Source organism: Lynx canadensis, chromosome D3, assembly GCF_007474595.2.
Source record: "Lynx canadensis isolate LIC74 chromosome D3, mLynCan4.pri.v2, whole genome shotgun sequence".
Classification (NCBI taxonomy): domain Eukaryota; kingdom Metazoa; phylum Chordata; class Mammalia; order Carnivora; family Felidae; genus Lynx; species Lynx canadensis.
In genome coordinates, this window is record NC_044314.2 from 30,510,946 (window position 1) to 30,655,124 (window position 144,179).

The 144,179-nt window shown below is 36.3% G+C and overlaps 1 protein-coding gene and 1 pseudogene across 2 annotated transcripts; one reads left to right on the forward strand and one right to left on the reverse strand.

Moving 5' to 3' along the window:
- The first annotated feature begins 20,924 nt into the window (after positions 1–20,924).
- Positions 20,925–89,717, forward strand: SYT4 (synaptotagmin 4). Of its 2 annotated transcripts, none has more exons than XM_030292183.1 (6): positions 20,925–20,975; positions 61,474–61,543; positions 81,981–82,141; positions 85,122–85,936; positions 87,570–87,690; positions 89,023–89,717. In XM_030292183.1, exons 3-6 carry the CDS (start codon positions 82,108–82,110, stop codon positions 89,328–89,330), a joined length of 1,278 nt encoding a protein of 425 aa, XP_030148043.1. In that variant the 5' UTR covers positions 20,925–20,975; positions 61,474–61,543; positions 81,981–82,107; the 3' UTR covers positions 89,331–89,717. The 2 variants fall into 2 exon arrangements, with proteins under 2 accessions (XP_030148043.1, XP_030148046.1); XM_030292186.1 differs by having other exon boundaries at positions 85,122–85,930.
- LOC115528012 lies at positions 37,317–47,468 on the reverse strand (annotated as a pseudogene).
- Positions 89,718–144,179: the final 54,462 nt, after the last annotated feature.

A 144,179-nucleotide genomic window follows, 5' to 3' on the forward strand; every position in this document is an offset into this window, starting at 1 on the left:
ACAGAATTCGAAGAAGGCTTCAGGCTCTAGCTGTCATCACAGACCCCTATGCAGGGCTCAAGCCCACCAACAACAAGATCATGACCTGAGCCAAGGTCGGACACTTAACTAACTGAGCCACCCAGGTGCCCCTATTTTTGTAAATAAAATTTTATGTAACACAACCACACTTTTTTTTTTTTTTTTTTTTTTTTTTTTTGCATGTTGTGTATGACTGCTGTCACACTGTAACTGCAGGATTGTGATAGTCTGGGTGTGGTCTGCAAAGTCACAAATATTTTCTATCAGGTCCTTCACAGAGAAAGTTTTAGATGCTAGTTTAGATACTAATAATGAACTTCATCCCCTATCTCATAAATAAGAAATGGACACTCCAAGGCAATGTTAGGAGACAGAATTCTGGTATGAGAGGAATAGTTGAACGCCAAACACACAGCTCAAAGAATCAAAAAGGATCTGTTTCCTCATGAACATTTTCTGGTATGCTATCCAATCCACTTGCTAACCATATGACTTACCATCTCCAAGCTCTGCTCAAATGTAATTGAGGATGATAATATTTGCTTCATGATGTGATGATTAATGAAATATTAGTCGTAAAATGCTCATGTCTGTATTCCATAGAATAAATGCTCAATAACTTATTATCTCTTCTTTCTCAAAGTCTTTTCAGAGACCAGAAAGAAAACTTTCCTAGGGAGATAGATAAAGGAATTTTAATTAGTCAATTTTGACTTAGAGATGAACTCTTTTGTAGTATGCTTTCTCCGGATGTCAAAACCTTGGCTTCCCAAGTCCTGCTTTAAGATTCATACTGGCCAATGGATAAGTGTTAACATATCCTTCACTCTTCAGTCAAGCAGGAAAGGAGTTATGTTGCAGAACAATTTGTCCTAAAACATATCATCAGTTTTAAATATGACCCATTTAAATCCATAAGGATTTCATAGTTTAAATATCATTGAATTTTACATCTCCAAAAAAATTGAATAAACATTCAGAAACTCCCTCCATTGCATTCTGCAAATTGAAAAAAAAACAATGAGACCCAAAGACAATGATTGCTTTTGTTCATAGATAGTTAGGGAGTTGGGGTCATCACTGGACCAGTATAACATATTCTTAGGCTAGCATTCACTCTCTATCTCTGACTCTGCTATTACTAATGCAGCAAAATTCTGAAGACTTTTGTTCTCTTTGTTTTCAATAATTTTGTCGTTGTTGTTGTTTTGACAAATTACCCCTGAGATTCATGAGGATATTATTTAGAAGCATACAATTATGTCTTGATTGCTGTTTGTTTGTTTGTTTGAATCCAATAATGCTTTTTAGTCTCAAAATTCAAATTTTCCCTTTCAATTGGTGTAGCTCATAATTGACAGCAATTATTTATTTTTATTCAGAGAAACTAAAATAAAAGATGTGATTAAATTCTCTACTGCAATGACATGGCATTTATTTGATCATTCCCAAGTATTTTGTTTTTCTTTTTTACATGAGATTCTTATTGGGGTGCTATGAGGATTAGTGATAAACTATATTACAGGAGGGCTGAGGAGGAAATTACCATGCAAGTATAAAATGTAATAGTTTTGTGTTTGGATGCTTGGTAATTGAGTTAGTTTTTACAAGTTTCTCAGAAGACTGAGGTATTCAACTTAGCCTTCTTGTGGGTCTTTGGTTAATCTCACTAATCTCTATGGTCACAAAGCATTGGCCTTCAAGTATGAGCCTCGCTATCTTGGAGACATATTTTGTACCCAAAGGGTCATAAGTACAATCACTTTTCAGGGTATGCATACTACTAAAGGAAATGAGCAGGGTGCAGTTTTACATTCTCACCTGATAACTTTATTCCACTAGTTAGTCAGGAGCATATTATATGCAGATCCAGCATAGCTTCTAGAGTCAGATAGCCTGGGTTCTAAGCCCAGCCACCACTTAGCTAGATTAGTGGCAGTGAATAAATCATCAATCTAGGGGAAATTTCTCTCATCCATAAGTCAGTAACTACCTCAGAGATTTAGTTATCAGGATATTGAATAGAAAACACATGTAAAGCACTTAGCCAGTCCCTACCATTCAGAAAATGTTAGTTATAATAATGATTATGATAATTATCAATATTACTTTTATTAATGATAAGTCCACTTTTGCCATTTCTTTTATCATCAAATCATACAATGTGGAAAAATCTTTAGATCCAAGCCCACATTCAGTGAGCAGAGGTGTACCACTGGGATGGATATTTGGCGAAATACCACAAATACAAAAATGATGAAACATCCCATCCAAGACAGGTCAACTTATCATTGCAAAAGAGCCTTCTGTAGCGCTCGAGACATATCTGAAAACCTCTGGTTATGGGAAAATTACAAGTTCCTGACCCAGCATAATTCACTATTGAACAGGTTTTCTCTAAATTTTCAAGCCCAGTTCACCTGAGTGGTCACGACAACAGCAGCATCAGCAAAGAAACAAAAATAAAAATAAACAGTAATCTGTTATGCCGAAGTTTATGTTTGTTCCCGTTATTCTCAATGCATAACACACCACCCCAAACACAGTGATCTAGAGCAATATTTATTTTGTTCATGAATTCTTTGGTTTGGGAATTAGGAAAGAACACAAAAGAGATTTTTTTTTTATTATTATGTTTTTCTTTTCACAATGTTTTGGAACTCAACCAGGAGGACTTAATGGCTGGAGGTAGATTAATGACTGCAGGCTGGAGTCATCTGAAAGTTCACCCACTCAAATGTTGGGTAATTGGTATTCACTGTTGGCTGGGATCTGAACTGAGCCTCTTGGTTGGAACACCTGCATGTGGTTCCACCACATGGCTATTTGAGCTTCATCCCCGCATGGCAGCTGAATTCTAAGAGAATAAATTCTAAGAAAATCTGATGAAAGCTCTATCACCTTTTATGACCTCACCTTGAAAATCTCATAATATGATTTCTGCTGTCATCAAAGCCCACCCAGCATGGAGCATGGATCCTACATCTTGATGGAAGAATACCCAAGTTACATTTTAAGAAAAGCAGGTGTGATGAAAGGTATTGTTGTAGCTGTTTGGGGAAAATGCAATCTGTCAGAATGATAAAGGAGATTTCACTGACATTATCAAAACTTGAACAGATTTTGGAGTTCATCTAATCCAGTCTTCTGATGAAGACACAGGCTAGAGATATAAGGCAATGCCATTTACTTGGTCAGAAAATTTTTGATATTGTGCACACTTGGAAGTAATTATTTAATCCTTTCCCTATTCTTCCATCTTAGTCTATTCAGGCTGCTTTAGCAAAATGCCACAGACTGAGAAACTTAAACAACAGAGATTTATTTCTTACAGTTATAGAGGTTGGGAAGTCTAATATTAATTAAAGTGCCAATAAGGTAGATTTCACTCTAAAGACTAGTCAGCAGCCATCATCACACTGCGCACTCTCCTCACCTCTTCTTTATGTGTTTGTGGAGAAAGTGAGCTCTCTGTTGTCTCTACTCATAAGAACACATTTCTGACAATCAGGGCCTCACCTTTAGAACTCATTTAAGCTTAATTGCTTCCTTACAGGCCCCATACTGCAATAGAGTCACACTGGGATTAGGACTTCAACATATGAATCTTAGAGGACACATTCAGTCCATACATCCTGAAAAAATTTAATAGACAAAAATGGTATTTATAACCTTATCTTTTATGTTCAAAGCAATCCTAGAGTTGCTGCCAGAAAAAGCTTTCACTAATTCTAATTATTCCCTCCTGGCCTCATTTTTCCCAAGAATTTTGTTTTGCCATGACTTCAGCTCATGACACAGCTTTGGATGTAGACAGGTTATCATCACTTTCCATGTTTATTATGTATCCACTATAATTGAGTAGATCATTGTCTACTTGTCACCTTTTTCTAATAAATACCAAGGATATGAACAAACTGAATATTTTTAAGCACAAAAGCTGAGCTGTTTTTAACTATCAGCACCCATGTCATATTTAGGATTCATAATAATGCATATGAACAAGGAACTAAACACAAAATTGAAAAAATAAAATACCTAAAATGTAAAAGTATAGAATACAGGCTATTTTTCCTTTTAAGGGTTTTACTGTTAGGATATTGTGTAATTCTTTTTTTTTTTTTAATTATTGGAAAAAGACTCTATGAGATGCAAATATAATGATCGATTTTAACATAGTTGAGTCTGTCAGCTTACTATTGAATTAAAGGAATATTGTATTCTCATTTTAAAGTTTATTGCTAGTTAAAGTTCATTTTCTTTATCTATTGGGAGAAAACCTTATCATATTGGTCTTATGCCTAGTACAGAAATAAACACTAATGACCAGCAAGTCTTAGTAATGCAAAAGGCATAAAGGAACTGAATTCATGATGACTCTGTTGTATGAGCTGAGTTTGTACTCAGCTTTGCTCTTTATAAAGCTTGTACTCAAGTTGACATGGGGATCTTGGTTAGGAGTCTTTGACCTTTAAGAAAACCAATTGTGCCCCTCAATATGGACCAAGAAAAAATCTTCATGCCAAACATTGAGATATAAGATTTCCAGGCCCTGACTTGGTTTGGCCAAGGATTTCTTTTTAATTGAGCACCTGTATTTTCTTTTGTTGCTACTGATGGGATTGGGGGACATATTAACCACTGAGTCACCATTTTTAGTGATTAGAAAACATGAAGCTTTCTGAATCATTTCCAACTTATTAAGCACAAAATGATTCAGACCAGCGGAGGAAATTTATATCTTGGAGTGGGACAGGAGCATTGAATTTCTGACTGGAAATTTATAATTTGTAAATCAGGCATAGGTTTTTTTTTCCTTATAGATGAAATTCTTTGCTATCTTTTTTCTTTATCAAAACCCAATACAATTTCATTTGAGTTATTTGACTCTGCAAGGCCTAGTGCCAAATGCAATGAGGCATAATGAGGTTCAGAGGAAAACAATATGTGACCCAAAGGAACTCGCTGCCTACAGCAGGATGTAGTTAAGTACCTGAATATAAAAGACAGAACATAGTAAGTTCTCTGAAGAAAGAAAAGCAACATTTCCCATGTAGGGAACTTAATGAAGGTGTGGTCCTGAGACTTAAGGACAGAAAATTTTCAACATGAAAAAATGCCAGAGGGAGCACACCAGGTAGAAAGAGAAGTGCATGAGCAAAGTACAGAGGTACATCCTCACCTGTGCAAAAAGACATTTTTGTCTGAGGATGCTCCTTACACCTGGAATTACTCCATGAATTTGGATTTCTATTCCTTCGTCATGAATGCCTATTGCTTTTTAACACTAAAATTGCAATAGTTAATTAAGCTTTCAAGTGTGTCTAAATATGAGTTACCCAGACCTCAGTAAAGGGAATGAACCACATGCAGTTTATGTCTTCAACTGTAGGTTCGTCTGAAGTCCTTGGGAAGGCATGTTATATGAGCTCCTCTGGGCCTCCCAACATATAGCATAGAATCATATGGGCCCAGAAAAGGTGGCTGATGCCAAAAAATGGATGACAACAAGCAGAAGGGGAAGATCAATGATCAAACCATACAGACTTCCATCAAAAAATGAAAATTATTGGTCAAAATAATTCATTGAGCCAAACTCCCAAACTTCTATCTTCCTATTTGTCTACTCTACTGACTAAATTCTATTCACATCTGAACTATTTAGGTTTTCTCAAATGAGGAATGTGGTTCATCTCACAGCACACCCCAAGTCCCTCTTCTGAAATATTTGGAACCTACTTTCTAACTTGGTAATTGCCCAAACTCACTTCAAATTTTAATTTTTCTGGGGCACCTTGGTGGTTTAATCCATTAAGTGGCTGACTCTTTATTTTGTTTCAGGTAATGATCTCACAGTTTGTGAGTTCGAGCCCTGCATCAGGCACTGTGCTCAAAGCACAGAGACTGCTTGGGATTCTTGCTCTCCCTCTTTCTCTGCCCCTTCCACACTTGTGTGTGTGCTCTCTCTCTCAAAAATAAACATTTAAAAAATTTTAATTTTCCTGTGAAATTCTCTGTTTTCATTATATTCTTTCATTATTTATTTAAAGTTAACTTAATCCAGCCTGCCAAGGATCTCTTATGTAAACTGGAACATTAGTCAACAATTATTTGTCTGTCTGCCATCTCCCTCACCATACTTTGACCCTATGAGTTTAGAAACTAAGCCTATTTAGTTTTAAATTTCTGTGGCCCAGTATGCAGTAAATAGTATGCATTTTTCTATTTAATAAAATGTGGGGAATAAATAAAGAAACTAAGGCAGGGATGAGAAAAGCATGAGGAGAGCCAAAGACCAGAGTAGAATGCAAATAAGTGTGAGACATTTTGCTAGAATATTTTAGGAAGAATTGGAAGATGAGATCCAAAGTCAAGGTCTTGTTATTGAACCTTTAACAAGACTTACTCCCTTTGTAAAGTTTGTCCACACATAGCCTTGTAGAGTATGGCAAGACTGATGGGAAAAGTGCCCTTGATGGGGCCTGATAAAATCCACTGGTAATTCAATTAGAGAAGGCAGTTGATGAGGCTAGTACTGTGGCTAAAATAAGTCAATACAAATTGTCTTTACTGAAAGTTGGAATAGATGAGATTGTTGTTAGATGCTGAGATAAATATTAGTCATGGTTCTTGAAAATCTTATAATCCAACAGGACAAGTAGAATTTGAATAATGAAAGAAGAAAATCATTTTTTTTTGAGAGAGAGAGAGCGAGCACATGAGCAGGGGATGGGCAGAGGGAAAGGGAGAGAAAGAATCTTAAATAGGCTTCATGCCCAACACAGAGCCCTGATGTGGGACTAGATCTCATGAGATCATGACCTGAGCCAAAATTAGGAGTTGCAGACTAAACTGACCGAGCCACCCAGGTGCCCCCAGAAAATAATTTTAGTTGGGAGATCAGGCAGGGATGGTTGTGGTCTGTCTTGGGGACAGGAAGGAAGAAGGCCAAACTGACTGGACAATGGGTATACATCGGAAAGCAATTTTAAGTTATGCTAGATCTGTGTTGTCATAGGCAAGATGGATGTGAGAACTGAGACCCTTACCTGCCCACAGGTTAAAAACCAATCACTAACATTAATTGAGTTCTCCTCTGTTATAGGCACTAATCAAGAAACAGTCAAAATCTTCATAGTAACAATGAAATGTGTTTTGAATCATTCCTGTTTGTGTGGGGAAAATTAACAGTCTTCAAGATTCTTAAGACTCTGGATTTCCCATGATTGAGAAGCTGCTATGAAGCAAAGAATCAAACTCTAGTGTGTCCAACTCCAAAGTCCATGATGCTCCTTTTTCCATTTTCTTCCTTGGGGTGGTGTTCATGAAGTTACTTCCTCCACTGAGCAATAATTTCCACTTCTTTTTTTTATTTAAAGATTTTCTCCTTTTTTTCCCCAAGGTTATTTATTTTTATTAAGAGAGACAGAGAGCAAGTGGGGGAGGAGCAGAGAGAGGGGGACAGAGGATCTAAAGTGGACTCTGTGCTGACAGCAGAGATCCCAACGTGGGGCTTGAACTCACAAACCACGAGATCATGGCTGAGGTGAAGTCAGACATTTAACCCACTGAGCCACCCAGCACCTAAGGCTTCACTCCTAGAGATATTTTCAGGTGAAGAGTTGTTCTTGTTAATCTGAATATTTTCTAGAAGACAAGAAGAAAAAAATCAACTCTAATATTAAAATATTAAATGATTTTTTTAACTAAAGGTAAAATCTTATCTTTGAAACAGATATAAAATGAACAGGTAAAGATTTTATTTAACTTGTTATTAATGAGGGAACTCTGGGATGTTATAACCACTTCTAAGCAAAATCCCCCAAACACATTTATAGGTCAGGACTGTTGAAATTAATTTGGACAAAGATATAAAAATAGCTATTTGGGGGGCTGGAGGATTGCCCCTCTACTGAACCGAATTCACCTTCAATAATTGTTTGGCATTTTTATCAGTTATCTACAACTTTTAGAGTTGTAAGTTAGCTCAAAGAAAATGAAAGGCCTCAATCAGATAGCCCAAAAGAGTATGTTCCACACTCTTCAATTGAAAGCACTAGTAATATCCAGTAATATTTATTTGCTTATTCCAAATTCTCTTACACTAACTTAATAAACTTTAAGTAAAATTAAACACTTGGCCATAAATATGTCTCATTACATGGAAAACAGGTCACTCAGAACAATTTAAACCAAGGGCTCTAATGCTATCTTATCATCCTTTTTTTTTTCTTCTTTATTCTTGGTATAATTTTATTCTCTCCCTTTCTACCAATTACCTTTTCTCTTCCTTCGTCTACATATTAATCAGTTTGTGCTGCTATAACAAAGTTCCATGGAGTGGGTGGCTTAAACAATGGAAATTTATTTATTGCGGTTCTGGGGTCTGGTAAGTACAAGATCAAGGCACCAGCAAATGTGTCTGTGAGGGCCTGATCACTGGTTTGTATATGGCCATCTTTACCTTGTATCATCACATGGAAGAGAGCAGAGAGACCTTCCAGTGGTCCTTTTTATAGGGACATTCATCCCATTCAAGAGGACTCTATTCTAATTACTTCCCAAATTCTCCTCCTCCTAATATGGTCACACTGAGGGTTAGGATTTCAAAATAGGAGTTTCAAAGAGACATAAAAATTAAAGCCATTACATTCCATAAAACAGAATAATTAATAAGATATGGAGACTTGAATTTCATTTATATTGAAAGATGGCTTTCCCATGTCTTCAGCCGTGTCTGTATTCAAATCCTTGCTCCAGAGGAGCACGTTATTTTTAGATTCTTTAATATTTTTTCTGTCATCTGTGTGGCCTTCTCCTTTTATTGAGAAATATAATGACAAGTTGACTCTATGAGTATTGGTTATAATTACATGTTTCAAATTCAATTTAATTATTTGAATAATGTAACGTATACTTGAGGAAAATGAATGAATGGCCATAGGTTACAAATGCTCTGAAAACTCACAGGATGGAAAAGTCTGTCACTACCTGCCTACTTCCCTGTTCAAATGCAAATACCTTTCCCATAGGTGTTCTATCTGGCTCCCCAAACTCATTCTCACTTCAGATTTACCTTCATTCTGAGGATGCAGAGGAGCTGAGGCTGACTTTTACCAGCTTTTCCTTCTCCTCTAAGGACTAAGTTCCTAACCAAGTGGAAATGGAGTATGGGTAAAGGAGACAACATGATCATTAAGAAAAGTCTTTTCCCACAAGGAGTTTACAGTTATGCTCAGGTTTTGCAGCTGGACGCTGAAAGTAGGGGAGGTTAGTAATTAAACCTAACTGTCATAATGGCCAGAGGCCTGGAAGGCAAAAGAACTCAAGGAGATATGCCCCAAATCTGTCCGTGAGCAGGCGGCATTGTTTCAGCAGCTGAAGGCAGAGTCTAGCCAGGGAACCACTCAACCTGGCCAAAAAATAAGGGGCTAAAAGAAAGGATAAATGATTTCTCATAAAAGGTAGTACCTTGACATACAGGTAGCTTTCCATGTGAATATACACTCTGTTTAGATCAGGCATTGTGGTAAAAACAGTTCCAGGTAAACCCTGGTCTGTAGGGGGTTTGTCCTTCTGTACCTGTAACAGAAGTCCTAAAATTAGCACCCAGTAGTATGTACTGACTTGACATCTGAAACAAGGAGTGCTTCGAACAACCCTTCTTATCTGGAGTCCAGTTCCTGCTTATTCCAGGGTTGTGTGTTTCAGTTCTCTGACAGAGTATAGAATTACTCAAACAAGCCAGTCACATCCTTCAGCGGGAACCAGGGACACCTCATCATCCTCGTGATACTACAAAGCCTGCCACAGCCCCTGGTTGTTCATTTTGTCACCAGGTGCAATATTTGTGTGACTCTGCATGGCTTTCAGGGTCCTCCTTCCTTAACTGGGCTTTGAGTATACGTGGTTGATAAACTCCTATTGATTTCCTCTGTCCAAGTGGCAGGTGTCGAAGTTTGGCCTTCTCCAAAACCTTAGGGCAGAAATTCCTCCCTTACCAACAGGGAGAGGAGGAGGCAGTAAAAAGAGTCTGAAATTGGCTGAGGTGTTTCATAACCTGGTTCATATGCGACTTCTTATTTGCAACTAAATGTAAAAGTATATGCTTAATGCACTACGTAAGAGTGTAGATTTGATAACCCCTAGGGATGCTGAAAAAATTTAATGGCCAGCTACATAAAGGAATGGAAATTTCCTTGCTTCTTACATGCTGCAGTGTGTATGGTACCACTCAAACACTAAATATCCCACCACATGTATCAGTCTAATACCCCAGGAATAGCGGACACAATTCTCATCCTTTCAGTGTACTTCTTCTAATGAACATGACAGAGAAAACCTACCTTTGAAATCTTGATTTGGTCTTCTTAAGATGTAACTTGTTCCATTTCCTCCAAAAAGTTTCCTAAATACTTTTCATTTTCAGTTATTAATTTATTAATGCCATTTTGTGAGACCCTTTATGAGAAACTACCTGTTTGATATGAACATGTTCTAAATTACCAATAAACTAAGGTTTACAAGGTTGAGGAGAATGTCTTGTATTTGTGTGTGCATGTGCATGTGTGTGTATTCAAACACATGCTAGTCTAGGCCAAGGTCTGTGCTTGTCAAGGATTTGCTGCTTACTGTTGCCAAGAATAAAAGCAGTCATCACAGGGCAAGCTAATGAGTAATCATTTCCAATACCTTGGATTGTTTACCTTTTTAGACCATGCTTGGTACTTTCAGAGGAAATATGTTAACTAAAACAATTCATGTAATTATTTACATAAATCAAGTGCTCCTTAAATATCACTTCTCTGATCCTTTTTACTTCCTCTTACACTAAAAGCAACATGTTCACAAGAAACTTAAACCAAATGAAATCTAATCTCTGTTTGCCACCTTTTCTGCATAAGGCTGAGAGGGTGAGAGAAGCCACCTTACAAATCCTTGGCAAACTATTATAGATGCATGATCTTGCTACATTGCTCAAGCTTTTCAGTGTATCTTCTGCCAAAAACGAATGGTTTAATGAAATTACTCTTACAGTAAATTATATAAATTAGACAAAGTACTTCTGTGCACAAATGAGAACGGTATTGGCAAAACGGTACTGTCACCACACTGGAAAATGCTTTTAAAAATAGGTATAAAATTTGACTTGAGATCTAGCAAAAGGATTTTGTAGTTGAAAAGCCCTTAAGTCTTATCCATTAAAAATAGAAAAAAGAAAAAAAGCTACTCAGATTTATTTAAAGAAAACCATTCTAAATATATAGTATCAAAACCAGTTTAAACCAAAAAGAAAAAAGAAAGAAAAAAAAAAGCCTTAGAAAATTTTAAAGCAAAAAGAGCATAGTCCTTGCATATGCAAACAAAAAACTGAGTAGACTTGCAATATTAATAACAGGCAAAGTAGAGCCTCTTTTCAAGGCAAAAAAGAGCAAAGTAGGACAAAGAAGGTCATGTTTTAGGGCAAAATGTAAAATCTACAATGATGATATGAAGGTCACAAACTTTTATGTGCTGAATAGCAGAAAATTAAAATGTATTAAGTGAAAATTCCTGTAAATCAAGGAAAGCTGAGAGGACATAAATAGTGGAGATTTTAGCATATGTCTTTTGGTTCCAGTCAGATCAAGTAACACCAATGTAAATAAGGATAAAGATACTTAAATAATATGGTGAATAAGGTTATTTAATAATTATACACTACGTATTAAATTTCATACTCTATACACATAAAATATATCCTACTCAACATGCCCACAAAACACTTTCAAAATAACTGGCTATCCATTAGACACAAAGAATATACCTAAAAAGAGAGATAATATAGTACAGGCTCTATTCTTAGATCATAAAGTAATGAATCAGAAATTGATCAAAATCAGAAAGAACAACAATAATACAACTGCTTAAAAATTAGCTTTAATGCTTGTTACAACCCCAATATGGAATAAGCCAATGTGCATTCACTTTGAAGTAATGGTATTTCTGTAGGTAATGTAACTTCACATTAACAGGTCTTCTAGTGAAAAGCCTAGTTTCTTGTCCTTTCAAAACAAGGGATGCCTTCTTGCTGTACTGTGTAACATTGTTCTATATCCTTGCCTAATGCAAGGCACTCTTTGTTCAGAAAAGAATAGGAAGAAAATGGTGGCAAGGTTCTTCTTCTATCCTCCCTTCTTCCTCCATTACATCAAAATCAAGGCTCATAGATGGGAGTTTTATTCTTATCCACTCAGAAGCAGCCCCATCATTTAGTGTCAAAACTAATTAGATGAGTAATAAAAAAAAAAGAGCTTCAAACTTATAGTGGAAAGAAAGAAAGAAAGAAAGAAAGAAAGAAAGAAAGAAAGGAAGGAAGGAAGGAAGAAGAAGGAAAAGGAGGCAGGAAGGGGAGGAGGGAGGGAGGAAAGAAGAGAAGAAAGGAGGGAAGGAAGGAGTGTATATTATTATAATCAAATAAAAGTCAGGGATTGAGAAAACTGAAAAAACACCAATGAATCTAGAAATTTTTCAAAAAGCTAACTTGTGAGTTTTCACTATATATAATAATCAACATTACTAAAAACAGAAATGTATGTGATACTTGTATTTACTCATAGAAAAATGAGGTAAATACTTATTTTAATTATTGTCACAAGGATGTGAGTTGCCTGACAACAGAGAACATTTTTTTCTTTATTTCTCTGGTGCCTGGAGCAGTACCTGAAATATTACAGGAACTAAATAAATGTTTGGTAAATATATAAAATAATAAATAATAAATTAAGTCTTTAACTCTTGGGGACAAAGTAACAGCAAAATTTGAGCAATGACTAGTGAAGCATGGAAAAGAAGTCTCCATGAGGGGCCATAAGGTACACAGGTGAACCAGAAATGTCAAAATGGCATGCAGTGAGACAAATTCCCTCCAAGAACTTGGGCAGATAAAGAGATGAGTGTTCATTTTATCTTACAATGCTTCAACAGCTGTAAGAGGACATGAAAAGAGTGTTCAATCTAAGTGACAAGGGTCATTGCTTTGTGCTCTGAAGTTTCGCATAAAAGGGTACAATTCACATTAAATTCCTCCTACATTTCAGAAGAGCTTTGGGATTTATATTGAGAACCTCTTTATGATTTTTTAGACATAACCAATTAGAATAAGATCATCAGCTGAGTATAATAGTCAGGATGTTCTTTTTTCCTGCCCTACCCAATATATGGTACACACAATGGTAGATTTGGTAATGATGATCCCTGCTTCACTCCATTCTTTCTATATCTGCCATACAGATACTTACTCTATTGATTGGATAGGAGAAATTAAGACTCAACTTTAAATAATGAACGAATATTGAAATGTACTGCATGAATAAGCTACCAAGAAGGGATGTGTGATCAGACATGCCCTGGTTGGGGGAGCCAAGCAGAAGGTCAAACCAGTAACAGGAGGTAGGATAGCAAGTCCACAGTTGCACAACTAAACAGACCTCCAACAAGGTCCTTAGAGAGAGAATGGTTCCCAGCTAAGTCAGGTGAGGGAGCTCATACACAGGTTGTAATCCACTTCAGAAAGCACAAGGAGCCATCTGGTCTCTGACATTTTATTGAGCACAACTTTAGAAATACAGCATACCTCCTTCTCTCACTCTCTCTCACACTTACACTCTTTCTCTGCCTTCACTAAATAACTTGCAACAAGGTAAACTAACTTTATTTTCATTGTATTTGCTTTAAAACTCAGTCACTACAGAGTGCCTGGGTGGCTCAGTTGGCTAGGCATCCAACTTTGATTCAGGTCTTGATCTTGTGGTTCACAAGTTCAAGCCCCGAGTTGGGCTCTGTGCTGACGGCTCAGAGCCTGGAGCCTGATGCCAATTCTGTGTCTCCCTCTCTCTGCCCCTCCCATGCTTGCACCCTCTCTCTCAAAATAATAAACATTAAAAAAAAATTAAAGTCAATCACTACAGTCTAGGCTAAGCCACCATAATAGAACTGACCTTAAACACTTAGCAGAGCATTAAGACAAGTATAATTTCAGAAGAATCAAACCTGTCCTCTGTCAATTGTATAATTTCCATTGTTTGTAAGCATGTGAGACTATAATCTTCAATGTGCATGGGTAAGAATGGACTATTTCTGGGACTTAGCAGCTATGTCATTCAAGCATTTAAGAACTGTCCCAAGAAGAGTGAAGTAAGACACATTGATACTCATTTGCCCTTTTAAGATGTGGGCCATAGCAATTGGGTCAGCAGCCAATCTGACTGATTCTGAGCCAGGTGGAATCACCTTATGTCACAGCATATCTATTCAGATCTCTGAGGTTAAGTGGGCATGTGTGATACCCTAGAATCATAGATCCTACCCTTTAACCAAGGACTATAATGAAGGAAGATATAATTATCACCAGATAGGATGCTTTGCTTTTGCTAGAATCTGTAGCACAGTGGGAGCCATTCAAGAAATTTTACATGAAGCCAACAGATCTAGCTGTCTTTTAAATGCCGTCTCCCTCTGTCCCTCCTTCCCTCCCTCCTTCCTTCCCATTTTCCCTTTCTTTCTTCCTTCTTTCCTTCCTTTCTTCTTTTCCCAAGCCTTCCTTGCTTTCTCCCTCATTTCTTTCTTTCTTGTAAAGGTTCAGACATTGATTCTGATTTCAAACATTTTATTTTCTAGGAGTTTAGGAAATAAAAGTTTATTGCTTCAGTGCAACGAAATTATTATTTTTCATTACAAGATTAGCCCTCCAGATAATGTTAAGGTTCAATTTAAACTTTTCACTCATTCTAGCCCCCTGTCGTCTTTTTTTTCTTTTTCATATGCTGAACTCATAGAAACTGAGCTCTGTATTTGGCAGTCTATCATCTGCTATGAAGGTCACCAAATTTATGTCTTTTTCATATTAATATTTGCACATTTATTCCTTGAATATGTATCAGAAACATTCAGTGTATCTATGTTATATGTACATTGCATGTCCCACAGTGCCTACTGCAACATTGGGTACCTAATAAGTGCTGAAAGAATTGAAATGATGGCTAGGTTCACACATTAGGGACATACACACAAAGAAGAAATGAAATAGGAAATGCTGAGGGAAGATTTTACACTTCTTTGGGGATACCATAGACAGCTAGGAAGCTGAGGAGACCATAAAGGAAAAGATTGATAGACATATTTTATTTTCATTTAAAAGTACTCTACACTAAAAAAAAGTCAAATTATGAATTGAGAAAAAATGTATAACATACAAGACAAATAATCATATTTATATCTTTATATAAAAATATCATAAATCGTTTAGAAATAAATATAGGCACTATTCTACATCTGAGGAATACCATCAATGAATAAAAAAGGCAAAGTCCATGCACTCATTGCATTGATAGTCTAATACAGTAGACAGAATACATCTTAAAAATAAGTAAATTTTAAGATGTCTTCTGACTGTGGTCTGGGAATTTAAACTATGCTGTTTGCTTAGAAAATAAATATTCTGGTTTTCTTTACATCACGTGTGCACTTGCACATACACACACACATGAGAAAACACCTTGAAATGGTAACTGACAGGGAAACAGCGGGAAGAACTAGGCCACATCAGGATCACATCAGCCAGTGAGTGCCATCACCTTGCCAGGGGACAGGATGGTCAAGTAGGAACGTGCAGCACAATTGCCTTGTTTGAAACAAGGTTCTTACTTTATCAAAGCAGGCAAAATAAATTCTGTAGGATAGCAGAAGAGAGCAACCAAGCTGGGGAAAGACAGTAAGTTGCTGTCCCATTTCCTTTTTTGAGACCATTAACCATAGCTAATGGTAAGTTTTAGTTAACGAAACCTGAGGTTGGAGTTGACTGATGAAGATACTTTTTTTGCCTCAACCTGTTTAGTTCAGAAGCTGCAGGCTGCTTGGGAATACTCCACTGAAGCTATCTATCCCAAGCAAAAAGGTGATACAGACAAGATCTGCCTCTGTCTAAAATTTAAATAACTGTTGCAAGGTCCAACACTGTGATATTTCTAAGATGGCAATATGGAATCTTTTTATAAAATGATTGATTTGTATTTCAAAGGAAATCTCTTCTCTTGAAATCTGAGCAAAGTGCTTGAGGCTTTTCACAAGTATGACATATGGAATATTAACACTCTTCCATTAACTGCATTTTACTCCATTCAGAGGCAGAAAAAACTCATTTTAGAGGATCAGCCACATTTTTAAAGACAAGTAGATGATTTTTTCAACGTGTTTAGGTTTATTCAAAGTCCCCTTAGCACAGCTAGGTGAAATATTAAAAACTAGCATCTCTTTCATATGAACATCAGATTCAGTTCTGAAAGCCCTCTGGCAATGCTCAGAGCCCAGAAATGCTCCAATTTTTATTAACATTTATAACTGTGATTCTGTTTTAATGCGGGAAGGGATATCATTATTCTAGTTTCTGTAGAGTTAAAAGACATTTCTGAGGTAAAGAACCAAGGATTCTTGAGGTATGGATGTTTCCCACCAAAGGACACACTGAGATTTTTCAAAAAATGTTTCTCAAAATACAGGTTTTAGTGACCATTAGATTTGAAGCTGAGTGTCCCATTTCGTGACTCATGACTCATAAGAGGATCAGGAACTCAATTTTGTGAATTATAGCTCAGTTTTGTTTTGTCACTGGAAAGTATTGGAATAGAATGGAATGGAATAGAACACAAAGAATAGAATAGAATAGAATAGAATAGAATAGAATAGAATAGAATAGAATAGACCAGAGTTAACCACATATACAGAGGTCACATGTGGGGAGAAGAGATTACATAGGTTTTTCTAATTGTTGAAGTGACACATGGTTATTAGAAGGGAATGGACACAGAAAGAGCAAGTTAACTTCTAAATAGTCCAAGACACGGGGTTGTTTTAAATAAATGGAAATGAGTATTTAACTGCTAAGGAGGGCCAAATTCCTACATTTCAGAGGTGGCCACAGTCAAGGCCCTCCACTGGTGCTAAAGCTGTAAAGATGAAAAAGTCTAACAGCCTCTCTTCAAGGGTTAATTGAATTACAGCACCATTTTTGATAATTCACTCAGTAGGTTGCATCATTTTGGTCACAGTTTATTTGTAAACTATTAATTTCTACCTAATGTGTAAGCAAGTACTTAATTGTATAGATGTTAATATATTTAAAGATAAGCCTGCAAATCCTGGCGTTTCTGATAATGAGAAATAAGTACCTTGAAATTAGTTCTGGTGGGGGTTTTTTTGTTTGTTTTGGGGGGGTTGTTTGTTTTTGTTTTTGTTTTGCTTTATTTTCTAGATTCTAGATATTATGGGATTCTATAAATGTTGCTTAATTTGAATCCTGTACTCTCCCCATTTACTAGATTTATATGTGATAGACCAATCTCCTGCCATGAAGACCACATAGTGTTCAGGCTCAGTTTTTATGCTTTTCAGATGAAGTTCATTTGCACAACTCATGGATTTGTATCTATCTAAATATTTATTAAGTTGACATGTTGATATTGAAGGAAATTGTTTCTGATAAATTATGTTCTAAAGAGAAACAGGAAGTAATCAGGAACTGTGCAACATTGTTAATGAAATTTTCTTCTATATGTTTCCAACATGCTGCCTCAAGAATAAGCTTTATAGGGGTGCCTGGGTGGCTCAGTTGGTTGAGCGGCCGACTTCGGCTCAGGTCATGATCTCACAGTTTGTGAGTTCGAGCCCCACGTCGGGTTCTGTGCTGACAGCTCAGAGCCTGGAGCCTGCTTTTGATGCTGTGTCTCCCTCTCTCTCTGCCCTTGCCCCACTCATGCTCTGTCTCTCTCTGTCTCAGAAATAAATAAACATTAAAAAAAATTTTTAAAAAAAACAAGAATAAGCTTTATAAAGGATGGTTTGGGCAGCATTACCTTACCTCATAGTCTCAAAGTCAGCTTCCCCTACCTGAAGGAACATGGCACACTGAATATTCAAGCCCTCCAATAGGTGTTCACAGTATATTTTTTTAAATAATAAAGAAAAAATTAATAGTATAAGTTAAAAAAAAAAAGAAATCCTACTTATCTAAGAAGGACTTCAAGTACCTGCATTTGATTTTACAGTGAAGAGAAAGGAGACAAGTGAATTCTAGAAGCTCTGTAATCCTGAGGACTTTCACTGTTCAGAACGGAGGAGTAGATGATAGGGCAATTAAGGAAAGTGGCTCTGGTCATTGCACACTTCTATAAAAAAAAACCTTTTGATGACTGTACACTACAGCTTTAATATAAACACCTCATCTAGGTGCTTGAATAAATTTGCTAAGGCTGTTGTAACCAAGTGCAACAGACTGGGCTGCTTAAACAACACTTTTTCACAGTTTGGGAGCCTGGAAGTCTGAGACCAAGGGCAGAGCTGGTTCCTTCTCAGGGCTGTGAAGGAAAGGATCAGTTCTAGGCCTCCTTCCTTGGCCTATAAATGGCCATCTTCTCCTTGTGTCCTCCCTTTGTATCTTTCTGTGTCCAAGCTCCCCTCCCAGTCCCCCCAGGACACCAGTCACATTGGGATGGACTTACCCTAATTACTTCATTTTAACTTAATTACCTCTCTAAAGACACTGTCTCCAAATACGGTCACCTTCTGAGGTACTGAGGGTTAGGACTCCAACATAGGAATGGGGAGGGGCACATGTCGGCCTATGACAGTAAGGACTCTGAATACCTTCAGAAATAACTATTTACCAGTGAGGAAACCAGTATTCAAGTTAGGGGAATGATCTAAAATCACAAAGCAGTTAAGGGGCACATTCAGGACATGAAACTGGGTATCTTGGGTCTAATTGGGTCTTCCTCCTAGTTTCTCAATGTCTGAACTACAAGGAACTTAGAATATGGCCCTGCCTCATGCTTTTCATTTTACCTCTTACTTGCCTTTGTTCCTTTGCAAATGTCTTTCGATTTTCACTTCTATCTCTGCCTGTCAAGATTTTATCTATCCAAAAAGGTTCTACGTCAAATATAACCTATTTCATAATTAAACACCTGATAAGATTTAGAAAATCTTGATGTCCTTCCTACAACCCATGCCGATTAAGTCAGTATCTCTGGAGGTGGAGAACACATGAGTATTTCTTAAAGATCCCTGGTGGTTCCCATGTGCAGTTAAAGTTGAGACCCACTGCCTTAAAATCTTTTCTCATTATCAACATTTTTATCTTTAGCAACATTTTTCTGTATTAGATTTTTATACCAGAATTACCTTTTACTCATTTGGTCTTCTCCTTGCCCAATTCCCACCAAACACAATGCCTTACATATTTCAGAAATTCAGTAATAATATTCTTAATTGAAATGAATTGGATTCACCAGAATGAGTATGGGGAGGAAAGGGAGTGGTTATGGACTCATTCTTCAGGAAATAATTTTAAACTTTTTTCTTTGGAAAAGCAACTTGAACTTTTAGCCCAAAGACATCCATTAAGCAAAACATAATTCAAACATTAGTTCATCTTTTAAGACTTCCCCTTATGATGTTTTCTGGCTTATTCGTTCAGTTGAGACCCTTTAAACTTAATGCACACAATTTGGAATTTACCACATAAAGCAATTACCCATTCATTTGTAATATCTCTCTTATATTAAAGACAATATGATAATGGCCTGAAACTATATAGCTGTCATGCATCAGAGTATTTATATTTCCAAGAAAGCCAGATGAGGACATTTTATTCTGATTTGCTTTAGATCTTTTATTGCAATATCCATTGCTTGTTGGTGCTACAGAAATGTTCTCACACATATCTCTCTGTCAAGTTGTTATTAATACTATCTCCACCGGCATCCTCTTCCTCCTTATCATAATCGCTTCCTAGCTATTGACCTCAGGGAGTCATTGTTGCTCACTTTGACTATTGCAGGAGATTCCTACTTCATCGCCTGCTCCCCTTCCATTCTCTACTCTTTCTTCTGCTTAGGTTCCACAGGTACTTCCCGGGTCCAGATTTGCTTCGCTTAGTCCGCAGGTGAAATACCTTCAATGGCTCCTTCATGGCATAGAATCATGTTAACACCTGACATGCAATACCTGGCATTCAAATTCCTGTCAAATATGACTTCACCATGAAATTTGCCTTATTTCTTTTCATAATATACTCCCTACCTTGTACCTTATGATCTGTAGAGAAGCAGTCACCATTCCCTGAATATATCCCAAATATATTTGCACACACAATATCTGTCTGAGGAAATCCGAAAATTGCTTTAAAATCACATGAAATCGATTGATTGGCATTCTGTGGCCTCAGTACTGTGTAACTTTTCTCTAGCAAGTTAGACAATACATGTATAAGAATGAGGTGGCCAAGCCAACTGAGCAATATCATAAGGAACTTTTAAAGAAATACTAATTTAATTTTTGAATTAAAAAAAATTTTAATGTTATTTTTAAGAGAGAGACAGAGACAGAGACAGAGACAGAGCGCAAATGGGGTGGGGCAGAGAGAGAGGGAGACACAGAATCCAAAGCAGGCTCCAGGACCTGAGCTGTCAGCACAGAGCCCCACACAGGGTTCCAACTCACGAAACCATGAGATCATGACCTGAGCCGAGGTCGGACACTTAACCAACTGACAGCCCCCAGGCTCCCCAAAGAAATACTAATTTTAAAGAAATACTGATTTCCAGAAACAAGCAGCTGACATTTTAAAATAATAGTGGAATTCACCATCAAAAGGGTTTGAATTCCTAATGAAATAAAGACTCTGCTGGATGAGAAGAAATGCGAGAGTATTTTATTTTCCTGTCTGCACCTCTCTAACACCTAATCCAGTTCGTTGAGGTAACTGGTACTTGATATCAATTTATGGATTTCATGATTAACTAAGTAAATGAAAAGTACACATGTGATGGAAACATATATATCTCCTGGTGATAAACTGCTGAAACTGGCAACATGGTGCGTTTATATCATCTGACCTAGAAGGAGCAGCTATGCCTTAGGTAAGAAACGTTTGGAAACTATTTCCCTTTACCCCCCACTACATAAGAAAAAGTGAGTTATTTTTTACAGATCATGCAACTATTGCGGTGAAAATACTAGACCAAAAATAAGTAGTATCCCATGTGCATTAATAGCTGAAGTTAAACTCTATTTGGCATCAATTTATCAGGACTGTATCGCTGGTGGGTTATGGCACAGCATAGGTGGTAACTGTGGAGAGAAAATCAGACAAGAATGTGAGAAATTTTGCCTTTGAATCAATGCTTAATATCTAACCTTCAGCACTTTTGTGACCTTCTTCTAATTCTTTCAACACATCTCGATTGATAAAGCAAAAGAAAAGGGGCGGTGTTAGCTTAAATACTTCACAACAATTTTGGGTCGTACCTAATATTGGAATAGGTAAAAGTGAATTTTATGACAATGTTTGATGCCCAGGCTAACTTCTTACCATTACTGACATTTCCTAGATGGGAACAAACAAACAAGAACAACAGAATTGTACAATTAACTGGGAATTTTGAATTGGAGCTTTGAGAACTGTGGTTTCCCACCACAAGTGGACACCATGGTGGGGGGATGACAGCATGAGATTTTCCAAAGTTAAAAAGTGTTAGAAAGTTAAAAAGACATATTTCCTGTCCTTCAAACATGCATAGTGTTTGCAGTGTTTAAGTTTCCATAGGCCATCACTGCTGTAGGAGCAATGAAACCAGGATCCCACCAGGAGGAAGAGCTTCCTAACAACATGTTCTAAGAAGAAAAATCAGTCTGGATTCTTAGTTTGCTGTGATGTATGGCATAGTTTCAGAACAACCAGATAATGTGTCTTTTGCACTAGCACATTTCATACAGAGGCAGAGTTGGAAGCTTCATCCAGCCATAGGAAAAGCCCATTATCCTGGTGAAGGCAACCATCTGATTACAGAAAGAGCAGGAGGCTGGCTCACAGCAGGGCTTGCCACATTAGCTGACGACAGGGCAGAGAGCCCTGCTTGACCACCCCAAACGAAGTAAGCCCTGCTCATCTGATCCAAAGCCTGTTAAAAACCGCCATCATTCCACCATCTCAGATGTTTAAGACAGGTAGTTTCTTTAATTTGGGTCAGGATAAGTAAATATTGTTTCTTAGTCCCTTTGTGATTGCTTTGAGATGCAGTATATGCCGATTGCCATGGTTGTTGTTAAGGTATTGTATGTTTGGTTGCTTCTGCCCAGATTTGCCACAAAACAAAAATAGCTCTGAAGTGCAGGCATATTATAGAGATCTTTGGTACTACAGAGAAGCTATATCGGCTGTGTAGATCAGTGGTTCTTAACTCGGGTGTGACCTGGAGGTGACTTGTTAAAACACATTACTGACCCCACTACCAGTGTGTATGATTCAGTGGGAATAGGTGCTGGTGTAGGAGCTGGTGATGCTGACCCTGCTGGTCCAGAGAACACACTTTGAGAACCACTGATGTATGGATCAGAGAGGAGATGTAAAATTATGAGGAAACTTGTGCCAGTTCTGAGGTATCTGTCACTTTTGATATGGGAAGATCTGATGCTGTCCATGGACATGCTCAGCTTTGGTAGTCATCTATTCATCCATGTCTGTTTACCTTCCAAGAATGGAATAGGTTTGTTCCAGTGTAGCTACTCCCTTCGCCTGCTTCCTTCTCCTCCAGTGGTGGTGGTTGAGAATCATCTAAAAGGCTACCAACTACTTTGAAAGACACTGATTCAGACCAGCTCAAAGAATGAAATATGAACTTAATAAAGAAAGTATGTTTTCCCCTATTTTTAATATAAGTTGGTATAAAACATTAATCCTGCTATATTTTTTTATGTTTATTTTTTCTTGAGAGAGAGAGAGACAGAGTGTGAGAGGGGGAGGGGCAGAGAGAGAGGGGGAGACACAGAATCCTAAGTGATATCTAGGCTCTGACCTGTCAGCACAGAGCCTGATGCAGGCCTGGAACCCGGGAGCCATGAGACCATGACCTGAGCTGAAGTCGGACACTTTACCAACTAAGCTACCCAGGCGCCCCAATCCTGCTATATTTTAAAAAGGAACACTAATCATTTTCATGTTTTCCCTTTTCTTTCTTTTATTTTTATATTTAGATTTGCAAGTTTAGTAGGCATAGCCATGTGAATAACCACACACACACACATACACACACACACACACACACACACACACACACACACACACACCCTTTGAAAATCACTTGCAAAGAGAAGATCAGACATCTAATCTGTTTGTTTTATGCTTATTTTAAATAAATGTAACCGTGTTTTTCAACCATACCTTTAATTAGCATGTTCCTTTGGGGAAGACACCATTTCTCTTGGTTTAAATCTTATCTCCTGACACTTGCATGACTCCAGAGACTAAGTTCAAGTTAGCTCTTGAAACTTCTCACTACTTGTTTATGGGTCTGTCAACTTAGTGTAAAATTATAAAGACTATATACTTTCATAGCCTACTTCTGGAGAAATATAGTGCTGTTTATTTCCTTTGTTTTTAAACTCTTTCTGAAAATACTAAAAAATTACAACATATATCTGCCTAAACAACCGTATATATTCTTCCTGAAATAGATTATTTCCTACTTGTCCCCTTTGAATTTATTTTTTTCAAAGAAACTCTTTTTACTTAATTTGTTTGGTTTTATTAGCTAAGCTATGATAAATCTAAACTTCACATTTGCTCATAATGTAGAGATATTAATTTGTAAAACTCACTTTATGGCAAATATTTGTTCTTTAAAAAAACAGAATTGTCAGAGACACATTATTAACATAGGAAATTTGGGCAAGATTTTAATTTTTTTCTTGTAAATACTTTACATTCTTGAGATCTAAAGTGAATGATAAAAGTGGGATTATCCAATTTGGCATCTGTATATTCTGCATGTTAAATAATTGCATTTTGATGAATAGCATTCCCTCTGAGAAGTTGTGGGGCCAGATTTTTTTATATATTTAAAAACTTCCTTTTATGTTTGTTAAGATTCAAGAAATTTTTTTTTAATTTTTTTTTAACGATTATTTATTTTTGAGACAGAGAGAGAGACAGAGCATGAACGGGGGAGGAGCAGAGAGAGAGGGAGACACAGAATCCGAAGCAGGCTCCAGGCTCTGAGCCATCAGCCCAGAGCCCGACGCGGGGCTCGAACTCACCAACCGCGAGATCGCGAGATCGTGACCTGAGCTGAAGTCGGACGCCCAACCGACTGAGCCACCCAGGCGCCCCAAGATTCAAGAAATTTAACCAGTATGAATGCATACATAGATTGGTATGGAGAACTGGCATAATTTAAAGTGTGGCACATCTTTAGGTACCTGATAAGACACTTATGTGCAGGGCACAGTGGGCAAACAACAAAATAGGATTCATATGTATAGGGAAAAAAACAGAAGGATACACATATGTTAACAGTATTTTTGTTGTGGTTTTTCTGTTTATTTTTCTAGGTAACGGAATTGTTTTTTTTTCTTTTGCTTTCCTTTATCTGTCTGTATTTGATGATTATGATATAGTGAATTCATGTTGCATTCATAACATTCTTGAAGGTCAGTGATTAAAAACACCCTAATTGGGGCGCCTGGGTGGCGCAGTCGGTTAAGCGTCCGACTTCAGCCAGGTCACGATCTCGCGGTCCGTGAGTTCGAGCCCCGCGTCAGGCTCTGGGCTGATGGCTCAGAGCCTGGAGCCTGTTTCTGATTCTGTGTCTCCCTCTCTCTCTGCCCCTCCCCTGTTCATGCTCTGTCTCTCTCTGTCCCAAAAATAAATAAACGTTGAAAAAAAAAATTAAAAAAAAAAACACCCTAATTATGACGGTCACTGAGCATAATGATACATTGAAGTGTTACCTTCTTTGAAACTGCTAGTAGAAACTTGGAAGTATTTTTGGTTTGGGTGGTCAAATTGTAAATTTATCCCAGAAAGTCAGAATGGCAGATTTTTTCAAACTATGACATCAATGTCTATATTATTAAACAGACACATAATAGATACATGTTAACCTATTAGTTTAGTGAGTCTAGATTTATTAATTGTTTTATCAACTGTGTTTAAAACATGTCAAAGAACTGTTAATAACTGTTAATTAACTTTGGCAGGATTCTAGACTATTCTATAGATTTTTTTTTTTAAGTAAGCTCTCTACCCAACATGGGGCTTGAATTTATGACCTCAAGATTAAGAGCTGCACGCTCTAACAATTTAGCCAGCCAGGTACCCCTGTGGCTGTATTTTAAAATTCTCCCTGACTCATTTTTATTTAATGTTTGTTTATTTTTAAGAGAGAGAGAGAGCACACACACACAGGTGTGCACACACATAGGCACGCACACACATTCACAAGCCGGGGGAGGGGCAAAGAGAGAGGGACAGAGGATCCAAAGCAGGCTCTGGGCCAACAGCAGACAGCCCAGTGTGGGGATCAAACTTGCGAACCTGCAGGGCTCAAACTCACAAGCCATGAGATCATGACTCAAGCCAAAGTCAGAAGGTCAACTAACTGAGCCACCCAGGTGCCCACTTACTCCTGTTTCTAAATTAGGATCAGTTATGGCATGTTTGTAAGATGTTAATGTATTTATGACACCATTCTTTTTACTTTCCCTACTCCTCTATCTTACTTCACATATGGGCTCCTATTTCTCCTCATTTCCACCACTACCTCTCTTGGTTGAGAATAATAATTATAACTTCCTTATTAGTTATTCCTCTCTCCGCACAGTTTGTTCTACTTTTCAATCAGTTCTACACATGGTTGCCATATTAAACTCAATAAACAATGAATTTCTAGTCTAGACAGATTTCAAAGGATTCTATGAATTAACCCTAAAATGCTTTCAAATTCAATTTACTCCTAAATCTCTTTCATGAGCTGTGTACTGTGGCCAAATTTAACTATTCATCTTTTCCTCAACAACCCTTAAGCATCTGTATGCATAAAGGCAAAGTACTTTGCATAAGCTGGCCCAGAAGAGGTGCTCAGAAATGCTAGCCTTACTTCCTTTTTAGTTGTCCATATTCTCTCTTTACCTACTGTGATAAAAAATCCTGAAAAAATGCCATTGCATTCATAGAACCTTCCCTAAAGTACCCTTACTAGAACTCATCTGTCCCTCTTTTTGATGGTCATAACACTTGGTTGTAGCATTCATGACTATTACCTTTTGTACCCTGTGACATAGCCATTTCTGTATTCCTCTTTATTGAACTGAGTGCCCTGAAGTTCATGGTTTTGATAACTCCAGTGTGCTTAATACACACTTCCACGTTGTAGGTACTCAACAAGTATCCATTTAATTAAGGAATAAAACCTGCAGCCTCCTGGAGATCCTAAGTGGGTTCCCCTATTGATCTGAAAAGTAATCCTTTTCCTGATGATTTCTTGGCAAAATTCAGAATTCAGTTGTTTGAAATTGTGGTTTCAGGAATGGTAATTTAAAACTATCACTAATAATCATTTGTATTTTTAAACCGCTAAAAAATAAAAATTCTCACTTCAGAAAAAAAAATTAATTCTGTTTTATTTCTATGCATACAAAAATATATGTATCCAAACATGTGCTTTTTTCTCCAAGATTTCCCATTGTGTTATAATTAGCAACAATGTTATTTTTCTTAGGGAAATGTTTTCATTGGTTAGAATAAGCAGAATTCTAAGCATCAGGCCTACAAAATTTCTGGAAGTAGAGATTGGAAATTTGATTTTTTATAAGCTCCAGAGATTTATACAAGCTAAATCTTGAGAAATGAAGATTTAATAGGCTATTTCTCTTGAAGAACAGTGACATTCTAAAAGCTGTTTTTTAATTACTAACTCTACATGAAGTGCTAATGATACAAGTATTAGCTAAAGTCATGACTATTGTAAGGGTTCCCTTCCATCTCTAGGATGGTTGGTTCTGTTCTCTTTGGTTCCGTTCTCCTGTAGGAGTAGAAATCAGGAGTTCATTGATAAAATTGTTTAAAAATTTGAATATTCTTTGGTTGTAGGAAAATAGTTGCAGCTGCAAGTCTGCTTGCTACTTGATGAGAACTAACAGTGAAAGATAAGCATATAGAAGCGAGGAAGAGCTGGGAGGAGTAAAATCACATCACATTTGCTTATACATTTAGTTGGATTAAATGTATTGGATTTTACTCCATTAAGGAGCAAGGAGTTTCCATTTTCTTCTGACAAGTATAAAAACAAGAATGATTGTCAGTACCATTAATTACTAAGTAACCATTATCCAGAACTACCTTATTATGAATGGGAATTGCCATCCCAAACCTGTCTAAAGGATGTTAATAAACTGCATTAATTATCAAAGATAGCAAGAAAATAGCAAGTAAGAAATTGCTTACCAGATTAAAATGTCCAACATTTCAATTATAACAAGCCATCGAACATACAAATGCAATGAGCCTTGTAACACGTATGAATTATGTTCTGGCTATGGGAAATAGCATCCCAGTGTCTCCACCTGATAGAGTAAATAGCATTCCATTCATTAATAAAGGCTGGCAATGCAAATGTTAAAAGGCTGTTGGAGTGAATGCACACTCATCAACACTCTATCGGTGTCCTAGGTCATTTCCTCTTTTGCCCTTACCTCTTCATCATATTTCAATGTCAGTGGCATCTCTGCAAAGAGAAAGAACTTCCTGATGCTTTTTTTACTAAATTCAGCCAATATTAGATAGTGATTATTGTGAGCTAGGGAAAGCCATTTGATCCTTAAAGTAATTTAAGTAATTAAAGCCATCCTTGCTTTCTTATAAAAATACATGGACAATTTCAGCCCAACTATCAGAAAGAGTAACTTTTTTTTTAAAATGTTTATTTATTTTGAGAGAGAAAGAGCATGCATGAGAATGCACTCATGTGCAAGCGGGGAAGGGGCAGAAAAAGAGGGAGAGAGAGAATCCCAAGCAGGTTCCACTGGCTGTGAGCTCAGAGCCACATACAGGCCTCATTCGCATGAATGTGAGATCATGACCTGAGCCAAAATCCAGAGTTGGATGCTTAATTGACTGAGCCACCCCTGTGCCCTGCAGATCAACTTTTATGTGAGAAATGGATATACATCTTTTCAGTTATTTAATGTATTTCTGCCTATGATTCATTCCTTTTTTCCCTAAGATTTTTTTTAACAGTTTGAATTTCTTTTCTGCTGTATGATAACATGATAATATCTCACTTACTGTTTCCCATATTCTTGGTAATTAATACAGCATGAGTATCTTTTAGGTAAGCTCAGAATGACAAGGATAATACATGGCAATGGTAAAGAAGTGCCACAGTAACAAAAGTATGTAAAGAGTGGCAGAATATGGGGTGCCTGGGTAGGTCAGTGGGTTTAGTGACTCACTTTGGCTCGGGTCATGATCTCACAGTTCATGAGTTCAAGCCCCGTGTCAGGCTTTGTGCTGACAGCTCAGAGCCTGGAGTATGCTTCAGATTCTGTGTCTCCCTTTCTCTGCCCTTCCCCCACTCACACTTGTCTCTCTCTAAAAATAAGTAAACATTAAAAAAAAATTTTTAAAGAGTGGCAGAATATGCCACCCCCAAATATGCCATTTGGGCATAAAGATTATTTTGAGCTAAAGGCACTTGAAAAACAGAAGGTACAACAAGGGTATCTATGAGTATTCCCTTTTCTTCCTGAAAATAGGAGATAAAAACTCCAATGTGAAATATGCCTTCCTTGTACTGGAGGAAAAAAAGTAACGGTTTTTGATGAAGACTCATAGCTGAGAGACTTCTGCACAAACAGACCTTATTAAAATAATTCTTATCTTCTTTTAACTTTCCCACATAATTTGGTTACTTTTCCACAATTGCTTCTCTTTGTTAAATCTAATAAAAAAGACTTCAGATTTTGACATGTCTTTGAATCTTTGTTTCCTTCTGAGGGCTCCTCTGTCACATAAACCTTATATAAATTGGTATGCTTTCCTCCTGAAAATCTGTCTATGTCTGTTTAATTATTAGGCCTACTCAAGAAACCCTAACTTTTGCCTCCCCTACATGTATGAACAGAAAAACATTATTCCTCCTATACACTTGCTGGAGAATACCATGTTACATACAGTAAAGCCAATTTTTTTTGTTTTCTTTTTACTTCCACCTCAACACCTTTGTTATTCTTCCTAAAATAAGTTCTTGCTAAGATGGGGCTAGTTGTAGCCTATAGTTTTTATCTTCCACTTCCAGAAAAATGTTATGAAGCTAATCCCACCCCCAGATATTCTGTGTGTTTGTGGCAGTGGAGAAGGGTGTTACTCAGTAGCTCATGGATCTGTACTATAAGCATTATTGTTGTCCACTGTAGATCTGCAGAATTTAAATCTCTTGTGTAGGGCCCTGCAGTCCTTGTTTTAACAGTCTCTCCAGGTGATATTTATGCACAGTGAAGTTTGAGAAGTCCTGCTTTGATTGTACTTTGTATCATTGACTCCTTTGGGAAATATTTATCGAGCACTTTTCAAATCAAGGAGCTAGTCTAAGTGGATCAGATAGAAACCCTCTCCTGAGAGACTACACACCATCTAGTAGAGATGGCAACTAGTGTAAATAAATGTTTGAAGTGGATATTGTCATAAGAGATTCAAAGTACTATGAACAATTACATAAGATTAAGATTCTTTCCAACTAAGATGCTTTGAATAAAATCTTATGGAGGGGTGGATTGCAGCAGGACTTTGATAGATGAATGGATATGGAGCTACAGATGGAAAAAGGAAAGGCCAGTGGTATGGAAGACAGAAAACACAAAAGTACAAAGTGGGACCATAGGCAAGAGCAGAGAATAGCAAGTGGTTGAATCTGAATGAAGCATAAAGCTTGTAAATGTTAATGGTTGGAAACAGATTTAAAGAGTATGGCTATTCAGAGAAGGTTTTGAAAGAAAGTCTAATACATGTATATTCTACGTTATTTTTCTATATTTCCAGTTTAATCTCAGAAAAAAAAAAAACATGGTATTAACACACAATGAAAATTCCTTAAAGGCTTAACATCTTTGTATCTACAGTTCCTGGCATGGTTCCTAACACACGTTAAAGACTTGATATATATTGTTATGTAAATAAGCAAATTTTTATTTGGAAAGTTAAACATTTAACTAAAGGCAAATAGCAGTTTTAACTCTGTACACAGTTTCATGCATCTGGTTAAAAAATCAAAAGTCCCAAGGGAAATTTAGATGGTTAGCTAGGTCCAGATAATAGACATGCAAAATAATGGAGTTCGTCTAAGTAATCACTTTTATGATTTATAAAAGTATAGCGGCAGTGAAATGCTTTTTGAGGAATTAGAAAAATGACAGCATATGCTTTACATGTTCTCACAAGTCTAGTATTGGATTCTACTTCACCTCTTATGGGCAACAGGCAAAATTCTAAAACTTCAGACAAAAAGAGAAAGTTATTAGTTTTTCCAGGACAGATATCACATTTATTAATCTATCCCACATAGTGTCTTGTACATAACAGGTGATCAATGAATGTTTTGTTTTTTAATTAAGTAAGCACCCAGAGAAGTGCTTGGGACAGCCAGATTTTAGAAGGTTTTATTTTATTTTATTTTATTTTTTTTAATTGGAATGAAGACTTTTTCTCAACGTTTATTTATTTTTGGGACAGAGAGAGACAGAGCATGAACGGGGGAGGGGCAGAGAGAGGGAGACACAGAATCAGAAACAGGCTCCAGGCTCTGAGCCATCAGCCCAGAGCCTGACGCGGGGCTCGAACTCACGGACCGCGAGATCGTGACCTGGCTGAAGTCGGACGCTTAACCGACTGCGCCACCCAGGCGCCCCTAGAAGGTTTTAAAGACATTACAAATTGATAATGGTTATGACAGAAATAAAAATTTCTGGATTAAACAGGATGCATTTGTAATGGTAGGTTGAGGTGGGGATTTTATTGCTATGCGGGGAAAATATGTTGTCAGCTTTGCTGGGAAGTCAGAGGGTCAGCAGAATGACCCATGCACATCTATAATCAGAATTTTATTGTTGCCCTGGGATTTGGACAGCAAATAGAGACAGTTATGAAGCCTTTTTTGTGAACACAGTATGTCCACCTTAAATGAGCCGAGATAAGTGTAGTAATATTCCGTACCTTCCCAGAAAGGGGTCATGTTACACTTAGGGCTCCAAGATAGAAGCTAACACTGTAATGGGGCAGATCTTTTTTTTTTTTTTTCCTCCTCTCTTTCTTTTACAACTGTGGCTCAGCAATATTGCAAAGTTGGTTGCTTAATTACTCCTGTATGAGTCTCGAGGGTAGGTTTCTTTTCACAGAGCTTTCAGAAGAAATGGAAATAGAAATAATGACTGTCTCACCCACTTTTTTGTTGTGAAAAATAAGAAATGAGCAGTCACCTCAGCCTGTAAAGTAGCTAACAGGCAAATCTGTTTCATACAACAGGGCTAGAATTTGATAGTCTTGTAAAGAAAATAATAGTTTAAGGGCAAAATGAACAAGTTCTTTCTCTCATCCACTTTTTTTTCTCTTTTCTTCCCAAAATGATTGACAGCTCTATTAAATATCTCCTTGGCTAACCAGGAAGACAAATGGTTTGTCACAGAGATTGCTTATCCTGGAAGACATTAAACCTTTGTCTACCAGACTGGATGTGCTGTCAGTGGGGGCGAGGAAGGTAACTTGTTAGGATCTGAGTCCTTTCCTCCTTTCTGTACCCAGATAGAGAATCCCATTTCCTATGGTGGGGGATAGCTAACTCCAGATGCTCAGATCTTTTCTTGGGGACTTTGAAGTAAGCATGAAGGGTAAAAACTGTCATTTTGAATTATTTGTAGGCTATGATTTAAAGCGGTGTGTCCTTTTAATGATTTGAAAACCACTTGCAATGTAGTGCCATGTAAGAATACTTTGAACTTCCTAGAATTGAAATACTTTCTCCCAATAATGTTTCATATTACAATTTCAAAATATAAAATCCCATCCAAGTCCCTATTATATGCTAAGGAAAATGTTAATAAATTATGTAGCTTATTCTCTCTCTCTCATTAACTATTGCCCCTCTACCACCCCACTCCTCCAACAACTACCACCAGCCAGAATATAAGTTCCAAGAGAGCAGAGTTCTTTTGTCTGATTTGTCAATACCTGCTTCCTCTGCTTAAAATTGAGCCCAACACTTAATAAGTGAAAATATTTTTGAATAAATTATTCCCATACAATTAATAAGGAGCATGTTGGTTGTATCTTACTCAAAGTCACAGAGCCACATGGAGTTGAATTCCGTTCTCAGCCTGGGACAGAAAAAGAAGGTGTTTCTTTTTTGATACTCACAAAAACAACACAGGTGCTGGCAGCCCTTGTACCAGAGAGTCTCTGAGCAGGAGTGATCAGCTCAGTTCTCTTGATTTAACAAACTGTGGAGGCAGGAGGCCACACAAGTCCTGTATGACTTCAGCCATGCTTTCTCTGCTATATCAACAGAAAAGTATTCACTTTTTGGTCAGTGCTCTGTACCCATTTCAGAGTTATAAGGTGGTGGGGAGGTACCAGTTCTCTTTGGAAAACTAGTCAAAGCTCAAAGCTCTAAACCCTCTCCAGACACACACACACACACACACACACACACACACACAAACACATTTCTGCACAATTTTTTAAAGTTCACAAATGGACCTGAAGCAAAGATTAAGAATGCTTGACTTAGACATTACTCTTATATAATTATCACTCGTGCCTGTTGTGAGCCAGTTTGGAAATTGTACTAGAACCCCTCCTTTTTCTAATAAGCACCTATACTTGATTTTTAATGTAGAATCTGAAAATAGGTTTAATGTTTCTCAGTAGCTCTGGAAGCCTTATGGGTCAGTGTTCAGGTTTTCCATTGGTTCCTTGTCCCCTGGTCAACTCCTGTTACTCTTACCATCCTACAGTGAGCACTGAGAAGTACACTTTTCAAGGGCAAATTTTATTCATCATAGCACTGCTAGTTTTGAAGCATCCTTCTTTTTGTCTGAAACAGTGTAGCCATGATGTCAGAAATGTGACAGTTAGTTCCAAACATAGGTAACACAGGGAAATTCATTAATAATAAAATGGAAGATATGTACCTAATTTTAATATGTAAATTTAGCTTTAAAATCTCAGTAGAGATTTTTAGTATTTGAAGATAAAATCTATTCATGAATGTATTATCTCTTTGGATTGAACATTCAACTTTTGTTCCTAGGAATCTAAATTAATAAAATGATAACAAACTTTTAAAAGTTGGAAAACATTTATGAGCTGGACTTATGTTCTTAAGACCTGATTTATTGACCTAATAATTGGTCAGAAGTACATCTAGCCAAGGAGGCTACTTCTGATCTAAAAAGGAAAATAAGGATATTTGCTACAGAACTTCATGGTTGCCATTGAGAAAATCTCCCAAGTGGTAAAGGATATTACTAAGAAAATTCTTACTTAACAATCCACTGGAATTTTGTCTAATGGGTTTTTAGAACTAGTTGTTATTCACAAAGAGAATTATAGAGTGATGTTCTTGCTAAGCAAATTTCTGTTTGATTCAAGATAAATGATTACTTTCATCGTGGCATTTCCTGGTAGCTTCATTATACCCACGTGTAAAGACCATTTCCTGGACAATAGTTACTTCATTTGCTTATATCTTAAATGGCTCATGGATTTTTCACCTCTTATTTAAATCTCTTAAATGCAAGTTGTAATACAGCACATAAATGAAATGAGAATAAGGTCTTTAGCAAAGTATTTTCTACTAACAAGTGTAATGATCATGTGTTTTTGTTCATTTGTTATCTAAATCCTAATTGCATTTCTACCCTGAATCTTGACACAGTAATTTGTATCTCAATGCATTTCTAATTTAAGCATTAAAAATAAAAGCAAAATCTGTTTTTGGTTCTTGAATAAAAAGCACCATAGCACCATAATTGTAATTAGTGACAAACAGTGCTGTAGTTTTCTTATTATAGTGATAGATAAATACTATAACTGCATTGCTGTCTCCTAAATGAAGTATAATAAGCTCTGTCAGCACAAGATGGTTCTCTTTTAGATATGAATACATTTTGCCCCATAAAACCAAAAAATCCATTTTTGCTGCTATTAATTTCTTGATTATTTATTGTACAGAAAACATTTAAATCATATTCCATGAGATAGCTTCACATTGTCCTGCATCCTTTGGTCCCAGAGAATTTTCTCCCTTCCTATCAATGCATACTAGCTATGATAACAGAAATGTAGTCAATTCGAGTATTAAAAACAAGCATAGAAGTTAATTGATTGGAAATGGCTGTTGGTCCTATTCTTGAGATCATCTAACCTCGTCTTTTTCTTTGTTAATGTACTGATTGTTCATTGCCTGATTTGTAGGGTAGAGTGGTAACTTGCCTACACAGAGATGAAATAATGACAAGAACAATCTCCTCTGGCTATAGTATAATTTGTCACTAATTTAAAAGTTATATCCAAACAGGTTATTCAATCACTGGTGTGTGGAGACTCGACCTCAAGCTGTTATGCATTCCTTGATTCTGGGTTGAGACATCTTTTCTTCTACCAGGCCCTTGGGAATATCATGGGGTCATTAATTTTCAGTTTGCTTTAACAGCAAGATTTCTCATGCTCACAAAAAGGGAAATGAACTCTGTGCCCCTTAGTAATTTGGTTCTTTGTGTTTGGGATTGAGGGCAGGGGAATACATTGGAATGCATTTACATCCAATCAATATTTATTGCTTATACAATATGGTAAGGTAAAACCTGGCTGCAATTAAGCCACAGGCTGTTAGAATCTTCCCAAATTCTGTTATATGAGCAACTGGAGGAAAAATGAATAAAGGTGCAACCCCATACCTTAGTTTCTTTACAGAGATCAAAAGGGAGCTCGTAGAAAACACCTGGGGTACCATTGCCTCTTCTTCCTTCAGTTTCTCCATCTTCCGTACCCACACACGTAGGCACAGCTTTCTGAGCAATATGTAGCACATACATCATCCCAGATAGCACACAACTTCAGCAAAAAATTACGGCTGCAGAGAGTACATTTTGAACTCTCCCACAGCCGAAAAGCTGTTTACCATAGGATTAGTTGATTTGAGCAGGGGAGATTCAAGCCAGATTCATTCTTCTTGTTTGCATGCCAGGAAGGCAGAGGCCACCCAGAGCCTCCCAGCCCACAGCTGTTTCAGAGAACTACTTTTCTGTTTCTGAGTGCAGAGGTGGTTCCATCTGCACTGCTTGAGGTTTTCTTGTGGGCACATTCTGTACTCTGCTACAGGCTTTTTAATTAACTGAAAGCCAGCTAAAGGGATGCTCATCTATTGAGGCTGGAGAGTAGGAGAAACAAAATCACAGAAGATGAAGAAAATGAAAAAAAGTCTTTATTATCAGAAGACTAATATTCTGCAACAGTACCTTGGATGAGGCCCAATGTTTTGAACCAGCCACCAGGGAACAAGATCAATTGCATAAGGACAAAAACATTTATGCTGTATTAAGAAGGGGAGCAAATCATCATAGTTATGCAAAGCAGGCAGAGCATTATGCTATAGGGCTCTATCCATAAAACATAAGTGTTTGATAATTATCATAAAGGTAAAATGCATTCGCTAAAATAGTGTGCCTTGGAAAGTAGCATGCACCACACAGTTTACTTTTGATTTTGCTGGAGGTGTTTTCTTAAATAGCTCAATTAAAATAATTTTCTCTACTTATGAGTTAAACTCAACGTAAGTACAAATCTGTGCATATAATGGCATAATTCAAACCTACATCCATATCTAAGTACCGTAGAAAAAAACTCATAATTCTTTCTTATTGCTTCTGCCAACTCCCTGCCCTGCGGGCCTCCTTCACAATATTCCCTCCCTGCTTCCAGTCCAGCAGACTTTCCTCTCCCAGCTCTTCTGGGATTTTTCCTGCAGTCTTATAGATGGTTTTCTTTAAGCAGTAACATAAGTTGTTTAAAGGTCAATTTTGGGGGCGCCTGGGTGGCGCAGTCGGTTAAGCGTCCGACTTCAGCCAGGTCACGATCTCGCGGTCCGTGAGCTCGAGCCCCGCGTCGGGCTCTGGGCTGATGGCTCGGAGCCTGGAGCCTGTTTCCGATTCTGTGTCTCCCTCTCTCTCTGCCCCTCCCCCGTTCATGCTCTGTCTCTCTCTGTCCCAAAAATAAATAAACGTTGAAAAAAAAAAAAATTAAAAAATTAAAAAAAAAAAAAGGTCAATTTTGATGGAATTCTAATAAACACTTAGTTATTGCTATTAATATTCTGTGTACATAAGTACTACTCATCATAGTTATTCTTTTTTTTCAGTCACCACAAGTGACTCTGTGCCTGGTCTGATACAACTCTAAGGCAACCGAGTTGCATTTCCTTTTGATTTTTAAAAAAAGAGGAAACAAATTGGACCTCTGCAGTCAGATTTAGTCTGTGTAAATAATCCTCACTGTTGATAAGAAAAGATTCCATAAAAATACAGGATTTGTTAGTACAACAATTTAAATCAGTATTCTTTATCACTGTATTCCTGCAATAAACCAGTGTTTGTTGAACATATTGAAACAAATGAATTATTACTTCTTCATGGGTTTTCATCTTGAATCCCAATTTCAACTCTGGGTTTCAACCCTACCTTTCTAAAGGCTTGTTGGATATTTCTGTTTGCAGTTAGTTAGCACTGCTCTCTCACTTAGCAACACCTTCACCACTAAACCTACTTCCCTTTAAGACTACCCTTCATCCAATTTCCATCACTAATGGGTTGAATGTACCAGCCACCAACATTCATGAGTTTGGTGATTTTCCCCTCTCCCTCTGTTTGTGTCTCATTTGGGTTACAGTCAGCCCGGGTCCTTGAGAGAATGCAGTGAGCACTTCTCTGCTCACCCTTGTTAGACAGGTAGTGTGAATAAAATATGAGTTTTTGGTTTTTAAGCATCAAATATTTTGTGGTTCTTTGTTATCACAGAATAATCTAGCCTGTCCAGACTAATATAATCATACTGAATTCTACATAAACAATTTATCTCTCAAGAATAATGACAATTTAATGTCTTCCTTTTAAATAACCATATTTTATAGGTTTTTCTTGTCATAGAACACTAGCCAAAATCTGCACTATATTATTGAATGAGTGAGGATATAGTGCACACTCTTGTTTTCTTCCTAATTATAAAGAAAATACCATTTAGTATGAGGTTTATCTTGAGCAATTTTGTCAATACTTTTTAGCAGATGAAAATAATTTTCTCTTCCATTCCTAGTTTGCTAAAGGAGTTTAAAAGAGAACTTTCTATTACTTTTATGTACAGAAAATTCAGCAGCACACACTTAGCCCAGTTTGGTGGCCAGTTCTTTAGACTTTGCCTTTTCCAACTTGGTAATGTGAGCCATCAACTTTGGACCCAGGATGCTGCCTCCCCAATAAAGATGGATGTCATCATATCTGTCATTGTCATTGGTCCCAATAGTTTCCACCAGCTTATCCAGAGCTCCTTTGTTTTCCCAGTTAACCTATGTGAAGATGTAGGTCTTCCTGTGGACAGGGTGCCCCAGCCTGGCTTTCCCCTTGATGATGCAGTAGGGAACCCCATCTTATGACACAGCAGGCAGGAAGACAATCAATTCAATGGGATCCACATCATGTGCAATCACTACAGGCTGAGCCTTCTTGTTTTCCACCAAGGTGGTGACAGTATTAACCCCAGCTCAAATGACAGGCAGCCTCTTAGTGGGGACATGCCCTTTGCTGGCAGCTTTCTTCTCAGCCCCAGGGGCCAACAGTCTCTGCTTCTTCTCTTGCTCTATCTCTGGTCTGTATTTGTGAGCCAGCTCAAGTAGTTGAGTAGCTGTTTGGTGGTCCAAAGCCTGGGTGAACTGGTTAATTGCAGGAGGCACTTTTAGACATTTATACAGAATAGTCCTTTGCTACTGCAGCCAGAGGTAGTGGGGTCATTTGACAAAGCGGGTAAGGTCCCTTTTGGGCTGGATGTCCTGTCTGAAGGCAGAATTCTTGGACCTTTTCTCAAACAGGGGAGTGACCACCTTCTTGTTCTCCTGCTTCTTCACGACAGCAGGAATCAGGGCCACCTTTTTCCCCTTAGCCTTCTCTCCTTTTTTGCATCTTGGATGGCTGGAGGAGACAACTAGACTTTTTTTAAATCATCAGTGGGTTGTCAGATCTTATCAAATGATTTTCCTACATCTGTTGACATGCAGATATAGTTTTTCCCCTTTTAAGTTTTTAATGTGGTGATTTTATTACTTCATTCTTCTAATGTTAAACCAAACTTACATTTCTAGGTTTAATTTAACTATACTATCCTTTAAAATGTATTGCTGGATTCAGTTCATCAACGTTCTTTTAAAAATTTTGTCATTTATAGTCTTGATCAAGATTGGTCTATAGTTTTCCTTTCTTATATTTTCCTTGAGAGGTTTAGGAATCAAGATTACAAAATGAATTGGAAAGTATTCTGTGTTTATCTAGACTCTGGAGAAGTATATATAAGATAGAATGTATCTATACCATGTGTGTATAATTCACAAATGAATAAATATTCATATAGTGGGGTTGAACTAAACTTTTTTAATGATGAAGGGATGTTGAAATTCTTTGGTGACCAGTGATACACATAAAGCATATAAATTCCCTAGTTTGACATTTGACGCTCTCTACAGTCTAGCTCTAGGCTCTTTTTTCCAATCTTAAGCCTTAGGGGAAAATATTACTCTTGATTTCCATTAGCTATATTCCTTTTCTTTTCCTAAATTTGTAGAACTGGTATTTTAAATCCATAAGAGAGCTTGTATGGTCTCTGGAAAAGTTTTATCCTTTTTCAGATGAATTTATCTGGTCTCAAGAAGGCTGAGTTAGTTTTCCAAAGTCACGTGACTAAAAGAGTCACCCTGTAGGTTCTAACCTCCTTTGTGAAGTTGTCTCTTGTTTTTCTGGCCACTTTCCTGCAACAGCAGCATGATTCACCACTGCAGTTATAACACACTATACCAAACTCATCCCCTCTCACAATACATGACTTCCCCAGAAGACTGCTAGTACTTACGACAGTCTGTTATTTATGTGGGTAGAAAATGCAGGGTATGCTATAGACACACAATAAATACTTGTGGATTGAATGTGCTGTTGAATGTACTGTGTGTTCCATTACACTGTAAACTTCCTGAAGACAAATTCAGTGCACAGAAGGTGCTCAAAACATGTACATCAAGTAAAGGAATGCATGGGATAAACCATATGGTTTGGAATAAACCATGAATAAACATATGAAATAAACCATAAAGTGCTAGAACCAGCCCAGTGATTTTTTTTCTACTCTAGCTTGCTACTCTGTAGACAAAGGACATAAATTCACAAACAATATGTATTTGAAACACCTTACTTTATTTTCTGAAAGAGAACTGATTATTCAGGAGTTAACAGGAGAAGAGATTCCCTAAGGAGATTTTTTCTAAAAACAGCCTGTTTCGAAAGGTTGCCTCAGGGATTGTTGTGCTAAATGCTCTCAGCAAAATGCAGAATAACAGGCATCCATGTGCTCTTTGTGTAATCAAAAGGGCTGTGCTATTCATGTGTGTGAGTGTGTGTGTGGAACAAAGAAGAATTTATAAATATTTATAAAATATACTCAAAAGTAGTACGTGCTTCCAGAGTTAGAAACGATGATTTGTGCAATAAGATTTAAAGTGTGGTATTTTCTTTAATTAAGCATTTATAAATTAATAACACAACCTAACATGTTCTATTTAAAGTTAAGATTTTATTTTTTATTGGTATTTTTAAAACAGCTTTATTGAGGTATCACTGACAATGAAAAACAGTGTAAATATTTAAAGTATACAATTTGAAAAGTTGACATATACACCTTCATGCAACCATGACTACAATCAAGATAATGAACATATCAATCATCTCCAAAAGTTTCCTCTTGCCCCTTTGCTATCTCTCCCTTCTCCTCCTATCCCTACCAACTATGTCCAGGCAGCTACTGATCTACTTACTGTCATGAAACATTAGTTTTCATTTCCTAGAATGTTATATAAATGGAGTCATGTGGTATATATACTTTCCTTGTCTGGCTTATTTCAGTAAAGTTAATGACATTGTGATTCATCCATGTTATAGTATATGCTAATATTATAATTCTTTTTTTAATTGCTGAATAGTAGTCCATTGTATGGATATACCACAGTTTGTTTTATTCACCTAGTTGATGGCCATTAGGATTGTTTTCAGTTTTTGACACTTAAGATTACTAGATATTAATGCACAAGTTTTTATATGGACATGTATTTTCATTCTTCTTAGAAATACTTAGGAATGGAATGGCTAGATTCCATAGTAAGTGTATTTTGGGGGGAGAGGGTATGTTTTTTGCTTTTCAAAGAAATTACTCAAGTGTTTTCCAAAGTGGCTGCACCACTTTATGTCCCCACCAGCATGCTTAAGAGGTTCAACCTAAAGTTAAGATTTTAAACAACTAAAGTTTATAATGTGCTCTTTGTTTTTTATTAATCTGTGCATTTCCAGAGTACCTATCAGTTATTGAAAATGAAAATGTAATTGAAACACCACCCTAAGGTTGAGTCATTAATGTTTTTTTAAGGTTATTTGTTTGAGAGAAAGAGAGAGCACAAGTGGAGGAGGGACAGAGAGAAAGACAGACAGAATCCCAAGCAGGCTCCTCACCATTAGCACAGAGCCTGATGTGGGGCTTGAACTCACAAACTGCAAGATCATGACCTGAGCCGAGATCAAGAGTCAGACACTTAACGGACTGCACCACTCAGGCACTCCAAGTCATTAATGTTTTATAGAGGACACAAATGCTGACAAATTTCATGTATTTGGTCATGATCCTCATTATCACCAGGTTGTGAGTCAACTCATGTAGAGATTCTCTAGAGTCACAAGAACAGCATATACCAAGGCCCAGTCAGAGCCTGTGGAAGGTTGAAGAGAAAATAGGATGCAGAAGTATTTGAACTTTGCTTATATTCCAAGGTGACAAGTCTGGATGTTATTCAAGAAATTATGGAGTGGCAGGAATAATATCATTTTATATTGTTTATATGATTGTCAGTGTAGTACAGGGTTATGAAAAGCAGTGTTGTGTAGTGGATAAGATCATGGACTCTAAAATCAGATTGTATGGGTACATACCCAGTGCTGCTTCTTTTAAGCTGCATAACCTTAGGGAATTTCACAGCTCCTTACTTTCTTCGTCTACAAATGAAGACAACAATTGTAACAACCTCCTTGGGTTGTTTGGAGGATTGATGAATTAATAAATATAAAGCACTTAAGACAATGCCAAGCATACTGAAGCAGCATATATGCTAAGTTGATGATGATGAGAGATGATGATGATGATGATGATGATGATGATACAGTATTAAAATAGAATTAACAGTGAGGTCCATAGTTGGAAGTGGGGAAAGCATTTAGAGAAGCAAAATTTTACCTTAAAGAGAATGACTTTGAATAATGACCAGATATGCTATTATATTTACTCCTTGTCTCTTCTCTTCTGGTCATACTGGGATCAGACATAACTCTTGTTAGACAAAGGTGTTGAAATTAAATGTGATTGGAATATAAAATCTGGAATTTAGGGGCGCCTGGGTGGCGCAGTCGGTTAAGCGTCCGACTTCAGCCAGGTCACGATCTCGCGGTCCGGGAGTTCGAGCCCCGCGTTGGGCTCTGGGCTGATGGCTCAGAGCCTGGAGCCTGGTTCCGATTCTGTGTCTCCCTCTCTCTCTGCCCCTCCCCCGTTCATGCTCTGTCTCTCTCTGTCTTAAAAATAAATAAACGTTGGAAAAAAAATTTTTAATCTGGAATTTAGATAACTGAGATTTGGAATGGACAAGAAAATGTGACCTTACAGTAGCAACTTCTAAGAAGTTCTTTTTATTTCCCCCTATCAAATAGATGTAGGGATTATAGTATATGCTAAGAGGAGAATGACATTGAACAGTGAAGATTTGGGAAATTAATGTGAAGAAATCTTTGTGAAAGACTCTCTTTCTGTCAGCTTCCATCTTAATTAACTCTATTGGAATGGCTGGCAACACAGTTCTTCAAATAGTCCTGAAACAATTGCTCTTAACCATTATGCTACACACGAATGCTGGGGGTGGGGTGTTGAGAGGTGAATAGTTCTAAATGTTTAAAGCAACTAGATCCCTTTTTAGTAAGTTCACTCTGGAACAGTGTGAAACATGGTCTGAAATTGGGAAGCACTGAGAGTAAGTAGTCCAGATGCATGTTCAATAGTCCAAGGTCAGAAATGGTGAAGTTATGGATCACGTCAGTAGAGAAGGAGAAGTATTTTAGGATAATGTTTTGGGTTTGTTGATAGCATCTAAGAATGAGAGAAGTTCATGGGGTAGATGTTGAGAGTGTTAATTTTCCTTAGGAGCACAGAAGTTGAGAGTGTTGTTTGTGTAAGATAATTAGGTGAGAGACATATTAAGTTAGTGTTGTCTGAAGCTGGTCCTATTTGTGATCAATTGAAAATAAATTAGAGTTTCTGAATAGCAGGGGCACATGGGTGGCTCAGTAAGTTAAGCATCCGACTCTTGATTTTGGCTTAGGTCGTGGTCTCATGGTTCATGGAATCGGGGCCCACCCTGCATAGGACTCTGTATTGACAGTGTAGAGCCTGCTTGAGATTCTCTCTCTCCCTCTCTCTGTCCCTCTCCCACTTGTTCCTCTCTCTCTCTCCCTCTCTCTCTCAATAAATAAGCATTTTTTAAAGAGAATTTCTGGAAACAAAATGTATGGAGATTTCATCAACCTGGAGCCAAAGGCAAAAATGGATAAAATTACCAAGAGAAAAGCATGTAAAACAAACAAACAAAGAAACAGAACAATAACAGAAAGCTGGAAAACATTGGCATTCAAAAGGAAGATGAAAAGTAATGTGAGAAGAAAGATGAGCAAATTTTCCTTCAATGACCTCTTCATCCTTCCCTTATATTTTGATGTTCCCAGGGTACCATGTTCAACCCCTGTTCTTTTTTTTTTTTTTAATTTTTTTTTCAACGTTTATTTATTTTTGGGACAGAGAGAGACAGAGCATGAACGGGGGAGGGGCAGAGAGAGAGGGAGACACAGAATCGGAAACAGGCTCCAGGCTCTGAGCCATCAGCCCAGAGCCCGACGCGGGGCTCGAACTCCCGGACCGCGAGATCGTGACCTGGCTGAAGTCGGACGCTTAACCGACTGCGCCACCCAGGCGCCCCCAACCCCTGTTCTTTAATGTATATACCTTTGTCTTCAGCTCAGAAGCCAAAAAGCCATCTGCCTACTAGATATTTCCATTTCAGTAGCCCCCACCTGGCAATTCAAACTCCTCCAGGGAGTCCCTCATTTGACCATATTAAGTCCAAAAACTCCTTTTATGCCCCCTCTTTTAGTGAAGTGCACCATCATTCACCTAGTGGCTCAAGTCTAAACAAAGCTCTGGATCATTCTATGGTACTTTCCCTTCCACATTTTCAAAATTTAAGTTTACTGCATTTCAAAAATTCTATACCATTTAGAGCTAACTCACTCCTTCCTCTTATTAACCATAGTAACTCCCTTTTAAGTTAGGCTTTCACATTTATTCATCTGGTTGCTGTGCAGTTTCTTAGTTGTGTGTTCTGTCACCTCATCTCCTTCTGCACTTCCCCTGTGATTGTTTATGTCATTTCTTGCATTAAACATAGTATTGCTTTCCCCATGGATAAAATTCAAATTCCTTGGAATTGTATATAATGATTCTTTGAGTCTTGGCTACCTATTGATCTTTATCTTTCACAAATTCTTAAGTGTGAAGCCCCTAATATATATACCTTGCTGGTTTGAATTTCAGAATGATCTGATGTAACTGACCATGCATATGTATTTGATTGCTTGAAATGTCTAAATCAGTGGTCATCAATTATGGCCTGTGGACCAAATCTAGGCTGACATCACTTTTATAAGTTTTATTGGAATATATCCATGCCTCTTAATTTACATGTTATATATGGATTCTCTCACACTATGGGGCAGAGCTGAATGATTGTGATAGACATCATCTGCCCCCCAAACCTATAGTGCTTACTCTCTGGCCCTGCACAGAAAAAGCTTCCCTAACTTGGGTCTAAAGTGATGTTATAAATACTAAGGAAACTTGATCCAAAATAGGATTTCGGAAGTCAAGGAATGTTTTTGCAGAGAACTATGCATCAACTTCATATAAGTGCAGAAGTTTAAAACAACAACAACAACAGCAACAACAAAACTCTGTCTCTCGTATATTATAGGTAGAGCTTATATCTATTGTGTCCTCTTTATACACAAGAACTGAGATTGTCATGTCATCTCCCAATTTTCCACCCACTCTGACCACATTATTGTCTACTTTGAAAAATCCCTTCATTAATGGCCAGAAATCTGAAACCAAACACTTCAAGGCTTGTGGAAGCTATGGGAAAGGGCTTCACAGACTCCAGTCACAGACAACATGGTTGACTGAGGGCCAAAGGCACTGAGCTCTGATATCCATGGCTGCTTTTACACTGAGGTCATCCTCCCCAAAACTCTTGCCAGCTGATGAGTTCAGTATTGACTCTAAGGGAAAACTGTTCCTAGAAAACACATATTCCTCTGATGCTGACTTTGGCCTGAGGATTCCTTGAAGGCCTTGTCAAACATCCCTTCACTTGCATGGGGTCTAGGATGCTTATACCCAATATTCCTCTTTCCTTCACTCAGAGACAGACTTGCATCACTACCCAACTGCTCTGCCAGCCTTCCGTGCCTCCCTTTCCATTTTTCTTTCATGGGCATTTTCCTACTAAATACTTGCATCTTAGCTCTCTCTAGGTATCTTCTGCTCAAGGGAATTAGATTTTGTTCCCCTTCTCTACAGAGCATGTCTAGTATTTTAACTTTCCCTCATCTTTTCCTCATTCCTCATTCCTCCCCCCTCCCCACTACTTCCAAAAAGAAAATCAACTCTTTTTTTGTCAAGATGGTTAAAAGTCTATAGTGGAACATTCTTAGTGAAGCAATATAATGGAGACATTCTGGATCTTATTACCTCCTTAAAAGCATCAGAGTCTGCAGAATCTCAGAATGAGGTGAGCATTATTTTCTGTGACTTACTCACACAGCTTCAGAAATAGTAGGCAAATGGGACACATGCATTTCTATTTTCATCTGGGACTTTTCTACTCTGATTAATTAAAGAAATGAAGAGAACTAAACTGGGTTATTCTCACATGGTGCCTAGTCATTGATTTATTAAGCAAATATTTATTGACTACCAGCTATGTGAGAGTCAGGCACTGTTCTAGGTCTGTGAATCAGGCCCTTCATTCCCAGCCTTTGAGAAGTTAGTGCCAAATATATCATGCAGGCTCTGCCTCTTGAGAGTAGCTTTGATGGCTCAGAGATTAGTCAAGAATTTATAAAGTACCCTTTGCCAACATCTACCAGCCCACATAGTCTACAAATTAGAAGTTAATTTTGTCTTATTTTTAAATTGCAAATATATGGGCACATGGGTGGCTCAGTCAGTTAAGCATCTGACTTTGGCTCAGGTCATGATCTCACAGTTCATGGGTTGGAGTCCCGCGTCAGGCTCTGTGCTGACAGCTCAGAGCCTGAAGCCTGCTTCGGATTCTGTGTGTGTGTCTCTCTCTGCCCTTCCCCTACTAACACTCTATCCTTCTCTCTATCTCTCAAAAATAAATAAACATTTAAAAAAATGTTTAAGAATAAATTCCATATATATCTTTGAAAAGTTAAGACTAAAATTGGATCACAACCTGATGTTTTGATTCAATCAAACAATTATATCAACTAGTGACTTGGGAAATCTGCCAGTGTGAGCTTAGCAATGTAAAATAAACTAAATAAATCATACAAGAACCAAACATACATGAAAAAATATAACAAAAATAAATTTTTAAAAAGGAAAGATGAAATACATATGAAGAATGAATTAACAAACCAGAAGAAATAGAAAGAATAAAGAAATAGGTAGAAAAAATATAGCTACGATATACAGAATATAGAAATAAATGTGATGGCATGCAGCTAGTCCAAGAAAGGGTGAAAACTAAAATTAAGAGGAATAAACACTCAAGCAAATAATGGAAATACATTTTTAAAATAATTTTTAAAAAGATGACAGATCTCTGATGAAAAGTGCCTGTAAAGTGCCAATAAGGAAAGGCACTTGGACATCTTAGAAATGCAAGACTACTATAGATGCCAAAAACACTCCAAAAGCTTAGAGGAATAACAGATCATGTTCAAAAGGAAAAACGTTTTTAAGATTACACTAAATGCAGCATGGAGTATAGTTTTCAAGATACTGAAGGAAAAGATCTTAGAACTTAGAATATTTATCCAACAATACTGTCATACTAGAATAGTCTGTCATACAAGTCCTTAGAAATTTTAGTCCACATCACTGACTAGGGATCAGTAAAAAAAAATTTAACAAAAATAAAAGTACCAGCAACATAATTGTAAAATAGGCAAAACAAGTTTTCTAGAAAATGGAACACATTCAACCAGTAAACAACCTAAGATATGATCAATATGTCTCATAATCAGGGAAATTGCAAATCAAGATTGCAATCAAATAGAATTTTAAATCCATTCATTAAGGAAAAAAAAAGTATAGGAGGAGCCATCATGGGGGAGAAGTAGGGGGACTGGAATTCCCCTCATCCCTCAAACATAGCAGTATTGAGGTGAGAACACTTGTAATACCAGGAATCCAGGCTACACAGAGTGACAGAAAAACCTCCACAAGGTACAGACACAGCTTGGTGAGACACAGGTGTGTGCAAATTGAGAGAGATAAAACTGCTGTGTAGACATGGAGGGTATGAACCCCTTTGGTGGAGAAACAAAAGGGAGAGAAAGACAGGTTGTGGAAATGTGGGATTGTATTTGGACAAGGGAAAAACCTCACCCGACCACAAAAAGGGGAATGAAAAATACAGAGAGATCCAGTTTCTACTTTGCAAATGGCCTTAGAAGTGATGATCAGAGTTTTCAGGGTTGTGCAACTTTCTCCAGACTAGAGCCAGCCACATACTTGCGCCTGGGAGCCGGGGGGAGGCAGCTCTGCAGCGATCTTGAGGGGTGTGCTGGAAGAGAACAGTTCCCTCCCTCGAGTACTGTGGGAAGAGGGTATATTGCTCCCCGCCACCTCCAAGGACAAAAAACCCTGCAGGCACCAGCCAGAGGCCCCTTTGTCACTGGGCAGAGTGGTGCTACCCCAGAACCAGGTCCATGTGGAGCTGGATCCTTTAAGACATCGGGTTTTGAATTCCAGTTCATTACCTGTGGAGCAGGGCAAGCCAGCTGCCCACACTGCTCTGTGACAACTGACTGAACAACGTGGTTTGAGACAACTGGTCTGGGGAGGAGAGATTGGGGTGTTGCCATTTACTCTCTATCACCATCATGGTAGGGCTTCAGGGAAAAAGGTTGGGTCCCCATTGGAGGTGGACCTTACACCAAACCCTACCCCTCTGTGCCTGGTAACTCCTTGTCTACTGGAGTGAGATTGACACTGACCAAACTAGACAGCCTCTCCTCCAGACCAGCACAGCCACTGGTCCCAGGCACCAACAGACAACTGTCTTGAGGTTTTGTATGTTACTTTGTTTATTTTCTATTTTTTATTTACTTTTTGTTTTATTATTACTATTATTTTTCTCTTTTTCTCTTTTCCCTTCTTTTTCCTTCTACCCTCCTCCCCCCTTTTTGCCCCTTTTTCCTTTGGAATCAGGCTCATAGTTCCCGATTTGATTTTTGGTCAATTCTCATTATATATATTCTTTATTTCTATGTTCTGGTTGTTTGTTTGTTTAATCAGGAATTTTTACTCTATTATTTTTACACCTTTTCTGGATTTCCTTCTTCTTTATTTTCCTCTTTCTCTGGATTAAGCCTTATAGTTTCTTTGATACTCTGCCTGGTTGTTTTTTCTGCTCCTGTCATTTCTCTCTTTGTATGGGATAAGGCCCCTTCCACCACCACCTCTTTTCCCATTTTTCCAGGGTTACTTCAATGCACAAATCAAAGCACACCTGGTGGAAGATCCAAACCACCACTATGAACAGTGAGATGCAACAGAGATGCAACAACAGAGTACACGAAACACACTCCAAAAACACTTCCTGAAGTTCCAGGCCCTGGACACTGTATGACCCCTTTTTAATATAGTAGTAGAAATTCCAGGAGGAAATGATAGCCTGAGAATTGCTCAAAACAGGTATAAACAATATATATGAACATGAATTTAGAATAATGGTCATAAGACTAATAGTTGGGCTTGAAAAAAGCATAGAAGACAGCAGAGAATCTATTGCTACAGAGATCAAGGACCTAAGAAATAGTCACGGTGAATTAAGAAATGCCATAAACAAGATGCAAAATAAGCTACATGCAGTGACAGCAAGGATGGAGGAAGCAGAGGGAAAAATAAGTGAAATAGAAGATAAAATTATGGAAAATGATGAAGCTGAGAAAAAGAGAGATAGGAAATTACTACACAATGAGGGGAGAATTAGAGACCTAAGTGATTCAATGAAACGTGATAATATCTATTCCCTGACTTTAGCCTGTACTACAAAGCTGTAATCAACAAGACAGTATGGTATTGCCACAAAAACATTCACATAGGCCAATGGTATAGAATAGAGAACACAGAAATGGACCCACAAATGTATGGCCAACTAATCTTCGACAAAGCCGGAAAGAGTATCCAATGGGAGAAAGACATGTCTCTTTAGCAAATGATGCTGGCAGAATTGGACAGCAACATGCAGAAGAATGAAACTGGACCATTTTCTTATATCATACACAAAAATAATTCAAAATGTATGAAACACCTATTTGTGAGACAGGAAACCATCAAAATCCTAGAGGAGAAAACAGGCAACAACTTCTTTGACCTTGGCCTCAGCAACTTCTTACTTGACATGTCTCTGAAAGCAAGGGAAATAAAAGCCAAAATGAACTATTGAGACCTCATCAAGATAAAAAGCTTCTGCACAGCAAAGGAAACAATCAACAAAACTAAGAGGCAACCAATGGAATGGGAGAAAATATTTACACATGACATATCAGATAAAGGGTTAGTATCAAAAATCTATAAAGAACGTACCAATATCAACGCCCGAAAAACCAATAATCCAGTGAAGAAATGGGCAGAAGACATGAATAGACACTTTTCCAAAGAAGACATCCAGATGGCCAACAGACACATGAATAGATGCTCAACATTGCTCATCATCAGGGAAATGCAAATCAAAACCACATTGAGATACTAAATCTGGTAAGAGCAGCTAAAAATTAGCAACTCAGGAAACAACAGATGTTTGGCGAGGATGTGGAGAAAAGGGAAGCCTCTTGCTCTGTTGGTGTATATAACGTATATACATGTATACAATGGAACACCAATAGGTGATGAAAAATAATGAAATCTTGCCATTTGCCACAATGTGGATGGAACTGGAGGGTATTATGCTAAGTGAAATAAGTCATTCAGAAAAAGACAGATATCATATGTTTTTACTCATATGTAGAATTTGAGAAACTTAACAGAAGACCATAGGGGAAGGGAAGGAAAAATAAGTTACAAACAGAGAGGGAGGCAAACCATAAGAGAATCTTTTTTTTTAATTTTTTTAATGTTTATTTATTTTTGAGAATGAGAGAGAGACAGAGCACGAGTTGGGGAGGGGTAGAGAGAGGGAGACACAGAATCGGAAGCAAGCTTCAAGCCATCAGCACAGAGCCCAATGCGGGGCTCAAACCCACGAACCGTGAGATCATAACCTGAGCCAAAGTCAGTCGCTTAACCGACTGAGCCACCCAGGTGCCCTGGCAAACCGTAAGAGACTCTTAATTACAAAGAACAAACTGAAGGTTGATGGGGGTGGGGGTTTGGGGGGTTAGGGAGAATGGGAAATGGGCATTGAGGAGGGCACTTATTGGGATGAGCATTGGGTGTTGTATGTAAGTGATGAACCACGGGAATCTACTCTCAAAAGACATGACTACACTGTACATACTGTATGTTAGCTAACTTGACAATAAATTATTACAAAATTTAAAAAGAAACACAATGTTAACATTAAAGACTTTCCAAAAAAAGAACAATCTATAAAAATTTAGACATAACTCCATTAATTTTGTTAGACATCATAATCTTATTTTCCTCTTTATTTAATGAGAAAGGATACAAAACTAAAAATTAATCATTCCAGCAATCTGTATGTTTTATGTCTTATTAATTAAAAGTAGAATATTAAACATTTTATAAGATGAAGGTTGTAGAACTACATAATACATTATATATTGTTGGTAAGAATGAAAATTTTTGCAACCATTTGGATAATAGTTTGAATATACCTTTTACATTTGACCATTTTTACATCCACTGGTCCAACAATTTCATGTCTAAGTAAATATCTAAAAGAAAAATGTCTACATGTACAAAAGGAGATGTGTACCAGAATGTTCTCAGAATCACTGTTCACAGTAGCAATAGCCTGGACACAACATAAGCACCCCTCAGTGGGAGAGTAGAAGAATAAACAATGGTATATTCACTCCATTGAATAGTTACCAATTAGTTTCCCAATGCTGATATATGAAATTACCAACAACTTTGACTTAAAGCAATGTAAATTTATTATCTTACTGTTCTGGAGATCAGAAGTCTAAAATAGTCTTACTAGCCAAAATCAAAGTGTTAGCAGGGTTGTTCCTTTCAAGGGAAAAATCCATTTTCTTCTCTTTTCTTTTCCAGCTTCTAGAGTTTACCTATATTCTTTGACTCTTTGCCCCCTTCCCTCTTATGGCCATCAATACCTGGTGGTGTCCCTCTCACATTATATAATTCTGATATACTTTGTCCAGCCTCCTTCTTCTACTCATAAGAATGCTTGTGATTACATTGGACCCATCCTAATAATCCAGAATAATTCTACAAGGCCATTAGCGATGCTATTTTCACCTATGATCATAATTCTCCTCTGCCATGTAATTTAACATATTCCCAGGTCCTGGGACTAGGACAGCAACATCTTTGGTTGCCACTATTCTACCTATCATAGTATACAACCATCAAAACAAATAAACGACAGTGATTTAACATCACAAGATGAACACAGCAATACAATATTAAGTGGAAACAATCACTCTCAAAAGATTACATATAACAATATGTCCTTTTTATAAAATAAATAATAATGAGTTTTGAAATGTATATGGTTGAAAAGCATTGCTAAAAGAGATGGACTGAGATGAGACAAGTGAAATATCAAGATATCTACAGTGATGCCTCAGGGATAGCTTACTTTGTCTTACTCTATCAGGTAATTTTTAACAGTGTGGATTTTAAATCTTATTATTTGTGATAGGAAACATTTTCTATAACCTACAGAAAATTTAAATCAATATTGCTGCTCTTTAGTTAAAAAAAGAATATGTATATTCAATTTTACATATATAATTCTATATATGCAATTATAATGAAAGAAATGGAAATGTGATTTTGTGAATTTGAAAGCACTGTTCTGGGTTTCCAGAGTCAGGCCATCAGCATCATCTTACTGAGTCCTCATATCACACATTGGTGTTTTTCTCATTTGCAGGTCTACTATAGTAAGATTAATCTTATTTAGGCCTGACTAAAGTTATAGATTAGATTATGATTGACTTTGTTTTTTAATTTAGTGTTTTCCCTTTGAATGAGCATGCACAGGGCAGTATCTACATGCTGTGGTGTGAGAGGCAGGGATATATGGAACCATGTGCTAACTCTCTCTTCAGAACATCATGATGCTTCATCTATACTAATTAGAATTTCAGAAGCTGAGCAGGAAATCATTCATATGTAGAAGCAAGATCAGTTGGTCACAGAGTGGATGTATTAATTCAGTTTATTGGTCACTTAAGAGACCTGGACACCCCAAATTATTTTATAATTCTCTGCACACATATCATATGTCATGCTTTTCAGTATTCTCTCTGTTCCATTATCTTATTAGAGCTCTCCTGTGATCCTGTAGGATGGGTTGAAAAAGCATAATTAGTGCTGTTCTACAGATGAGAATGCCAAAATATGGCAAGAGTAAATACCTCATCTGAGTTTAAACCTCATCTCTATCTGATAATAGAGCTCATAACAGAATTCCTGTCCTCAAAAGTCTAGCTATATTAACTAATTTTGTTTGTTGCAACAAATACTAAAATGTGCAATAGCTAATATCTGATAGAAGTTTCTCATTCAGGTAAAGTCCAAAGAAGGTGTTCCTAATCAGTAGGCAATTTATTCAAAGTGTGAATAAAGGACACAGGCTTCACCAGTAGCTTCCAAAGTCACTGTCCCTATCTGCATCAAGCTAGTATAAGAGGAAAAATATGGAAGATTTATAAGCCAGGTCCCCAAGTGGCAGGCTTTACTTCTACTCATATTACATTGGTAAAATTCCATTTAAAATCAAAAAAAGCTAGGAAATGTTATCTGGTTGTTTCCTGGAAGAAGAAAGTGTTCACAAGTATGGTGAACTCTTAATTTCTTTCTGCCATACTAATCAAGCCCTTTTTTCTTTTCTTTATTTTTTTTAATGTTTATTTATTTATTTTGAGAGAGGGAGAGAAAGGGAAGGAGAGCAAGAGAGAGTACATGCATGCTAGCTAGAGAGGGGCAGAGAGAGGAAAAAAGAGAATCCCAAGCAGGCTCTGTGCTGTCAGTGCAGAGCCTCATGCAAGTCTCAATTTTATGAACCTTGAGATCATGACCTGAGCTGAAATCCCGAGTTAGATGCTTAACTGACTGAGCCACCCAGGTGCTCCCAAGCACTCTTTTCATTGTACCAACTCACTGCAAAGGTTAACATACACCGATTTCCCCACCTCCCCGGAACAAGCCACAAGACACTGAAGAATGAGAAGTTATTCCTTGTCAGGATCAGTAACAGATTAAGTGAATTAACATGTTCAATGGATACTCTGAATGTGTTTGTTGACCCAGTTCCAAAAGGAGTTCTCTAATAAGGGGACACAGGGTTTTCATGGCTAACATTGCAATAGACACTTGAATTAAGACATAGATAACAAATTGATCTATTTCTACTTAAAACACTTCTGACATAAAATGTGTGTAGAATTTTTTCCACACTAAGAAGTTCTGCAACTCTTTGGACACCAGCTGGGTGACCTATAATTTAATTCAATTCTGACACTAACTACCCAGAATAAGAGATACATACAGCAAGGTATAGAGGAAGAGATATAAGCCTCCATGGTTCACCACTCCGGAAGCTATCTGAACCCTTTGTTCAGGGTTTTGATGGAGATTCCATTACATAGACATGATAAATTAAATCATTGGTCATTAGTGACTGAACTCACTGCCCCTCCTTGAAGGTCCAAGGGTAGGGCTGGAAGTTCCAAACTTCTAATCACTCAGTTGGATTTTCTGGTGACCAGCTCCCATCCTGAAGCTATCTGGGAGTTCCTCAACCAAGAGTCATCTCTACCAAGGCACTTTAAAAAAAAAAAACACAATTATTTATTTGGGGGAAGGTGCAAGTGAGGGAGGGGCAGAGAAAAAGAGACAGTATTTTAAGTGAGGTGTTTGCTGACAGGCTGATAGCAGGGAGCCCAATGTGGAGCTTGAACCCATGAACCATGAGATAATGACCTGAGCCAAAGTCACATGCTCAACGAACTGAGCCACCCAGGTGTCCCTAAAATGCATTATCCGAAAACAAAACAAAACAAAACAAAACAAAAAACAAAAAACACACACAAAAAACAAACAAAAAAAAACCAATAAGGTTTAAAAATATACAAATAATTTAAAAATAAAGTGCATTTCTACTACGTGAGCTAAGTATAATAGATTCCAATTACCTATGGTAGTTAATGTTCTATAAACTTTCCAAGAGCTGTGAATTAGTGGACACTGAACCAATGCTCTTATGGGAAATACAAAGTTACATTCCTGTTAGACTCTGGTTACAATATTTTCATCAATCAATCAATACACAACCACATTTTATGTATGTTTCAGTTTTAAGACATCTGATTTAATGTATGATGTTTATTTATTAACATTAAACTCAAGGTCAAGAGCACTATAATTCATGCCTAAATGAAGCTTATCTAGAACACATTTTCTCCATAAGGTTCCTCATATATTTCTTGTATTTAGGGACACTAGACTGCATTTCAGCACTATGGTTGGGAGCCATTTTAAGCAGCAAAATCACTAAGAAGAATCATAGAAATGTGTAAAACATGGCACTAAATATATCATGAAAAGGACAATTGTTTATAAGAGGAGAACTGAAACAAGAGGAAGAGTATCACCTTGTTTGACATAAGCTGGGGACATGAGCATTGGGCAACTCAAATTTTTCACTGCTCTGTGCATGTCTGTGAATGACCATGAAAGCATCACAAATATAGACTTTGGGGTTGCCATAGATTTTAGTGTGTAGGCAAATCTACAATATATAGAATCTGAATAATGAGGATTAATTGTACCATTATTATGGCCATTTTACAAACAAAGAAACAGATTCTTGCAGACATCAAGTTACTGCCAAATTTATATAATTGGTAAGTGGCATATGTGGAATATACATGGTTCCTGAGGCCAAATTTTAATTATGATGCTATTTATCTCATGATCCCCTGGGTGTGTTCAGGAACCAGTGGCCCTCTCTAAGAATTGTGGATATTTAAGCCTAGAGACCATTAGCCTAGAGACCTTTAAAATATCTCCAAATCTTAAGATTCAATTATTTTAAGAGATATAGTTGTGCAAATTCTAATGCATTATGGGGCTACATTTTTAATAATTTAACTATAGTATATTGTTCTATAAGCTCTTAATACTTTTTTTTCTAATTTTTAAACATTTATTCATTTTTGAGAAACAGAGACAGTGTGAGTGGGGGAGGGGCCGAGAGAGAGGGAATCAGAAGCAGGCTCCAGGCTCTGGGCTGTCAGCATAGAGCCCCCACTGCAGGGCTTGAACCCACAAACTATGAGATCATGACCTAGGCCAAAGTCAGACGCTTAACCGACCGAGCCACCCAAGTATCCCATGCTCTTAACACTTTTAATGAGATTTCATTATGACCTATTTGTTTTGTAAAATTTCTTTACCTTCCACTATAATGTAAAAACATTACATTTAAACTGTTTTACTAAGATTTTTTTAAAAAATATATACCAGAAATTTCTCTGGATTTTGCTGTTATCATTCAGTGAAAACCATAGATCTAATTTTGTGCAGGCTATAGTTTGCTTTTGATTCATATCACATACCTCTGGTGACGCTTTGGCAGGTCAATAATAATGGTCAGGAATTGCAAATATTTAGTTGGCCTTTTTCAGGAACTCAGTTTGACCTCAGCCTTCAAATATAGGGGTTCTGAAATTCTTCTCCAGAAATGACATTTTTTTATTATCATTCCTTTCCTTTCCAGTTTTATTGAGAAATAGTTGACATATATAACTGTATAAGTTCAAGGCATAGAACATGATGGTTTGATTTACATATTGTCGAATGATTGCCACAAATAGGCTCAGCTGACATCCATCTTCTCTTAAAGATACAATAAAAAAGAAAAGGAAGAAAATATTTTCTCTTTGTGATGAGAATTCTTAAGATTTACTCTTTTTTTAATTAAAAAAATTTTTAACATTCATTTTTGAGAGACGGAGTGTGAGTGGGGGAGGGGCAGAGAGACAGGGAGACAGAATCTGAAGCAGGCTCAGGCTCTGGGCTGTCAGCACAGAGACCAACACAGGGCTCGAACCCATGAACCGCCGAATCATGACCTGAGCTGAAGCCAGACACTTAACTGACTGAGCCACCCAGGTGCCCCGATATTTACTCTTTTAACAATTGTCCTGTATATTATAAAGCAGTGCTAGCTGTAGTCATCATGTTGTATATCACATCCTTAGTACTTATTTATCTTCTAACTGGAAGTTTCTACCTTTGACTATCTTCCTCCAATCACCTCTTCTCCTACCTCCACATCTGGTAACCACAAGTCTGCTCTCTTTTTCTGAGATTTTTGCTTGTGTATTTGTTTTTGGATTCTACATATAAGCGAGATCATATGGTATTATCATTCTCTGACTTATTTCACTTAGCAGAATCCCTTCAAAGTTTATCCATGTTGTCACAAATGGTAGGATTTCCTCATTTTTAATGGTTGAATAATATCACATTGTGTGTGAGTATACTATACTACACTATAATATAATATAATATAATATAATATAAGTTATTGTATGTATTGTGCACGTGTGTGTGTGTGTATGATGTATATATCATGACTTCTTTATCCATTCATCCTTAGATGGACACAGGTTTTTTCCCTGCCTTGGCTATTATAAATAATGTTTCTAGGAACATGGGGGTGCAGATATCTTTTTAAGTAAGTGATTTTAACTCCTTTGAATATATTCTCAGAAGGGGAATTGCTGGACCATATGGTAGTTCTATTTTTAATTTTTTAAGGATCCTCCATACTGTTTTCCATAGTGACTGTACCAGTTTACAATCTCACCAACGATGTATAAGGGCTCCCTTTTCTCTACATGTATGTCAGCATTTGTTATGTCTTGTCTTTTAGATGATAGCTATTCTAACAGGCATAAATAACATCACCTTGTTGTCTTAATCTACTAGTGGAGGGAGGCAACTCTTTAAGCTCTGAGAGTGGGAATGGGGTATGCCCATGGCTGTAACCCACAATGCAGGAGAGAACTGGTTGTACCCTCTTGCATTCTCTTTTTCCACTGGAAGAACTGAAGGCTCAGGAAAAACCTCTCTGTGTGGTGCTGTACTAACTGGAGAAGGGGCAGTGTTGTGCAATGGGGTGTTTCAGCCTTACCCTTGTGTTCTAGAACTCTCTCAGTGGTGTCTTATTGTTGGATAGTTGTAAATTGTTTTTCTTGTGAGGGAGAGTGAAGTCAGGAACAACCTGTGTTGCCATCTTGGTGAAATCACTTACCAAAATCCACTTACAGTACTCCCAAAAGTGTACCATTCAGGAAAGGCAGGAGGCTGCTGTGTATGCTTGTGGTGCTGGCAAGTCCCAATTCCATAAGGCAGACCAACAGTCTAGAAACTCATACAAGTTTTTATATTACAGTCTTGAGATGGAATTCTCTCTATAATTTCTAACTTTAATTGCTCATTTGAATTATCATACTTCTAATTGGATAAGCCACCCTTTTATTTCCATCAGCCTGCTTATGAACTCCCCTTCTTAAAGCAATTAGATTTTCAAAGGGACCTTCTCAAATCAGGGAAGAAAGGGCCAGGAATTGAATGAGAAACTTGATGCAATCTCAAAAAGATATGTCCTGGACATTAAAACAAATCCTCCAAGTCCCTACTCCTACATGGTTATTACAGTAGGAATCTGTGCAAATTATTTTGGTAGAGGGGTTACTGCCATGAAATGCAAAGGTTACCAAAAAAAAAAAAAAAGACTTGTTTTTACAATGTAAGAATGCATCCATTTTTTGGCATCTTTTTGGAAAAATATAATTAGAATTTCTTCCTAGCAGCAAGGATCTGGCTCAATTTGTTATTTTTCTATAATAAAAATTACTATCTCTTTATATCCTCTGTCAGGATATTTTTTGGGGGATACTATGTGAATGACCTTTTGAACATATTTGCCCCATTGCAAATATGTCATTGGTCTTGACTTTTCTTAAGCCTTGTTTGAATAAATGAATATTTCATGAACAGCTGCAGCTACAATTATCTATAGTTCAGGGACGATGTATAAAGGAAATAGTACAGTGATCTGTGATGCTTTTAACCTCTTCATGGAAATTGAATTAAGTCAGTAGATCGGATGAAGAACCCATGTACCTTTCCTTGTAGAATCAGAGTCTGATCAAATCCCCCGCAACTGGCAGAGGTCATTTACAGCAGTCTGTTCTCCAGCCTTAGTCCCTGAGAGCACAGTAGACAGCATCCCATGTACCCAACCCACTCATTATTCTGCACTGCCTCTAGGAGTGTCTGTTTGTCTCAGCAGCCCCTGCCCATCCCCTTGCTCTTCTCTTTCTTACACAGTCATCTCTGCAAAGGCTACCTCAGTTCCTCAACCTGTCACAAGAGCAGCAGAAGCCTGTCACCATCCATCTTTGGAGGTGAGTCATGCTGCTCACCTGAACAGGATCCAGCCTGGCTTCTGAGATGCTGCATTCCCATCACCTTTGTGGACCAGTCAAGTATTTTTTAGAGGCTTTTTTAATGATTGAGCATTTTCTTCAAGTGAAATCTTTCATGAAAGTCTACTATCCTATACCAAGTAGATGAAAGGTACCTACTATGCACAATAGATAAATTAGATCTATTTTGAGTTGGGGGACCCAGATTTTCCTTGCTTAACTACTGCTCTTACAAGTGGCCTCTGAGACATTACCATAGGTCCCCATGTCTTTGTGGTCTAAATCTGCTGGACTAGGCCAGAAACCTAATTGTGCCTTGATTTCCTCTTACTTTCTGGAAATTCTCAAGCATTCTTCCTGCTATAACAGACCTCCTTTCAGACTAGTGTATTATACTGATCCCTCAATAATGGGTGGGGCTTTTGGAACTCCTGCAAGCCCTTCCTTCCCTGAGATTAGAGCCCCATTGTGAATGGACAAATTGCTTTTATTGATTTCATCCTCCAGCTTGGACTCCACCCTCCACCTAAGGACTTACCAGCTTCTGATGGCTAGAAGTAGCCAATGTATGTAAAGACAGAGAGATCCAAATTAAGTATAGTCCAACATTTAAGATCTCAGCCTGGGACTCCTCCCAAGTCTTCATCCTCCATCTTAGTTGCACTTTGACCTGGGTGTAGTGCTTTTTACATCTGGCCCACAAGTTCTTCCAGCAGTTCCTTAACCCCCCCCATCCCAAGAAAGACTATTAAATATTTTGTCACTTTGTCCCTGGCTGCTGAATATGTGTTTGTGTGATGGCACCTCCTCCTGGCTTCATTCTGTTCAGGGAAGTGGAATAGAAAGTCTGATTTTACTCAGTATGCCTGTTATAGTGGAGACCTTGTAGTGAACCATTAAACCCTGGTCTGAGGAGTCCTAGATGAGGCTATCTAATGCCGGAGGGGCTACCCAGGAGAGTGGGCTACCTTATGTTGAGCATTGCTGTCCTGAGGGCTGGCAGGATTAAGATCTTCATACATGTATAGCTCAGTTATGCCCAGTGTGCATTGCAGGCTACACAGTTTGGGTTAAACAGTAAGAGACAGAAAGAAAAAGGAATCAGCTCTGGGACCCTGGTGGCACAGTCTCCTGTGATATTTAAGCAGTCGGTCTGAAAGATCAAAAGGTACAAAGGTAAGATGACAATGGTGGATCCCTTTAAAAACAGTCATGGTAGTTTCCTCTACCCTTATTTCAGACACTTTTCTAAATTTCATTAGATAGAAGTCTGTCTACATAAGCCATACAAGCCACATACACAGGCTTGCATATATGTGTATACATGTACACCTGTTCTTGTCTGAGTAAAACACACACCTAATTAGTTAATTTAGTATCTTCGAAGGTTTTATGTTGAGCATTGCCTTTTGTTCTGAATGTTTGACCTTAAGTTTCACCCACTTTAATATCACTCTTATTATTATTCATGAGATGCATACAGAATGAAGAATTCTTACTGAAATTTTTCACTGAAGTCTGATTATAACAACCAAACCCACTTGGCCACCCCCATAGTTTTGATAATTTTATCTTAGGTCAGAGAAAAATGGTTATTGATACCATGGGGTCTAAAGGGATAGAAATTCCAATAGTTGGGGTATAGAAAGGAAACCAATTTTCTCATGTAAGGGAACACAATCAATGATGCATTACTTTAAAACCAAGAGTGAAAGGGGTACAGCTATAGAACCATTTCTACCACCAGATGGTGTTTGTCTGCTTCTGTGTACTAATTGCTATCAATAATTAAACACAGGTCTCTGATTCATATGCACAGAGGCAGTGATTCTTAAATTAAACATTTTAGAATCATTATAGTACATTTTATAGGTTCAGCTAAACACAGCACTCTGGATGATTATGATTAAACATACTGATACTAAATTACATATTGATCCATAAATATCAATGTGCACAGAGAAGCAATGAGAATAATGCTTGTAACAAGAAGGAGCATTTTAATTTTAGATGATAATGGGTACAGCTTTTAATGGGACATCTTGCAGAGGTTTGGATTCTTCCAGTTGACTTTCATCATGTAGGAAATAAATTTTATTTTTCCTTTTGTAATATTAAACATTAATTATAGACTATATCTAATTTTCTGAAGTACATATCCAGCAAAAGTAGATTCAAGTATCTCAAAAATGAAGAGAAGAAATAATTTGTGTTTTTCCCCAGCATTTTCTTATAACTTTAAACAGAGTAACATAACTTAAAATTATTTCAACTTCCTTGAATGTTTATCAATAAGAGAGACAGATGAACAGAGATATTTTGAACGGAGATAGCATTGGTTGATTAAAAAAAGAAAAAGTGTGGTTCAAACTGGATTCTACCATGTGTATGACCTTGTACCAAAACTCTATGACCCTGAGTGATTATGTCTCCACCAAGATTTTAAATAAGAGAGTATAAAGATCTCTGAAGTCTTTTCAGCTCTAAAATTACATGATTTTATTATCTTATTAAAATCCACAGCTATTTGAGAGGAAGCTGCATTAATGCAAATGGGAACTGAAGTTGCTCATAGAAGCCAGAAGTTGCACTTGATGATTCACTCATTTCCAGTCATATCTTCTGCTGCTCTATTGACTAATGCAGATACTTTACACATTCTGCATCATCATCCTCAATCAAAGCCATCAGATGATGCACATGTATAAAGAACTATCTCTCAATTATGAGTCATGTGTTCAACTTGCTTGAGGAGACAATAAATAATAAAAAAATATATTAGAAGTGAAAGGACACTGTTCTTTATAAAAATAGATAAATGAAGCAATATTCTTATGGCTAAATTGTTCATTGCTCTGAAAAATATTGTGTGCCAGTGTTACTCAGCTGATTAGAAAACTGTGGGAAATTATAGTGTATGAGGTACCTAAAGAACAGACAATACTTTCTTAGAACCTCAGATACTTTCATAAAGTTTTTGTCTTCAAGGGGTTCCAAACACTTTGCAGTAAATTTTAAATGTCATAATTGGTTTATTCTCCTTTCTTCTTCATCACTTTGGTTGGCTACCAGAGTGCCTATGCAGGTTGGAGAGGAGACAGTATAGCAACAAAGCACATTGCCTCAACAAGGTCAAAAGTTGAGTTAACAAAAGTTAACAAAACAAACAAAAGTTAACAAAAATGTATGCAGTGTAAACAAAGTCATTTTTATCTTTTTATTTTCCAGTGTGGCTTCAGGGACTTATCAGTTCCATCAACATCTGTGGAATGCATTTTTTAGCGGTATATTTGTAAAGGTAGGTAAGCTACAAAAGAGGAAACCCCTATAGTGTCTATGCTGTGCCTTAATATCCTCATCTATAAAATAGATCTATTAATACTCTAATAAAAATATTAAATATATTCAATAATAAGGTTTGTCAAGGAATGGAATTATATAAACCTCATGTTGTATCCCACTGTAACCATTTTATACCCTTCTGATTCATTTAGAGGTAAACATTGTGCCCACTGTCCTCTGTAGCCTTTTCAAACTTTTCCTACCAAACAGTTATACTGACAATGCTGGGTTTGTTTTTTGGAAATTTTCACTAATGTTCATGAAATGATATTAATGATGTTGTTATTTTGGGTTGATGCAATCATCACAAATAAGCATATGAGGTTTCAACATAAATGTAGGATCATTTTAGATTGCTTGCCCAGGATTTTGAAGAAGCCAAGAGAATGGCAGTGTAAAATTTTTAACATATTGATCTGTATTGTATGAGTTATAAAAATACACATTGCCTAATAAAACAAAAAAATAAAATACCAAGAATAGGCAAGAAACACAATACATTGTACATGTTATAGAAGAGGTCAAGTATGGCATGGAAGTGTCATCCTTACCAAGTTTGGTGATGTAGAAAAATAAGAGAATATATTTTTATTTTTCTAATACTGTGCTTCAGAGTGAAACCTCAATAGATACTGACACAAGGTAGACTAAAGCAAACATCACAACATCACAAGGGACCATAAAAATGACACAAAGATTGGATGATTGTAACTAAATCTACAGAGACCTGGGAAGAGAAAATGCAGCTTGTGGTACATACACAAATACAAAGAACCACATTATACATGTAAGCTGCTGCCCAGGCAGATAAGGAAACATTATTTATTATCAGTTATCTGTTCTCAGGTTTTAGTTTTGACTCCGGAGTTATTGAAGATATTGCAAAAGTAACAAAGGAAAATTACTTTCATCCCTGCCTTCTTGAATAAACCCTTGTTTTCAAGATTCATCTGAGTTTTTTCAAGCTGCTCAAAGACTTCAAAATCTCATGACAGAGAGAAAACATATATCCTCTCCTCTGATCACAGAGAAAAGTCAGCTGAAAGAGAGATGCAGAGAATTATCAAGACAGGGACAATCCTTATAGCAAAGAGTCACCAATGTGATTTTGTATATAGTGTCCCTACCACAGCATTCAAAACTTTTTTCATCTTTTCCTTACAAGTCTCATGTTACAAGTCTCATGGTTTTTCAAGTACAGTATCTGCTAAATTATAAATAGAACATAAGGGGAATAATTACAGAAAGCCATTATGACTCAATACTGAATTGAATCTAATCAATCAGATAAGTCCTAGCAAGGGTGGGGAAAAGCCCAGAAAAGTTTTTTTAAAAAGATGAGGAAAGTGAAGGCGAAAAGCCAAATTTGGGTTTAAGGTAAATTCTTTACTCAGTGTGGGTGCCATGTGGTAAATTCTGAGATTTTCAGATGCTTAGAAGATGAAGAAGAAAAAGGAGGAAATGTAGAAAGTGAATAGGAAAATGCTGAACACAAATTTTTCTTTCTTCATTTTTACACCAAGGACCACTCTTACTCATTACCTGGCAGAGGAATGTTGCAAAACAGGTTTCACAGTTAGAATTACCCTCAATACCTTTTAACTCTGTCATTCATTTTCAAGGACAGCAGCAAAGGGAAACTTTAGAAATAGTCGAAAACGATAGTAAATATTAAATGATCAAAATACAAAACCAGAAGGAGAAGCTTACAGAACTGGATTCCTTTTGGTAGCACTTGTGGTAGAATGTGGTAATAAAATCTGTTTATCTAATAGAATATCAGTTCCTCAAAGGCAAGGACCATCATTATGCTTCTATTATCCCACAGTTCCTAAAACATTTTTTGGTCCCTACATATGCTCAATAGATATATGTTCGTTCTCTTTGTTAACTTCATAAATGGGGATCAAATGAGTCTAACAAAGGTGTACAATTCTAGAAATGAGCTTGAATTCTAAATTCATAACAGCACGAAATTTTGGTGATGACTTAATGCAAACTTAAGACCACCCCGGTGCTGCTAATAATAACCTGAAGACTAGCTGGCATGGGTTGATAATCTCTGGGCAGGAAAGGCATAATTCATGAATGACTGGATTTGGGAAATAGATTGAAATAACTTCATTTACTCTTATGAAAGAGTTACAGTCATTTAAAGTTACCTTAGATAAGCACTCCTTACCCCTTGAAAGCATAAAATATTTTCTTTTTTTAATGTTTACTTATTTATTTTTGAGAGACAGAGAGAGAGAGAGAGATCATGAGCAGGGGAGGGGCAGAGAGAAAGGGAGAGAATCCCAAGCAGGCTCCACACTGTCAGTGCAGAGCTGGATACAGGACTCAATCTCGAGAACCATGAAATCATGACCTGAGCCAAAATCAAGACTCAGACACTTAACCAACTGAGCCACCCAGGGGTGGCTTATATTTTCAAATAATCACTTGGTTAGAATGAGTAAATGTGCATTTCCATTTATAACACTTATTGCATGTTATTGTGATTCTTTGATGATGTTTATAACTTTATCTTCCTCACTGGAATATATATTTCTTCTGTATAAACCCAGTTTAATCCACCCTTTTAGCTTCAGTCCTTGTAGTAGCCCATAGGTAGAGACATACTCAATAAATGTTTATTGAATGGACAACTCAAAAAAGCACAAATCTCTTAATTTGGTGTTTAAGCTGTACCACAAACTCTTCCCAAGCCATTTCCAGTATTTTAAGCACTTCTGTCCTGTCCCAAAATCTAATTTCTGTGTGTAATAAGCCTGTTTAAACCCTTACATTTCAGGGAAACATTTGTTGATACAGATCTTTTATATATATGTGTCATACAGTCATTTGTACACTTTTCCTTTGCTAAACCTTTGTTAAATCATGGTTAAACCAGACGACTGATAACAATTTATATTTGGGGCTAGTATTCTAAAATGGACTTTAGTCCTACCTTACTACAAGAAAACCCAGAAACTTTGACATTGGCATATGTACTTCCTATTAATTTTTTAAACTAAACATTTTATATTGGAATACTTTTAGATTTATATATGGGTTGCAAAGATAATATAAATGTCATAAAATTGTATGCAGAAATTCCCAGGGAATAATAATAATAATAATAATAATAATAATAATAATAAAAGACTCCAAGAGCTAGTAAGTGAGTTTTATAAGGTTCTAGGATACAAGGTCAATATAAAAAGTGTAATTGTATGTTTCTATGTACAAATGATAAAAAATTGGAAAACAAGATTTGAAAACACAATATCACTTAAATAACTTAAAAAATGAGATACTTAGGTATTAATCTAACAAAACATGTACAGGAGCTATATTCTGAACACTATAGAATGTTGATAAATCAAAATGACTTAAATAAATGGAGAGAGTTACCAAGATCATGGTTTGAAAGACTCAACATAGTAATCATGTTAGTTCTTCTCAAAGTTATCTATGAAGCTTATACAACACCAAACCAAATCCCAGCTGGAGTTTTATAGATGTAGACAAGCCAATTCTAAAATTCATATGAGAGGGGGGCTCAGTTGGTTAAGCATCTGACTCTTGATTTCTGCTCAGGTCATGATCTCATGGTTTGTGAGTTTGAGACCTGCATCAGGCTTTGCACCGACAGCATGGAGCCTGCTTGGGATTCTCTCTCTCCCTCTCCCTCTGCCCCCCTCTTCTCAAAATAAATAAATAAACTTACAAAAATAAATAAAATGTATATGAGAGGTTAAAGGAACTAGAACAGCTAAAGCAATTTGGAAAAAAAGAATAACGTTGAAAGAACCACACTACCAAAACTTAAAACTTACTATAAAGCTACAGTAATAAAGACAGTGTGGTTTTGGCAAATGGATAAACACATAGATCAACGGAATATACTGAAGAGTTCAAGATAAACCTATGTAAATGTGGCCAGTTATCTTGACAAAAAAAATGCACAAAAGTAATTTAAGGAAGAAAGGAAAATCTTTTCAACAAATAATATTAGAACAGTTGGTAATCCATATAAAAACAAAAGTGGAGCTTAACCTAAACCTTATACCTTATTAAAACATTAACTACAAGTAGATTATAAATGGAAATGAAAGGAAACTATTAAGAAAAAAAAAAAAACTTAAGGTAGGGGAATGTGCAAAATGTGAAAGGGCGTGGGAGATACAGGCTTCCAGTTAGGGAAAGAATAGGTCACAGGAATTAAAGGCACTGCATAGGTAATGTAGTCAATGGTGGTGTAATAGCTTGTATGATGACAGATGCTACCCTTGTGGTGAGCAGAGCATAATCTATAAACTTGTCTAATCACTATGTGGTACACCTGAAACTAACGTAACATTGTGTCTCAACTATATTCAAGAAAAAAAAAACCTAAAAAAAAAAATGTTCCGGACTAGGGTTAGATCAAGAATTCTTAGAAATGACAGCAATACTATAATTCATTAAGAAAAAAATGATAAAGAATTATACTTTTCAAAATTAAAGAACTTTGCTTTGCCAAAGTAACTGTCAGAAAATTCTTAGGGGCACCTGGGTGGCTCAGGTCACCATCACACAATTTATGAGTTCAAGCCCCACATCAGGCTCTTTGCTATCAGTGAGGAGCCCACTTCAGATCCTCTATGCCCCTCTCTCTCTGCCCTTCCCCAACTCTCTCTCTGTCTCTTCTCTCTCATAAATAAACATTTAAAAAAAAAGAAGTAGGGGTGGCTTGGGTGTCTCAGTTGGTTAAGCATCGGACTCTTGATTTCGGCTCAGGTCATAAAGACCCGTGTCAGGCTCTGTGCTGACAGCATGGAGCCGGTTTGGGATTCTCTGTCTCCCTCTCTCTCTGCCCCTCCCCCACACACTCTCTCTCAAAATAAATAATAAACATTAAAAAAAGAATGCATAGACAAGTTTCAGATTCATGGAACATATATGTAAATCACATAAGAGATTGTATATATATGTGTGTATATATATATATATAAATATAATTCCCCTATGTAATATATATATATATTCCCCTTATAATGTATATATATAAGTATAGATATTATATTATAATTATTTATATTTTATATATTATAAATAACATATATTCCACCAAAATATACAAAGAAATCTCAAAACTCAGCAATAACAAAACTAACAATCCAATTTTAAAGAAATAATTAAGTGGGCGCTTGGATGGCTCAGTTAGTTAAGTGTCCGACTTCAGCTCAGGTCATGATCTCATAGTTCGTGGGTTCGATCGCTGCATCAGGTTCTGCACTGACAGCTCAGAACTTGGAGCCTGCTTCAGATTCTATGTCTCCCTCTCTCTCTCTGCCTCTCTGTGTCTTGTGCTTTCTCTCTCTATCTCTCTCTCAAAAATAAACATTAAATTTTTTTAAAAAAATAATTAAATATTTGACAGTGTTACATTAATTAACCAAAGGAGGCCAGTTGACTGGGGAATCTCTCATGTCTTTGTAGCCTATGTAGCAAACGGAAACCTAAGCCAGAGTCAATGCACTAGAATCCAAGAAAATGAAACTTAAGAACATCCAATCACAAACAACAAATTTAGCTTCCCCACATTAAGCAATCACTTAAACTGTAGCCAATTAAATAATCGCTTTGCTTCTAATTCTTCTCTATACAAAATTTGCCCCTAGCTCCTGTTGGTAGAGCATTCTAACCACTTTTTGTTTGCTTCTGCCCAATTTTAAATGATGTATGTTCAAAGAAAGCCCTGAATATTTGAATGTGCCTCAATTTATCTTTTAACAACAGACACTCCATCAAAAATGATGTAAGCACATGAAAAGATGCTCAATATAATTAACCACTAGAGAAATGCAAATTGAAACCAAAATGCAATATCTCTATACGCCTTGCACACCTAATAGAAAGACTAAAATGAAAAATGCTAATAATACCAACTGTTGGTGAGGATGTGCACCGGAACACATGTATTACTGATAGAAATGCAAAAATGAACATTTAACTTTGGAAAAGGGTTTAGCTGTTTCTTATAAAATGAAACAAACTTACCACAAGACCCATCTATCCAACTCCTGGGTATTTGCCCTAAAGAAATAAAAAGATTTTCACAAAATCCTGAGCATGACTGTTTCTGGCAGTTTTCTTTATAATAGACAAAAACTGTAAACAACCCAAATGTCTTTATTGGGTTACTGACACACTATGGTTCATCCATAAAATTTAATACCACTTTGCAATAAAAAAGATCAAACTGTTAATACATGCAAAAGCTTGATGATTCTCATAAAATGCTATGCTGAGTGAAAGAAGGCCATCATACATATTATTTGATCCATTTATGTGAAATTCTCAAAAAGATAAAACTATGGTGATGGAGAACATATCAATGGTTGCCAAAGTTTGGCAACTTTGTGGGGGGGATATAACAATAAAGGTGTAAAACAAGGAAGTTTTTTGGGGTGATGGAACTGTATCTTAATTATGGTAGTGGTTATATAATCTACATGTGTGTTAAAATTCATAGAAACATACACAAAAAGAAAAAAGTTAATTTTGCTGTATGATAATATAAAAAGTTTAACAAGGGGCCCCTATGTTGCTCAGTTGGTTCAGTGTCCGTCTTCAGCTCAGGTCATGATCTCGCGGTTTGTGGGTTCCAGCCCTGCCTTAGGCTCTGTGCTGACAGCTCAGAGCCTGGAGCCTGCTTCAGATTCTGTGTCTCCCTCTCTCTCTGCCCCTTCCCATCTTGCGCTCTGTCTCTCTGTCTCTCTGTCTCTCAAAAGTAAATAAAAATATTAGAAAAAAATTTTTAAATAAAAAAATAAAACATTTAACAATAAGCCCAGGATAAAAAAAGACAGCTGACAAAAGGAGAAGACAGAAGAAACAGAGCATAATAATAGCAGGAGTCAAAAAGAAGCATATTTCTGTGGCTACTAACCAGCCATTTGCTGGTGGACTACTAAATTAGATATAACTTTTCTACTCAAAAGGAAATTCTTTTTTCTTTTCCTCCCTTCTCCTTCTCTTCTCTTTCTTCATTAGTTCCTCACTTATCTCTCTGCCTAACTTATTTCCTTCTCCAGTACTCTTGCTATCATTTCTCCGATTTTCCAACCCTTTGTTGTCTCCTTTGTATTGTGTGTGTGTGTGTGTGTGTGTTTTCTTTTCTTCCTTTCTCTATTTGTTTCTTGGCCCATGCTGCATTCTAGACATTGATAAAGTTTAACCTTAAATGTTTTGATGACACTTCATAATTTTCTAGAACTTCAGTAGAAATCAACAATTCTGGGAGCCACGACTACACTTCAAATGGACTAAATGCGTTTGATGCCAAAAGTTAATTAATAGATTATATATCAGTTACAAAAAAGAATGGGAGGGGGACAGGAAAATGTACAAACTAGACTAAATTAATTTTAGTTATTTCTAACTGTGTCACTGTGGTCAGTCTTCTAAAAATACAACATTTTAATAGTTATGATTTGACTTTGATATAACCGGCAGGAGCTGGTTGCCAAGAAGACCAATCTTGTGATTAGAGGATTGAAACTGTGGGGAGGGAAGAATCAGCCCCTGGACAATGGCTTAGTCAATTATTACTATGCAATGAAGTCACCATAAAAACCCAAAAGAACTGGGCGTGGAAAGCTTCTGGCTGGGTAAACGGGTAAACACGTGGAGATCAGGACAATGGAGTGCTCTGAGAGAGCATGGAAGCTCCTTGTCCTTTCCCTATACCTCACCCTACATATCTCTTTATCTGCCTATTGATTTGTATCCTTTATTATATTTTTAATTAGCTGGTAAATGTGTTACTCTGAGTTCTGTGAGCCTTTCTAGCAAATTAAATTCCTTTAATGAGGAAACTTTGGTGTGTAGCCAGTGTGTCAGTGGTGACCAGCATTTGGAGTGGGGGGTGGAGGACAGTCTTGTAGGACTAAGCCCTTTAATCTGTGGAATCTGTTATCATCTCCAGGTTAGTAGTGTCAGAATTGAGTTGAGGATACCATCAAGGTATCTGAGAATTGCTTGGTCTTGTGTGTGTGTGACCCCACCCTGTCTATGAAGAAATCGAGTCCATGAGCCCTAAAAGACTTAACCAAACTATCATTGACTTTTTCTTTCTCCAGATTATGGATACATTGTTGAGTATCAAATGATTTTCTAAGTTAAACTTTTCAATTTCTTGTCTTTTTTTTTTCCTTCCCACTTAAGTAAATATCTTTAAAAATTGATCTTAATTTTCCCGATATTGCTCAAATATGTGTTCTGCTTTCCAAGAAGAGATACTGTGAAGAGAGATAAAGTAGCATAATCACATTGATTTTACATGATTACATTGAATTATGTGATTTTAGAGGCTCGGGTAGGAAGACAGGTTATTTTTCACTCCTTTATTAATTTCCTGGGGTACAGAAGCATGTTTGGTTATATTCACAGATATAAGTATTTAAAATACATATCTTCTCAAGAGAAGTCACAAAAGGACTTTATTTCAAAGTATGCTGTGAGCAATAGTTATTAGTTTTTCACCTGAAAGAAGGCATGCTTTTGTGGAGGAAAAAAGGGAAAAACCGATAAGCAGATGAATACTAACTTGGTGAAGAGTGACTCTGTAAGGTAAAGAAAGTTTGCATGAAGCAAGGATGATGATGTCAAAGCCACATTTCACCTTCATTTTTTATTCTGGAATGTGCTTTGCTGTATCTGGACTTCTGGCATTGCAAGCAGTACTCAGTGCAGAATGGGTTCAGTTATGTGAGGATTGGAGCTGTTTTCCTCTGGGATAATGGATTGTTTCTTAGCATTGAATAATTGGAAGGAAGTATAAGGTCATGGAATTCTAAACCATCCCATTCCTATCCCTCCAATCTGATGCTAGATGATGGTTTCAGCACCCTGAACTTTCCCCCTTGCTGATTATATACATAATCCAACTCCTCACATGTTGTGGAGTTTTTAGGATTGCCAGGTGAAATGTATGACTTTAATCTTCTTCATTTCTTTTGGTAAGGCTGAGACCATGGGAAGAACATTTAAAATGCATATTCATTTTATGTAGAAGTTCAAGAAGTTCACATTTAATATACATTTTCTTTGCATAGTCTTTATATGCAGAGCTGATTCCTAGTACTTTCAGTCCTCATACCATCTATTTTTATAACATCTGTACCTGGGTAAGGAAACAGCTTAGAACTGATATATTACTGTAAATCAATAGGGGAAGTGGAGGTCGTTGTGAAATAGGATTCAAACTGAGTAGGTACTGGGAAAACTAAAGTTCAGAATACTCAGTTTGGGGAGGGGGAAAGATCATAGTTGCATAATAAATTATGCAGAGTCCATCTCTAATTTATTTTTCTGCTTTACATCCAATTACCAGTGATATTTTCCTCCCTTACATGCATTTACTTTAATATCTACCCTAATGTGTTTGTACCTGTCCTTGAAAATATATTTACCCATGTAAAATATGTAGCAAACTGAAACGTAGAAATACACACACACACAGACATACAACATAGTACACAAAGTATTACTGAACAACCTAATGTATTAAAAGAAAATCCAAAATACTTAGTAACTACTGTCCAGACCAAGACAGGGAATATTATTAACACCACAGAAATCTGTCCTGTGCTTCATCTCAATTTTTACCTCCTACAGAGATAATTACTATGTGACTTCTATTAACATTGATTGGGTTTTCTTGAGTTTTTTTTGAAATTTAAAGAAGTTGGATCTTCCTGTGTTTAATTTTTCTTATCTGGTTTCTCTCATTCAACATTGCAGTTATGAGGTTCACCTTTGTTATATACAGCAACATTTTGTTCTTTTTCATTTCTGAATAGTATTCTAGCATATAAATTTATTTATTGAATCTAGTTGTTTCAATTTTTGTCTACTGCGAATAATGCTGCTAGGAACATTCTTGTACTTGGATGTAGTCATTTCAGTTTAAAAGTTAGCAATGGTTGGAATTGCAGGGCCATAGCTTAGGTCTATGTTCTGCTTTAGTAGATACTGTCAAACAGTTTTTCAAAATGTTTGTACCAATATAAAGACCAAAAGCAGTGCTTAAGACTTTCTGTTGCCCCACATTCTTATCAACATTAGGTATTGTCAAAAAAATTTTGGTTTTGTCTTCATTGACCCTTTTAAGCCTTTCAGTGGTTGTGTAGAACTGTCCTGTGGGTGGTTTTAATTTGCATTTTGTAAAGACTGCTGCTGCTAAGCTCCTTTCATATGATCATTAGCCACTGGGATATTATATCTTTCTCAGTGATGTGTCTCTACAATCCTTTTGTCCATTTTAAATTGGAATGTGTCTTTAAAAATTTATTTTTCTTCACATATTTTTGGATGCAATTCCTATGCCAGAAATAAGCATTGCAAATATATTCTCTAACTCTTGCTCTGTGGCTTGCCTTTTTTTACTTTCTTGTATCATTTGTGATTTGTACTTTTCTCTCCCTTTTGTTTTCTTGTCAATGTTGTCAGAAATTATCATTAACATAATCCTATCAAAAATGATTTTAGATTTGTTGGGCTTTTCTTTTTTACTCCAGATTTTTTTATCTTATTAATTTATTTTTCTGTCATTTTTTTTCTTCACATTCTTTGGGTTGAATTTCCTTTTTATTTTCTAACATTCTGCAATAAATAGTGAGATCACTTTTCCCCATTCTTTTCTATTCAAATATGTGCATAGAAGTCCCTATATTCTCTAAGCACATTTTAAGCTGTATTTCATAGATTTTATCTCTGTTTTATAGTGTTATCATTTTCATTCAGTTTACACTTTTTTCCTAATTTCTGTTGAGATTTCTTCTGTGACCCATTGGCTATTTAGGCAGATTTTGCTTAGTTTTCTAACAGTAGAGTTTTTCAGAAAGTATTTTCCACTACTTTCTTGCTTAATGCCTCTATGGTTAGGGAACAAACCGAATTATTTCTGCCCTTTGAAGTATTTTGAAACTTGTTTATGGGCACCTTATAGTCAGTTTTACTAAATATTTTATATTCACTTGAAATAATATTACATATGGAATTTGATAATTAGCTCAGACTTATTAATTCATTTAGATTTTGTAGGTTTTTTATTGAGCTGTGTCTACTTCTATCAGATATGAGAAAGCCTGGGAAAAAGTTCCTTCAATGATGTGAATTTCTCTATTTCTCATCTAACTCTTTCAATTTAGGTTTTATATAACTCAAAGCTATATTAATGAGCACATACAAATTTAGGAATTTGTCTTCCTGATATAATTACAAATTTATCATTTTATGATAGCCTTTATTGTCTTTCCTGATGCCTTTTTGTCTGTATTGAAAATCTACTTATCTAATATATGTATATCAGAAAAATAAATATTATAGCCCTCTTCTGGATGGTGTACAGGAGGTGCATTTACTATACTTTGATGTTTTCTGTCTTTTAAAATTTTATCTCTTGTAACTGCCATAGAGTTGGGGCATTGGGTTTGTATCTTTTCTCCAGTCTGACAATATTTTACCCCTTTTTAATAGCAGTATTTAGTTCATTTTAGTTAATGTAATTACTGATATCTTTGGGTTACTATCCTCCAAATTATCATTTGTATTCTATTGGACCACCTGTTTCTTCTTTCTATTTTTTCTTTTATCTTTTATTTTATTTTTTTTTTTAATTTTTTTTTTTCAACGTTTATTTATTTTTGGGACAGAGAGAGACAGAGCATGAACGGGGGAGGGGCAGAGAGAGAGGGAGTCACAGTATCAGAAACAGGCTCCAGGCTCTGAGCCATCAGCCCAGAGCCCGACGCGGGCTCGAACTCACGGAGCGCGAGATCGTGACCTGGCTGAAGTCGGACGCTTAACCGACTGCGCCACCCAGGCGCCCCTATCTTTTAGCTTTTATTAGCTTTTTCATATTTGCTAATTTCTTGGATACACATTTTTTTTTCTACTCTTTGTTCAGAGTTTCCCTGGATAACAAATTATTTCTTTTACCATTTCTCAGGTTTTAAAACATTGGAACTCAACTTATTTTCTCTTACCCTCTGAATTAATGTTAGCCCTATATCCAGTTATACAATATTTTAGATAACACAGTACATTTTTACTGTTTTGAGCAGTTAATATTATTCATTTATACTTAGACATATATTGACCCTTTTCCATGTTCTTTATTTTGATTGCCATTTCTGTTTTGGTCGGTGATCATTTTCTCTCATTTAGTTAGCATTTGCTGTTAATTAATTCTCTCAGCTTCTACTTTTCTAGAAATTTCTTTCATTCACCTTGACTTTTGCTGATATAAAATTCTAGATTGACAACTATTCCTTTTTATCAGTTTAGAGTTGTTGTCTTCAGACCTGTCATCTCTAATGGGATATTAGATGACTCATTTTGTTGTTTTTTGAAGATAATATATTGTATTTTCTGATTGTTTTCAAATTTCCTCTTTGTCTTTTGTTTTTAGTCATTTCACTGTCATGCACTATGTGGTTTTCTTTATATTCCCATTGCTTGGAGTTCTCAATGCTTTTTAAATATATGAATTGATATTTTTCTTTGGATTGGGAAATTCCATTATTTTCTTTTCAAACATTACTTCTACCTAAGTTGCCAGATTACAATCATGTTATTACCTTTTATCATGTCCCATGTATCTCTGAAGCCATTTTCTGTATTTTCCACACCTTTAGTGCTCTGTTCTCTAGTATGGATATTACCTATAGACTGTTCTTCTGGTTCATTAGTTATCTATACTTTATTTAATCTTCTCTTCATTTATATCTATCCATTTCTTAATTTCAAAAACTATATTTTTTCCATTCTAGAATGTTATTCTGTGTCTTATAAATTCTAGTTCTCTAGTATTTTATCATCTCTTTTATCAAAATATTAATTACCATTATATCACTAATCTATGGACCTTTTTTTAATTGTGCATTTTCTCCTTGGTTTAGTTTCTCATTAGGCCTGATATTTTTTATTAAATGATGGGCATTGTATATGAAAAGTTGTAGTAGCTCTAGATGATATTATCTTCTTCAGCTTGGGTTTGGTTGGCTACCTTTGTGGGGAAATACATCACATTAATCCATTTAGGAATTAAACTAAATGGAGCCTGGGTCCTAATTCTGTAGGGCTCATTCTTCCCCTGATTTATCCTCTCTTCTTGATGTAGTTCTTTAGTGCTTCCAACTGAAGCCTATAGTGATTACTAAGGGTCTTTCACACTGATGAATAGTAAGGCATAATTTTTGTTCCCTCAGCCGCATGAGTCAACTGAAACCATAATTTTGTTTTTCAGTGCCTTTTTGTTTAGCTTCTAAGACTCTTGCCTGCAAAGTTGAAGAACTGAGCATGTGTCTTGGGTGTAAAATCACTCAGTGCAGGAGCTATCTCTGTACCTCCTTCCTTTCCAGGATCCCAGCCACTTCTTTCCTCACTGTCTAGGATTTCCCTAACTCCAATTATTGCCTCTCCAGTCTCGTGAGATTGCCAAAAAATCTGTTTGTTTTTCTGTTTCGTAGCTCAGCTTCTTACCGATTTTTAAGAATCAGCCAATTTTCCTGAGAGGAAAAGTGACTTGCAGAATATCAGCTCATCTCTCTGCTGTTTCACTTATATCTTGGCCCTTGAAGCCTTAGTTGTTTCATCAATTCGTAAATGCTTTAAAACAAATTTTTAAAACAGATTTTACGTGGATTTTCTAATTATTCTTGGCAGGTCTGCCACAAATGAATCCACTAGAACCTGAATAAAATCTGTGTATTTTTTTTTTGAAAATGTGCAGTGATATTTTTTGTGTGTATGTGTTTATTTTGCATCAACGATATTTTTATGTAACTTGTTTATTCAATATTTTACAAGATATATATATATATATGTATAGTTTGTATATGTGTGTATGTGTATGTGTATATGTATATATGTAGTTAGTATAGTTTGTTGTTTTTAACTCCAGGATAATATCACATAATTTGCTTTCAACACAAATTATGTATTCATCTACATTGTGCTGGACATTCACATGTTGCCTTTAACTCATTGCTACCAAGGACCATTTTATTGTGTATAATAATATACATATCACCTCATGGTCCTGAGTGATAATTTCTTTGTGATGTATATGTGCTAACGAGGGAATAGTGGAATGAATGTTTATACACATATAATTATTTACTTCTTTAAATGATGTTCTAATATAGCATCTTCAAAAATTATTTTGTGTTGATGTTTAAGTCAATATCTTTTAATAAAATATTATATAGATTTTAATGTCATCTCACTTTTTGAAAAATTCTTAGTAACACTGCATTACATATTTGAGAAAATTTCCCTGCTTTCCAAGAATTTGTATGCTTTAAAAATTAATTGTTTATGGTTTACAAAGACATTGTCAGTAACACTGCCCCACTCTAGATAAGTGGTCTAAACCTGTAATTATGATGATCTGTAAGTGGCTGAAAGAAATGATTATGTCTATTAAAAAGTAATGTTTCAGTTTATTTTTCTTCACCACTTACCATAGTTTTGCATTATGTATTTAATGATAAGTTATTTGGAGCATAAGCCTTAAAAACTTTTATTGTCAGTATATTCTTTTACCTATATAAATTGCATATTTTCTTCCTTTTGATATGTTTTCTTGACTTTTTAACTTTAATTTTTCATCTCCATATTTTTAATACATCATGATACATTCTATTATTTTAATTTTGTAGTCATTGTTTGGTACTTTCACTGTAAGCAGTATATTGTTAAACTTTATTTTTTAAACATATTATGAAACCATTTATCTTGGAGTTTGTAAATCTTTTTGCTTACTTAGATAATTACATTTTAATTATTTTGTCTTTTTTTATATCGCTTATAGTCATTTCAATTTTGCCCTTGCTGTCTGTTCTGTGTTATAGCTATTTTATGGTAGCTATAAATAAGTCCAATGATTTATTAGACATTAATCTTTGTCAATTGTACCAGTGTTTATTTTATATTTTAAAAAATAACATTAATTATTAAGTAATAAAATATTTGTTAAATCTCCAGTATTTCAGTTGAAAATTTTAGTATAATCTTGCTGATCCCAGATTTCCCAAAAAACATAAAGTATCCCAATTTTTATTGTTATTGGAAGGCTAAGAGAAGTCTCACTTAAGAATAGATTGGAAGACCGAGGATAGATGTGTTGTAAGGAGCTAACAAGAAATAGCTTCAAGGTAAACTGAAACAGGACAAGCTTCTAAAATGGCTCCAGTTTGGGGTGCCTGGGTGACTCAGTCCATTAACTGTTTAATTTTGGTTCAGGTCATGATCTCATGGCTCCTGCTGTAAGCACAGCGTTGGCTTTGGCTCCCCTGCCTCCCTCTCTCTCTGCCCCTCTCCTGCCTTTTACGCACACATACTCTCTCTTTCTCAAAATAAATAAACATTAAAAATAATAAAAAATAAAATAACATGGCTACAGGTCAAATTCTTATTAGAGGACCAAGATCCAAGGGTTAGAGATGTCATTTCAAAGATTACAACTTAAAAACAAGCCTGGAATGTAAAAATAAAATGAGGTCAGGAGGCATGAAAAAATTGATGCAAAGAATATCATGAACAAATGGGAACCTTGTGGATTATTTGGAGTGAGCATTGGTGGAGACCTTTGATGTATTTTTATGGGAATTGTTGGTATATAGCCAATAATATGTCAAGCTGACTTAAAGGATTTCAGTAGAGATAGTGTTATAAGAATTTAAATTAGAATGAATCCTTGAGTAACTGGAAAGTCAGAAACTTTGTAGTATAAATGAAACTTTAACTGACTCTTAAAGGAGAGAGAAGATGTGGACAAACATAGGAAATGGAAGAATGCAATCTGACACAATAATAATTAATCTGTAATTATGAAGAGAAGGGTCAATAAGGACAGACTGAATATCTTTGGAATATTGTTGGCCACTCTTTTTTTTTAAGTTTTAATTTTAATTCTAGTTAGTTAACATACAGTGTTATATTAGTTCCAGATATATGATATAATGATTCAACAATTCCATACATCACTCAGTACTCATTATGAGAGTGCACTTCTTAATCCCCATCACATATTTAACCCATCCCCCCCCCACCTCCCCTCTGGTAACCATCAGTTTGTTCTCTATGGTTAACAATCTGTTTTCTTGGTTTCTCTTTCTCTCTCTTCCCTTTGCTCTTTTCTTTTATTTCTTAAATTCCATATGAGTGAAATCATAGATATTTGTCTTTCTCTGACTATTTCATTCACAATTATACTCTCTAGCTCCATCCATATCATTGCTAATGGCAAGATTTCATTCTTTTCTGTGCCCAAATAATCCAAATAATATTGAATTGTATATATATATATATATATATATACAATTCAATATTATTGAATATACAATTCAATATATATTACATCTTCTCTATCTGTTCATCATTTGATGAAACCTTGGGTTGCTTCCTTATCTTAGCTATTGTAAATAATGCTGCTATAAACATAGGGTGTGTGTATCCCTTTGAAGTAGTGTTTTTGTATTCTTTGGGTAAATATCAGTAGTGTGATTGCTGGATCATAGGGTAGTTCTATTTTTAACTTTTTGAGGAACTCCGTATTTGTTTTCCACAGTGGCTGCACCAGTTTGCATTCCCACCAACAGTGCAAGAGGATTCCTTTTTCTCCATACCCTCATCAACACCTGTTGTTTCTTGTGTTGTTGATTTTAGTTTTGATTCCATTTCCCTGATGGTAAATGATGATGAGTACCTTTTCATGTGTCTGTTGGTCATCAATATGTCTTTGCAGAAATGTCTGTTCATGTCTTCTGCCCATTTTTAATTGGATTATTTGGTTTTGGGTGTTGAGTTTTATGAGTTCTTTATATATTTTGTATATTAACCCTTTATTGGATATGCAATTGCAAATATCTTCTCCCATTCTATAGATTGCCTTTTAGTTTTGTTGATTGTTTCCTTCACTGTGCAGAAACTTTTTATTTTGATGTAATTTATTTTTGCTTTTGTTTCCCTTGCCCAAGAAAAAAAGTTCCCATGGCCAATGTCAGAGAAATTACTGCCTGTGCTCTCTTCTAGAATTTTTATGGTTTCAGGTCTCCCATTTAGGTCCTTAATCCATTTTGGACTTTTTTTTTTTGTGTATGGTGAAAGAAAGTGGTGCTGCTGACCAATCTTGTAGGTCATGTAGCAGGCAAATGAAATATAAACATAATTATCATCTATTTTTCCCAGTTCTAGAGGAAAAGCTGTCCATCTGTCCTGTAGTCTATAAGCTCCATTAGGGTAGGTATTGTTTTTATCATCTTGACCAATATAAACCCCCTACTTACCAAAACCCTAAGAGTTAGTACATGTTTAATAATTGTGTGTTGAACGAAAGAAGAAAGGAAGGAAGACGATAAGCTTTTTTGTGGTTGGGGTAATGAGTTTTTCACTCATTAGCCATCACAGCCTAATTTAGTTTGTCACAGAGTAAATGCTGAATACTTTGAAGAAAAACAAATGTAGAAATGGTGCATAGTGAAGGGATTTTTGTGATACCAAATGGGAAAGCATTTGTCTTGCAAGGTTTCGAGTTGGGTATGCTTGTAATAGAAATATTTTCCATTAACATCAGAGCCAGCATTCTTAATAGAATGATATGGAACATTACAACAATTATCCATTATCCATTATCAGATACTTCACTCTACTCCGCCCACATACCAGTAAAATGTCTTGATATTACTAATCTATGCATTACTAAAGATTGCTGAAGATCACTGTAACATTTTCAAAACCTTTTGAAATTTTCTTTTGCCTAGCAGAAGATCCTAAACACATCCAACAATACTATTTTTAAGAAACCAGAGTAAATATAGATTAAACTATATAATTAATAAACTATATAAATAAACTTTGTCAATCTATGTATTAAGTAAAATTATTTTAAATGAATAAAATGGATGGAAACAATCAGATAATGAATCATCAATAGTCTTCAACTGGATTTCTTAAAACCAAACTGAACTGAAATGTTCTGTTTTTTTCTCAAGTATGTATAGATATTTGTAATTGAAATCTGAAATAAAGTAGGGTAAATACTGAACCATTTCAACAGTGAAAGAATCATTCTGAAGTAAACACTGCCACTTGTACAGAATGGTCTACATTTCCCAGGGTGGGAACTTGTTTGAGGCTGTGTGTTTTGGGTGGCAAAAAGGTGGTTACCTAGCAACAACCCCTCCTCCCAAGTCTATGCTGCTAGAATGGTATTGTTCACGTCAGCGAATTGATTACTTGTTTGCTGAATCTAAAGAGAACAATGTAATAATGTGGTAGGGTATGAATTTCAATCATAAGAAACTCAGGTTTGTCCTCTGTGTTGGACCAGTTTCTCACTCCTCATCTGGTGCTGGTAGAAGCTGTCTAAAGAGATTGGATAATAAATGACATACTATTCATCAAGAGAAAATGAGGGAAACCTCTGACATTTTAATTAATAACATTTATTTCAGTTTGCTTTTAAAGCAAGCAATGAAACAGTTACTATATCCACAATAGCATTAGCTCTGGGCAAGATGTAATTTTATCACAATGTGTCCTTAGAAATGAGACAGCCCAGGGTGAGATAGGGTTCTATAGAAACAGAGTTTAAACAGTCTAGACAGGTTTTAGATGACAGCATCTTGCCACCTGAAGGTAAAATTAATGAGATACTAATTTATATAGAACATACAAATAAGGTACTTATGTTTACAACAAATGAGTTTAACCATATGTTAGCAATAACTTAGCCAGGAAACATGTTTTAGTGAACCTCACACTATATATTTTGTTTACCTATGGTATGCATCACAAATAAATACCGCTGTCTCTTTCATCTAATGAATGTCTATTCCTAGGGACAATCCCACTAGGTGCAAACATAACTGAGGAAGCAAGTAATCTGAATGAAGTGAAAAGATAAGGACACAAAATACAGGTTCTGCCAATAGAAAAAATTAAATACAGTAAATTGGTTTGTGTGTTTTCATAGCATGACAATATAAGGTTTTAAAAAATCTGTTGGAAGAATTTTAAAATGCCAACTATGTGGGAACAAGTAGAAAGGGAAAGAAAAGGACTTTGGTTCATAAAATTTTCCATGATGCAAAAGACTGAAGCTAATTTTTCCCAAGACACAGTCCTGACACTCAGAGCGACTGCTCGCCAATGTGCAGGAACCTGTCACTTGTATAGTAGCTTTCTGAGAGTCACCCAATGCCCCTTCCTCCCCCATTCCAGTATATACTAAATGTCATTTGCTCCTAAGCTCCAGAGCAAAGGAATTCCTTGTGGAGCAATAATTGATAGTTGGAATTACAGCCTGAGTTCCCTCCTTTGGAAAATTTCTTAACATTTTTAAAAGGCACACTCTTCTGATTAAAATTAATCAGAATCTGACACCATATATTGCCTAGTTCCTCAACCCCAGAAATATCATCAGTTTAGAAAAAAAAATGTTTTCCTTTGAATATAACCAATAATTATCATATCATTCACTTTCAATTTCAGTCTGATTCTTGTAACTATTTTGCACAATCCTATTAGAAGTCAGGGGTTTTAACCAGAAATGTCATTCCAGGAGCAGTCTCATTATATGCAAAAGTCATAACCGAGAGTGAGTCTGAATACAGAAGGGATTATTCCCATCTGTTCCTAAGTACTCTAACTGGTCAAATGTCAGATATTAAAGGGGAGAGAGCTGACAGACAGATGGAGCAACAGCATCAGCAAAATGTTTAGACTATTTATTAGGAAATAAGTGATTATAGTGGGAAAACTGTTGTCTTATTTCAAATGGATCAATGTGCGGTGGATCTTTTCTAACGAAAATGTATCAAAGAAAATTTTAGAAAGCAAGAAAACATATTCTTGCATGTCACAGTGTTCATATGATGCAGAGATTTCTCTCTTCTCACTCTTACCCGAAATCATCTCTGTAAATTGCATTATTCTGATAACTCACAGGCACATTTTTACTGATCTAGATGATCAGGAGATTTTCTATCAAGAACTGACACGAATGAGTTTGGGGGCTCATCTCCATGTGCTTGTGAGCCCCAACAGAATAGCAAAGCTAATCTCCAGTAGTCCAACAGTTAAAATAATTGATGAGTATGTGTTGAATCCTCAGGAGAGACGGGAGGAAGAAAGAAGGAAAGGGAGAGGAGAGGATTGGAGGGCGGAGGGGAGGAGGGCAGGTGCTGATTTCAACCCTGTAGCGTCAGGATTGCGTCAATTCGGGTTTCAGCCACGTCTAGAGTCTCAGAGACGAGCTTCTCAGAAGAGCCAAAACAGGAACAGGGGTGGCAAATCACTGTGCGAGGGCGAGTGGACCACCCCCTCCCCCCTTTGCCTCCTCCCGGTTCCAGGCGCAGGTCCCCTGGGCTCTGCGCTGTTGTTTTCAGCACTCGGGAAAGCCGGCGCTTCAGATCCAGGCAAGTGAATCAAGCCAGGGAGTTTTCCGTTCAGCACCTCGGACAGAACACGCAGCAAAAAATGGCTCCGATCACTACCAGCCGGGAAGAATTTGGTAAGCAAGTTACTCAACTTGTAACTGCAGTTGTTTCTTGAATACTCCGGGGTGGGCTGTGTTGTTGTTGTTGTTGTTATTTTTATTTTTCCATGGGATGTTGGATATAGATCTCCTAGGTAGTTAATCTGAAAAGAAAATGAGAACTGTAAAGGGGCAATCGTGGCTTATCTGTTGTTTCTCCCTTCCTCCCTATCTTTCTCCTCAAAAAAAATTGCCGTCTGCCAGGGAGATTTTACATCCAAGAAGTTCCTAAATGTTCGGGTAGCTCTGTAAATTGCAGCACGCTCTGAGTAAAGGAAAGGGGGTCTGTTGTTTGCAGTTGGTTTCATTAAGTCTGTAGGTGATTTTTATTTGTAAGTAAATCTGTATTTAACTTACCAGGAGAAGCCAATGTTTCTGTGATTACATAAGGGTTTGATCTCGGCATAAAACAACTTATATGTTGAGGGTTTGGAATGTATATTTTATTATAGAGTGTACCATAAGGTTGTTTTTCTCTGCTATGTTTTTCTTGTATTCTTGAAATATGTTGCTAGTGAAAAACACAGAATCCTATGATGCTAGGGTGTTAGAGTGGTATTTGAAATGAACTAGCTTGGCCCATTGCATTTCACAGGTGAGGTAACCAGAGCCCAGAGAGATGAGGGACGTATTTCAGGTCAAACAGTTAATGAAAAGCTTTTGGAAAGTAGAATTAGGACTCCTATTTTCCAGTTCAATTTCCCTTTTCCTATACCAAATTTTTGGCATCATTGCTCTCCTTCTCTCTTTCAGTAAATAAAAACAGATGTACTTCAAATTAAAAAGTAGTATTTTAGGTCATATTATATGCCAAAGATAAGAGGTAGAGTTTTACTTACTTCACAAGTATTCAAAAAATCAAGAAATTTTATAGAAGTTTGTGAATAAGGAATGATATCTATGAGTCCATGATAATTGTTATTTAACTGAGTGAAATGACTGAGGTCTTTGCTCTCAGAAGCTTAAAATCTCATTGGTAGAGAACATACAAGGAGTAGGTGAGTCTTTCCATGATTTAGTGAATATTTTGCCTTGTGACTTACGTATGAAATAGGGACAATCTGTGACATTATATTCAGAAATGAGTTTCCTTTACAGGCTTCCATTTGGGTGATTGATTTATATTATTATGATGTGTATTCCCAATTTCTGATTTGAAAATAAGAAATTTTCTAATACCGAGGCATTTTCAGAGATTGTGCTGGTAAAAAATATGTTTCAGCTTGGGCCATTGGTCTGTTTAAGAAAAAAAAAAAAGAAGGATCATTTTCTATTGCTTTTATTGTTCTCCTAGCATTGGCTAAAGAATTGCCTTAGTTCATGACTTTGGTTTTGCTCCCTGGCCTTGGATTATTAGAGTCCAGGAGTGGATTCTCCCCTGCCACCCCCCCACCCCCTCCACACACAAAGACTTGAATAGAAGAAAAAAACTGAAAAGCTGATACTAAGTTTAGCTGATTATCTTTAGCTCTTGTTTGATTCTTTTTCTGTAGCATTTGCTGCGTTTTCTACTTGGGCAATTCAAAGGTTTATTTTTCATCTCTACATGATTGTTTCTTGATATAATTAAACTATAGAATTTTTATTATTGTTTTTTAATATTGTTATCTATGTCTTCTCTTATTTGTCATTGCTGGTTCTTATATTCTTTGAGTTCAGTTTTGAAATTATGAAGTAGGTAGGCAGAAGATTTGGGGGGTGGGGGAGGGGAGTAACAAAAGATTGTTCTTTCAGGGGTTATTCAAACAAGGCTTAACCCTTTTCTAACTGGGACTTTTAACTTTATTATTCACTATTTGGGATAAAAATAGATAAGAATGAAACTAAATGCAGATAATACTACATTAGTTATATTCACTATGACTATATTAAACATTGACTCAATTGATGCACTGTGTCCAGATATAGCAATACTGCTTTTACTTACACACTGTTATTAATCATTTGTTGGAGAAATATGCTTACATATGGCACATGATAAGCTTCATGCATAATCAGTATTACCTAATGTCAGTAATTTAATGTGCCCTCATTCAAGAAAGAATGCCAAATTCAATTTGATTACCATTTGCCATGTAGAAATATGCTAGAAAAAATCAGTTATGGATAAAATTGAACTCTAAATTATCTATTCTCACTCTTTACATGTTAAGGAACGATGATTCATTCATAACCATTGTTTTGTTTTTATCCTACTTAGGTGTAATTAATTTGTTCTTTGGGTAATTCAGTGTTTGAGAAATTATGAATCTGTATCCAAGGAGTTTGTAGTGTTAAAAGTTATATAATATTAATATCCTGTTGTTCATCTTTTTTGTTCTTTTTTTCCTAATATATGTAACATTTCTCTTATCATAATTGGGATGGAAATTATTGATAAGTTTGTGACAATAGCAGATAATGTTCCTCCATTTCTTAAAATTATTGGAACCACTGAGCCCTTAGATGTTTGCTTCTTGAATCCGGGATAAATAAAGAACTACTAAGAATAAAAAATCTCCCAGTATTTCAAAAATGTGTATTTAGAGCTCCATAATCAGTAAAAATTGATGCTTCTGGAAAGCCTCAAAATGTCAAGAAAACATAATGAAATTAGTACTGACCTACCATGCTGTAGTTGACTCATGTTATCTGAGAAAACAAAGGTAGGTCAGGGTCATTTAGCATCCCCCATCCCGACCTAGGCCCTGTTTCATCTTTTCTTTTTATTTATGAAAAAAAAAACTGAAATGAAGAAGTTTCTGTCATACAGTATTTTTTTCGGCATGTCACACAGTGGATGTGTTTATTCCTGAAGGTGACATGAAATGTGTACATAACTCATACCCAGAAGAGTTGGAAAGTAATCCAATCTGTGCAGCCTACAGCATTTGCCAGCTCCAGTATGCTTTTCAAATAGGCTCATGTCTCCAACTCTGCTCCTTTAATGTATGTTATTGGTCATTTGATTTTTCAGATGAAATCCCCACAGTGGTGGGGATCTTCAGTGCATTTGGCCTGGTCTTCACAGTCTCTCTGTTTGCATGGATCTGCTGTCAGAGAAAATCATCCAAGTCTAACAAGACTCCTCCATATAAGTTTGTGCATGTACTAAAAGGAGTTGATATTTATCCTGAAAACCTAAGTAGCAAGAAGAAGTTTGGAGCAGATGACAAAAACGAAGTAAAGAATAAGCCAGCTGTGCCAAAGAATTCATTACATCTCGACCTTGAGAAGAGAGATCTCAATGGCAATTTTCCCAAAACAAACCTCAAAGCTAGTAGCCCTTCTGATCTGGAGAGTGTGACCCCAAAGCTCTTTTCAGAAGGGGAGAAAGAAGCCGTTTCCCCTGATAGCTTAAAGTCCAGCGCTTCCCTTACTTCAGAAGAGAAACAGGAGAAGCTGGGAACCCTCTTCTTCTCCTTAGAGTACAACTTTGAGAAGAAAGCATTTGTGGTAAATATCAAGGAAGCCCGTGGCTTGCCAGCCATGGATGAGCAGTCGATGACCTCTGACCCGTATATCAAAATGACGATCCTCCCAGAGAAGAAGCATAAAGTGAAAACCAGAGTTCTGAGAAAGACCTTGGACCCAGCTTTTGATGAGACCTTTACATTCTATGGGATCCTCTATACTCAGATCCAAGAGTTGGCCTTGCACTTCACAATCTTGAGTTTCGACAGGTTTTCAAGAGATGATATCATTGGAGAAGTCCTTATTCCTCTTGCAGGAATTGAATTATCTGATGGAAAAATGTTAATGAACAGAGAGATCATCAAGAGAAATGTTAGGGTAATTCATTTTTAGTGCTTAAAGTATTTATAAACATTCTTTTATTCAGCTTCTTTGTATCTAGGGGGTTTTCATTAAAATGATAAGTTTTATACATATCATCTTTACCATGTTTAATTATTATTAATCATAATCAAATGGGGATCAAGGGAATAGAGGAGATGAAAGAAAATTTAACCCACAGCTGAAATGTTTAAAGTATTTTAATTATATCAAATAAATAGGCATCCTTTGTGGATATTTAAAGAATACTTATATAAATATTTTTGTTAATTTCTATCTTAAGTATTTTGACTGCCACTTAAACTAAAATGCAGGCAAATATTTCTTATAAGCAAGTTAACAAAGATGTTTCATAATTGAATTTGAAATTGAAATTGAAATATAAAATTAAATCAATTTGTCCTGAGGATTTGGAAGTTATATTGACTTTTCATGGAATTGCTTTTCAAGGAGGAGACATCACATCATATTGAATTATAAATGTCCATGACTATGTTGTATGACAAGAAGTGAGTTACTCTGCCTTTGTAGGTATACTGCTTTGGTAGTTCTGAGACTATTATAAGATATCAAATTAATACTATTTCCCCTTTAAATATAGAACTTAATTGATTTAAACTATAATATTTTAGAAAGATTCTGTAGAATACTGTAAAGCTCACCTTTATTTCTTTGTTGAAATTAATGAAAAGTCAGAGTTCAGAAACGCTAAGTAGCTTGTTTGAGACACTCAGATGTTTAGCAGCATAGTAGGAATAAATATCTATTCCTACTTGGACTGTTTATTCATATAATAACCCCATGTGCATATAGACTGAAGAGTTAGGAGCTCTGGCCAGCCACATTCTTAGTTATAATCCAGCTCTGAGTTTTCATTTTGTTTCATCAGTTAAAACTTGTACTTTGAGTTCTTGGTCATCTTAGCTAATGTCTTTAAAGTGCAAATAAAATCTAAGTAGTGTACAAAGAAGGATCTTATGATACTCTTCAAAAACAAAGTATTAAAAATTGAGTCAATTCCCTCCAAAACTTAATTCATTCCTTGGATTAAATGAGGACTTTGAGTGGGGGCTGAGGATAGAGAATTTTAATTCCATCAGCCCTGTGGGTCAGGAGAGTGGTGGCAGTCAGAATAAATTTCAGTTAGTCTGAATTCAAATTCCAGTAATGTTAGTGTTTTTTAAAAAATTGAAATCAAATCAAACTTAACATGAGTCATTTTGCCCTATACAGATCCTTTCAAATGAATAGACAATTTTCATTACTATTAGTAACTTCAAAAAGTAATTATTTAGTTAAAAAGCAAAAGTAAAAAAAAAATCCTCTGTAAAAGCTATACTCTAAATATCTTTAAACATTTCTAGTAATGGGTGTGGCTAACTCATTACAAATTTTAACAACCTGTTAGTACCTAAAAACACCACAAGATGGCAGCCACCTGTTTTTAGAAAGTGGTAGCACTGCACAAAAGCTTGCAGTTACTCAGATTCCTTAGCATAGTAAAATAAAAATAAGTAGGAAAATTACATAAAACTAGCAATATTATATTGCTTTAAAATGTTGCTATAAGCACAAATTTCAAACCCAAGAAAATAATGAGAATACTTATACCACATCTCTCTTTGTTTAGAAGTCTTCAGGACGGGGTGAGTTACTGATCTCTCTCTGCTATCAGTCCACTACAAATACTCTCACTGTGGTTGTTTTAAAAGCTCGACACCTGCCTAAATCTGATGTGTCTGGACTTTCAGGTAAGAATGCTTCTGAAAAATTCAGTGTCAGTGAACAGTACATTGGGCAAAATAGCATCTGACATGAATTTGATTTGCCTTTTACTCATAGTTTCAAGTGATGTGATTGTTTTTCCCTGTTTCTCATTATGGAATAACGATGTGATTCAATGCCATTAGCAAGAAAAATAAAACTACATAGTTCTACCAACTAAGCCATTGCTAATACATGATAGATGTCTGATTGAATGGGTTTGAAGCAGAAAACAGTGATAAATGCAGAGGTAAGAAGCCATTGCCAAAAATATAGCAATTGTTTGGGAGAAGAGTTCTTCATTTTAGTGTTTTTAATGAGCCAACCTACACTTATTCTTCTGGTGTTCTTTTTATTATTTTTCCTTTAATTCCTTATGTATCTTCTTGAAGAATTAGCTCTTAGTTTTTGTGACTATTAAAAAAATTCCTCATATCACATTGTGAAAAGAACACATGACCTATGGGTTGAAAGGATCTGAGTTCAAATCCTAACCCTTCCATTTTAGCATATAACCTTGGCTATGTTTCATAATCTCTACACAAACTAATAAGTAATGATACTTACCTTGAGAGAGATTGTGAGGACTAGAAAGATATACTTCATTAAATATCACCTAGTTGTATTATTATTTTTAATATTATTATTGCTATTATTTAATAATGGCAGTTGAACACATTGTCTTAAATGTTTAGATTAGGAAGCTCAAATGAACTCATATGCTTCAACCAGAAAGAGGCAAAAAGAATATAATTAAATGTGTGAAAAAGTAGCTTGATCCTAAAATCCACATATTAAAGGAAGATCAACTCTGAAAAACAGGAAGCAAACTCAGCAGGTGATTAAAGAAGCACAAAATTTAAAGTAAAAAGGACATTGCCATTGTGAATTCTAAATGCCTGTTCAACAGAAAAGCAGAGAGGTAGAGAGGCTTATCCAAAGTCATACAACTCAGAAAGGTTAGATCTTGTCTAATGTTTTTTTCTTCTATCCTATTTTCTGGAATGAGTTACAAGTAATCAGAGTGTGCCTCTGTAATATTTTGTTTTCTTCTCCTCTATATTATCTCATCTTCCTGCCATTGCACTTCTGTTCTCATCCTCTGGTTTAGAACAGTTTACTCTTCATATTCACATTCTTATTGTCAATTTGTTGACAATAGAGAAGCCAAGCTATATCCATGTTTTCACTTTGTTCTGACTCATTTTCACTGCAATCTCATTTTATTGGCACGCAGTAACCTCCAAGGGCACCATTATATTGAAATCAACTCTCCAGCCAGGTTCTGCCAGTGTAACGTCCGTTGTTTACCATTGCAGATCCCTACGTGAAAGTGAACCTGTACCATGCCAAAAAGAGAATCTCTAAAAAGAAGACTCATGTGAAGAAATGCACCCCTAATGCAGTGTTCAATGAACTGTTTGTCTTTGATATTCCTTGTGAGGGTCTTGAAGAGATAAGTGTTGAGTTTCTGGTTTTGGATTCTGAAAGGGGATCCAGAAATGAGGTGATAGGGCGGTTGGTCCTGGGAGCAACAGCAGAAGGAACCGGTGGAGAGCACTGGAAAGAGATCTGTGACTATCCCAGGAGACAAATTGCCAAGTGGCATATGCTCTGTGATGGGTAGCATCCTAGACATGATGAGTTGGAACTTAATGATTTTTACTAGGCAAGGAACAATTTCCTTTCTCTTTTTTTCTCTGATACATGATTGCAAGCTTGTGACAACAAGCTACTTTTTTTTTTTTTTTTTTGGTTAGAAATGGATTGAATTAGCAAACCCGAAAGTAACTGTCAATGTGTACCATGATCATTTCCCCTGATATTAAAGAAGTTGGGTAGATTTTCATGAGATATTTAATCTCTGCTGCAGGTTACCAAAGTAGCCAAGCATTTTATGAATATTACAGTGCAATCCCAAGCTATTGATGTGGTTTAGAAGGTGGTGATCTCATGTCACTAGAAAGAAATGTGATTTTTAGGATTTAGAAATGAAAAGCATGCTTTCTCTTATGAAAATTCATCCATTTTTCTTCAGGTGGGGAAATTACTTTTTCTTTAAATCCAAAGATATTAAAGAAATGTTCTCTGGTTTGTTTTCATCCATTATGTCATGTGAAAATGGTCGTCTTGCATATAAAAGTGTATGGTCCTTTCTCTTTAGTTTGTAATTATTTGATACAATTTTATTATACAAGGAGTAACTTGATTTTCTTTCAAAAGGACAGTGAACAAGCTGAGAAATAATTTTATCAAAGGGCTGAGTTGAGAACACTGTGGCTGAAATATTATTTTTCTCTCTCCTAAGGTTATATGTGAGTCAAATGTTATAAAATATAATCTCACATAAGAACCATGGCCTTGAATTATCCACTGACTATCACAAACATCAGTGCGGTCTAAGCAAGCCCTGTTTACCTTTGTTAAGTTGTGGAATTAGTTAATGGTAAAGAAATAAACTTCAGTCAGAAATCCAGCTAGAAATGCAGCTTCCTGAAAGGAAATATGTATAGTATGCAAGTGTACATTCAAGTCTATCCCTTGTATGCAGAAAGGGCATGGCTAACTAAGTCTTTGTTTAGCATCTTCTTCCCCAGAAAGGACTAAGCTACTATTTGGAAAGAAACAAACAAGATTTAAGTTTTTTTCCATTACTGGATAGAAAGCATCACTTAAACCAACAAAGTAATGACTAAACTATAGTTACACAGCGAGCCTAATATAATTTACACATGTTCACACAAAATGTATTTAGGCTGTCAAATTAGCACAACAGAGTATGTTTCACTATCTTTTCTAGGCTAATTTGCCTTGAGCTGTTGTCTGTGGAACAGTTTATAGACTTGTGTCTTGTATGGTTTTCCAGTGCCAGGGCTCTGAAATTCAATAAAAACCTGCTAGAGCAAAGTGCTGCCCTGTGATTACTTGAAAGAATGAACTTGAGATAATGTCACTATATCTGAGTTTTTAGAGAGTATGAGTGAAACTGGGTACAGTTGAATTATTAAATATGCAAGTTAGAAATAAAGTCTACTGAAAAATTTACATTTTGAGTCAGGTTTTGTGTCCGTACTTTAGCAGTTTTTGAGAATGTGTTTGATATCACAGTGTTTGTAAATCCTCTGACAATGCATTTTCAAAACAACTTATACATGCTTTTTATGACTATGCCTAATGTAAAGAAAATGTTTTACATTCCGTATGTACAAAGATTGAAGTCAACCTCTTTTTTGTGCTTTAAGATGACTTTGGGATTAAAAAAAAATATTCCCCGATCATTGTCTTTATTACACCAGAAAGTCACCTCACAGCATTTCTATGAAAGCAACATGAAATGAATTGTAGTCAGTGCATGGTTTGGGGAAGTAAAATGGCCTTTTTATGTATGTATATTTGGTTAAATAGGCCATGGAATATAATATATTTTGGAGCTCTAAGCAGTTGTGAGAAGTCAACTCTAAGTATCCTTCACAGAAACCAGAAGTTAATGGTTATACCAAGTAAAGTATAGTTGTTGGAGGGAGATTTTTTTTAAGTAGAACAACAAAACCAACAACAAATACTTTTAAAATTACAATGAATAATTTGTAAATAGTTTTTAGTTTTTAAAATTTAAAGTGTTTTTGAGTGTGAAAAGTTGAGTATAACTCTTTGTAACTGCTTTTAAGGAAAGAAAGAAGGAAAACTAGAAAGAAATTGAAACAGGCAGGGACATATGTGATCCCATCATCTTCTGAAAATTATACTGTTTTATAATGTATTACAATATCAGTGTGAATATCTTGAATTCTGTTACAAATCCTGCGCTGTATTAAACATGTAAATTAATTGTTTGTCTGATTAGCCAATCCAACCACCCTAAAGGGGAGGTCTCCATGTTTGAAGAACTGTGTAACTCAGTAACTGACTTGTTCTGATGTTGTAACTCAATAGAAGTGATTTGGAAGGAAGCATGGTGTATGAGATGGTGTCTGTTCTTTCGTGCCAGCTCTGTATGATGTTTGTAAGACCATGTTTGTAAGACATGAATAAATTGCTGCTTTTGCCCAACCCATTTCAACTCAAACTTTCTGCCAATGGACTCTGTAATAAGACTTCTCTTATATCTTTCTAAGCTTTAAGGTTCCTGAATAGATCCCCTGGCATTGAACAGGGATCATCAGATTCCGCACCAAGGTCTTTAATGTGTCTTATTTTATTTTGTTTAATCCTTCATAACTATCATCTGGTACAATTATCATTATCCCTATTATACAGAAGCAAAACCTGAGACTCAAGGAGCTTAGGCATTTGGCTCCAGTGCACATGGATAGTAAATAAAAGATTTTCATGGCTTACCACACTCTTCCCTCTGTGCCACACCACACACTCCTCAAGGAGACTTCATCAACTAGCTCTGTTAGAACCTTAAAGGGGCATATGACCAAATTCATTTACTTTTCCTATATTCACTTTTCCATATTTTATTTATCTTTTTCAGTATTTTCTATCACCATTCTTTATTTCCTCTTCTTTTTTTCTCTTTTATGATCTGTTTTTTTAATATTTATTTATTTATTTATTTATTTATTTTTTTTGTGAGAGAAAGAGAACACAGGCACGTGTATGTGAGTGGGGGAGGGAATCTTAAGCATGCTTTGTGCTGTCAGTGCAGAGCCTGACATAGGGGTCAACTTCATTAACCATGAAATATGACCTGAGTGGAAACCAAGAGTGAGACACTTAACCCACTAAGCCACCCAGAAATAAAATGCCCCCATCTTATTTCTCATTTTAATCTCTTTCATTACCTATTTTATATTACTGCCTTTTGTTTTCTTTTTCATTTTTCCCATATCCTTGCACTGGATTGATTTGGTTAGAAAAATGGTGTGGGAATGGAAGTCTTATTTCTTGTTAGAAAGGGGGAGAAAAAAACCTCATTGATATCTGCAATGTTCTCATCAAACACCAGCTAAGGTGACTGGGAACTATGAGGTCCACCACTGGAGGATCAGCCATCATTTATAGCATCAGTCTATATCTAGAGGTGTTCTGTGTTAACACACTTGGAAAAATGGCTTTGTAAATGGAATGCAGCTAGAACTGCCATTTTATTTTTCTTGCAAATCATATCAACTGTGTTATGAAGTTGCACAGGTATGTCAAAAGAGTTAGTTGGCCATTATATTTAAGTGTTCAAATATATTTTAGTTGTCAAAAGCAACCAGAGACACTGAGGAGATTTTCCAAGGGAATTAGTCATTAAGGAAATGCTAATTAAAACCACAATGAGATATGACTGCACATCTATTACAATGGTTGAAATTTAAAAGTTTGAACATGTCAAGTGTTAGTGAAGATTTAGAGGAACTAGGTCATTCCTAAACTGCTGGTGGGATGCAAAATGCAGAACTAGTTTGGGAAACAAGTAGTCTCTTAAAAGTAAACATACATCTACCCTATAACCCAGTCATTACACTTCTGAGTATTTAGTAAGAGAAATGAAGGAATATATTTACACAAAGATTTGTACATGCGTTCCCATAGCAGCTTTATTTGTCATAGACAAAAACTATATTCAACCTAATGTTCATCAACAAGTGAATGCTTAATGAATTGTGTTATGTCTACACAATGGAAAGCTACTCAACAATGAAAATAAATAAACTACAGATATACGCATTAACATATATGAATCTTAACAATGATTACTTTGACTTAGGCCAGGTAATCTCCCCAAATATATAGAGCATGTAATGTAGATTTCATTTATAGGAAATGTTGGAAAATGCAAACTAATCTGTAATGATAAAAAGCACATCAGTATTCACTTGGGATTGAAAGGGGGAGTATGGAGAGGTGTGAGTGAGAGATTAAAAAGGAACAGGAGGAGACTTTTGGGGTGATGGATATGTTCATTTTCTTGCTTGTGATTATGGTTTTGTGGGTATATGCATGTATCAAAATTTATCAAATCCTACACTTTAAATGTGTGTAGTTTATTATACCTAAATAAATCTGTTAAGAAAAAAAAGTGTAAGAGGCAAGCAACTTATAACCAACATTTTACAAAAAAGGATAATGTTACTAACATCACTACCAGCAATATGATTTCTGAATATTAGTATTTAACATAGGTTGGGGGCAGTTAATTTTTCTTAATATGTATCTCCCAGGAATATATAGTTCAATGACTGTTTTGTAAGGTCTTTTGAGATGGTTCCTATGTAAGTGTGCCACCAACTACTTAAAGCAAAGTTTTTATTTGCTTTCATTCCTTTTTTCTTCAATTTTCTTTTTTAAAATTAATTAATTAATTAATCAGTTTTGAGAGAGAGAGCATGAGTGGGCGAGGGGCAGAGAGAGAGGGAGAGAGAGAATCCCAAGCCGACTCCACACTGTCAGCTCAGAGTCAGCTAAGGGGCTTTATCTCATGAGCCATGAGATCATGACCTGAGCCGAAATAAAGAGTCAGACACTTAACTGATGGAAACACCCAGGTGCCCCTATTTACTTTTATTTCTATTTTTAATAAATTTATTTTTATTTTTTTTAATTTTTTTATTGCATTTCTTTATTTATGAGAGGCAGAGACAGGGCATGAGCGGGGGAGGGGGAGAGAGAGGGAGACACAGAATCCGAAGCAGTCTCCAGGCTCTGAGCTGTGAGCTGTGAGCTCTCCAGAGCCCGACGCCAGGCTGGAACCCATGAACTGCGAGATCATGACCTGAGCCGAAGTTGGACACTCAACCGACTAAGCCACCCGGGTGCCCCAATAAATTGATTTTTAAATTCAATTTTGTTGTATAGTTCTATGAAATATTTACATATTTGATTTAATATGTAAATATTTACATTTTTCAGGGTGTCTGGGTGGCTCAGTTCGGTTAAGCATCCAGCTCAGGTCATGATCTCACAGTGTGTGAGTTTGGGCCCATGTCCAGCTCTGTGCTGAGAGTGTGGAGCCTGCTTGGGATTCTCTCTCTCTCTCTTCTCTCTCTGTCTTTCTCTCAAAATAAATAAACTTAAAAAAATAAATATTTACATTTTTCTTTCTTTCTTCCTTTCTTTCTTTCTTTCTAGCACATGTGTGAGAGAGACAGAGAAAGAGAGAGTGGGGGAGAAGCAGAGAGAGAGGGACAGAGAGAGAGAATCCCAAGTAGGCTCCACACTGTCAGTGCAGAGCTGGACACAGGCCTGAATCCACAGACTGTGAGATCACAACCTGAGCCAAATCAGAGTCAGACACTTAACTGACTGAGTCACCCAGGCACCCCTATATTTTTCTAAAGATATATTTACAAAGGAAAGTACATTAACAGAAGCCCATCTTCTATGTCTATAGTCAACAATTTCTCTGTTCTCATACATAAGTTTTAAAAGTTACAGTTTAATCTTTCTAATTTTTAATATAAACAAATATGTATCTATATTCATATTCCTCTGTTATATGAACAAAAGCATGCTCTACAATATATCATGGATATTATTCTCTGGCTGCATATAGGGCTAGTCCTTATTCCTTTTTATGGCTGTATATTACTTCTTTACAGTATCAATATTAAATAGCTATTTGGGAACTTGTGTTTATTCTCCCATTATAAGATAAGACTTTGTGTGTTTCATTGATCTTTATATATCTAAAGTAGCTAGGTTGCATGTAGTAAATTCAATGCATATTTATTTAATTAAAGTTTGAGCCACCATAAGTGTCTGATAAATCAAATTTAATTAGTATATGGGAAAAATTATAAAAACACTATTGTTAAGAAATAATAGTAGAAAAACATTACTACAAGATATAAAAACATTTTTGTCTTTCTGATGTAATGTATTGTATATGGGAAGGAATATTAATATAGTAGGCATCCCAGATTTTTTCAAATTAGTTTTCGGATAAACTATGTTTTATTATTTATTTCTTAGAATTAGATTTACACTCCTAATTTCTAGTATTAAGCTAGTATTAAAGTGATTCTGTGTTCCCTATTAGGACATCATATGAAGTCAAGGAAAGACAATTTAAAATCAAGTAGGATATAGATTTGACTTGAAGATTTACTATGGATGAAAAAAAAAAGAAAATTTACTGTCGGTGATTTGAAATCTTACCACTGAGATTGTACAGGACACATGAACATAACTCAATGAAATGCCAAAGCTCATCTAAGCAAAAGATTTTTTTTTAAGTTTGTTGATGGTAGTAGGTAACACAAACATTTATTGGATTGAAATTTAAAACAATACAATGCATTTTCTAATTTATATCCTTTCACTTAATATACAGCACAACTCAAGATATAGATAATATTCCTTTAGTTCTATTGATGATAAAGATAAATCTTAGCATCTCATCTAATTTTGAACCACAGAATGGCAGAGGTGGGATGGAACCTAGGACCTCCTGAATACAAAATCCTTATTGTGTGTACAAGCATCACACTCACCCGCTTTTAAGCTAGCACAGAATCACATGTTTTGCTTCTCTCCCAATTCCTGTGATAATGTGAGATGTATGGCAAACAGTGAAATAGTACGAAATTATGGTTGCATTAATTCCCTAGGTTTATTCATTCATTCTTCCTTCCTTCTATCTTTCCTTCATTCCTTCCTGCCTTCCTTCCTTCCTTCCTTAACACAGATCATACAACAAAGACTCCGTCCTTGAGCAAGCTTTATTCAACCTTCTAGGAGCCTTCTTCTTGTCTATGCCTCAACTTTAGCCTGCTGAACCAAGATTTAGTAAATGATCCTACTAAGTCATGGGGCACCAGGAGGGCTCAGCTGGTTAAGCATTGGACTTCGGCTCAGGTCATGATCTCATAGCTCGTGAATTTGAGCCCCGTGTCAGGCTCTGTGCTGACACCTCAGAGCCTGGAGCCTGTTTCAGATTCTGTGTCTTCCTCTCTCTCTGCCCCTCCCCTGCTTACTTGCTGTCTCTCAAAAATAAATAAACATTAAAAAAAAAGAATCCTACTAAGTCATTTTATTGAAAATACCTTCCCCCATTCTTGATATATGATCATGTTCTTCATCACCATATTGGGTATCTAAGTCCTTGGTCTACCTTTAGCAAGAATTCTGTCAAGTCAATTAATGAAGAATCTCTCTATTCTTGATGTCTAATGAAATCCCTCTTAGTAATTTTCCATCCACTGACCCTGTACTCTGCTCATTGATTATAAATCTCCAGTTACCTTTGCTATATTCTGATTGGAGTTCAATATCTCTCCCCAATACATTTTTTTTTGAAAGAGAGAGAGAGAGAGGGAGACAGAGAGCTTGAGTGGGAGGAGGGGTGGAAGGAGAGAGAATCCCAAGCAGGGTCCCCACTGCAAACACAGAGCCCAACACAGGGCTCAATCCCACAATTGTGAGATCATGATCTGAGCCCAAATCAAGAGTTGGACATTTAACTGACTGAGTCACCCAGGCACCCCACAATAATCTTGAATGAAGGAATAAAGTCTTCCTTGCTGTGTTTAACAAGCATCAGAATATTTTCTCATTAACAGTGGAAGAAAATGAAGCAATATGTGTTTCCAGTAAAAGTTTTTAAGAATTTCTGTCTACTCTGAACATTCATGTTTGAAAGTTTGATCCAGAAGTGACAACACAATGTCATACTGAATAGCATTGCTATGCTGTCATGCCTGTTTGGAAAAACATGCTGAGGTGGATTTTGAGGCCAAATCATGTCTTAACAGAAACTTAATGGGCTTAACTATCTATGTACTAGTTTAACTATCTACGTTCCTAGTTTAAAAAAAACATTTCAGGGGTGCCTGGGTGGTTCAGTTGGTTAAGCATCCAATTTCAGCTCAGGTCATGATCTCACAGCTTGTGAGTTTGAGCCCCACGTCAGGCTCTGTGGTGACAGCTCAGGGCCTGAGCTTGCTTCAGATTCTGTCTCCATCTCTCTGTCTCTCTCCCACTCATTCTCTCTCTCTCTCAAATATAAATAAACATTAAAATTTTTTTTTAAAAAGGATACATGTCTATTCAGTCTCTAGTAAGTAAAATTTCATAGTTCTTGATTTTATGTTGGTAAAATATGAATTGAGTTGCTTTATTACATCAACTTCTCTTTTATATAAAATATCTTCATTATCTCTTTGTCTTAATGGATAAAAAAACCATGAGCTCCATATTTAGTTTCCCTTGGTCTGAATCTTGACTTCATTTCTTATTAGCTGTGTGAGGACTGTTTATTATTAAACACTTCTGTGTCTCAATTTCTCTCTCTCTAAAAAAGGACTGATAATAACTCCATAACAAAATGTCCAGATTGCACAAAAGGATAGTGGTGAAAATGATTAATTCTGTGTGGAAATGGGTTTTCAGAAAATGTGCATAGAATTTCTTTGGATCCAAAGAAACAAAAAAGAAAATCTAGTAAATTAAACTGCAAAGTCTCTTAAAAGAGGTATTGATATCTGTTAATAGTTCAACTGTTTCTACAAGTTTACAGTTCTGTATTACATCATATTGTTATATCCACTTTAATATGTAATCCTTACAATGAATTCATGAAGATGGTAGGAAAGATATTGTTTTCTAACATTTGTGACTTTGGTGATTTATCAGAAATTAACTTCTGTATTTTACCAATGGAGGCAAATTGGGGGATGGGAAAAAAATCATAGGGCTGGAAGGACAGAAAATTTCAGAGAGGGTTTAGGTTTAAGGCAGGACAGAGAGAGTCAAAACACACAGAAAACAGAAAAAGCATTATGATTTAGAAAAATTCCAAACCATCATGATGATGACATGGGATGAATAATGAGATTACATGGGGTCAAGGGAACAAGGAGATATTACCACCTGCATGAAAAATATTTTAATTTTTAAAAATAAAATTAGAAAAATGCTTTATTTTGGCATAATTGAAGCATCACATTTTTATTTGTTAACCTACTCTATTGTTATATTAACTCAGCTCTGCCTTCATCCATGCGTATTACTATATACATACAGAACCCTGGGTGCTTTGTATCAAACATTTTACTAGGAGCAAAAGCAAAATATTCTACTTTCTTACATTTCCAACACTGTAAAGGAAATAATATTAAGGCAAATGTTTCTGAAGTATTTGTAAAGATGAGCATCATTAAATATCATTTGTTTTACATAATAATTTTATTTAAATGATTATAATGGAGACAAACAATTCAACTTAATTATACGGTGACAGTATATAGATTTGCACTCTGAAGAATGTAAAAAAGACTGATGGTGAATTAGTTTGCTAGGGCTGCTATAACAAATAGCACAAATTGAGTGGCTGAAACAATAGCTATTTATTTTCTCACAATTACAAAGACTAGATCCAAGATTAAGGTGTCCATAGGGTTGTTTGTTACAAAGGCCTTTCTTGGCTTGTAGACGGTCATCTTTTTCCAGTGTCTTCACCTGGCCTTTGCGTTTGCTCTCAGTCCTTCTTTTCTCTTATAAGCAGACCAGGCATATTGAATTAGGGCTCATCCATATGACCTCATTTACCTTAATTACCTCTTTAAAGGGCCTATCTCCAAATGGTTGCATTCTGAGGTACTGGGGGTTAGGAATTTAGCATATGAATTTGGGGGAAAAAGCACAACTCAGCCCATAATAGATGGAGAGAGAGTGAGGGAGAGGGAGATCTATTTCCTCAATATGTTATTTTATATTCACTATAGTACTTCCGGATACCACACTGTTATCAAGACTTTTCTTACTCTATTTGCTCCTCCCTTTGAAGTATATGGGCAACAAGGTCTGTTTAATTATTCCCAAAAGGCAGCCACAAGGACAGTCATGTTTAACCAGAGAGAAAGAGTATAAACATTGTAACCTCCTTCTGTATGTACATTTTGTAGGAATAAACTAGTAAGAAGTATTTCACTATTATTGATACTTATAATACTTTGAGTAAAATAAAAAAGGAAAGGCAGATAGCATGTTGGTTGGCTTTTTTACTACTGAGAGAAAAACTAGTCATTCCATGAACTATAGACAAGATTTTTTGCTTAAAAGTAATAATGAATTTGCTATAAAATATAAAAAATTATTTTCATAATTTTATCATGTTAATTATCATAGAAATGTGTGTATTAAATAAAAATTATGAACAGGCAGTGTGAAACAGTGCTACAGTGAAATAGGACTGGTGGTTTCAATAGCAATGTTTTAATCTAATCTTTGTTATTAGCATAGGGAATCAATTCCATTTTAATATTTTAATGTCCTATGATTCTGTATGACCCAAGATAACTTAGTTCTATTGGATATCATTGAATTCCTTAACAACGCTGGTCAATTCAATCCTTCCACATTTTCATGAAGGACAGTCCAGAAAGGAAAAAAAAAAAAAAGACAATAGAGAAATTTCAAGCAACAATGTTGAAACCAAGACTTAGATTTAGTCCATGGGAGCCCTTTATTCTTTCTGTAGTGGTTTCTCCCCAGCTGCTTCTTCATCGCCCTCACGCAGTCACGACAGATGAGATATAAAAGAATCAGGTGACTTCAGAGGCTGACTTGAGACCTCAGCTGCTGTCGTGTTCCCTCAGCATCTTCTGATTGACTGAGATCTATTTTTCTCTGCAGGTAAAACAGACTACTTCCCAAGCTGCATGTACGAAAAGTTAGAAAATAGTGCCTTTCTTTAAATAGCTATCTAGCTGGAAATACTTTGTTGTTGTTTTCCCTGTTCATTCTTTAGAATTCAATGTTACCTCTTCCAGATGCTCGCTGTGGAATATGCTGACATATTACTTGACATTACTTAAGATACGTAAGACGCATGATACGTAAGATGTTAAGAGCTGAGGTGAGTGAACGTAAATTACTCAGGTTATGTGGCAAGAGGTGCTGGGCTCCCATCAGTGAGGGAGAGGTGGCAAATGAAAAGGGAAAGAACGTGCGAAAGAATGGCAGATTCTGAAGGTAAACCCAAGCTCTTCAAAATTGTCTTACAGGTTTGGCCGTGGAGTTGTTATAGATCGTGTCATCCAAAGATAAACCGATTAGAAAATTTTTAACAGAACAAAGTTTTGTGTGTTAAATCCTTTTTAATACTGATTTGACTCCACAGAATTGTTTATAAGGGGACATAATTTTTAAAATATACTATATGTATTTGATAGATTTGGAGCAAGGAGTTTTAAACCTAGGAGAAACAAAGCTGAGCACCTTAACTTTTTAGAAAGATTAACAAGCCCACCTCTGGAAGTTTCTGTCTTGACAGACTTCAGGTGGGGTTATGTAATAAGTTTAAATTTTTTTTAAGGTTTATTCATTTTTCAGAGACAAAGCATGAGCATGGGGGGAGGCAGGGAGAGAGGGAGACACAACCGGAAGCAGACTCCAGGCTCTGAGCTGCCAGGACAGAGCTGGAGGCCGTGCTGGAACTCATGAACCGCGAGATCATGACCTGAGTTTGTCTGACCCTTAACCAACTAAGCCACCCAGACGCCCCAGTTATGTATTAAGTTTTAAAAGCAAACATACAAATAAACCTCCAACCAAAACCAAATGGAACCTCAGCAGGCACTTTTTATTCCCAGCAACTCTTAAGCAATACTAATTTATAAAGTAACTTGGTAGACTTGGTACACATCAAATATTCAATAAAAAGTCCTGTAAATAATTTAGGATAGTTATTTTTTAAGCCCATTTTACAGATGAAGGCACTAAGGCTCAGAGGCATTATATAACTTGTCCAAAGTGGAAGAAAGAGGGCTTTGAGCTTAAGTCTTTAATCTTTAAATTTCATAGTCATTCTTCAATACCACGCTATAGAGAATATTTTTAAAAGCATATTCTTTTGAACGGTGAATAATTTCTCAAGAAATTTTCTCAAGAAGATAGATTTTTTTTTCAGTTGGCATTTTCTTCTGTTTTATATAGGAATTCTACCTGGATGTTTAAATTTGGTATCTCAAGTTTAGCACATCCAAAACAGAACTCCCAATGAATCAGCTCCCTGTCAGCTGCAAACCTCTTATAGTTTTCTACTTCTCAGTGAATGGCCTTTCCACTCTTCCTGTTACTCAATCCCAAATCATGCAGCCATTTAAATTTCTTCCCTTCTCTCATACCCACACAACCAGTCTGTAAGCACATCTGTCCATTGAAAACAGCTCACCGTCTCTACCAATACCATGCTACTCCATATGTTAGAAGCACTTTAAACACCTGCTCTCTCACAACCTTTATAAGTCCTGCCCCCTCCCCCTAAATTCCAATGTGTTTTGTTCCTGCATTTCCTCCCAATGTATACTCAGTGTCCTTTCACCAGGGAAATTTTCTGTGAGCTCCATCTCCTGCCCCACCTACACCTTCCCTATTTTTCTCCACAGGTCTCATTTCCTCCTGAGAAAGTATTTACTTGTTAATTTTCTGTCTCCAGCCACCAGAGTGAAGTCCGCATTAGAGCAATGACCCACTTTCTTATTCCCACGTCTTATACATTTGAGCACTTAGTCAACATTTGTTAAATAGATGTATACATGAAAGAAAGGAGGCCCACAGATGTTAAAAGCAAACTTCTTCAAGTTACACTTGATCTTTGTGAGTTTTGCCTTTTCACCCAGAACCCTTTTGTGGCAGTCCTGAAGCCATGGAGTTCAGAGAAGCAGATCTGGGGTGTAGGATTCCCTAATGTTCTTTACGAAGTGATTTGTATAATCTGATATCTAATAGTAGAGGAGAAGAGTCAGTCCCCTTATTGTTTGCTCAATATGCTACTTTATTCCCAGTCTCCTTCTAGGATGCCTTTTAAAAATGTAGTTAACAATTTGACAGTTGGGTATATTCAGAGCCTAAGTCCCTAATTAGTCACCAGTGGGAAGATTGCCAAAGGGACATAAGTAGCTGAAAACACAATTTGGACTCTTCAATTTTTACTTTTATCCGATTTCTTAGGAAATCCCAAATATGAAAAAAAAAAAACATTTCAAAGGAAACTGTATGCAGGATCTTCTCTCCTGAATCTTAAGCACAAAATACTCTCAGAAATTGTGCCTGACCTTTGGAACACGACTGTCATCTGCTTTCAGTTGACAACTCCCACTTTGCTATGAAGGTGAAAAGGCTCAATCTGTCATGGGCATGCTGGAAGCAAAGTGGGATGCAATGAAATCCCACCGAGGGAACAGGAGACTGCCCCTTTTGTTGGGTTGTGATTTGAAATAACTTCCAAGAGATGAAAACGTTACCAATATCATGCTATGTCACATAAGACTTACAAATCAACAGAGTGGGTTTAGGTCTGTGAGCTTAAAGTGGCTGGAGGCAGAGAGTTCCCGTCTCCTGTGCAAGATGCACCATCCTGCAGCATTCTGCCGTCCTGGAATTTCCAGGAGTGGCAACAAACATGCAAGGCTCTCTGACAAAATCTCAAGATTCAATCAGAATCCGCGTGATAAAAATTTAGAACTTGCAGATGTTAGAGATCTAGTTAACCTAGCATCCTCAGTTAATAGATAACAAAACTTTGGGGAGGTGCCTGGTAAATAATAGCTTTACCAGTGAGTCCTACAGAGCTGGGTTTGCACACCGGCAAGGCATAGTTGGCTTCCAGTACCTTATGGCTCAGACTATCTGAATATCTTATGCATCGCCCTTTGCATTATCACAAAGGAGGAGCATGGCCTGGTGGATCATTTAGCTTGATGTGGAGTCAGAGGTTTGGAAATAAATGCATTACTTACTGAGAATGAGAAGTCGGATTCCCTGGCCAGATGAAGAGCAACATAAGGGTGTTTGATTTCCTGTGAAAGTGAGGGTGGGAAATAAGAGCTCTAGAATATACTGCAGAAAGACTAGGAAATGAAATGTCAGCTTTCAGTCACTAGTGTAAAAATTCATTTTGCTTGGCCCAAGTTTCCTCATCTCTAAGATGCTATTATTTTTCTGGCCATAACCAGTTAGGGATGACAATGAATATCATACTCACAGCCAGAAGCAGTAGCTGTTGAGATTCTCCCTCTCATGCTCCTGGTTCCAGAATTATGGGCTCTTCTCCCATCTCTCCATCCCAGCCCCACATGATTTTCTGTTTGTGAGAGCTCCCAGGAGCATCACTCTTAGGCACACAAGTGTGCTATTTATTTTCAACCCTGGTCACTTGCTCCGGCTCACCAGACAGGTGCTCTCCTGTGGTTATATTCTGGAAGCATCAGGGACTCCAAGGATTCTTCCCTAAAGTCACAGTAAGCTTCCTCTTGCCACGGCCTCAGCTCTGCCGGCAGTGCTCACACTGCAGACAAAAATGCCTCCTGTTTGAAGCTGCTCCATTGGCCTAGACCACCATTACTGCCAGTGCAAGCAGTGTGGTACTTTCCAGAGCCTGGAGGTCACAATCTAATCCTGTCCTTCCATGGACATTCGGAGAATTCCCTGCCTCCTAATTTTGTGTCAAATTAGGTGAGTCCTATAGATTCTCCCTCTCCTGTAGACAAGTTAAGAAAATCCTTTTCAGGGCCTTCCAGTTTTCATTTTGCTAGCTAGCCATGGCCATACTTTGTATGTGCACTTGCCCGGGGATAAGGTGGACATTAAACTGGGTGAGTTCATCTTGTGGTACTAATGATCTTCCTACACTGCCCCCCATATCTGACATACTACCTTTGGATTTAATTTATAGGTCTGATTTTTTTCTGTCTTTGGATTCTATGATATCATGTAAAAAGAACACTAGCAGGGCCCTTTTAATACCCTTACATGTTTTCCAACCATCCCTGAATCCCAGGGTAAACAGAGGCCAGCTTTGTGTTGGGTAGACTCCTAGTGGGTTAGATGATCCCTATTGTTCTCCCAGCACTAAAGCACTGTCCTCAAGTTAAGCATTTGGCAAAATTATCATGGTGATATTATGAGTCATGAAATTCTTATCTCTGAGAAGCTAAATCAGGGCTCTGAGATTTTGAAATTGTCAGTTACCCAGATCTAAACAGTATGGTCTTTTAAAGATCCAGGAACGTTTCAAAAGTAGCAAATAATATTTGTGTGGTGGCAGGGTACTTTGGAGGCAAGTGGTATACTGGACGAGCAATGGGAATTTCTTTCAAATCAAGGAAAGTATTAGACACACAAATGCTTGTAGATTTGCAACTGATGGGATTAAGAGATCAATAAAACATGGTTCTTGCCCTCAAGGCCTCCACAAAAAGAAAATAGACATTTGTACAAGACTTAAACTACAGGGCAGAATGTGTTGCATCTTATAATAGTGATATAAAGTAAGGACTGTAGAAAATGGACAGAATGATTAAAACCAAAAAGACTACTGGTATTACAGAAATAACTTCAAGCTAAAACTTTTAAAGTTTGATATTGATAGGCACTTATACAAGGAAAAATAAGGGTAAAACAAAAGGAAGTGCATAGCTTGTCAAAAATTATCAAATAATCCACTGTGATCAGAGGTTAAGTGCTTCGGAGACAGAGTGAAAATGTGTGTTTTGACTAGATTTTGGAAGGCTATGAATGATCTGCTAAAGCATCTGAATATTATTCTGTATATACTGAATAAATTGAAAGTTGTTTGATACTGTTTCCCTACACCTTTGGGTTTGATCTTTCACCAAAAAATGAAGGAAACAGATGTAGAGTTTCAAATACCAAGTGGTCTTATTTATTTGTTTGTTTGTTTGTTTGTTTCTTCCCAATAAAATATAATCTCAGTAGATGGCTGAAAAATTATCTTTCTCTTTAAAGAAAGATCTCCAATTCTTGGCAAATGGAAACAAAGGTTGAAACTGAAAGTTAAATTTCATATCATATATTTTTTCCAGGGTTGCTTATAAATTTGGAGTGGCACAGTGACAGTACATCTTCATGAGTGGTTGCTATGAAATCATAGAATTCCCCACCTTCTATCCTCTCCTTGACAAGTGGACGTCTCAGTTCTTTGTTTGCTGTCTGTATGAAGTATATTATTTCTTGGAACTGTATTGTACGTTAATCAAATGAGCCTGATTCAACATCTCTAAGAGTTCCAAACAAAAGTGATGTCTGTCTCTCACAGTTTCTTAACAAGGTCAAGTGTGATAATAATGTAAATGCACAAAACTTCCAGATATAAAATTAAAATTATCATCATAATTACCAACACTATCAATAATAGTAGTAAGAATTAATTTCAGGAACGGTCCTGCCTCATGCCTCTTTCCTCAAACTCCAGAATTTCAGGCTGCTTTTTCACAGCCCTCTATCACATTGAATTCCTGACACCTTAGCTCCCAGGGCTGGCACTTTCCTTCCCCTTAGGAAAAGAGACTTTGTCCCTTTCTTATTATGACTGGGGTCTGTTTTTGGTGTGGTAGAAATAGGTATTTATGAATTAATCCAGTGATCTAAACTATTCAGTTGTTTGGGCTGGTTTGTGCTACCATCCTAGGGGCCAGAGGGACTGACTGAGTTAAAACCAACCTGTTTTCAGAAGGCTTACAGGAGATAACTCTACTTTCTGGCAGTGATAGTAGTTGGTGCCAGAGTTCCTCTTAAATGGGAAGGCAACCATGTACATCTCATGCTATATCTTCATTCTCAGGAGTGGGGTTCCCGGGACATGTTATAACTTATAACTTAGGACCCCTGGATGGCTCAGTCGGTTAAGCCTCTGGCTGTTGGTTCCAGCTCAGGTCATGATCTCCCAGTCAGTGAGTTCGAGTCCCACATCGGGCTCTGCAGTTAGTGCAGAGCCTGCTTGAAATTCTCTTTCTCCCTCTCTCTCTTCCCCTCCCCTGCTCACCCTTGCTCTATCTCTTAAAATAAATAAATAAACTTAAAAAAACAGATAACTGATAACTCTTCCCAGCTTCCAAGCTCCCACTCCTTCACCAACATAAAAAGATTACACTTATCCCATACACTTTAAGTTGGGTGAGTCCATTTGACTTATTTGAGCCAATTAAATGTGTAGAAGTTATACTGTCATTTTATGTGGAATTCTGAAGAGGCAGGAATGCTCTGCCAGATTCCTTTTTCCTTCCCCCAGGTCGGTATTCAGCAATATTTCAGATGGAGCTATTGCTTTGTTATCCTGGTTCCCAGGATGTGGAGTTGAGTTTACTGCTAATCTGCTATGGTTAAAGCCACTGAGATTTGGGAATTGTGTGTTCCTGCTATTATTCCCCAAGTTTCAAAACTGCTAGTCTAAGAAGTAACATGAGTTCCCCAAGGTCAAACTAGTTTGGAGCAAAGTACTCTAGAATCTTACTACCAGTTTTGTGATTCTTTCACTCTGTTCTTCTTCCGGTCTTAAATTCTAACCTTCCCTTGGCAACTCTGTTCATCTAGCCTGTCCTTCTGGAACCATCATACCTTCAGTCTTTGTCAAGACTGACGCCATTGCAGAAGTGCCTTCCTTTAATGCTACTAAATTTGCTCCCTTTGAGCCTAATTTTAACACACCGGAGTTTTTTTTTTTTTTTGAAGAGGGCCTCATTCTAACACAAGTGGAGGACCCAAATACTATTTTTAAACTGTGAATTTAGGACAATTTGCTTATGCAAGATGAAAGGAAAACCTGGCAGTGCTGGAATCATATGTTAAAAGTACAACTGGCAACAGAGCTCAGGTAGTCTCCTGCCAAGCCTATTTATTTTCAGATCAGATAGCATGCAATTCAAATTATGCATATTTTGTTGAAATTTATTCCAGAGAATAGAAAGATATGCATAATTCCCTTGGAATACTAAAGAATCTGGAAAAGAATGAATTAGTCAATCATTTTATTGTCGTGGGGGGAGAAATTTATGTTGCATTTATTGAAATGTTGGTGCACATATTTCTAGTTACATTTGTTGAGGAGATGCTGTTTCTTGGTATTTTAAAGCAAAATTTTCATATTATTAATACTTAGTGTCCTGCTTTGTCATCAGCATCATAGCTTTGTAAAATTTTTTGTTCTATCTTACTATCTTTTGAAGGGGTTAATCTTGCTATGCTGGCAACCCCATATTAGATGTAAGCATCTTGGCAGTTCTAAAGTTTTCATTTTACTTTACTCCCATTCTCACCAACTTCAGATAATGACCCTTGATCATTTAGCTAGGATTCTGACTGAGCAAGAGGCAGCTTGGCATTGCTGGAAAGTGGTATAGACTATGCCAACAGACTGGTCATGGTTTGAACCTTATTTTTCTCAGTTATTGGTTCTTTAGCTTTAAGCAACTTATTCTAAGAACTGTTATTTTCATCTGCAAAATGGTGCAGTGAAGACCTTGCAGGTCTTCAAAAAAAATGCATATAAAATGATTGACAAATTATACATGATCAATGATTGAAAGCAATGAAGATTTCAGCTCCATATCTGAATTTGCTCTCAGGCTGCCTTGAAGAACTTATAAGTGTGTGGAACCCACACTTATCAGCTACCCTTTCATTTTCCTCAGATGCCAAGGGTGCACAACACCACAGTCAAGAGTAGATAAGACCTGGTTGGGGCCATTTTCCCTGACATAGTTATGCTTTTATATGCACCTGTACATGTGAATCACCAGGAATCAGCAATACTTGTACAAGTCTCCCTGTCTTGTCTTCATTTCCCATAGGTTAATTGTTTTCTCTTCATATTTTAGACACATACTCCTCCCAAACTTTATACATGGTATTTTTACCATACTTGATTTATGTTATATTTCTCTTGACTCAACATCAGCACACCTACTCATACCTTGTGTCTTCTTGTTTCTTCTGCTTGGCTCTTCTCAGATACCAACAGAATCTCCAGAGTCATATTTATTTTTTATGGTCTCAGTAGCAACCTTAAACCCTTACCTGGTTTTACCTACTGAACTCAACTTACCTGGTTTTACCTACTGAACTTGACTGAACTCAAGTTGGCTTCATATATATTCTTTTTTTTTTTTTTTTTACTAACTGTCCCCAGAAGTCCTTGTAAACTATATCTCAGTCATAGAACCATGTCTAGTCCATCCTGTATTTGCTTGCTTACTGCTATTGATAACTTAGTGCTGATGCTAGGAAAGATGAAATGTGGACTAAAATCACAGACACTCAGCTGTCAATTATAAGGACACAAATGTGTAAGCACAAGAAACAGACCAAGGGAATTAAATCATGACCTCATTTCTTTTTACTTTATATATTTAGAGACCAACACTACAGCATTCCCACTCCTCAAATGTTTATATCATTAAACATAATTTAGGTCCTATTTCCACCTAGAAACTGATCTAAATGGGACATAGGTTCTGCAAGCTGAGCATATCTGCCCTGTTTTCCATCCAGGCTGAGAAGCCCAGGGAATATTCACAGAGAGGCTGAGTTGTGTTTCACTCAGCAGCCTCAGGATTGAGGATCATTTGAATAAGCAATTTTTCCAAGGTTGAGATTCTGACCCGAGAGGGCTCATCAATATCCATAATGTCAAAAAAGACACTACAGTTGTGGAATGCCTAGCATACAGACATTGGGTCTAGTTTCTATTGAGGCCTCAGTGAAAATTCTCTGGCTTTATGTTAAATTTTCATGCATTGATTACTTCTCTTTTAGTCAAATCCAACTACTGAATGTATGTGATTTAAACCCATTAGATTCATTACCATGTAAGCAGAGATTATGTCTCATGTGACGTCAAACATTTACAGGTGAATTTAAAACAGAAGTCTAATCCTTGGATATTTGAGAGGTATCCAGATGACTAGTACATTCACTGTTTCTCTCCCAGCCTCCAGAGTCATGGGAGACTCCATGGGGGCTGTGGATCTCTAGCAATTATGAGGATCCTAGTGACCATGTATGTGTGTGGGGGGGGGGGGGGGGGGGCGACACACATGTGCAAGCACACAGCGGGGAAATTAACAAATATTCGTTAAATACATGGGTCTGACTTACTGGTTTACAAGAGAAGTAGAAAGATAGGTTATAGCCATCCCACTGTACACGTATTTTCTACTTGCCAAGATCTGCTATACATGTTTCATAGTGGTTTATTAGAATGAACTCAAGTCTTAAAATGAGAAGACTTTGATTTTTAAGCTTAGGTTTGGAATTCCCTAATTGCAAGACTTTCAACAAAGCATTTACCTTCTCTGAGTTTCAGTTTTCTTATCTGTAAAATAGGGTAATAATATTCTTCCTTTCCAGTCTATTGAGAAATTCATGGCAGAATATGTTAAAGTGAGTTTTCAAGTCATTGTTGGGATTCTTCTGTAAAATTAGCAATTATCCTCACAATTGCCTTTTGCAGGTAAATGGATCCCAAGGGCCATGACATTTGCTCATGCATAATATATTCTATTTGATTCAGTTCAGTTCACATCCATTTGCTGAGCAATAACTAAATGTTTGGTCGTGGGCTATTTGTGATGTATGGTTCCTACCTGAACCACAGGGGAAGCTAAGATATATAGAATTGGCTAGTGTATAGTATACAAAGCTAACATCTTAGAACAATGCAATAAATAAATGTAGGTACATTGAAGAGTGAGCCATTATTTTCATCTGGATTATCTGAAGAACAGAGCAAATGAAACCAAAGCCAGTGTTAAGTTACTGGAGGAGTTTTGAAGATATAGGAGAGACATTTTAAGTGAATACTTCAAACTAAATATGTTCTAGTAAAAGCAAAATCAGATTGGGCTGAAGACCAAGGCACATCTAGGGAGAAGTGAGAGATATTCTGGGAAACATAGATGAGAGCTAGATTGCTGAGGGGCCTGCTGTGAGGACTAGAACTGTGGGCATCATTGTGTAGGAAATATTTTAGAGTTTAAGCAGGGAGCTTTTTGGATCTAAGCAGTGCTAAGATGAGCAAATATCAGTAGTCTATAGGAAAGACAGACTCAGTGAAAAACAAGTAACTAGAATGCAGACAATGAGGTAATTTGTTTTTCCCTATTGTTACAATCAGTAGTCAAATCAACGCATGTTATACAATGTGAGAAAAAGCTGCAAGTGGAGAGCTTGGCTTTGTGTCTGTAATAATATATTACTTGTCATATTATTACTTAATGGCACCTTTATGGTCCTTTGACATAAGATTTTGGTCTATTTTATTTGTGTTTGTGTCCTACTGACTAGTCTCTACTATTGTCCCTCTTTCTTTCTAAAGTCAGCTCATCCCTTTAATGTCAGATAAAGACCCACCATTTCTATGAAGCTCCTACTTGCTCTTTCAGCTCTTGTTATTCTTCCACTTCTTTGAATCCATTCTTAATTTATAATCTAAGGCACATAAATAAATATCTAGTTTTGTTTATATGTTACATGGTTCACTTATTTATTGTGTATTCATCTTGAATCTCTGATTTATATCTAACACCTTTGGTATGTGCTGTTCTGTAATTTACACTTACTGTTTTGAGCGTGTCATAGATATTGGGAGAATTTGTGTAGAGGAATTACTTGATTGAGTTATGGTAATCCCTTTACTGCAATATTACCTATTCTTCTCCAACACTTGAAAATCAGTCAATCGTCACACATAGAAATTTCAATTTGGATAGAGACAAAGAGATGTTCAACTTTTAACTCTCTGATTTCATAGGAGAAATAAAAGAGGGACCAGAAAATAAGGACAGATCAGGGAAAATACTTTCACATCGGTCCTCTGCTAATACTTGAAATCAGAGCTTCAGTTGCTGGAGAAAACTGGATCTATGGATGTGTGTTTAACCACTTACGTTCTTACTTTTTGAATATGCAAGCACAAATATTTCTTCTCAGGGCAGAGAAGAGAAAAAAGTTATTCCTTAACAAATTTCACCTTATGTGAAAGGTGAAATTAATTAATTGCTATACTTATGTTCTTAATTTGAAAGATCTAAACAGAAATTCACCTGAGTTTATAATTGCTCCTGTCTGTTTCATGGCATGAGGAATTAAGCTGTTTTTTTTTTTTTTTAATTTTTTTTTTCAACGTTTATTTATTTTTGGGACAGAGAGAGACAGAGCATGAACGGGCTAGGGGCAGAGAGAGAGGGAGACACAGAATCGGAAACAGGCTCCAGGCTCTGAGCCATCAGCCCAGAGCCCGACGCAGGGCTCGAACTCACGGACCGCGAGATCGTGACCTGGCTGAAGTCGGACGCTTAACCGACTGCGCCACCCAGGCGCCCCGAATTAAGCTGTTTTTAAAGCACATCTTACATCTTATAAGCTATAGGACAAGAAAAAAAAAAGTAAAATTTCATAATGAAGCCAGTTAGGTCTAAAGTATACACTATAAAAAATATTAATGAGGAAATAGAAACTTAAAGAGATTATGTGATTCTTCCATGGTCATTCTTTAAAATGTGAAAAAATAAAAACAAAAATATCAAATGTGTTTAAATTCATGACATGGTAGATTCTTTCCACCTCATTTTGCACTTACTTTATATGGTTATCATCACTCCAAGGGTTAAGACATTTTAAAGTATTCTGAGCCTGTAAGTAGATCTAAGAGGAAATTTTATGGGGTATATATGGATGAAGGAAGTAAAATATCTAATTTTGTCATGGTTTCCTCTATAAAAACAAGAAAATATATGGTTTCTACATCACAAAATTTGGGGTAATGACTGAGTTCAGTGAATTCTTGCATTAATGGTGGTGAGGTAGATACAAAAACAAACCCATGCACTAATAGGACTTCAATAGTAATGGTGGCAGAGTATTTTTCAAGTTCCTCTAATTTAATTTAAACTCTAAATTTATTTAAAATTTATTAGCTTTCTGAGGCTATGAGCAAATTGAATATCTGAATTTAGTGATAATGTTCAAGCTTCAGATGTATTCAAAACACAAAATTCAACCAGGACAACCAACATGGGACTATTTACCTCAGTCTTCTACTCCAAAGTAGTTGCATATATTTTCTTGAGAAACTGATAGTGAAAGTTGAAAAGACCGAAAAATAGAAGTAATGGAGTTGGAATTTTAGTATATGTGCTGCCGAAGCGAGCACTGGAGTTGGAATTTTAAAAAGCATTTCAGGGACCCCTGGCTGGCTCAATCAGTAGAGCATGCAACTCCTGATCTCAGGGTTGTGAATTCAAGTCCCATCTTGGGTGTAGAGATTACTTAAAAACAAAACCCTTGTTTTTTTTTTAAAAGCCTTTGATACAATGTCATATGAAAGAATAATATGTAAGTCTGGCAGGTAGGTAGCCTTGATGAAATAGTGAATTGGGTAAAAATTGGCAGGGATACAGAGGCCATACTACACTGGTAAACTGCCCTCACAATGGAAATAGCAAAAGTTCCATCACTAGGGTCATTTACAATTGAGTTGTGAAAGTATTAGAAAATATTTATTTTAATTTTTATTTATTTATTTTGAGAGAGAGAGTACGCAATCGAGAGAAGGGCAGAGAGAGAGGGAAAGAGAGAATCCCAAGCAGGCTCTGTGCTGCCTGTGCAGAGACTGACATTCACACGAATGATGAGATCATGACCTGAAACAAAATCAGGAGTCAGAGGCTCAACCAACTGAGCCACCCAGGTGCCCCAAAAGATATTTTCTGATAACAACCCTTGAAGAGATGGAGGAGACATTCTAGTAGGTTTTCCATTTGTCTACTCTAAGTGCCTAAGAGACAAGTATGAAGTTGACAGGTAGAATATTCAAGAGAATAATTAAAGCCTGTTAATATGAGATAGTGTGAGAACAAGAGAAAAAAAGTGCTGAATTCTATCTCATGAAGTAGGTAATGACACCATATTGCTTGCTTTAAACTTGAGAAGACCAGGACAATTCAGTACATCTAATTCAGTAGCTAAAAATAAATAAGTAAATAAATAAATCTCTTCCTCCAAGTTTGTCTCAATTAAATACACAGAACCAGATGAAGCTCACAACAATGAGCTTCATAATCTGCTTCATAATAAGAACTATTTTCTTATTCATCTTTGCATTCCCAGTCTCTAGCACAGTGTCAGACATGGAGTAGACATTAAAAATTCTCATTGAATTAATGAATTGGTAATTGATTGATATACTACACGGTAGAAACTAGACGGGTACAGAACAATAGATGTGATGAAGACATGATAGGGCTAAGAAAATTCACATATATGACAATGATGCTATTTATACTACAGTAAGAACTAAAAGCATATGTTAGGATGAACTTCAAAGAGGAGAAATTAACATCAGTCCAGGAATTTGGAAAGTCTTCATGGAGGGCCCTGCTTGTGATGGACAGGACATTAATCACTTGGGATAGAGAAGATGTCTATAAAAACAAATGAGAACAGCAAAGAAGTAAACTGAATGTGTTGGGGCAATAAATAGTAAGTGGTTGAATTTCATTAGCTTATAGGTATGTTTAGAGAAATTGGAGGAGACAAGGAGACAGAAGAAACTTCGGGGGATAGTATTATCATGGCTTTTCTCTCTTCCACCTCATGTGTTCTCAAAGATCACCTTTTAGATGAATCAATCAATTTCAGGAGAACTTAAACAAAATCATGTAAAAACACAATAATATAATAAACATCTACATTTTTATTATATCAATTGTCAATGTTTTGTTACCTTTCACCCATATGTATTTACATTTGTATATATGTAAAATAAAGCACTATCTCTTGTAATTCCATTATTATTCCCAGATATAACTAGATAGATAATTTCAAGGATATTTTACCTATCCATTTAAAATTTTTATAATAATATAGATGAGAATATGAATAATATATTAGATTTTTCGGTACATTATGTACATACATGTGGAACTATTAGGATACCTTGTATAATTTTTCATTTTGCTTTTTTTCACTCAACATTGTATTTTGTAAACTGTGCCATATTTGTACAGTATTCCGTTGTATGAATATAGCATCATTTGTGTATCTGCTCACTGCCTATAGGTCATTCAATTTGTTTTATTTTTTTGTCTTAAACTTTGTGTTATTTCAAACAATGCTGCAATCAGCATCTTTGTAAATGTCTCCCTGTACTCAGTTTAGAGGTTCCTCTAAGGCAATGGTTCTCAAACTCCAGCATGAATCAGAATAACTTACAGGACCTGCTATAACAGATTTCTGGCTCTTCCCTTGGATTTAAGTAGAAAAAGAATGGAACTCAGAATTCTCATTCTGACAAGTCCCTGTTGATGCTTGTTCTGCTGATCTTGGGGACCAGACTTTGAGAAAAACTACTCTCGAGAATAAAACTAGAAGGAGAATTTCTGCAATGTAGGATAAGTGTATTTGCAGTATGACTGGATACTGTCAAAGTGCTCCTAAAAGTGGCTATCTCCTTATACACAACAGAGTATTAAAAAATTATGATTTCCTTCATATTGGTTAATAGTAAAATCAGTTTTATTGATATTATTGTCAGTGCTATGACTGAAATTATAACCCATATTTATATTTAGATGGCATTAGAGAAATATATTTTGCCATAGATTTTGGGCTCATCAGTTACCTCCTTAGTGAGTTTCTTATTGACATACTTTGATTATTTTTTCCACTAAATTTTCCTCCAATAATTTGTGATTTTTTTCCATTAATATGGATATTAAGAGTTTTTTTCCATGTGTCACAAATAACTTTGACTAGTTTCTATCTTATCTTTATCATTTAACATTTAATCTTGTTGGCTACTTGATAGCTGGAATGTTTTCCCCATTTTGTAGGTGATAACACATAAGTCCCTGTGTATGAGAGCGTGATCACTGGGCAAAAGGGCAGGGTCCAGGCTGAGCCTTTTCTGCTTTCTTATTCTTCTTCTACAGTGCCTTTCTAGCATACTTATACTGCTTATCCAAGATCCCAATTAGTACACCTTTCCTTTTGAACGTTCTTGAATATGTGTCCACATTTTGGCATTTTCCTTTGGATGGTTTCTGAGAAAGGTATCGCAGTATAAAAATGGTACAGTCTCAGCATACACAATAAAACAAATGTGCATAAGCTAGAAATCTCAAGCCTGTAGTACACCATTAAGTAGACAGCTGTGTCATTTAAGTGGGAAAAATGTAGAAATTGAAACGTATATAAAGTTTAATTGTTTCATGTTATGTTTGCTCAACCTAGTGGTTTGGTAGACATCCCTTAATTAAATTAAGAGTATGCATTCTCCTATCCAAAAGTAGTTTTAGGCAATTGTTCAGAGACAGGCTGTCTTCAAATTTCTTTTTTGATGATTTTAGTTAAGGTAAAGACTCACTCTATGCTAATTACCTAATTATCTCACTTAATCCTCTCAAAATAATCCTGCATTTCTCATTAAAGTGTTTCATTAAATAAGTAATATAAATGTGGCTCAAAAATGTTAAACAACCTGACTAATGCATAGAGCTAATAAGAGTGTGAAGCCAGGATTAAATCTTGGTCTCTTCCATTTTTTTTTTTTAAAGCCTGTACTCTTCAGTAATACCAAAACTGCTTCTAAGAAGTGAACACTATTTTAGTTTTCAAAGAGAGAACTAGACTACTTGAATTGAGGGCATGCAAGTTTCATTGTTCTTTTCCTTGGTTGAATCACATCCAGAGCATTGAATTAATTAGAGGATATGAAGCCTGTCCAGGAAAGAACAACGTGGCTGGTGAAGTTACAAACAAACCATATCCCGAAGGAAGAAAGAACTTAGAGGTGTTTGGCTAGAAGAGGAGGACTTTTGTCTTAAATTAATTCCAAATCTTTGGAAGGCTGCAATTTGAAGGGAGGTTCATATTATCTTGTGAAGTAATTAGACAAAGAGCAGAAGACATGGAAATTGTTTCAATATATGAAAGGATTTTTCTCTTCTAGAAAAGCCCTAGACACATAATCCATCCATGACTTTATTGCTTTGATCCAGACAAGCTATTGTAGAATGGGGTATTATACTGACTTCTCACATGTAAACAATTGGAGAAGTTTTCTCTCTGACTCAAGGTTAGTTAAAAATTTATTTTCAGAAAGAGGTGGTTTTCATCAAGGAAGCTCCCACCAAAACACATGCAAATAATAGTGGCATAAACCATTTAATTTTCCATTTTTTTCTAGGTATATGGTCAAAGTGGACCCAGGGAGGATTGTATCCTTACATGACTTGCCTTAATGTTTATTTCTATACTATCATATATGCCCATTCTTAAGTCTATTCCAGTTCAAACATCAGTGAAGTTTCATCACTTAGAAATCTCCTTTAAGTGCAAAAGTCATGTTAACATGGAAAAAACAAGATAATAATCTCAAATACAGATTAGTGCAAATGACTTAAATAATTAAAATACTAACTCTGGAGTAATAAACTTCCTTACTTTGCCTATTGACCTCAGATCTGCTCAGCCAAATTTGGATTCTACCCTTGACTTCCTAATTTCCTTTTTGTAAAAAATTCAAGTGTAACATATGGTGTTACAGTAGCTTCAGGTGTACAATATCATAATTCAACAGTTATATACATTTCTCAGTTTTCCTCGGGATAATTGTACTCTTAATCCTTATCTATTTAACCCTCTTATCTATTTCATCCTCCTACCCACCTCCCCTCCGGCAACCACCAGTTTTTTTAACAGACCAGTTAAGAGTCTGTTTTTGTTTTTTTGTTGTTTTGTTTTTTTGTTTTTTGGCTCTTTTTTTCTTTGTTTTGTTCCTTAAATTCTACATATGAGTGAAACCATATGGCATTTATCTTTCTATGACTGACTTATTTCACTTAGCATTATACCCTCTAGGTCTATCCATGTTGTTGCAAATGACATGGTTTCATTCTTCCTGATGGCTGAGTAAGATTCCATTGTGTATTTATACCACACACACATATATATCACATAATCCTTGATTTCTTGACCACCACCTGTTCTTAACCTCCACGCTCTCTGTCTACACTTAATTTCTGATTCCCCTGGACAATCTTTCAACCCCTTCTGTTTTTCAGCCTGTGTCTGTCAACTATAAAATTTCTCTTATAAGTGGGAGAGATTTCAGACATGTGCATGAAATCTGGTTAATCTAATGAGCCAAATACCCTTCTGCAGTAGTTCTCAAATGTTAGCATGCGTGAAAATCAGGTCGGTGGAGAGAGAATATACAAATGCAGATTCTGTGGACCCATCCTCCCAAAATTGACTCAATAGATATAGGATGGAAAACACAAAATTACATTTCATCAGCCATTCCAGGTGATTCTGATGCAGGTGCCTCACACTAGTTGCCTTATCATTGAATTTGGCAATATGATAATAATAACACCATTTTTGCTTATCTCAAGGGTTTTTGTGAGGCTTAAAATGGGTTGATGACTATGATGTTTATTATGATTATTAATATTAGAAATGCTACTTGCATATTTTGTCCCATACATGTTTCTTATTCCCTTCTTATTAGTCCGGGTTTCCCACTAATACCTGGATAATGTTAAGAATTGTAGAACTTTAGGAGTGCCTGGATGGCTCAGTCGGTTAAGCATTTGACTCTTGATTTCAGCTCAGATCATGATTTCAAAGTTGTGAGATCAAGCCCCATGTCAGGCTCTGTGCTGAACACTGAGCCTGCTTAAGATTCTCTCTCTTCCTCTCCCTCTGACCCTCCCCCCCCCCACACATACTTGCCACTCTCGAAAGAAAGAAAGAGAGAGAAAGAAAGAAAGAAAGAAAGAAAGAAAGAAAGAATTTTAGAACTTTAGAGGTGCAAGTGGTTGTGGAGACTCTGTACACCCAGACTTTTCATTCATTAATTCATTTGTTTACTCAGTTGCTATTCTGGAGGCAAGTACACCATTTACAGAAAACCGTGGAAAAGTGTTATCAGTTTCCAGGTGAAGCCAAGAGAGGATTTTCTAAAGCAAACCTTTGATCTGGGTCTTGAATAAAGAGTGACATTTTGGCAAACAATTAAGTATGGTAGAGGCGTAAGGAATTATTTGGACAACAGGCATTTTAATAGAGAAATTTTATTCTGTCATGTTGTTGGGTGGGTTTGGAATTTGTCCAGGAGGCAACAAAGAATCATTGGAAACTGCTTTTATTGTGTACACACACACACACACACACGCTGTATGATGATTATGTTAATGTGAAGAACTGTGTGGAATGTGGAGGTGAGGAGATGAGTTAGGAGTTTATTATTGTAGTCTACACAAAGAGTACAGGAACCTAAATTAGACCTGTAGGAGTAAAACGGAAGGAATGTGACTTAGGAAACACTAAATTAAAATGAACATATTTGTCGATGATAGTCCCTAACAGGGGATAGAATCCAGAAATTCCTGGTGTCTGCTATACTTCATGGTGATAACTGAGCCAAAGAATGAGAAGATTGGATAAGCTGGGGAAACTAACAAAAGACCAGAAAAATAGGTGGCAGTGAAGCTCTTGAGAGAAGGTACCATTTATCTACTGAGGGTGGTACTGGGTCTGTGGCTGAGCTGGGTTAGACTCTGAGGTTTAAGCCCAGCAAAATCAATTTACCAAAGCAAACCTTAAAGCAAAGAACCATGGCAATACTATGGGGCTCTTGTTCCTAAATTATATACAATATTGCTTTATTTCTTGTGCCTATTTTTTCTATGCAATTTGATCATAAATCATTAGATTTAAAAAAGGTAATCTTACACATCTCCTGTAGCAGGGGTTTAAAAATACTTATTAAGGTGAAAAGAAATCAAAACAAAACAAAATGAAAAGGAAATCTTAATTGTTAGGGACACCAAATCATTTCTTTAATCCTTCCCTTGTTATTCCATTTGTTTTTTAAGTGTCAACTTGACTTGAATTATGTACATTCTGGACTTGGCCTTATGGTGAATATGTTCTTGTTTGTCCAGGGAAGTAAGACTATTGGTCTTAAAGATAAGATAACCACCTACAAATCCATACAATGTAAATACCAGGAGAAAATGCTGAATTACTTGTGATACAAAAGGATATAATTAACTCTTGGGTAATGTGAGGAAACTGCAAAAGAGTAAATTGAAGGAAATCTCAGGGAACTAGTCTCTAAGGGTTGGACATTGTAGAGGTCTGATGCAGAAACTACCCAATGTATAGTGGGTACTCCCACATTTTAAATACTTCATTCATACCAGGCAGAGGCTGAAAATATTTTTCAGAGAGAAATGATGTCCTGAAAAAGGAAGGGACAAAGAAAAAGTTAAAATCCAATCCTTGTGATCCTTGGAATCATCATTTTTTTCATTACTTTTAGAAAAGGGAGACAAGATTGAGGTGATCAGGGCTACACATACCATTACAGTAGAGGGTTCAACAAATGTCTAGAAAATTGAACTGAATAAGCAGTGTGTGTATTGTCAAAGCCATTGAAGGAATTTGGCAATTTGTGATTTTTTTCTATATCTCTATATCTCATTTTTTAGAGTTTTTACCTTGAACTGTGCCTTCATCACTTCTACATACACACACAGCATACACATTTCTTTCTCTGAGAAAGCATTGAGAGTTATTGTGAGCGTAATGAAAAATAAATGGGAAAGCTGTTTGCAAACAATACATGGAACCATAGAGAAGCTTGCTAATAATTGAGGGCAATTAACTATTTCACAATAAAACCACATGCCTATAAGTTAGTAATTGCACTTTTTTTACCCTTACCTAAATGCAATTAGGTGAATTTGCCAGCAGTTGCCATTGCAATCTTGGTATCTATGGTAACCTCTGAGAAGGAAAAAGAATGGACAGCCTTTGTGTTGCTCCGTCCCGATATTTAAGGAGTTCTTGGAATGTGTATGTTTTAAGCTATAAGAACTATAACAATTCACAGAGTGTTTTTGTTTATCAGAAAACAATATCTCTTAGGGACAAAGTATCATGTTGAAAGTGAGCACTACTGGAATTAGTGGTACCAAAGAGAGAGGAGCTACAATGTACCTTGCCCTTGGACCTGACCAGCCACAGTTGCAGATGCCATGATGTCCTGCTTTCTGACATACGGATGAATGAGACAAAGAGAAGGAGGGTGGGGTCAGACATTTCTCCAAACATTCAGTGCACTCTGCCCCATGGAGTTTGAATAGCCTTCATTTCTACAGTGCTCAATTGGATGTTTTCCCTGTCTCATAAAGGGTGGTAAAAGGGCATCCATGTATTCAGGCATTTCTTTCCATTGTTTAGAGTAAAGGAGAACATGTTTCTGATGTCCGTATCTGTTCACTCTGATCACAGTTTCCATTCCCACCGGAGTAGCAGAGTCTGTTACAAGGTGACAGAAAGATGGAACTTTGGAGATCTGATTTGGATTTTACTATTACTATTGAATAAAGCGTGAAAGATATTGTGTAAGATGGGAGCCCCAGAGAGGGAAAACAACTACCCCAAGATTTATGGAACTAGTCCACGGAAAAGCCCTTTCACGTTTTCTTCACATTGCCCCACTCCAACATCCTTGTAATGAGAGAGGATATAAATATATGTCATGGAAGCCCTTGTAGGAACAAATAACATCGTCTTGCATAAATTGTTTTCCTCACAGTTCAGCAGGAACATGCTCGGATTCATATCTGATTAGAATTTCTGGTTCAATTGCATTTTAATTCTCTAACAATTATTTGGAATTCAATTTTATCCTGAACCGCATCATTTAATTTTCCACCTGCAAATTACTTTGAAGTCCCCAGAGATAATGCTAACTAAGCAGAGGACATCATTACAGTGTTCCTATTACTTGATAGCTACAGGTACTAATGAATAACTCTAAGCATGGTGGTATTTATTTTTATGTAAGACCAGATGTCAGCAGATCTCCAATGGTCTGATTAATGTCAGAAGTTCCCCCTCAGTGATGTAGGAGAGAGAGGAGCATATGTTCTTGTTTTCTGTCTAGATTGAAATATTCTTGAAAGGATCATTTCTCATGTTCTTATAATTCTTCAATTCCTACTATCAATAGCTATCATTTATTGAATCTTAACTCTGTGTTAGTGACTTTAGAAACATCACTAATCCCTATACCCATCCTACAAAGATTATATTAACCATCTATATTCCCCCCTTTTTATTACAGATCAAGATACTAATGAACATAACAGTTAAATAATTTATTCAGAATCTCACAGCTAATGTGGGACAGAGCAGAATAAAAACTATTGGAGTCTGTAAGAGTCTGAGCATTCCAATGTTTTCCCATTATGTCACACACAGAGTATCTCATCCCACATAGTAAAATTTCAACATGTCTGCAATGTGTAGTATATTATATGAGAGCTAGAACTTGGGGGGAATAAAAGGACTCTAAAAGGAAACAGATGTCATAATCAATTCCACAAAGAATTTTGCAATAATAATACTATACTGCATTTTCAACATCTCCAATGCATTCTTTGAGTTCACAATAATTTCTTTTTACTTCATGTTAATAAATGCTGTTATCTGCATTTTTACACAAAACAGTGCAGAGGCACAGAAAAAAAATAACATGGGATCCATATCTGCCAGCCCTGAAAAAGACTGGGAATTATTAGGTACAAGCATATCATTTAAAAAATAATAAAAATGGGGAACATTTGCTAATTGTCTACACTGTCCCCACTTTGTTAAGCATGACAAATTTGTATTAATCTAATCCTCACCTTATTCCTGTGAGGTTGAGCATACAGGAGGTTACAGAGGTTAAGCATCTTACCCAAGATTCCTTACTAGTTAGGGGCAGAGTAAGTATGAGGATTTTTCCTGAGGCTTGGATTCAAACCTCCCAAATATTGTTTGAGTTTTTCCTTGGATGCTAAAATAGTTAGTTACCACCCACCACTTCACTTATTCCAGTGGCTCAATGGTATGAAATACTAAAGAAAAAACCGAAAAGCTTTCCTGTAACCTCAGTCATATTCCCACAACCTTTAGGTCACATGGAAAGCTTTCTTCTATGACTAATAGCCAAAGAATCATCTCAAATCACGTGTCCAAATGTTTTGGGTATCAAGAATGATTTGCTTGTGAAAGTAGGGGGCTTTGCTGCCTTCCACATGGTTGCAGTGATGGAAATACACTTTATGGCAATCTACAGCATCGAAGTCATGCCTCCTCCAAGATCTTTTTCTCACACCAAAACCAATGAACCAAATTTGAAAACTTGATTTCAAAAACGACATTTCCCTGCTTAAAACCATTCTATGTCTCTCTGTCTCATTACAATGCAGTCTGATTTCCTTCCTGTAATGTGAACATCTGCTACAGTTTCGGTAATTTTTTTTTTCTCTCTTTCTGGGAATTTACCTCAGCCCGCATCATTGGAGCAGGGCTGACTTTATGCCCAGCACTATTTGAGTCATGTGTGCTCAATCAGCACACACCAGCTTCATGGTCTCAATAAATGTTTATGGACATGCATGTGACCAAACTTGACCAATGAGAATCTTTGCAGGGGAGTATGGAAACAGGATTAATTTCTCTGAGAAAGCACAGGAGAAGAAAGAGGAGAGTTGTTGATGGCTATCTTTCCCACTACATATGAATGGAGAATGTGGTTGAGAAGAAAGGAGATGGTAAAATTCACCTGAGAGAGGGAGAGAGAGGGGAAAAGAGAGAGAGTTTCTCATGACTGCTTGCTTTCATTCCTACATCATGCTGTACTTTCACAGCAGTTCCACATTGGAATTTTCAGTGACTTAAGCTAATACATTCTCTTTTATCACTTTGCTTAGTTTAAATTGGGTTTCTAACACTTTAATCTACACGAGTTCCATCTAACCCACATGGACTATAAATTCCTCGTTGATCTTTATGCTGCCTACTTGTCAGTCTTGCTTGACATCACTCTCCTATTTGCTTACTACACTCATACCACACGGACTTTTCATTTTCTATGTGTCAACGTCTTTCCCAACTTCACACATGCAGTCCATCTGCCTGGAATTCCCTCTCCCTGATACTTTACCGGATTGGCCCCTGTCAATATTTAGGGCTCAGCTCAAATTTTACCTACTCAGATGTTCTCTGACCACTGTCTCTAAATAGATCCATCCCACATATTGTCAGTTACAGGTTTTATGTCCATTGTTTTGGTGCACTTTCCCAATTTTAGTTTCATATATATTATTTGTGTATCTGAGTTTGCCTTGCTTCCTCATACTTAAAAGCTTGTGCACTCTATGATATAACCACATGTGATTTATTCACTACTTTGTCAGAATGTAGCAGTCACTGGTGCATAGTAGCCATTTGTTTTTGAATGGATGAATATATTTAAAAATATCCTCCAAAATATAGGCTGAAACTTTCTGAGGATAACTAAATTTGAAGAGACAGAGAGAATGTAGACTGAGAGGGAAAATGTGAAAGTTTTCCTATCAGGAAACCAGATAGCAATCATCGATAGGACTTCAAGAAAAAAAAACTTGACAGATGAATTACTCTTTAAAAATGATGTTACTTATTTGAAAACGTGCTATTTCACTTAAAATAGTCATCTAACTTGGGGCTCCTGGGTGGCTCAGTTGATTAAGTGTCTGACTTCAGCTCAGGTCATGATCTCATGGTTCGGAAGTTCAAGCCGCATCGGGCTCTGTGCTGAAAGCTCAGAGCCTGGAGGCTGTTTCAGATTTTGTGTCTCCCTCTTTCTCTGCCCCTCTGCCACTGGCACTCTGTCTCTCTCAGTCTCAAAAATAAACACTAAACAAAAAAAACTTTTAAAAAGTACTCATCTAACTTGGCATTCATTACTTGCTACTTTTTTTGAAGGTAGAATATATATTATAGAATATCCTTTTTAAACTGTCCCATTTTATAGATAATGAAATTCAAGTACTGAGAAATTAATGAACTTTTCCAAGACTATACAGCTAGGTAGTTACAGAATCACGATAAAAACTCAAGTCTTTCTACCCCATCATATTACATTTTACTTCAATTGCATCATAATCAATGTCTCAATCAATGTGGATACCATGTATAGATTACAGCTGATTGGGTACTTAATCAACACTGTGCGCTAATCAAAGGACCCCTATGATATCTGATCTTTCTGAATTAGCCAGAAAACTTCAATTGTCTCCTCTACTCACCCACAACTAAAGACAATTAACTCTCAACTTGATGTCTTTACTCATTTTACATTTCCCCCTAAACTTCTGGTCCTCCTCTCTGACTAATCAAACCTATAATGCTTTCAAATTTTTTTTTCAACGTTTATTTTTTTGGGGACAGAGAGAGACAGAGCATGAACGGGGGAGGGGCAGAGAGAGAGGGAGACACAGAATCGGAAACAGGCTCCAGGCTCTGAACCATCAGCCCAGAGCCTGACGCAGGGCTCGAACTCCCAGACTGCGAGATCGTGACCTGGCTGAAGTCGGACACTTAACCGACTGCGCCACCCAGGGGCCCCTATAGTGCTTTCAAGAATCACCTCTCACAGATACCTCAGCCAGCTATGGCAGCCTACAGTGTTTCTTCCTCAGAACTATTGCACGTGAGCATCGTTTCCAATCACTTCAACAACGAAGCAGGCCTTGCTTTTTAATTAGCTTCCTATCCTTAGAGATTTCCTCAAAGTAGATGAATGATACTTCCTTATGTGAAGGTTTCCACAATGCTGAGCATATCCACCCTTAACAACTATTTTGGGGAGGTGCCAACTGATTTATTGGCCTTGCAATAAACCTAGTCATGCCAACTGAGCTTAGGTAGGTTATAAAATCCACGAAAAATCCCCATGTTAGAATTATTAATCTTATAGTTCAAAAGAAATGTTGATTTAAAAAATCATCATATTAAATTTCACCTTTCTCGTAATGGCCTGATCAGAGACCATGAAAGAAAACAAAAACAATTCTCCTTTGGAGAGTTCAGACGCACTATAATACCAGTGGCTTGGAATGTGATCAAAAAGACGTGACTTCCAATTGACCCCTGAACTGAACCTGTGCACTCAGAGGCTCCTCCCCTCCTCCCCTGTCCTCAGAATATAGGTTCTGCTTGCCTTCCTGCTCCCAGAGACTGCTCCAAGGACATGGCCTTAGGATGATGATGTCATGTTGAAAACACCTGCATGGTATATGTGGCTGAGCTCACTTAGGGCGTCTTTATACGCTTTTAAGTTTTGGAGGATGGGTGCATGGATCCATTTGTCTTACTGCCACAGAAGACAAGCTTCATTGGTAAGTTCCCTTTGCAATCATTAAAATTGTCACCTACCAGTCTGGAGTGGCCTGTATCTTTCTATGGTTTCTCCTTGCCTTCTAGGTGTGGGGGCTGGTTTCAGATTACATCAGGAAAGATCCCAGAGGGTTGTGAACCTACATCCAGGAAAGGAGTTTATAGGTAAAATGCTAGTCAACTATGATTATTCATGGTACTAGAATTTTATGTTATACATCCCTATCATGTTTCAAATCCAGTGACCTCCCTTCTGATATGAGACATAATTGCCAAAGTGCAATTTTGAGGGACACAGACTAAAAAAAACTAAACAAAACAAATCCCACCATGATTGGAGATTAAGAAGGACCTGCCAACAGCCACAATATTAAAATAATCATCCTTCAACCAGTAAGAATGATTATACTTGGGGATCTATTATTCAATAGTTGCTGTTTGGAATAAGAGTTTTATTGGGGCTTAAAAAATTAAGCAATAAATAGACTGTAAGAAACACAGTAGTCTGTCTGATTAATGCCGTTTTGTGAGAAAGTCATGACACAAAGCAATCTTTTGCAAATTTCCTCCCAAGCCTTGTAAAAGCCATTGCTTCTGATTGACTTCTCTTATTTTTATAGACACAATATTGAAGGATGAATTATTTATTGAATATAAGAGGCAAAAAGACTAATGAGCAGTTTCTGGGTGCCCTTATTAAAAAAAAAACACCAAACAACTCAGCAAACTCTTCATGCTGCAACAAGGAATTTGGGCCTTCCTGGGGTAGAAATGTCCATTAACATCTGTGTAAATTTCGAATTCCATTCATTTCTGGAGTTTTACATCAGAAAAGAAAGGGAATTCATTATTGCAGCCTGTCTGGATGATTTTTTTTTTTTTTTTACCTATGTCTTCCATCTGAATAAAAGTTTTATGTCCCAAGAAAGGTCTAATTGCACTGAACAAGAGAGGACAATTTAAACCACATTTGGTGACAAACTTATTCTGTTCAGGGCTCACCTGAAGAAATGTTACCTACCCTTCCCCTGCCAATCTGTGTTTCAGTATATTCCTGATCCTTCCTGCTGTCATTCACCACCCTATATCTTCTTCTGATGCTGTTTTCATTCTCCTCAATTAATACAGAAATAGAATTCTAGAACTTTAAAAAAATCTTCCTACCGATGTTACTGCTTTTTTCTCCCTTCTCATAAATCATAGAACAACAGTATTGTATATTTGAAAGAAAACTCTTATGTATGCAGGGAGCTATAATATCTGTATTCTTCTTGGGAAGGAAATAAGGAAAGTCAAGGAGAAAACATTTTTACAGGAAGCCAGAGTATCCAATACAGACTTATAGGATTGATGGAAGAGTCACTGAACACACCCAAGAGATGTATTTTAATAAAGGAGAAGGGGAGATGTCTAAAAGTTCTAACAAGGAGAGTTTAGGGAATGAACACTACCTTTGTGGTAATTATGCATTTTATTACAGATTAGCAGGGATATGAAATGTCTTTGGTTTTTGATTGGATGCATGCAAATTTAGAATATTTTTAAGCTTCTGTCAGATGGTAAAAAATGATAAAAGTTACCTAATTTTTATAGTGAAGTGATCAGAACATGTTTGTCCCTGCCTGCTCTCACTGTTTTAGTGGAATGGGCTTCTGGACATGGGAACCATTCTCTGCATATATTCTGCTGTTTTTGAATGTTGCCCTGCTACAGAGCTTGAGATAAGGACGTAAAGGGATGGGGTAAAGGATAGAGGCAGAATGTCTATGCAATTTTTAATACAGCTGCAGGTCTAGGCAATTCGAAACCAATCCTCAAAAATGAAAGCCTTCTCTCCTATGTTTGCACTCTGCCAGGGGAATGTGTGCTGGGAGAGAAGGTTCAGAGGTGGGGAAGCACTGTGTCTCAAGTAAAGAGATATTGGAATGAAGGTAAGAAAACAGGATTCACTCAATAGCTACATGATCATGCAAACAATTTAAACTTGGCTAGCCCTGGGATCACATCTGTAGGCAATAATCTTATTTTATTCACATCAGACTTGATTAACTTGAAGTCAGGTGGATAGCAATAAATAGTGCTTCTCTGGCTTGTGCCTGTTGTATTGTGGGAATTTTTGCCTGCCACCTGTCTGCCAATCCCTTTATCATTTGGGAGGAGCTTTTCTGTAGAAACATCACATGTATATACATCATTTTGTCTCTTTTTCCTCTCCCTATTCCCCATCTAGTATGTTTCCCATGAAGCCATGAAAAAATGGTAGCTACTGGTTTCTTCTGTTACAGATGTCCACATATATGAAAAGGAGTCTTACCTACCTGTATCTTTAAGGCCAATACAATTGTTTCCCGCAGATCGAACTGTTCTAATGCTCGGTTTTACTAAATTCATGGAGCTATTTTGTGTAAGGACATCTGTGGAAGCCTGGTAGGTAGAGGTGGTCTCTACCCTCTATCTGAAATCTATTTTTAAAGACAGACCACACCTGGAATAATTTACAAAGATCCTTGCAGAAAAAACATACAACAGATGAAAGTGACTATTTAGAGTCCAAGCCCTACCGGAGGTAAGTCACAGCCTGGCTGGTGGATGGAACTGAGCACTTTAACTGCAAAAAGTCAATCAAGAGGAAATGACAAATATAGATTGTGGTTAAGGAAATACAGGATACTATGTTTGGATACTGAGTAAAATCTTGCTTTACTTTATAATCTAATTTGGAGCAGCCCCAGAAAATTGAAAGATCTTCATAGACTGGAAATTGGAGTTGAAGGAATTTGAAAGATTATGAATATTCAAGGTGATGAGAAATCTTAATATACACTTGTGCCATGACATCAACACCTCAGGGGGCCATAGTGCAGAAAGCTGTCAACAGGCTGAGGGAATGTGAGAGAATGTGTAGGCTGGAGGGAAGAGAAAAGAGGAAAGACCTGAAAAAAAGTGACACAAACTAATGAGGGAGATCCTGGGGGAAAATGAACTGTGAATAGTCCCCAATATTCAAATGACCACAGAGAAAGTAATTCTACTAAGAAGGGAATACATCCACATTTGTTTTGATAGAAGATGACTCTAACAGAATTCTATAACTCATCGTATGCTTCTGAGTGGGAAAATAGGAATGTTTAGGAAGAAAGATCAGCCAAACCCCAGAGCAATTGGAGAAATAATTATTGCCCAAATCACCTGAAGAAATCTCAGCGTGTATCAGATTAGTAAAAGAGAAATTCCCTAGAGAAATCTCATAAGGCGTGCTATAAGTAAAAACAAACAAAAAAGTGATGAATTTGTGCAGTGGACAATCCCCTACCTAACTACCTGAAAAACAATACAAGTCAGTTTGTGGTAACTCCTATGTGTTTATAAATGGCTTAAGGACATTTTTTTTTTTGAAATGACAACATAATAATAGTGTAATTGCAGATAACTGAGATAATATAAATGAAAGTTTTTGAAAGTTTTATACATTAATGTAAGTGCTGTTGTGATATCAATAAATGGGATTTAAAAAATAGAAACCAATCACCATATGGAGCCAAATTTTTTCCTATAAAAATTAATTGTTTACCAAGGATAGTGATGGAGAGATGTCCACAGCAGACAAAAATGCTGTGTTTTAACCAACCCATGTCTTTGATTTCCTAAGCACATGGGAAAATTCCATCTCCCACTCCTCCTGGTATTTAAGCCAGGTCAGATAACTCATTCTGGCCAATGGATTATGGGTAGCAAGGCTATAAGTGACTTCTAGGTTGTTAGCTGTAAAACCTCTTCTACTGGGTGTTCTCACTTCTTTCATGTACCTGGAGGCAAAGACCTGTGAATGGCAGAGCCAAAGGAAGTCGGAATCTAAGAAACACCACATAAAGGGTAATGGCCCTGTAGAACACAGCCAGCAGCATCCATGTTGGACATTTACAAGCAGATGATATAAATCTTTGTTATGCTGCGTTACTCTGGGAGTTTACCTGTTATCATTGGACACTATCCTAATTGGAGTAACCTATTGCTAATTACGTACATATTCCAAGACTGTTTTACAATGATCTTTTATCCCAGGAGGCACTTCCATTTTTCTCTTTTTTCTGACAAAGGAAAATGCTGTTGGTGACACAAAGCTTAAAATGTCCACTCCACCCAAGTTTTATAATTAACTTTGCCTCCTTCTCTCACTCTGATACCATCCACTTGGCATATTCATGTGGAAATGTGGAAACAAAGTGACACACCTCTATTGTGGTTTAGGTAGCACTAATTATATTGTAACTATTATCTACTTTTATACTGAACAAACATCTTCAATTACTGGAATCTAAGATTTGATTAGATGTTTTTAGTAGTTGCTGTTACATTTTTTTCCCATTTGACTCATAATATTGCGAATTATAAATATATATTTGGTCTTCAACTCCTTTCCTGTCACAGGGCTATTAAAACCCTTGGAAATTCTTGTGATGAGAGCCATTAAGGTGCCTTTTATTAGGTTAATGAGGCTAACTTTTGAAAAGCATCTAAGGGTGGGGGCTGATTGCCAATAGAGTCAACCTTGTAATTAGAGAGTTGGAATTTTCAGAACTACTCCCAGACCTTTTGGGAAAATAAAGGGATTGGAGATTGAATTTGATCATCAATGGCCAATGGTTTAATCTATTCGGTTTTTTGTGAGAAATACTCCCACTGACCCAATCAAAGGAGGGACATGGAGACTGGGAGCACAGTGAAGCAAGGCTGTAATCAATGTTCTTGCAAGAGTGGTTGTCTGACCAAACTCTGGGCAGTTAGAGCAGGCAATTTATCTTCTAGCTCGAAGTCCCTCCCCTGATTCTTTACTGGCTGAGTACTAAAGAGGTTACCGTACCTGGAAGTTGCCTATGCCCATGCAAGGCCAAAAAGTAGTCTGATTGGAACAAATGTACATTCCTTGAGATGATGCAGAGACTTCAGTTCTTTGCACATGCTCATTGCAAAGTCTGTGAAAAATAAGCCTGCAAAATGGAGAGGGGAAGAATAACCAGGAAGTGAAGTGTCTCAGAGTTTGGGACTCCATTGTGTGTTTGTGGGGGGGAGGGCGGTGGAGACGGGTGTGTGTGTGTGTGTGTGTGTGTGTGTGTGTACATACTTCCAATAGGTTGTATACCTATTGTTAACTAGACAGCTCAGATTTTTTCCTTTCTTTCTTTGTTTCTTCTTCTTCTTCTTTTTTTTTTTTTTTTTTTTTTTGATGTTTGAGAGAGAGAGAGTGCTAGTGGGGACAGCACAGTTTTTGTTTGGTATTTCTTCCAGTCTAACTTCTCACATTTGTGTAGTGAAGCCTCCTCAAAAACCCAGAAGGACAGTGTTTGGAAAGCTTCTGGATTAGTGATAATGTGGTGATTTGGAGAGAATAGTGCTTTCTTGGAGAGGGCATGGGAGCTTCTAACCCCTTCCCCATACCTTGCCCTATGTATCTCTTCCATCTGGCTATTCTTGAGTTACATATTTTTATAATAAACCAATAATCTAGTAATTAAAATGTTTCTCTGAGTTCTGCTGTCTAGCAAATTAAACCCAAAATGGGGATTTGGGAAACTTGGATCTAAAACCAGTCGGTCAGAAGCACAGGTGATGATCTGGACTTGGAATTTTCATAAGTGTGTGTATGGGAGGCAGTCTTATAGGACTGAACCCTTAACCCTTGCCATCTAATGATATCTTCTCGTAGACAGTGACATAATTGAATTAATTGTAGAATACCAGCTAGAGTCTGAGAATTGCTTGATGTGTGTGTGTGGGGGGGGAACCCATACATCAGAAATGGGTACAAAACTGTAATTCATGATAGGTTTGCATTCCTATCACATTTTTCATATTAATTGTAGTTATGATAGATTTTTCCTAATTATCTTTCCTTATTATCTTTCGGTGTGTACTTTTACTCTTTTGAAGTTAACATTAGGTTGTTGTTCAGAGACAATTTTTAGAGGAGTTTCAGTCTTGCAGAGAAGCTGAACAGAAAGGACATATTTCCTATGTACCCTCTATTCCCCACTTGTGCAGCTGCTGCCACCATCAACATCCTCTGCCAGAGTGGCACACTTGTTGCAGTCATTGAACCGACATTGAAAAGCATCATCATCCAGATCTGTAGTTCACAGTAGGGTTCAATTTTGGTGTTGTACATTCTATGGGTTTTCATAAATGTACAATGATGTGTATCCAACATTATAGTACCACGTATAGTAGCTTCACTGATTTAAAAATCTTTTGTGGTCTATTATTCATCCCTCCCTCTTCCCTATGTCCTGTCACCCACTGATATTTTTACTGTCTCCATATTTTCACCTTTTCCAGAATGTTGTATAATTGGAATCTTATGTATTCTTTTCAGATTGGCTTATTTCACTTAGTATTATGCATTTAAGCATCCTCTGTCTTTTCATAACTTGATAGTTCATTTCTTGTTAGCACTGAATAATATTCCATTGTCTGCACCTACAACAGTTGCTTTATCCATCCACCTACTTAAAGATGTCTTGGTTGTTTATACATTTTGGCATTTATCAAGTGAGTTACTATAAGCATTCACATGTAGGCTTTTGTGTGGACATAAGTTTTAACTCATTAGGGTAATACCAAGGAGTATGATTGTTATAGTATATGGTAAGAATATGTTTAGTTCAGTTAAGAAACTGCTACACTGTCTCCCAAAATGGCTGTATCATTTTGCATTCCCATTAACAATGAAAGAGAGTTCCTGTTGCTCTATATATTTGCTAACATTTGATGTTGTCGTGTTTTGGATTTTGACCATTCTATTAGATGTGTAGTGTATCTCATTGTGTTAACTTACAGTTCCTTAGTAACATATGATGTCAGACATCTCTTCAAATACTCCTATCTTCTTTGGTAAGTTGTTGTTCACATCTCTTGCTTATTTTTTAAAGGATTTTTTTTATTCTTCATATTCTTCAGTTTAAAGAATTCTTCATGTATTTTAGGTAACAGTCCTTTTATCAGATATGTCTTATGTAAGTATTTTCTCTCAGTTTGTGGCTTGTTTTCTCATTCTCTTGATAATGTCTTTTGCAGAATAGAAGTTTTTAATTTCATGAATTTCAATTTATCAATTATTTTTTAAATGGATAATTCCTTTGGAGTTGTATCTAAAAGTCACCGTCAAACCCAATGTCATCTAGATTTTCTCCTATATTATTATCTAGGAATTTTATAGAATTGTGTTTTACATTTAGGTCTGTGATCGATTTTGAGCTAATATTTTTCTATGTCTCCATTCATTTGTTTTTTTATGTTTGGATGTCCAGTTATTTCAGCACCATTTATTGAAAGAACTATCTTGTTTCCATTGTATTTGTCAAAGATCAGCTGACCTTATTTGTGTGTACCTACTCTGGGCTCTCTACTCTGTTAAATCAATCTATTTTTCTATTCTTTTGTTTATTTTGTTTTTTTTAACATTGCTGCTGATTTCTATTACAGATAAGAAAGGGCTTTAACATTTTGTGAAGGGAGAATAGGGTGATTTTTAAGTCTTCCAAGACTTAGTATCTTTGAAAGCTATCCCAGTTTTCCACACTTGACAACTTCTTTCAAATAGTATTTTGGCACACAGGAATAGGTAATCCAATTTATTTTGCCCAGTATTCTAGTGAATAAATTAATAGTTAACTCTCTTACAATATATAAAGGAAACCATATATATATATATATATATATATATATAATTATTAAATCTAGAACTGAATTGCAGAATAGAGTAATATTTTACTTAAATATTATGATTAATAAAAAGTAAATTATGAAGTGGAAATTGACCAAAATGCCAATTTGCCAATTCCCTTGAGAGAGAGAGAGCAATTTTTATTATCCAAATTAAAATACAACTGTTTTAACCTTTCCTTTCAAATCTTTTTTTTTTTTTTTTTTTTCAACGTTTTTTATTTATTTTTGGGACAGAGAGAGACAGAGCATGAACGGGGGAGGGGCAGAGAGAGAGGGAGACACAGAATCGGAAACAGGCTCCAGGCTCTGAGCCATCAGCCCAGAGCCCGACGCGGGGCTCGAACTCACGGACCGCGAGATCGTGACCTGGCTGAAGTCGGACGCTTAACCGACTGCGCCACCCAGGCGCCCCTCAAATCTATTTTTGATTTAATCACTGAATATGCTCAGAAATTGCTAATATTTTCTCCCACATTCAACAGACTTTCAATTACTTGCAGTGCTTGATTATTGCTATTTCATAAAAGTATTTACTTTAACATATAGGAGTCAATCAATTTTAAATATATTTAAATAGGTGTTTTTCCATTTAAATTGTATTTAAGGAAGGACTCTACTTTTGATTTGGCCTTTTCCTTTAATGTAGAAAGAAACAGAAACAAATTTTTCTTATAAGGTGCTTTTTGACCTAGTTAGTTAATTCATTAATTTGAATAATTTAGATAGTGTTTTCTTAATTGTGAGTCCAATATTAGGTATGAATCCAGGTGCAAAATCACCTCTGACAATTATACTCTTGGATAAATGAGACTGAATTGCAGTGATTATGAGGAGATTCTTCTGCTATTTCATTCTAAGGGCAATCAAGTAGCTGGAGTACATTCTTCAACTTCTTAGATGTAATGTTTTTTGAATAATTGATTGAAATATTGAAAGATATTGGTAACATTAGTGACTTATAAACCCAAAGTAACTTACTCTTCAATATTAATTAAAAAAAAATTTTTAACCTTTACTTTTTTTTTTTTTTTTTTGAGAAAGATAGAACACTAGCAGGGGAGGGGCAGAGAGACAGGGAGACACAGAATCTGAATCTGAGCTCTCAGCACAGAGCCAACATGGGGCTCAAGCTAAAAAACTGAGATCATGACCTGAGTCGAATTCAGCTGCTTAAACCACTAAGCCACCCAGACATCCCTTTAGTATTAGTTTATATTTGTATAAGCTGTTTATATATCTTTGTGAATAGTTTATCATTATAAAAATATATCAATATTTCTTTACAAATCCTTTAGTGCCTGATAAACATGGAAAACAAAAGTTACATTGCAAACAAAGTAACTTCTATATTCCAGACTCATGGAAGACTAGAACCAGGAAAGAACTTAGAAATCAATCAGTATTACAGTTTTCATTTTCTAGTTTAGAAATCCAGGAACCAGAGAAGAAAAGGCAAAGAAGATTGCAAGTCTAGAGAGCTGGGAAACTCAAGACACAAGTCCCCAAATTGTTCCAGTTGTTTCCTTGGAGAAATAACTGACTACAGCCTAATGAGCTGGAATCCAATCAGAACCTAGCAGTTTTGCTGAGATGAGGAGGCATAGATACGTGTGAATGGAAGCTGAAGCAATGCAGCAGAGAGGGGAATTGAAGAAAGAAGGTAATTTCCAGAAACCTGTTTGGGTTTCATGTGTCTTCACCTGGGTAGCACCTGCACAGAATAAGACTATTTGAGGGTCACCAAGAATAGCTGCTGTGAAGCTGAGAGCAGAACAAAGATACTAAGAGGTCTAGTGATGTTGGGGGTCATTATGTTTTCAAAGAGTGTCAGAAATACCTAGTACCTCATTAACACTCTTTAGACACCCTGCTGAGACTTCAGAAAAGTCTCCTGTAAGAAGCAAGTATCACATCCTAGAATAGGACCTACTCTAGATCCATGCTTACAGAGTCTAAATCAAATCCTTACAAGATATGCAAGACAGTTTGAGTCGCATCTAGTTAGAGAGGTTTGAGAAACATTTTAGGTTTTCCAGAGACCTGCCCTAACAGAGCATCAAAGCAAGCCTAGAGTAGGATGGGGTAATCACTCAGTAGTTATACTGCCTACTACAAAAATCAGCAGTCTGCAGAGGAGAATGGCAGAATCCAAAATTTTTGCAACATACTATCTACATTGTCCAGGATGTAATAAAGATTTCCTAGATATGCAAAAAACTGGAAACTTGTAGCCATAGTTCAGAAAAAATGGTACTCAATAAAAACTGACATTGAAATAATCCAGATAGTAGCGTTAGCAAACACCTTAAAGAAGCTATTATAAAATATGCTCACATAATTAAAGAAAAATATGATTTTAATAAGGAAGCAGGAAACTTAACAGAGGAAATAAAATTATAAAGAAAGAAAGAAAATGGATGTCTTAGAACTGGAAATTACTCTAATTAAAATAATAATATAATAAATGGACATAATAAGAGAAATTTTATGATCTAATATAAAGTTAAAGACATTTAAAAATAGTCGTATTCATATATAAATACATATATAAATCAATAGAACAAAATAACAACCTAGAAATAATTTACATGTATATGTTCAAGTGTTTTTTAATCCTGGCACTATGGTAATTGAAGGGGAGAAATCATACATTCTTTTAAAAGAAATGGGACAGACATAACTAAATATTGATATTAAAATGTGAAAATTAACCCTTACTGCATATCATAAACAATTTTATTTCAAAATTAGTAATTAGTAATTAATAATGATATTAAGTATCTTCTGATGACTTTCCTATATCTCCTTTTGTTAAGTATCTAACACTTCACATTTTTAAAATGAGTTGCTTTTTTTGTTGAGTTCTAAGGGTTTATATAAATTCTGGATGCAAATATTTTGACAGATACATGTATTGTGAACACTTTCTTCCACCCTGTAACGATTTTATGCTTATAAAAATTTGTTTCATTTTTTTATTCAAATTTTATTTAAATTCCGGTTAGTCAATATACAGTGCAATATTGGTTTCAGGAGTAGAATTCAGTGGTTCATCACTTACATATAACAACCTGGGCTCATCATAACAAGTGCCCTCCTTAATACCCATCACCCATCTATCTAATCACCCATCTAGTAGCCCATCCCCTATCCACCTCTCTCCATCAACCCTCTTTTCTCTATCATTAAGAGTCTCTTATGGTTTGTTTCCTCTATTTTTTCCCCCTTCCCATATGTTCATCTGTTTTCTTTCTTAAATCCCACATATGATTGAAACTATATGGTATTAGTCTTTCTCCAACTGACTTATTTGGCTTAACATAATACACCTTAACTCCATCCACATTGTTGCAAATGACAAGATTTCATTCTTTTCAATGGCTGAATAATATTCCAGTGTGTGTGTGTGTGTGTGTGTGTGTGTGCGCGTGTGTGTGCCACATCTCCTTTATGCATTCATGAGTCAATGGATATTTGGGATCTTCCCATTATTTGGATATTGCTGATAATGCTGCTATAAACATCTGGGTGTACGTACCCCTTCAAATCAGTATTTTTGTATCCTTTGGATAAGTAACTGGTAGTGCAATTACTGGATTGTAGGGTAGTTCTATTTTTAAGTTTTTGAGGAAACTCCATGCTGTTTCCCAGAGTGCCTGTACCGGTTTACATTCCCACCAACTGTGCAAGAGGGTTCCCCTTTCCCTACATCCTTGTCAACACCTGTTGTTTCTTGTGTTGTTGTTAATTTTAGCCGTTCTCACAGGTATGACGTGGTATCTCATTGTGGTTTTTGATTTGTATATCCCTGATGATAAGTGATGTTGCGCATCTTTTCATGTGTCAGTTAGCCATCCAGATATCTTCTTTGGAAAAATGTCTATTCATGCTATCTTCCCATTTCTTAACTGGATTATTTCTTGGGTGTTGAGTTTGATAAGTTCTTTACAGATTGTGGATACTAACCCTTGATCAGATATGTAATTTGCAGATATCTACTCCCATTCTGTACACTGTCTTTTAGCTTTGTTGATTGTTTCCTCACTGTGCAGAAGCTTTTTTTCTTGATGAGGTCCCAATGGATCATTTTTGCTTTTGTTTCCCTTGCCTCTGGAGATGGGTCTAGTAAGAAGTTGTTATGGCTGACGTCAGAAAGGTTGCTGCCTATGTTATCCTCTAGGATTTTGATGGCTTCCTGTCTCACATTTGGGGTATCTCATCCATTTTGAATTATTTTTGTGTATGGTGTAAGAAAGTAGTCCAGTTTCATTCTTCTGCATGTTGCTGTCCAGTTTTTCCAGCACCATTTGTTGAAGAGACTGTCTTTTTTTCCATTGAATATTCTCTCCTGCTTTGTGGAAGATAAGTTGACCATATAGTTGTTGGTCCATTTCTGGGTTTTCTATTCTACTCCATTGATTTATGTGTCTTTATCCTCATACCATACTATCTTGATGACTACAGCTTTGTAAGATATCAGATCATGACGAATAAGATACCTGTATATCTGTAAGATACCAGAATCATGATGCTCCAGCTTTCCTTTTCTTTTTCGGAGTTGCTTTGGCTATTTGGGGTCTTTTGTGGTTCCATACAAATTTTAGGATTGTTTGTTCTAGCTCTATGAAAAGTGCTGGTGGTATTTTGATAGGGATTGCATTAAATGTGTGGATTGCTTTGGGTAGTATAGACCTTTTAACAATGTTTTTTCTTCCAATCTATGAGCATGGAATGTTTTTCCATTTCTTAGTGTCCTCTTCAATCATAAGTGTTCTATAGTTTTCAGAGTACAGATCTTTTACCTCTTTGGTTAGGTTTATTCCCAGTATCTTATGGATATTGGCACAATTGTTAATGGGGTCAAGTCCCTGATTTCTTTTTCTGCTGCTTCATTATTGGTGTATAGAAATGCAATAGATTTCTGTGTATTGATTTTATATTCTGTGGCTCTGCTGAATTCATGTATTAGTTCTATCAATTTTTTGGTGGAGCCTTTTAGGTTTTTCCATAGAGTGTCATGTCATTTGCAAATAGTGAAAGTTTGGCTTCTTCTTTGCCCATATGGATGCCTTTTATTTTATTTTTTTATAGTTGTTGTTGTCTGATTGCTGGGGCTAAAGACTTCCAATACAATGTTAAATAGCGATGGTGAGAGTGGACATCCCTGTATTGTTCCTAACCACAGAGAAAAAGTTCAGTTTTTCCCCATTGAGGATGATATTAGCTGTGGGTCTTTCATAGATGACCTTTATGTTGTTGAGGTATGTTCCTTCTGTCTTCATTGAGCATTTTTATCAAGAATGGATGCTGTATTTTGTCAAATGCTTTTCTGCATCTGTTGAGAGGATCATGTGGTTTTTATCCTTTCTTTCATTAATGTGGTGTATCACATTGATTGATTTACAGATATTAAACAACCTCTGCAGCACAGGAATAAATCCCGCTTGATTGTGGTGAATAATTCTTTTAATGTTTTGTTGGATTGATTTGCTAGTATCCTGTTGAGAATTTTGTTCATAATAATTTGTTGTAAAAAGATTTTTATTTTGCTGAATTTCAACTTATCTATTTTTTGTGCTTATTTTTTCTTCCAGTATTTTTTATATTTCAGCTTCTATATTTAGATCTATTACTAAATAATGATAGATGAATGATAGATGAAGTAATTGCGGAAAAAAAGTTAAAAGTTAAAAAAAATACTAGCTTGTATGGAGGCAAGTTTTTTTTCTTAACTTCTTTAAAGACTAAATCATTTATTTACTTCTTACATTGTTTAAAAGCCCAGAAAAAGAAAAAAAAATACTGCACATTTATTTTACTAAGTTAAAATATATCTGATTCCAATATTGCATATAGAGGTACAAATTTAATTTAAAAATTAGTAAATTCAGTCAGAATAGTGTTGCAAGATCACTTATAGCTTATTGCAAAAATAAAGGAAAGATGAGGGTATTGGGAAATATATTATAAAAAGTAAATAAATCCACTAAAATTACATTTAAACCACATTTGGAGCTTGCTTTAATTTAAACAATTTCTGATAATAATATGTCAGCTTTTTACGCTACTTAAAACCTATTTGACCTTTTGGATTTTTACTCCATATCTCTAACTTGTTACATTCTAATGAAATGAACATCTTTCTGTAAATCCTCAGGTAACACTTTTCAAATAGTGCTCCTTCATATGTTTATGTACTACTGCTTACTTAAAAATTAGTTTTAACATATTGCTGATAATTTAGGGAATTAACAAGATCACTTTAAAATATGTATTAAATTTAACAAACAGGAAATGAATTGGTTTGGCTGCCAAGTTTAATTTGTTTCCATGAAGTTTACAGAATAAAACTCCTACTAGTGCTGTACATACAGTTAAGTTTCTTGGAAATGTTTTGCTGTGCAAGTTTGCAGCTCTCTATTGGTGTTTTCTTTTGATTATTTCCTTTATTGTTGTGTTTGTCGGTTTTGCCTATTCAGGCCAACTAACTTGAGGAAACTTGAAACCACAAGGCCAGCTTATTTAAGCTGAACATGGGAAAGGACTCAGATGAGCCTTCTAGATTCATTCTCTTGCTTTGGTGTGATTGTTGTACAATAACTGGTGAACATGGAACCAGCTTTCTTTTCATAATAGTGCATTATAATTCATTAACTTTTGGATAGTCCCGATTATAAATTTAGAAAGATAAAGAATCACCATTCAGATATACTGGGTCTTACAGTTAGCCTGCTTAAAACTGGACTCAACCTGCAAAACTAAATAAATTATTACATTTTTAATTTATTGATGAGATAAGGGATGTATTATCTTTGGATAATTTGTTAATATCTGTTGAAGTTACCTGAACATGAACTTTGGCAAAGTAGTATCAATTCTAGGATTTATCTCTGGTAGAGGCTTCTATTGCTCCCACACATCCACCTCTGTCCTTCTGGGCAAATGAGAAAATTATAATTTTATGTCCCTTGGCAAGTAGAGTTATATAATTAATTCTGGCCAATGGCTGGGGAGAATAAGTGGTAAGTGTCATTTACACACTGAAACATTTAGTTACTGCTGTGATTCTTGAGTCTTCTCTTGCTGTGGTGATCATGGAGTTAGCCACTGGTCAGGATAACGGAACAAAAATTCAAAATAGCAGAAGCACTGTGTCACCACATGGAGGACAATTCCTTATGAGATTCTTTGAAACTGCAGCAGGCTTTGTAGATAAGAAATAAACTGGTTGAACCACTGACGCTGTGGAATTGTTACTGTAGCCTAATATACTTCATAAAAACATCACTTGTAGGGTGCCTGAGTGGGTCAGTTGTTTGAATGTCTGACTTTGGCTCAGGTCATGATCTCATCTTTCATGAGTTAGAGCCCAGGATCAGACTCGCTGCTGTCAGCACAGAGCACACTTCACATCCTCTGTCCTCCTCTTTCTCGTTCTCTCTCTCAAAAGTGAATAAAATAAAGAAAAAACAAACACTCACTTGTGCACTCCAAAATATATGTACAAGGATGTTGATTGCAACAGTGATATAATAAAAAGACTGGGAAAAACTAGTATCATAAATAGGAAACAGATCAAATAAATTATAGTAATCCATACAATGCACATAGAAGAATATGCAATATATTTTTGACAATAATAATTTGGTTTTTTTAATGTTTTTATTTATTTTTGAGACAGAGAGAGGCTGAGCATGAGCAGGGGAGGGGCAGAGAGAGAGGGAGACACAGAATCCCAAGCAGGCTCCAGGCTCTGCACTGTCAGCACAGAGCCCAACATGGGGCTCGAACCCACAAACTGTGAGATCATGACCTGAGCCGAAGTCAGCCGCTTAACCGACTGAGCCAACCAGGCGTCCCTTGACAATAGTAATTTGTGATGAGTCGTAGGATTTGTGTCAAGATGGAGTGAAACTCATTTTGCATGATAAAATCTTCACTTTTTGAACTGTATCATGCTAATATGTTATTTTTATAACAATCCTTTTTTAAAAGTTTATAGTAATCTCTATTGAATCCTACCACATATATGGCATTTTCAACCTTAAAATTTTATAAGATATGTTAGAAAAATTATTTTGGCTAAACAACGAATATTTATAAATGTCTGACTAAATTATTCAATCTCAAGTTAGAGATCAACAAATATGTAAATTATTAAAATTAAAAATTAAATTTGAATTTGAAAGTTCAAAACTGTTCAAAATTGAAAGAAAATTCCATTTTTCAAATTGAGACCAATTCATTGGAAAATAATCCTAGATTTCAAATAGATTAAAGGGTTACACTTTGTAATATTATAGTTTGTTATAGCAGGATTTCAACCTAAACAAATTACAGAAATAAATATTTAGCCGAATATTTCAGGTATAAAACTGTAGCTTTGAAATTTTTTGGTCATAAAATACTCATTCCTTCTATTTAGTTTTGTAATACATAATTATTAATTTAAACTCATAACATAAATTTATGGTAATTAAATACTTGTCTTCTTATGTATTGCATTACTGCCTAAGTTTTTACTTGCATAAATTGTTTATTTAATGGAAATGATCATGATGGATCATTTTCCAACTTGAAGGTTCAATAATTCCATGATTATTTTCTAATAACTGCAAGCCATAGTTTATAAAGTTTGTTCATTTACTTGACACCTGACACAGTAAGTATACTTCTTCAAAAGAGCCTAAATAAGAAAATTATTACCTTTTTTTAGTCTGGAAAACTAATATACATGATGCACAAATGCTTAGTGCTGAAATAATTCACTCAGTGAGGAAAATGAAAATAAGAACATTTGACAAGTTCCTAAAGAGCAGTCTTCAGGGCAAGTACCCTCTTTATATTCATTTGTGAGGTTCCTAATAATAAAAGCTTCACTTAAAATACTACCAGTTGGGGGTGCCTGGGTGGCGCAGTCGGTTAAGCGTCCGACTTCAGCCAGGTCACGATCTCGCGGTCCGTGAGTTCGAGCCCCGCGTCAGGCTCTGGGCTGATGGCTCGGAGCCTGGAGCCTGTTTCCGATTCTGTGTCTCCCTCTCTCTCTGCCCCTCCCCTGTTCATGCTCTGTCTCTCTCTGTCCCAAAAATAAATAAAAAAAACGTTGAAAAAAATTAAAAAAAAATACTACCAGTTGTTTAACAGGGGAATCATCCCTGAATTGCCGACAGCTGTCAGTTAAAATAAATTTTTGTAACTAATCTTCAACTGTTACATTCATTTTACACAGCTTTTATTGGACCCTAATTGCAAAGAAACTTAACATAAGAAAAACCCAATTTACAGACTCAAAGCATTCGTCTCTTAGCTTTTAAGGTGATTTTCATTGGCAGCAAAACCATCCATGGTAACTTACTGACCCCACAACGTCTCTGTTCTTTCATAAAATACCTATGGTTAGTTATTTTAACTATAGTTTTATTTAAAGTTTCCTATGTGCCAAGCACAGCGCTTGGTCTGAAAATCTGATTGCACTAGGTCTCTGCCATTGAAACTAACTTCCAGTTTATATGTTAGTCTGGTCTCTAGTGCTTTCTGTCTCTCTGTCAGTCTTTTCTATGCAGACATACACAAATTCGTGCGCAGAATTGCATGTGCACACAAACATACACACTCAGACTCTTGCACACAAGGCTGCACCCCCCCCCCAGAGCTTTATTACTAGTTTTTGCTGAGGTTCTTTCTTGCATCATTAATTTTCAGTGTTATAATAGCTGTGTTCAAGTAGAGAGGGTGTTCGGATGCCACTCAGGAGAAGCATGGTTTCCTGTCACAGCACATATGAGTTTATCATTCTGTTCCTCAAATCAAATGATGGGTTACTTGTAGGAGTCTAAGTGGCTCACATAGTCTTAATGAATGAATAGAAGGAGCATCTATGGAAGAATTTGGTGCAATGGTTGGCAGCTGGGGAGATTTCAACTAATCCTGCCTTCTTGTGATCGGCGAGGTGTCTCTGAAATGAGTAAAATTGATTATGATGGGTTTTTAGGAAGTGTAAATAATGTCTTCTCTCTCTTTTTATTTTTAAAGTCAGCTCCTGTTCGTATTTGCATGGCCAATATTTATTATCAGCCTCCTCTGTCTATTTATATTGATCATTCCAATTATGGAAAGTAAAGAGAGGGTATGGGAAATATGTTGACCACTATTACCTGGCATCGTGAATTATAATGACTAGCTCTCATTCAAACGTACATATTTCTCTTATTTTTGCCTTGTCTGGTTTGCTGTTAGCCATGATTTGGAAGCAGAAGACAGAAAGATGCAACTCTGAGAGCAGCAAGGAACATTTGAGAATTATGCAAAAACGGCGTCCAAAAGTTTTACCGGGGATTTGAGTTAAACACGGAGTGAAATTCTAGCCTGAGATGCTGACTGAATTTTAATGATATCATTTCGTTCCTAACTTATGTCTCAGGCAGTCAAGTTTAGAAAAATGTAAAATATCTTGGGAACTGAAGATGACATAGCTTGATGACACCTGTCTCCTCACTTAATTCTGAAGCATTTATCAGTTTTACCTGCATGTGGCATCTTTTTGTTATCATCTCAGTAGCTAAGGTTTCTAGTTCCAGTCACATGAAGTTTTGCTCAAATTAGACTTTTCATTAGAAAAGCATCACTGGTAGATTAGAGTACTCCAGAATGCATAAGTAAGCACCCATTTAAGTTCAGGTTTCCAGAGCAATAAAAATTAAAAGTAGCTCAAATGTAAAAACAAAATCATAACTTTTTATTTACTATTATCATAATAAGAATATTTTCAAATAGGCATGCCAACATTAAATTA

Excerpts from the sequence above, each read along its gene's own strand:
- SYT4 (XM_030292183.1), top strand. The coding sequence starts at position 82,108 with ATGGCTCCGATCACTACCAGCCGGGAAGAATTTG. Across the intron at positions 82,142-85,121 it reads TACCAGCCGGGAAGAATTTG|ATGAAATCCCCACAGTGGTG; the intron begins GTAAGCAAGTTA and ends TTGATTTTTCAG. Across the intron at positions 85,937-87,569 it reads TCATCAAGAGAAATGTTAGG|AAGTCTTCAGGACGGGGTGA; the intron begins GTAATTCATTTT and ends CTCTTTGTTTAG.